At 42.8% G+C, this 143,042-nt stretch overlaps 4 protein-coding genes across 6 annotated transcripts in view; 3 read left to right on the forward strand and 1 right to left on the reverse strand.

Moving 5' to 3' along the window:
* Nucleotides 1-8,472: 8,472 nt before the first annotated feature.
* On the forward strand, nucleotides 8,473-59,114 carry RNF17 (ring finger protein 17). Its single transcript, XM_048494713.1, has 29 exons — nucleotides 8,473-8,481; nucleotides 9,918-10,114; nucleotides 12,004-12,072; nucleotides 17,613-17,768; nucleotides 18,143-18,341; nucleotides 20,865-21,030; nucleotides 23,055-23,245; nucleotides 25,021-25,170; nucleotides 25,960-26,105; nucleotides 27,927-28,042; nucleotides 29,312-29,432; nucleotides 32,472-32,592; nucleotides 34,790-35,014; nucleotides 38,401-38,554; nucleotides 38,672-38,790; nucleotides 39,251-39,341; nucleotides 40,269-40,378; nucleotides 42,987-43,279; nucleotides 44,653-44,816; nucleotides 46,597-46,716; nucleotides 47,300-47,380; nucleotides 48,493-48,621; nucleotides 50,222-50,278; nucleotides 51,213-51,329; nucleotides 54,035-54,194; nucleotides 54,843-54,978; nucleotides 56,375-56,564; nucleotides 57,454-57,554; nucleotides 58,932-59,114. Exons 2-28 carry the CDS (start codon nucleotides 10,039-10,041, stop codon nucleotides 57,547-57,549), a joined length of 3,753 nt encoding a protein of 1,250 aa, XP_048350670.1. The 5' UTR covers nucleotides 8,473-8,481; nucleotides 9,918-10,038; the 3' UTR covers nucleotides 57,550-57,554; nucleotides 58,932-59,114.
* Nucleotides 59,115-60,073: 959 nt separating this feature from the next.
* Nucleotides 60,074-84,580, reverse strand: CENPJ (centromere protein J). Its single transcript, XM_048495556.1, has 17 exons — nucleotides 84,496-84,580; nucleotides 83,838-84,333; nucleotides 81,436-81,559; nucleotides 80,095-80,352; nucleotides 78,337-78,460; nucleotides 78,012-78,117; nucleotides 75,933-77,523; nucleotides 74,061-74,190; nucleotides 72,627-72,792; nucleotides 71,508-71,753; nucleotides 69,690-69,789; nucleotides 67,932-68,041; nucleotides 63,201-63,305; nucleotides 61,741-61,881; nucleotides 61,572-61,656; nucleotides 61,104-61,224; nucleotides 60,074-60,391 (listed from the first exon to the last, which is right to left on the reverse strand). The coding sequence occupies exons 2-17, from the start codon at nucleotides 84,258-84,260 to the stop codon at nucleotides 60,181-60,183; spliced, it is 4,041 nt and encodes a 1,346-aa protein (XP_048351513.1). The 5' UTR covers nucleotides 84,261-84,333; nucleotides 84,496-84,580; the 3' UTR covers nucleotides 60,074-60,180.
* Nucleotides 84,581-87,170: 2,590 nt separating this feature from the next.
* On the forward strand, nucleotides 87,171-135,300 carry PARP4 (poly(ADP-ribose) polymerase family member 4). 2 transcript variants are annotated; one of them, XM_048494229.1, is made up of 36 exons: nucleotides 87,171-87,250; nucleotides 90,241-90,373; nucleotides 91,717-91,891; nucleotides 93,383-93,497; nucleotides 96,093-96,171; nucleotides 96,867-96,974; nucleotides 98,564-98,713; nucleotides 99,955-100,092; nucleotides 102,418-102,591; nucleotides 103,059-103,219; nucleotides 103,659-103,796; nucleotides 104,300-104,398; nucleotides 105,780-105,963; nucleotides 106,980-107,136; nucleotides 107,933-108,057; nucleotides 108,318-108,449; nucleotides 109,122-109,208; nucleotides 110,757-110,921; nucleotides 111,747-111,793; nucleotides 112,377-112,458; nucleotides 113,398-113,535; nucleotides 115,023-115,212; nucleotides 116,448-116,518; nucleotides 118,718-118,902; nucleotides 120,390-120,489; nucleotides 120,664-120,834; nucleotides 121,223-121,303; nucleotides 121,865-121,945; nucleotides 122,882-122,977; nucleotides 124,594-124,722; nucleotides 126,979-127,092; nucleotides 128,451-129,311; nucleotides 129,824-129,967; nucleotides 131,037-131,139; nucleotides 133,062-133,191; nucleotides 133,884-135,300. In XM_048494229.1, exons 2-36 carry the CDS (start codon nucleotides 90,242-90,244, stop codon nucleotides 134,074-134,076), a joined length of 5,235 nt encoding a protein of 1,744 aa, XP_048350186.1. In that variant the 5' UTR covers nucleotides 87,171-87,250; nucleotide 90,241; the 3' UTR covers nucleotides 134,077-135,300. The 2 variants fall into 2 exon arrangements, with proteins under 2 accessions (XP_048350186.1, XP_048350187.1); XM_048494230.1 differs by lacking the exons at nucleotides 131,037-131,139; nucleotides 133,062-133,191; nucleotides 133,884-135,300 and having other exon boundaries at nucleotides 128,451-129,345; nucleotides 129,824-129,947.
* Nucleotides 135,301-138,394: 3,094 nt separating this feature from the next.
* MPHOSPH8 (M-phase phosphoprotein 8) overlaps nucleotides 138,395-143,042 on the forward strand; it is a 19,666-nt gene continuing 15,018 nt past the window's right edge. For both annotated transcript variants that reach the window (XM_048493336.1, XM_048493337.1), the window contains exons 1-3: nucleotides 138,395-138,579; nucleotides 141,035-141,190; nucleotides 142,245-143,042. The exon at nucleotides 142,245-143,042 is cut by the window's right edge and continues 345 nt beyond it. In XM_048493336.1, coding sequence (XP_048349293.1) covers nucleotides 138,421-138,579; nucleotides 141,035-141,190; nucleotides 142,245-143,042 — 1,113 coding nt within the window. In that variant the 5' untranslated portion in view covers nucleotides 138,395-138,420. The remainder of the gene's footprint in view (nucleotides 138,580-141,034; nucleotides 141,191-142,244) is intronic.

A 143,042-nucleotide genomic window follows, 5' to 3' on the forward strand; every position in this document is an offset into this window, starting at 1 on the left:
ATAGAACACTCAGAAGAGCCGAAGAGGTCAGGAAACCTTAGGCTAAATGGAAGCAACTCTTGTGTTTTTGTATTGAGCATCAATTGACAACCATTTTGACACAAGATGTTTTATCTCATTTGAAATTCTGCATTATCCCTTTAACCATTGGTGGGATTCAAATTTAACAACTGGTTGTTGACAAGCACCATTTTAAAAACCGGTGGTACGAACCTGCTGAATCCCATTACTGCCTTTAACTCTTCATCTAAGGTTCTCAGATAGAAATAAACCTTAGTATGTCTTCCACTAAATATATTGGTCAAGTAAAGCTCATCTGAATATTATTGAGAAATAATCCTGATAAATAGGGCAGTAATTTTTGTAGTGAATGTTGAAATCCTTTACAAACTCCCTTTCTATGTCTTTAAAACAGTCAACTGTAGGTGCTAGACGAAAAGTTCATTCTGGGAGTTTACAAAAATCTAAAAGGTATGAAAACTTGCTTTGCTTATTAGAGGGATGAGAGTTGGCATGTGGTTGGAATTTACTGATCACTTACTACAGGTAGCTTTTTTATGTACAAGGTTCATTACAGTTCTAATTTCATTCACATTTTACAGTTCTTGTTCACATGAAAATCCCATAGAAATTTGTTAATGCTGCACAGATGTTGGAGGGTTAGCACTTTTGAGTGTTGTAGAAGCATCTTCAGGTACCTCAGGGTTGCTATCGAACAAGTCCTCCTTGTGTGCCAGAATTAGTCCATACTATTAACTTGCAGTATTAATTAAGAATAAATGGCAACATCACTAAAAACTGGAAAGAGGAAATGGTTTGGCTTAAAAGTGATTGTAACTTTTGTAGAGGGAATGCATTGTCGTGTGCCAGAATTACAGTCAACATGGTTAACTTGCAGTGAGAATCGAGCATAAAAAGGAAACATTGGTAAAAATTAGAAAGAGTGAATGGCTTGTCTTAAAATGGGTAGTAACTTTTGTAGAGTGTGTGTAATTCTTGAAATTGGTTTTTTATACTTAAAAAAAATTACAGGAGGATATATCAAAACGTGAACGAGAAGAGAAAGTACACTCATGACTGGGGGTTTGTTCGCAGGTTAATGATGGAAGTGTCTCTGATCACCATGGTATGTAAATCTTTGCCTTTGCCTCTGCTTGGAAACATATTTTACAAATGGTTTATCTAAAATCTTTTATTACCTGCTTTTACCTTACAGGAGCTCGAAACAGATTGCAACATAAATAATAAGAAAACATAATAAAATATGTTAAAGACCACTAGATTAAAACCAATCATTTAAACTATGGATAGGCAGAAGAACTAATGAAGTCAAATGAAGTAATCAACAAACTGAATACCATCATGAATTAAATGCCTTCAGCTGCCTCCTGAAGAGTAAAGGCCTAGTTAGAAAATACTGGGCTTGCTGTCTTTAGGATTTGGCATAAATGATTGCCAAGCATTTAAAAATGAATAGTAAACAAATGGTCTTTTGACAGATTCTGGCTTTGTTTTAGAACAGCAGTGAAGAGTGTGATTTGAGAAAGCCCTGGGACTGATCTTGCTTCCACCGTGAATTCTCAGGGTGGCCTTAGGTGAGGCAGTTGCTGAAGATGTGAAGGCCCCAAGAGGAGAGCATGGGAAATCTTTTGTGTGTGTGATTTCCCCCCCAGGAGTGTTTTCATTTTTCTGACAGATTTGGAGCTGTTGTGGAGCAATGAACACCCTCCTGCCCCACACCCCCAATTTGTAATGAGAAAATGAAACACAAAGTTTGTTGCAAGTGTGCAGTATGTCTAACACACATTCTTAATAAACACTATTAGGTAACAGTGATTTTATGTAAAGCATATGCAGAAATCTTGGTATGTTTCTTTGAATTCCATGATTAATAGGTGGTTGAGCATGGATATAATAGTGATAAACCAGTTGCTATTTGTTAAAAGAACTTCATACAGATGCGTAATTTAAGAAAACTCGATAGCTTTCCTGTTTTTGAAATACCGGTAGTACTCTGTTAACTTTGGTACCCTGCGATTTCATTTCCCAGGACCACAAAACTTCACAAGAACTAGACCGAGCTTTGGAAGTAGCCGTGAATAATCTCAAGAGTTTGAAGACTGCAGAAGAGGTAGGCCTGGAGATTTGTATCTTGAGTGAAATATTTTTTAGTATTTATTTTCCATGGAAGACATTTCACAGAAATCCTCCGTTTAGCAATAAGACTCGGTGACTGTAATGTGTTGGCGTGCTGGAGTTATAAACTAGATGTCAATTGTGCCAACTGCTATGCTGTCTGCTGCTAGTTCAGATGTGCTAGAAAGCACAGTGTGAAGGAAACAAAATATTGGCCTAATTAGCAAAAGTAACTCCACTATTAATAGCCAGCTTTTCTCTGAAGTATTTCACAGTGTTTCTGTGTTTGCAGCTACCATGGTTGGTGTAGCTGCTGCCTGTTAAGCACCTTAATTTTCTGTATATATTGTATTTCTAAGGCTGAACATTCTTCTAGTACAGGTTACCCCCCCAACATAGCACCTACAGATGCCTTGGCACTCACTGACACATTTTCTGGCACCAGCCAGGTGCTTTTAAAAAAGTGAATGGTTCCAGGTAGGACTTCTGTTTGACCATTGGAGGTTTGGTTGTGCAGATTTTTTAAACTATCACCTTGCTTTTGCAAGGATCTTCACTGTAACTGAAGTTAATGCTGTGACAGCCATTTTGTGGCAGCCATTTTGTTGCTGTGCCCGCCATGCCAGAATTCTGAATATACCTGCAGGCTCAAAAAGGTTGGGGATTCCTGTTTTAATAGCTAAAGGTTATGCCTGCAGTGTGTCGGCAGCCGTAAAGAAAAGCTGATAAGTAAAGCCTGTCTGGATCCATTGATAGCTTATGATATACCATGAAACTGCAGTCAGTATTGCATTTGCCAAACGTGTCTTATGGCAGATTGCCAACAGTGCCATCCTAAGCAGTTATACCTTTCTAAACCCTTTGACTTCAGTGGAGTTAAATAGGTGCATCTCACTTTAGGATGCCCCTCTGTAGCTGAAAAGCTGAGCTTAATTCGCTTGTGCAAATCTTTCACTTTATCAAACCAGTCTTGCAGAAGAACATTTGGTTTCCAGGCGTCTGCAAATATTTAATCTTGCTGCTTTCAGAATTCTTTAAGGTCATTTATCTGTTCATCCTTTGAAATCATAACAAAATGAATGGGCAGTAGGAAATTTGGAGTGTGAGAGATCTTTACCCCAAGTCCTAGACTCGCATGATACGTGAAACAATTCTTCAAAATGTTTGTGCCTGCATATGAGACCAGATAAAAGAAAAAATTGTACTGATGGAATTTTTGAAAATCACTTTGGATTGAGATTTTTATACATACAGGCCAGTCTTTGAGAGAGAACACTGATGTATTATCTTTTTAAGCAGAGAGGGTATCGAATATGCGGAATCGCTTGATAATCAGAAATCTAATTACTTATTTAATTTTATAACTTGCTCTCCCTGCCAAAGCAGAGTGACTTCCAGTATATCAATAAAAACATATTCAATGTAATGATGCCTTTAAAAGTCCAACCGAAGTGGGACAATTAAAATGAAATAAAAACATCCCTCCTAGTTCCCCTAGTCCACAGTACAAAATAGAGGGATGAAGAGGCCAGCCAAGATAGAACAGCCCCTGTTTCAGCCGTCAAGTATAAACTTGGCAGAACAGCTTCGTCTTACAGGTCCTACAGAATTGAGGTAGATCCTGTCAGGCACAGGATCTCATTAGGCACAGCATTCCATCCGGTTGGAACCAGAGCTGAGAACATTGCACCTGTCAATTTGCTTTGTAACCAGGATCTTTTTCCTACTTTTAAATGTTTTTAAATTATTTACACTTGTAACTTCAATATATACATAGCAAAAAAAATTTTTGTATCTGTGTACATTAAGAAGTCTCTTTGCATTTCCATTTTCCTGTAGTATTTCCATCTGAATATTCTCTATTTGTATACTGTGGCTACTGTAAGATGACACTAACGAATCTGAAATTACTTTTTTTACTATAACATCCAAGTTCACACTTTCCCTATTCGGGAAGCTAGCATAGTGAAATGGAATCCAGTTCTCTTACTGCTGAAGCTGCTGTGCAAATATAAAATCTGAGACATTTTAAGCAGTCATATTGTAATAATTCTGAGCACAGGACACTTCTTGGGGGGTTTCTTTATCATAACCATGTCCACAACTTCAGTTTAACAGAAGATTGTATAGTTGAGGTTCGTGACACCTCATACTGTCCTGTCTAACTGGAATTCCAAGATAGCGTTTCTTATACCTAGGCCACCACTGACGAGGACACAACTTGTATCTGTTTTGCTATTAATGTGTCTCATCAATATGAACAGAAAAATGCTTACTTTTCCAAGTTGTTGTTCAAATCTAGCATCAAAATATCAGATTAGGTTACCTTCTCTTTACCGGGTTATCACCAAGTAATAGAAAGGAGATACTAAAACTTCTGTTATGTCTTTTAATCATATTTTAATCATATTCATTCATATTTAATCATATTTATTTATTTTTTATTTATGTATTACATTTATATACCGCCCTCCCCGAAGGCTCAGGGCGGTTTCCAACAAGAATAAAAGTTTAAAACATCGTATATATAATTTAATTAAAATACATAAAATACTAAACTATAGATGGCTTCAGCTATACTATTCCCCCTTTTTTATGAACCCACGGGAGGCCAGATGTTTTCTTTTCTCAGTATTCAATTATTTCATTGTCCGGAAACAGTTCACATAATTATAGATCTAACTTACATCAATTGTTTCTCAAAAAACAAAAAGATGTCTGAACAATTGGTCATTGAAGTAAAGCAGGAAGAAGAGCAGACCACAAGCGTTATTGATACCACGTTTACAAACTTCATTGCTGCGTTAAATTCAAGGTAAAATGGTTTGGGGTGGGTTTGTTAAAATCTGGGTACTTTTTAAATCTGGGGTTATATATGCATGGCTTCACTTTTCTGTGCTGGAGCTACAAGTATTTGCAGGGATCCCCAGCATGATGTCTGTGAGCATCACTCCCATGAATGCAGTTAGATGTAGTAAGAGAAGTTGATTTTATAGGAGAGTCCTTTTAATATATAGTCCTGTAATTTATCTGAGCATTAAAAACGTTGCATATGCAGTAGTTTGTTTCAGGGTCAGTTGCTTGTTCTGAGAACTCTCCTTACTAAAAAGCACTTCCTGTTATCTGTAAAACATTAATGTAATAAGTTTGTGGCTTAGGAAAAAAATCAAAACTTTTTGTCTTTTTCAAATAACCTGTTTACATTAAACGGCTGAGTTTTTCTGAGAGCACATCTTTTCTTGCTTCCCTTTAGGAAAAGAAAATTACAGACAGAGTTAGGAATGAACGTCAGTAACTATATACGTGATGTTCATAAAGTTCAGTCGTCTATTGTAGAAAAGAAGAGCAGCTTGGATGAAGCCATAAAGATAGCAAGAGAGTGGAAAGCAAAGCCTACTTTTAAAAATTGCCATAGTTTAAGTCAAGTAAGCTGCTTTTTCAATTGGTCTGTTCCTTCTCCATCCTTTTGGATGCTTGCTCTATTCTCATTTTATAAAGCCTCCATCGGTGATATGCAGACCAACTCCTGCTGGGTTCCGAAAGGTTCTTGTCTTTAGCTCTTTTGTTGTACGAAACCACCTTTTTGCAGTATTTCTTTCCGGATGGTTGGGACGATAGTCAATTCCTTAGTATAAAGCAGTGGTTCTCAACCTGGGGGTTGCAACCAGAGGTGGGATCCAACCAGTTCTCACCACTTCTCTAGAAGTGGTTACTAATTTTTTCTGAGTGCCTTCTTTCACCAGAAAATGCTATTTGTTGTATAATTTAGGATTCTGTGATTCCAGGTTCTTCGCAATTTAAAATTGTCAGTGGAGGATGAAATTTCCAAGCTGGAAAATATGAAGACAGCTACAATTCCAAGGTAAAAACTGAAACGTCAGCTACTTTAAGGAAGCTAATATTTTTGTTTTTTTAAACTAGAGGTGCTATTACATCTGGTGGGGATTCTCCCCTCTAATGTCTGTGATTGGCTGAAGAACAGGATAATTTAGGCTGAGTCTGTTTTGTTTTTTTAAATTGCTCACAACAGGGAGGGAGAGATCTACATGCCACTCTGCTGGCTCCAAGCAGAAAGGGGGCAGCCCCATATTTCTCATGGTATGCAAATCCACCCTTGTTCAAGAGCCCAACATTATATTGTCTTTTGAAATTCTGAGTGTTACTGCATCACACTTCTGAAGTGTTACTGAGTGTTACTGCATCACAAATAATAATGACGTTCTTCCAGATAGAAGTAGAGATGACGCTGGGTGGAAGGGCTGCTTCTTTAGAGGGGATTGAGCTTCCTGCCATTCATGATGTTAACATTTGCTGACAGACTTTATTATGAGCTTGGGAGTCATGCTGGTCTCTGATCTCCTGTGGGAGAAGCAAGCTCCATGATGACCAAAAAATTCTTTTTTTCCCCCAGTTTCATCAAGTTAAGAAATTGGGTCTCTATTTGCAGATTCCTCAGCTAGATGGCACTAAGCCAGGGGTCTGCAACCTGCGGCTCTCCAGATGTTCATGAACTACAAATCCCATCAGCCCCTATCAGCATGGCCAATTGGCCATGCTGGCAGGGGCTGAGGGGAATTGTAGTCCATGAACATCTGGAGAGCCGCAGGTTGCAGACCCCTGCACTAAGCTATCCTTGAGGCTAGGTTACTATAATGAGACAACTGCTGACCTCCTTGTGGTCCCCTGTCTTGCTAGTATCAGATTGGCCTTGGCCAGGGCTTTTTCCGGCTCTGGCTCCTACCTGGTGGAACGCTCTGCCACCTAGCGGGATTTGATGCAATTCCACAGGGCCTGCAAGGCAGAATTGTTTTGCCAGGCTTTTGGCTGAGGCCCGAGGCCAAAATCTTTGTTCTTATTCTTAATTGTGTTGCTGCCAGGCCTAAACCCTTAATCCCTTAGTTGCTCTGTATGGCATCTGTTGTTGGTCTATTTTAACTCAGATTTGAAGTTTTAACTCCTGATTTCTATTTTCTGGTCTCTTTGCCGGTTGCTGAATCACTCCCAGGTCCAGTTTAAGGTGCTGGTTCTTACCTTTAAAACTCTTAATGAACTGGGGCTCATCTACCTGGAAGACCAGTTCTCTGTGCATATTCCTGGTGCAGCAGCTTCATTTCCCCCTAGTTTTACTACCCATCTTGCCCAAGGCCTGTTCAGCAATAGTTTGGTTAAGGCAGTGGTTCTCAACCTTCCTAATGCCGCCACCCTTTAATACAGTTCCTCACGTTGTGGTGACCCCCAACCATAAAATTGGTATATATAAACTATTAAAAGACCGTTTTCTGATGGTCTTAGGTGACCCCTGTGAAAGGGTTGTTCGACCCCCAAAGGGGTTGCGACCTCCAGGTTGAGAAACACTGGGTTTAGGGGCTGTGCCTTGTAGAAGAGGCTAGGGTTTTTGGTGAGGTTTTAAAACAACTGTTCTGGGCAGAGGGGGAAATACCTGCAGACATAAAATGATTTGAGCCTGGGTTTTATATCTGTTTTATTCTTTTTAAGTGTTCTTACATTGTCGCAATGTGTCTGATGCCTGAAATTCATGCTCAGGGGAAAGGCATCCGTATAAATATTTCAAACAAAATGTTTAAGAATAACTTACTGCACCACACATAAGTAGTAGGGTGTCAAGTTGCCATGTTTGGGAGGGGGGAATTCTCTGGGAGCGCTTTTGCTTATGCAGGTGCCTAATTATCTCCCAGTTCAGTCCTTGAGGTTTGCGGCTGGGAAGAGCCTCCATGGCGGACATTACTGACTCTGTTCCCATGTGGGGGTGGGGATCGTGCGATCTATATTATCAACTGCTCTGGCGCGCTTTTGCCAGAACTGTCTTTTCTACTGTTCCTGACTTGCCTTCAATAAAATCCTTTGAACCTCACAAGCATTTTATTGCCTGAGCAGGGGATCGATATAGGGTTATGGGTAAGTGGAGTACCTTTCAAATGCTGTGGGCCCAAGGCCTAAAATTCCATGTGAGTTTGGGAAAGCACAAACTAAAAGAAAACATCTATGCTAAATAATTATTGGAATAAATAACAGAACGTGCAAATACCACCAGGGATCCAAAGAACTCCCCTGTGAATGAGTGAAAAGCATTTCTTTGAGGCATGAGAGGGTTGCTGATTCCTTCAGCTGATTTTCTCTCCGTGGCATCATCTGTTGCTCTGAAGGGTCCCCAGTGCTTATGTATCGTCTGCAGTCAGTAAAAAGAATAAACGCAGATAATATTTCCAGCAGCTTATAAAACTTGTATGTGTTTGTTTTTCCCCACCACAGGTTTTACCTAGATGGTGAGAAGAGTACCTCTGTGTTTGAAAATATAGGGAAAATTCACCTGCATGAGGCTGATCTGTAAGTTGCTTGCCTTGGTGTATAACAGTGATGGCGAACCTTTTTGAGACCAAGTGCCCAAATTGCAACCCAAAACCCACTTATTTATTGCAAAGTGCCAACACGGCAATTTAACCTGAATACTGAAGTTTTAGTTTAGGAAAAAAGGTTGACTCCGAGGAGTGCGTTACTCGGGAGTAAGCTTGGTGGTAGTCGGTTTTGAAGCAACCATGCAACTCTTCCAATGGGTGAATCATGACCCTAGGAGGGTTCACTCGGAACAAGCCCCATTGCCAGCAACTGAGCTTACTCCCAGGTAAAGGAGCGTGCTTTAGTTCTTTGCATGAAAATCAGTGGGGTTTAACAGCGCTTAACAGGGTTACCTACACTGCTTCCCCAAAACTAGGTTTTAGGATTAATGCTAATAATTGAGCCCAGTGGCCCAGGCCAGCCTAGATGTTTGGGGGGGCGGGGGAGACTCTGTTTGCACGTGCCCACAGAGAGGGCTCTGAGTGCCACCTCTGGCACCCGTTCCATAGGTTCGCCACCACTGGTGTATAACCTTCCTGAGTAGGAGAACTGGTGTCCAGTATACTTCTGCAAGTAGCTTAAATAATGTTACACTTATTTAAGAGAGCCAGCATGGTGTAGTGGTCAACAGCAGGTGCCCTCTAATCTGAGGAACCGAGTTTGATTCTCCACTCTGCCACTTGAGCTGTGGACGCTTATCTGGGGAACTTATCTAGCTTGTGCACTCCAACACATGCCAGTTGGGTGACCCTGGACTAGTCACAGTTCTCCGGAGATCTCTCAGCCCCACCTACCTCACAGGGTGTTTGTTGTGGGGGCGAGGGGAAGGGAAAGGAGATTGTAAAGCCCTTTGAGTCTCCTTACAGGAGAGAAAGGGGGGATATAAATCCAAACTCCTCTTCTTCACTTCCTATTTAAGCATTTGGGAGAATTGGTAGAGATTTGGATTGAGGGTGTTTTGACAAGAGTGACCAGGATTCAGAGAGCTGTGCATGGTAGTCGGCATGGTCAATAGAAATGTAGCTGGAAGGGGCCCTCCAATGGGTTCTACAGGGAGCGATCCTCTCCCCCAATGTTATTTAACAGCTGTTTGCACCCTCTTTTGCCCCGTTGGTCCAGAGGTTTGGCTGGGTTGTCACCCAGTTGTCTGGGAGATATGATACAATGGCTGAAAGAGTTGGCTGAACTCAAATCCATGGAAGACAGATTCTGTGGCTGGGCCAGGGAGACTTCAGCATGGATTGCCCACTCCCAGTGCTCAACAGTGTGTAATTGACACCTACACCGAATGTGTTAACAGGACATTAAATGTAAATCAAGTGTGTATCTTAAAATGACCAAATGGCTTTACTGTGTCTGTAGAACACGTGACTGTATTAATTTTATTGGTCGCAATCAAGCCTTCTCGCTGTGACTTCTTCATCTAGGTACGACTGTTTATCTAGAAGAAAAACAAATCAGGACCCATTGCTTGAGGAAAACCATGTGAAGATATGTGTGGAAGAATGTGATGTCCAGCTTGGTGGCACTTCTGCCCCAATCCAGCAAATGGCTCAATTATCAACTGAGACAGCGTGTGCTCCAGATGTCATAATCGAAGAAATAATTGACGATGATCCAGAAAGTGAGTAGCATTCCTTGCCATTCAGCCTGTGATTTAAACGTGAGGCCAGTTTCTTTCATTTTTTGAAAGCCTGATATAGTGCCAGTTCCATTTCGTTAAGTAGCAGAATATATGTGAAGTTTTTAATTGAGCAGTATACATGTACAGCATGATGATGTAGCTAATTTGAATGCCTTTGTGCTTGCTTGGTCTCACTCTGTTTACGCTGCTCAGATTTCTTTCCAAACTGACATCTGCCCTTAAATTGACTTTATTGCACTTTTTAAAAAATCCTTATTTTGAAGGCCGTACTGAATAGGGCCCCCCTAAGTAACCAAAATGATTATGCTGTTAGGGGGCACGTCTCCAAAAGAGGCAGACCCTGCGTGCTTTTGCCATTTCTAAAATCTTATTCGACTTAGGGAGCAGTCTAGAAATGGTTGTATGGTGTGCCGACCACTGGCTAAATGACCTAAATTAAACTGGTCAGATAATAGGCCGACGTTAAGCTAAATGACTTAAATTAAACAGCTTGAAGAGCAAACAGTTGGTTGTAATCTTTCAAACCTTATTGATTACATCTTCAGGAAAAATGAATAGAAAAACCCTCTCCAGAATGCGTTTCAGCAGTGACTGAACTTTGGGACGGGTTTTGAATGTCAGGGTTTATCCTGGAAATAGAACTAGAGACATGTCCCCACAGTTACTCCTAGACTTTGGGAGACACGGTTTTGTTGTTGTTTTTAAAAAAACTAGAAGCTTCAGCTTGATCCAGACTGAGGTTGCTAACTGGTGTTCCCCAATTTCGGAGGACAAAAAAATTCCACGAGTTGCTAGAGGGCTTGCAGGCTCAATTTAACACGGCGGGCTGTTGGAGGGATGTTCTTTATGGCGGTATCCCGGTTGTGGAATTTGTCTCCATGAAATGCAGAAACAAAGGTACTCTGGCTTGGCTAACAAGTGGGTACCAAGTCTATTCTTACCTATGCCTATTGAAAATGGGACTTTTTCCGGTATCTGACGGTAATGTTTTCATGACCTAATAGCTTCTTGGATAGATGACTGGACTACGTGTGCCTCTATTAGAGCAGATCAGAGGTGGGATCCAACCAGTTCTCACCACTTCTCTAGAAGTGGTTACTAATTTTTTCTGAGTGCCGAGAAGGGGTTACTAAAGCAACCTCCCTGTCCAATAGGGACTGGAGGTGCGTGTGTTGTAGCGGCGCCACTGTTTGAATCCCACCACCATCGCAACCTGTTATTAAAATTTTTGGATCCCACCACTGGAGCAGATATCACCTGCTGTTTATCTGTGTGTGGGGTTGCTGCTGCCTCTTTTATTTGATGAACTGTATGCTCATGCTAGCTGCTGGTACCTCTTGTATGTTGGACGTAGTACCGTTCAGCTTATAGAAGTCACTTTGTGTGTTTTTAAGTTGAAAGCTATTACTTGATGTTGTCTTTATTCTAAAAAATGTTGTAAATACAACTGTTCAGGTGTCCCTGGATGACTGTGTTATCAGTTCAGAAGTCCTGATAGTCCTGACTCCTGGTATTTCTCAGGAATCCCAACTGGTGTGTTGCTCCGATGCTTTGTTGGTGGGTGGTACTTAAATCAGTTGATTTGATAGTGTGGGAATTATTCTATTTAACTGGCTGTTGTAGTTTTCTGGGTTGTGTGGCTGTGGTCTTGTCGTTTTTGCTCCTTAACATTTTGGTTGCATAGATACAAGTGAAACTTTTGGAGCAAAACCAACCAGACTACCACAACACAGCCAGGAAAAACCCAAAACAACCAGTCGATTCCGGCCGTGAAAGCCTTTGACACTACTTATTCTACTTGAATTTGATGAGACATGACCTTTAAGTCTGATTAAAGTCGATGTTTTTCAAAAAAATGTGTTCCATAGAATATCCTGAGGATACACGTCAGAGGAAACTTTTCCAAAAACGGGTAATGCCATTTGGAGTGAAAGCAGGTATGCAATTAACAACTGGTTTTGAAACTTTTTGGACATGGTTTATGGGTAAAAGGCAGAAATCAGAAAGACTGGTAAAATGGAAACACTTTATTTAGTTCATGGTCACCAGTTGGCTGCCTTTTCAAGTGTCAGTGCTGAAATATCTCTGGCTGAGATTTTAAACAATATTTGTATTTGTGCACAGAAGTAAGAAAGACGCTTGTGAATCACCACGAGGTGATTGCTGCGGGGGATGGGGAAGAGCGAGGCCAGTGACGCCCCCCCCCCCTAAAGGAGGGGCGGAAGGGAGAAGGAGCCATGCTAGAGAAGGGCTGGTGTCACCAGAGGAAAGGAGGGGCAAGCGAGACTTCAAAGCAGCTTCCCTCTATTACCTCCATTGCGTGCACTCCCGGGCGCAGCTGGCCGACTAGGGCGCGGGTTGTGTGATGGTGGTGGAGGGGAGTGGCCTTCCCCTGGCCGGCTGCCTGCTGGTGTGTCTCAAACCTTGCCTTTCGGCATGGCCTTGCCCTGACCTGGAGGGTTGGGGTGCTCACAGATGGGCGCACCCGCAATCCACTTCAGTGGGCTCTCCTTGTGGCAGGTGAGTGCGCAGGGCATGCTCAGATCGCTGCACTCTTGCTCCAGAGTGGTTTTTTGCTGTCTCCTGCAAATGAGCCTCCGTGGCTCGGGTGGAGGAGTGGGGAATCAGGCTTTTACCCACTCCGCCAGGTAGACTCTCCAGCTCCATGGTGCCATCAGGGAGCTCTTTACATCAGTGGTTCTCAACCTTCCTAATGCTGCGACCCTTTAATACAGTTCCTCAGGTTGTGGTGACCCCCAACCATAAAACTGGTAAATATAAAATATAAAAAGACTATTTTCCGATCGTCTTAGGCGACCTCCGTGAAAGGGTCGTTCGACCCCCAAAGGGGTCCCGACCCCCAGGTTGAGAACCACCGCTTTACATGAAAGGTTTGGATTTATACCTGCCTTTCTGTCCTATAGGGAGTCTCAAGGCCTTTCCAGACTATAAGGCACACAACGGAGGGTTCTGCGCTTGCTGGCCACGGGGGCTACGGAACACAGGTTTGGGTTTATGCGTGCCTTTCCCTCCTTTAGGGAGCCTCTAGGCCTTCCCGGCCTGCAGCGCACACATTGGAGAGGTCCACACCAGCTGGCCACAGGGGCAGTGGGGAAACAGCTGCCGCCCGGGGAACAAGATATTTCTCCTGGTCAGGGCTGGGTTGCTGGTGGTCAGCCAGGTCATCATCCTCATGGGGCAGGCACGCGTGACCGGGCAGGGTAGATGCACACGCTGCGGAACCCCTTGGGCAGCCAGCTTCCCGGCTGCCTAGCACCATGGGGCAGGTGGTCTCAGGCATTGATCGCGACCCTTGTGCCCCCCCAGGTGGCACCTGGGTAGTGGCTGAGGGCAGCAGGACGAGTTACTCCCGCCAGGCCATTCCCCCACAGGATGACAGGCGGTATTGCTCCCCCCCCCCACCCTCCAGGTTGGGGGAAGTGATGGCCATCGGGCCTGGGGCGGGATGATAGTGGACGGCACTGGGAGGGGTGCGGGGTGCCATGGCAGTGAGCCTGTCAAGAGGTTCCCTTGACTCGCACCCCTTCTTGACTCCCGGAGTTCACAGGGACAAGCCAGCAGAAAACTTCGCCACTGAGGGGGTGGGGGAGCACACCCCGGCCTTCTTGTGGGTATTGCTGGTGCTTGCAGTGAGACCCGGCGTGGTTGGTTGGGACACGATGTCATCCCCAACAGTCCTGTGCCCCCTGACCTAGTGACATATGAGGCATCAGAGTTCCAGGGCATGGCAGGCTGGCAACGCTGAATGCCATGCACCAGCTGGAAAGTGGGCTGCGCTCGGCATCTTATACTGGCCCATCTGTCCCGAGATTGGGAGGTTTGGCCATGGTCACCTTTGGGGCCAGCCATGGCTGGGCCTCTTGCTCTGAGCGGGTCATGCACCCTGTAGGGCGGTGTGTAACCTGTTTCAGGGTTGACTAACGTCTCTTGTGCAGTGAGGTATCTTCCAGGCGGAGGAATTGGCATGGCTGACACATTGGCTCACTGTTGGTTGTGGGGTGTGTGGGCTAGCACCCGGGGGCCAGATTTGGGTTTTATCCGTCCATGCAAGACCATTGGAACAGCGGCAGCAGCGGACAACTTGGAGGGTCGTGGCCTCTCTCGGCTTGGAATCACGTAATTAGCAATGGGGAACCCTAGGGACTGCCCGGACGCAGGCGTGGGCACGCGTCGGGACCAGAGTCAGTTCACGAGCAGCATTCTCACCCCGGTAGGGGGTCCCACCCTGTTAAGGCCATATTCACATCAATATTCTGCAGGTTCGCAGGGCAGTGAGCTAGTCATGGCCCCATGTGATGTCGCCAAGACCTGGACTCTGGTGGTGGACAAGGTTCCAGCCTGGGTCGGCCACAGGCGCTAGGCCTTGGCGGATAGCATCCGGCCCCGGCTCCCAAGGCACATTGCAATGACCGTCTTCCCCACTTGGGCGCTGCTCAACATTCTGTGCTTAACCTGGCGGACCCCCCTCCTTCCCATTCACAGCACGGTGGGCTCTTCGAGGGCAGGGTGGGGTGCCCACCCGCCCGGGCAACGGGCAGGCCCCCAACTTCCACATATCTCCTGGGCGACTTCTGGGAGCCCTCGGGGGCCATCTGCCCAAAGCAATATGAAGCCCTCTGGTTCCAGGTGGCCTTCTTGTTGGCCTTTTGGGGAGCCTTTTTTGCAGCAGTGACTTGGTGAAGGCCTCACACAGAGAGTGGACTGGGGAGGCCCTGAGAGTGTGGGAAATAGCTGTCCAGGGTGACTACCTGCTCACCTGGTTGCAACTGTCCAAGGCCAACCAAGGGTCGCCCCCCCCCCCCCCCAGTGACGCTGCAGGCAGCGACAGCTAGCAACTTGTACCCCGCGCCAGCCAGGGGAGCCCCCCCACCCTCCTGGTATATAGGGACTTGGCTTCCGGGACCAATAGTGACTGGCTTGCATTACCCGCCTGACTTTGGCAGGATGGTGGATTCCAGCCAGGCTGTGGGTCGAGCTCCTTTCGTGATCAGGGCCGCTGCTGTGGCTGCGGCCTTGGTTGCTCCCATAGCCAGGGTACAGGTGGCGGGCCGAAGGTGGTTCTCGGCCTGCAGGGGACTCTGGGCGCCCCTTCCCTGCACCAAATCCAAAACCTTTATTAGGCATAAAACTGGTGTGTGTCAAGAATTCCAAATACAATAAGAAGATCATTATTGCGCAACAGTACACAGAGTAAAAATATAGCAACAGCTTCAGAGATTTCAACATTAGAGTTATTTAGAAGCTTAGCCATTTTTATTTTATCAGAAAGGAGCATAAACCCTGTGGGTAATACAGTTCTCAAATCAGTTCTGATGTTGTTGTATTTTGAACAGTGAAGCAGAATATGAGAAAGTGTATCAGTTGTATCAGGACAAAATCGACAGCAACGCTCATTTTGTGGAATACTAGAGAAGCGACCTTGAAGATGTACTGATGGAAAAGAGTTACACCTTGCTCTAGTCATGACCCATCTGCAATTGTAATTAACAAGTTGTTCCAGGTATATAGCAGGGCTAGATTTCTGAGGGATAATCCCAAAGATAATCCAAATCCCTGCACATTAACTTGTCCTTTTCTTTTCTCAGTCCTACTAGGAGGCGCGAGGCAGCAGTTGTGGATTGTGGGCCACTGTGGGACATCTCACTGCGCAGCCACCTCCGCACAACAAGCTGCTCGGCTTGGGTGCGGTTTCCCTCCTCCTTCCCAGTGCTACCATCCTCCAATTGCAGTTTGCTGGAGAGACACGTCTGGCGCAGGGCCCGGGCCCCTGGTCGGGGTGGATGTGGCCAGGAGGAAGATCGACCGGGCTGCGTTTCGGTTTGTGCTGGCGGGTAACAGCAAGAGCATCGCCCACCCGGCCATATCCTTCCGTGATCCGGCCGGGACGACAGCGTCCACCTCACAGATATTGGCATGGGCCGGTGGCTACATTGCATCCAGGCGGCTTTGCGGGAGTGGCTGGGGTAGAGTGAAGCGTTTGGCGGGAAACGGGGGCAGGCCCCCGTGCTCTTGTGGCAGTTTGGTGCATGAGTATAGCTCTGGAAGGGAAGGGGAAGGGAGCTACGCCTTCCCCTTGGGAACGACAACAGCGGCAAGAGGCGACCGCCCCTGTCGAACCGGGCCGAAGGGGAACATTTCTGGCAGAGCCCAGCAATGGAACGAAGCTCGGGACGAGGCATCCGCCCTCGGACAGCAAAGACGCTTGGACACCCTCGGACAGCAAAGACGAGGCGTGATTGCTGCGGGGGATGGGGAAGAGGGTTCGGGTAGGGAGCTACGCCTTCCCCTTGGGAACAGCAACAGCAGCAAGAGGTGACCGCCCCTGTCGAACTGGGCCGAAGGGGAACATTTCTGGCCAGGAGCGTCCGCCCGGCAGAGCCCAGCAATGGAACGAAGCTCAGGACGAGGCATCCGCCCTCAGACAGCAAAGACTCTTGGACAGCAAAGACGAGGCGTGATTGCTGCGGGGGATGGGGAAGAGGGTTTGGGAAGGGAGCTACGCCTTCCCCTTGGGAACAGCAACAGCAGCAAGAGGTGACCGCCCCTGTCGAACCGGGCCGAAGGGGAACATTTCTGGCCAGGAGCGTCCGCCCGGCAGAGCCCAGCAATGGAACGAAGCTCGGGACGAGGCATCCGCCCTCAGACAGCAAAGACGCTTGGACACCCTCGGACAGCAAAGACGAGGCGTGATTGCTGCGGGGGATGGGGAAGAGGGTTCGGGTAGGGAGCTACGCCTTCCCCTTGGGAACAGCAACAGCAGCAAGAGGTGACCGCCCCTGTCGAACCGGGCCGAAGGGGAACATTTCTGGCCAGGAGCGTCCGCCCGGCAGAGCCCTGCAATGGAACGAAGCTCGGGACGAGGCATCCGCCCTGCTGAGCTGTCGCACGTCACCCGTATGACCAGATCCAGACCCATGCTTAGCCTCACGCTTCTTCTCAATAAAATGGCTATGGCCAATTTATTACCCCAGCAATTGAGTAGTGTGTATTATTGGTAAAGGGACTCACACAAAAAGAGATCCACCCTCGGATAGCAAATAATTGCTGTTGCAGTTATTTGCCTACTTAAATTGGATTTCTCTGTTATATTTCTGTTTGCTGGGAGCTGCATTAGCCACACATCTAAACCGTTGATCATGGATGATTGGAGCAGTTTCAGTAGGAAGCTGTCTCTTTAAAAGTTCCATTAACAGGTCCGTGAAACTGAAACTTGAGGATCTGCAAAAGTGATTTTTGATATACTATTTGATATACTATGCCACATGCCCAGTTTTTTGAAGCCATAGTAGAACAAACGTTTATTTGTTTCACGTGTTCCGATATTGCTGTGAAAGTCAAGAGTTTTACATGTATACTTGTCAGTAGTGTGTTAAAAAAAATCCTGATGCCTTAATTTCAAGATTGTTTGTAACTAATCCCCCCTCCCCCCCATCACATTTTGCTGTATCCTGTACAGGCTCTCCAGAATTAGTTCTTGTCAGTCATGTAATGAATCCTTGCCACTTCTACGTTCGGAGGCTTTCACAAAAGAGATTGATTGTTCATTTGGAAAAAATATTAAAGCAGTACTGCAATAGTAAGAATACATCCCCTACAGACATCTTGGCACTGGGTAACATCCTTTAAATATTTCTAAGCAGCTCTTCTAATAAAGCACTCGTGTCAGAATTACTGATGTTCACTTCTTTACTAGGAACTTTGCATTACAATTTAAAACCAAAGAGGAGGAGGAGTTAGTGAAATTTGTTCAGTACAACATGTCGGCATTCAGATGAACCTCGAGTACGTTTTGGGTCAGAACATCTCATTTTCTGTCCCCTAAATGTACCTTCTTGGAATTTCGCAATCCTAAACTTACCTCCTTAGGAATTGCACGACTAGCTCTAATTCGTTAATATTTAAAATGATAATGTGGCATCTTGTTCTAGCAAATCCATTCCTCGGGTGCTTTTAGTGATTTAACCCTTTTTTAAAAATTTGTTTCAGGTGCAGGAGTCTTTGTTAAAAGTAAAGTGTGTGGAACGTGGTGCCGTGCTACAATTGTTGAACTAATTCCAAAGCACGATAGAAACAAGGGGATGCCATGTGGTCCAACCAAATACAAAATTTATGATGTTGCAATGATGCAGCTATTCTTTATAGACTTTGGACATTCCGAAGCACTAGCTGTTTCAGGGTATGAATTGTTTTCGACTTTCTGGTGTGTCTTAAATTATTGCTCTGTATCTTCCACCATACCGTAGGCACGTAGGCCTTGGCTGTTGTGGGTTTTTCGGACTGTGTGGCCCAGGTTTGGTAGTTGCCAGACCATGGCCACATAGCCTGGAATACCCACAACAGCCAGTTAATTCCGTTATGAAAGCCTTTGACATGCAGGCCTTACTTGTGTGGACCAAGCCTGTACCACTTTTAAAGGTTACCTTTGCATTGAGATTAATGTACAAGTTATCTACAAGCCTTATGTGTGAATCATTCCTCTGTAAACGTTGCCACTGTATCAGCTTCTATGTTTATTTTCACCTGCAATGAGGTTGTAGTGCATTGTTTCTTTATCCATAGTTCACAGGTGTCAAACTGGCGGCCCTCCAGATGTTATGGACTACAGTTCCCATCATCCCCTGCCAGCATCATGCTGGCAGGGGATAATGGGAACTGTAGTCCATAACATCTGGAGGGCCGCCAGTTTGACACCTATGTCATAGTTTCTTTAACCACAGTTTCTTTATCTAAAAAGACTAGTAAACTTTGTATATCACTCTTTTGTCATAAGTTCCTAAAGCAGTGGTGGCGAACCTTTGGCACTCCAGATGTTATGGATTACAATTCCCATCAGCCCCTGCCAGCATGGCCAATTGGCAGGGGCTGATGGGAATTGTAGTCCATAACATCTGGAGTGCCAAAGGTTTGCCACCACGGTCCTAAAGGGAAAGTTGTTTTGATTACAGTAGGTATTGATTTATATCTGGGAAGAAACTTGGGGGTGGGTGGGAGTGGAATTAAAGTTTCTTGAAATACCAGGACACTGCTTGCAATGCAATTCTTTATGTGTCTCTAAATTGAGCAGTATTTAGGATTATGTGCAATTGATCCTGCTTTAAGCAGGCATTCAGACTGACTCTGAATGTCTCATGGTGATGTAACCTACTTATCCTTGGCCACATCAATCTCCATTGGAGACTTAGGAAATAATATATGACAGCACCCTGTGGCTTAACAAACAAATATGAAATTGCTCGAACAAATTAACAAACCTTTAATCTTAACACAACTTTCTATCATTTAAGGATAAATAACAGTGAAAATAAATAAATATATATATATATATATATATATATATATATATATATATATATATATATATATAGAGAGAGAGAGAGAGAGAGAGAGAGAGAGAGAGAGAGAGAGAGAGCGCTTAGGCAATATATATATGCAGCGCAATTCAATTGTACAAAATCTTCAGTGCATTTTTAAGAAAAAGCACTCAGAACAGTCACCACTACTAACAGTGTCCAATAATGAAAGAATAGCAAGAACGTCCAAACTATTAATCAAGCAGCGCTTCTTTCTCTCATCTGGCCTTCTGCATCTGATGTAGCTGCTTCAGGTCTTTCCTCAATTTGGGCCTGTAAAAATAAGTAATTATCTCAATTTGAGCTGTAGGCCTTCCTTCTACTGCAGGCCAGATCAACTCAGGAGGGTTACAGTGACATCCCAGCAATACCTGATTTATACAGGGTATCCCATTTGAACTCGGCCGTGTTAACTGGGAGCTGCTATAGTGCATGTGTAGAACATTCAATGTGGAGAGGAGATGGATCAAACCACATCAGTGCTTGCTTAAGCAAACGTCAGTTCATATTCAATGTGTTGGTGTACACTGTAGAATATCTGCTTCATTCTCTCTGTATATGTACCTAAGTGTCCTGACCTGGATTGCCTAAGCTAGCCCCATCCCACGAGGTCTTGGGAGCTAAGCAGGGTTGGTTATGGTTGGTATTTACATTGGAGACCATCAAGGAATGCTAGGGTTGTTATGCAGAGGAAGGCAATTGCAAACCACCTCTGCTAGTACCTTGTCTTGAAAACCCAGCTAGGTTGCCATATGTCAACCGCGATTCGATGGCACTTTCCACACACGCACTTAAGCCATATTAACTGCTCCACAGATTAATTAACAACCCATTCTTTGCCCGGTGTATGCTAATTTTTTGCTGGCTCAAGATGCCAGGTGTTAAGTACATGGTATAATTTTGTTTTCCAGATTCCTTTCCCAAGTTTAGAAAATAATACTTCAAGGAAACATTAAAATATAGTTATGGTGGGTTTTCCGGGCTGTGGTCTGGTGGATCTTGTTCCTAACATTTCGCCTGCATCTGTGGCTGGTATCCAGTGTGTAACAGACTTCCCTCTGTGATACACCTCTGAAGATGCCAGCCACAGATGCAGGCAAAACGTTAGGAACAAGATCCACCAGACCACGGCCACACAACCTGGAAAACCCACAACAACCAGTTGAATTCGGCCGTGAAAGCCTTCGACAATACATTAAAATATAGTTTTTATTGAGTATAAAGATTGGGTATATAATAATTTGTTCTCAAGAAAGGCTTCTTGGGAAGAACAGAATCTAGTTTATATTTAAGTATGCTCCTTGATAATAAAGTGAGAAATAACTTGCAGCATCTTTCTCTTTACCCCTCCCTCCCAGGATTGCTATTCCAATCATTCCAGAGCATGCCACTTTAGAATATGTATTCACGGAAGACTTGTGCTCATCTATAAGGTTGCCTGATTTTCTTATAGAGGCGCAACTTAGAGGTATAAATAAGTTATCCCTGAAGTGTTCCTTGAAGGACATTGTTCCCAAGTGTTCAGTAAGTAAGAAGTATAATCTGAAAACATACATGTGATAGTAATAAGTCTGTTCTGTGATTTACTTTGTGGAAGAAAAGAACGAACCGATTTATCAGATGGATGTTAAGAAGGTAAACTGATAGCAAAGTACATCATTACTTCCTTGTCAAAATGCTGACTGGTTGTAGTCCATTCCTCCTTATGGGTTTATGTAATTCAATAGTATCTTCACCTAATAATTTCCCCCTGCACTAGAAGACATCTTATGGATGATTCTCACCATCCAATCAGGGAGGCAGGAAATGAATCTTTTTTCTTCTTCCTGTTTTCCTTTCCCTGTTTTTTCTTCTTCCTGCCTCGGGGAGAAGCAGCTTGCTTGGTTACCTGAGCTACTCTGTGTCTGTCTGAAGAGCTGCAGCCAACACAGCTTTCTCCAAAAACTCCTCCATAGAGGTGTTCAAGGACAACCTTGCTGCATGGACAACAATTTCAACACTGTAAGATTAACATGTACAGCTCTGCTGACACAGCTTTTGGATGCAAAGTGCTCCAACACGTACTCTCTTTTCCAGACAATGACCCACCCTCTTAAGAGACACTGCTTTGGGAGGTCCCACAAGATGTCCTCCAGCTCAGGGGGAAATGACCTTTGGTGCTTACTACGAAGGGTCCTTTTCCTCTGAGTGATAGGATATCTTGCCCCTCCCTGGCAGCAATTGTCTCCCTAACAAAATATCATGTTCATCTTTACGTCTTTGTCTGTCAGGTAACGTGGATGCTTACTTTTTCACACTACCTTTTCCTGTTTCCTCCTATATTGTTCCCTGGAAGTTTTAGAGGTTATTGTTGAGTTATTAGATAATTTTCACTGCTGTTCAGAGTCATCCAAACTAAGGATCTTAGGGTGATCCTACTCCAAACAGGAAGAGGAAAAAAGATTCACTTCCTTTCTCCCCGATTGGTGGGAATCATTCACAAGATGTCCTTGTATCACTCAGAGGGAAAGGACCTTTCTCTGGTGAGTACCAATGGTGGTTTTATGATCATAAGAGAAGTAGCTGATTGCCCATGTTTGAGATTACTCAGAACATGCCAAGAATAAAACAAGAGTTGCTGACCAGTTCTCTGAGCTGCCTGTGCAGTTCACATATTTCTGTCCTAACTCAGAAGACTGGGACATTATCTCTGCTACTAGGAGTTCCTTTGGTCATGCTCTCCACAAGTCAACAGGTTGAACCGAGAGGCAGGTCATCATCTCAGTTTGTGCATGGAATGATTCTGCATAAGTGTGAAAATTCCGGAGCTCCTTAAGTTTTTAGAAATTTCTAGAGGGTCCCACCTTCTGGTCTGTGCAAGTTATTCTGTATGTGATAGCACTGAATTCACACTCAAGGGCTTTATTTTATTTCGGGTGTGGGGAGGAAATGTCTTAGATCCAACTGCATTTCCACCAGCAGAAGGATTTGTGCCCAAGGAGCCAGCTTTCTTGGCTACTTCTACTGACCCAATCGAAATGCCCCCTGAAATTGGGAACTCTACCCTCGGAGTACACTGTTTCACTTCCCTTGTTGCATTTTGGGGGATAGCACAGAGGCGTAGAAAGGGGAGAAAGCGCCTGGTGCACTGGTGTGTTCTTCTCCATGCCAACATCCGCCCCCAGAGCTGCCCCACCCCGGAACGCCCTCGCCATGCCCCCACAGGGGCACGCGCCCGGTGCATTGTGCACCCCCTTTCCCCTTGGAGCTATGCTTCTGGGATAACATGACCAAGACCATGTTGGTATTATAAATAAGCTGCTTCCTTTAGCATTCTGATGAACTTTTCCCCTTCTCAATTGCTAGTTTGCTAGTTTTTCATATGTATGAAATGGCTGTGGATTTGAAGAAAGTCAGGTTGCGTGCTTGTTAGCGCCCAGAGGTGTACGTCCCTCTTCTGTGTTGAGTATTAGTTGCTGTTTGGTTTTTCAAGGTACTGTTTCTGTGTTCTTGTAGCTGCTGGTAGTTTGGATACAAAAGACATGTGTGTTTTTTTCTGCCTGTAACAGAATGAAGGTTGGAGTAAAGTGGCAAGAACACAGTTTCTGAAAATGGTAAACAACAAAGCTGTTCAGATGAAAGTGTTCAGGGAAGAGAATGGTGTTCTTATTGTCGATCTGATGAAACCTCCAGCGAACAAAATTAGCAGCGACATGCCCATATCCCTCAGGGATGCATTAGTTTTTTTGGATTTAGCAAGGTATGTGCTATATAAAAATCATGTAATGTTTTTATAATCCACAAAAGCTGTTCTGAGTACTCCTGAAATTAAATGTTGTAGGGTTCGCTGGTGCATATATTTCCTCTAAGACTGTTGAATGTCTTATAAATCTTAATTATCGCAGTTAGTTGCATGACTAGTCATTAATGCAGGAAATTCTAAATTGTCTTGCCGTTCTTAGATTTCAAATTGCTTATTTTTCTATATTCGAATGGGTTGTCATTTGCTCTTGGGAATGTCTATGCAGTCTCAAAGTAGGTGGTTGATCTGTTAACTTGCTACAGATATCTGGATTGAATTGCCCGGTATCCCCCTCCCCCATACATTCCTGATCCTTCAGATTCAATGTTTCTTGAAAAGGAAACGAAGAGTGCATCCATAGGCCTTTTCACACGTGCAGAATAATGCACTTTCAGTCCACTTTCAATGCACTTTGCAGCTGGATTTTGATGGGTGGGATAGCAAAATCCACTTGCAAACAGTTGTGAAAGTGGATTGAAAGTGCATTATTCTGTATGTGTGGAAGGGGCCTTCATCTGACCCAAAAGCTGATGCCCTCATTGGGGAGGGAGAGAACTCTGTGCTGAATCTCCCGCTTTGACCCTTCCTGTCCTCTACAGAGCAGACATTTTTTTCAGGCACCTCCAGTTTTCAGCCTTGGTTTCAGGGAAGCGGGAAACATTTTGTTGTTGTGGGACGACAAAGATGTTTTGTCGCTTCCCTGCGGCCACCTTCATTCCCTTCTTTGTTAGTACCACATAGATGATGGACGGTTTTCAGAACTTTTTCCCCTTCCGCACGGGTCAATAAACCCAGGATAGGTATGGTAAAAAACCCGTTTCGTGGGGGGGAGGGATTTTGCACGGATCCGGCCCCTAAAGTGAGGCCATCCCATGTGCAGTCTCCTTACCCGGTTTTTTTAAAGAATCGCACTATTCGCAATTCTTTTGATTAAACCCAGGTTGCAGCTGCTCGCAAGCAAATGGCTGCACTTCCCTTTTTCTTAAAGCCCCCACCTCACAGCTGCATAGTCACGCAGGATCACAGGGACGTCTTGTGCCATGGTGAGCCATCAGCATGGCTGTGGGGGTCCGTGCCTGCCTATGTAGCTACACAGCAGAGGGAGGTACTTTTTTAAAAAAAAGACGACTCTGTGCGAAGTTGCATCAGCAACCCACATTGTTTCCACAAATCTCCAGTCGCTGCCTGCATGGAGGCATGCAAACACAAAAACAGGAGAGTGGGTTACTTCATCCCGACTGCAACCCGTTCTGCCTATGCTGGGTGGAAGGGGCCTTTGTCTTCATGCCATAAAAGAGAACGAAAGCCTTTTCTCCAGGACACTTTTGGATTGGGAAATTGCAGACTGGCGACTGAAGTCTGAGAAACAGCCCTCCCCGGGGTCTGTAGTCACATTGTGCCAGAGCATTTAGTAGTAGTCTCAGAAATTCATCGCAACCCTTACAGACTCTGTTCTGGTTTTTTGTTTCTTGGTTTTCCTGAAATTCCGTGGGAATGCTGGGAATTGCTTTTTAAATAGTTCAGTGCATTTCCACTAGAATTGGTTTAAGGCATAGGTGTCAAGCTGTCGGCCCTCCAGATGTTATGGACTACATGATGCTAGCAGGAGATGATGGGAACTGTAGTCCATAACATCTGGAGGGCCGACAGTTTGACACCTGTGGTTTAAGACACTGCAGTTGGTGGCTTTCTTCCACCACTTTATTCAGCGCTTTGTTCTGAACTCTTGCCAGCTTCCGTACGGAACACGCTGATCAGTCTGAACATTCCGTGCCGCTGCAGTACTGCCCGCCTGCGATGCCCCAAGAAAAGACAGAAGCGGCTGCTGTTGTTACTTACATCAACAATCCTGGCGACTTCTACATTCAGATAGTAAGTGTTCGGTCTGTAATTGCATTTTCTAATTCTCTTTTAAGCACATGTTTTAAAGTGTGGATGATTTCGAAGCCCAACTAGTTCAACTTCACAGTTGTACAAGGGGCCATCTTGTGGGATCGCATCCTGATTTCCAATTTGGTCATCTGCCCAGCTTCAGGTTGCATTTGCCGGGTTTTCTTTTTTCCTTAAATTCTTCTTGGCTACAGAGATTATGGACAGCTCTCTACTCCTATCATTCTGCTTCGTGAATGCTTAAACTTTGAAATGACTTTGCTTTGAATTCCCATAAGTGGAGAGTGATGGGCCTCCCAACACAGGAGAGCTGCAGAAATCCCCTTATTATCTTTGGTTTATAAAGTGTGTGGAGTTAGACCGATATAGGAAAGAGCCAAGTTTGCACAAGCTTCCCCAACCCAGTGGAGACCAAGAAAATTAATAGAAAGATTAATACCAGTTTTTACTAATTGAACCAGGACAGAAGGACCAAGTTATTTAAATAGAAGAGCAAGTAACGATGAAGATGTTTCCGCTTGCCCTCTGCAAAGAGAAGGCTGTGTCTTTATCACTTCTAAACATTCTTGAGCATCAGCAAGAATAAGGCAACAGGCATTCTGAACTCCTAAAAGCATTTGACAAAGCGCCATTGGGTAAAATAACGTGTCCTTTCACAAATTGATTTCCTTTGTCTTTCAAAGGCAACGGGCTGCTCAAGTGCGTTCCGTGCAGCAAATAGTATGCCAAATATATGCAGATTAATCATAAGAATTAATGTTTTCATTATAACAGCTAGACAGTCCAGAATGTGCATTTTTTCTGAAAAAGATTGATGAAGTTTATAAAACTGAAAGTGGAGACAACTTGGAAATTCTCTGTCCAATCAAAGGTCAATCCTGCATTGCCAAATTTGAAGATGGGATTTGGTACAGAGCGCAAGTAATAGGTAGGTGGCTGGAATAGTGTGTGTCGCTTGCCCCATGTCAAAGTTCTTTCCAGAAAAGGAAACTATAAAAACAGGGTTTGCCTTAGTATCTAGATGTATGCAGGTTAGTAGATGCTGCGTGCATGCACATATTTTGTGGATTTATTGCGGTTTGGCAGCTTTTGCTGTAGCATAAAATACTCAGCATGAGTGGTAGCTCAGGCTTTTGTTCCTTTCCCTGTTTTAGGCTGATGTCATGATCTTGGTTTCTCCTGACAGCCAGTCTTTTGGCTCTGAACGTGAGCTAAATTCACCTAGATTAGAAGCTGGGAGTTCTGGAAAAAAGTTTAATCAGTTTTGGCTCCCCTTGCCCAGTTAGATCGAAACCAGCGTCAGAGTCACCACTGTTCTTGGATCCTGTGCCACCATTTGGAGGAATGCATGACTGAGAGCACCTGATAAGAAAGGCTATTCAGATCAGAATTGAAACAAGTACGCACCCAAAATGTAAAAGTGACGCACCAGGCTCTCGTCACCAATCGAGGCTGGCCAGTTTCTAAGCAGAGAATGGCAGAGGGAGCCGAGTGGGGAAGGCCAAGGATTTTATAAAGGAACCGTGATTGCCCACGTTCCACTTCACCATTCCAAGCAACTGTTGTCCCGGTATAATACTGGGAAAGATGATCTCTAGTCCACTTCAGCTAGAGTGCATATAGAGAGAGGGTGGAGCTCTGCTTTCCTAGCTGTCTCTTCTCCCCTTTTCCTTCTTTCTGAATATTTCTCTCCTGTAGACATGCTGCTGTCTTTGTTTTCATAATGCAGTACCTCTTTGTCCAAGTATACTTAATACTGAAAATGAGTTTTCTTCCACTGAATGCCTAGGCAGGAAGTGCAGGTACTTAAAATTACAGCAAAGGGGAAATATAGCAAGCTTGGCTACAGAAATAAACAGAAAGCAGGCTAGCTATAGTTAATTTACAATTTGCAGAACATCGCCCATTTTCTGCGTATTAACAAATGAGTTAGACTCTGCCCCGCCTCTGAATGAGCTTGTTGGTTGATAGGACCATCAAGTCCATTGTTAATATTACCCACAAAACAGTCCGAGGCTTCTTCACAAAGGCCCCTTCCGCACACGCAAAATAATGCATTTTCAAACCACTTTCACAACTGTTTGCAAGTGGATTTTGCTATTCCGCACAGCTTCAAAGAGCACTGAAAGCAGTTTCAAAGTGCATTATTCTGCATGTGCGGAATGAGCCAAATTGAGTTTGCTGCTTGGTACCTCTGAGACTAAATTCCAGCATAGTTTAACAGAGACTCTTCTGCCTGCCTGGATTTTCCCATGTCTTGTGTCTCTAAAAAAACCTGCTGCTCTTCCCCTCCAATGCAGTTGAGAATCTGATTCCAGCAAATGCATACTCTAGTTCTCTTTTTAGTAAAATTAGCAGAACATATTCTTGATGGAAACTAGTGAAGAACTAACAAATCTGCGAATGAACTGGATCTCTGAGACGAATCTCTCAAATGCCCTAGTGGATCCTTTTTGGTTCTCATTTTAATATTCCATGCACAAAATTGTTGTCTTCTGTTAGGTGTGACTAGTGCTCATATCAGCATCTCGGGTAATGGTTACTGGAAAAAGATAAGAAATGCTGTTTTATATTCTGAGAGGAATAGTGAGACACTGAACACTTGATTTAAATGTTGTGTTTCTGGTAGCATTAAGTACTTCCTATGTTTGAAATAGCTTTTAGCTTAGAAGATATACAAACTTGATTCATAATTGCTCACCCTTTGCATTTCAACTTTTCTTTTTAAACCCCACACTGTTTTCTGAAGGACTTCCTGGCCATCAGCAGGCTGAGGTTAAATATGTAGATTATGGCAATACTGCTAAAATAAGCGTGCAAGACATGCGCAAGATAAAAGATGAATTCTTAGCTGCTCCAGCAAAGGTATGTTAGAGCTTCTGCTATCAATAGGGAAGTCTTTTTCTGAAAAGGAAATTCCAAGGATTTCTGAGTAATCTCCTCATGAATCTTGAGTTGGCTTATAATATGACTTGTTTTAGCCTTATAAAATCCATTCCAGTGTTTGATATTTTCTCAAAATATTGCAAATGTGCAATGCTTGTGACTGTCCTGAGAAACCTTTCCCAGGAACAGGACAGCAGTTTGCTTTGATGCCTCATGAAGGACTTGAAGAAAGTGTTGTTTATGGATGGGGGAGTGTTTTAGGGCCCGATGATGAAACAATTACATCTTTAGCAAGAATGAAAGTTTCGTGGCAGTGGAGTTGTTCATTGCTTAGATGGTAGACAGCTGGAAGTAACTTACCCAGTTTTTCCAAAAATAAGACCTACCCCGAAAATAAACCCTAGCATGATTTTTTGGGATTTCTTGAGGATGTTTGAAAACATAAGCTCACTGAAATACTCCAAAAATAAGCCCTACTTACAGATTCCCTGGCGCAGCTGATCTGGTCATGTGAGGGGCGCAAAATCATGGAAAAAAATAAGACATCCTCTGAAAATAAGCCCTAACACATTGTTTAGAGCAAAAATTAATGTAAGACCCTGTCTTATTTTTGGGAAAACACGAGGTAGACGGAGTTGTACTGGAATTGATCATTGCTTAGAGCAGTGGTGGCGAACCTATGTCACGGGTGCCAGAGGTGGCACTCAGAGCCCTCTCTGTGGGCACGCGTGCACAGAGTTTGTCGGGGGGGGGGGGTTGAAAATTCCCCCTCCACACACATCTAGGCTGGCTTGGGCCATTGGGCACGACATGTAGGTAACCCTGTTAAGTGCTGTTAAACCCCATTGATATTCATGGGAAGAACTAAAGCACTACTCCTTTACCTGGGAGTAAGCTCGGTTGCTGGCAATGGGGCTTACTTCTAAACCCTCCTAGGGTTGTGATTCACCCATTCGAAGCGTTGCACGATTGCTTCAAAGCAAAGCCACCGACTACCACCAAGCTTACTCCCAAGTAATGCACCTTGGAGCCAACAGTTTTTTCTAAACTAAAACCTCAGTATTCAGGTTAAATTGCCGGGTTGGCACTTTGCGATAAATAAGTGGGTTTTGGGTTGCAGTTTGGGCACTCGGTCTCGAAAAGGTTCGCCATCACTGGCTTAGAGGGTAGACAGCTGGATGTAAGCAACTCTAAAGGTTTCCTCAAGAGATGCAACATAAATGAGTCCACCTAACTTTAATCATTCAGGCTATCCGATGTAAGCTGGCCCATATAGAACCATGTAAAGGAACAAATGAGTGGAGCAGTGAGTCAAAGGACAGATTTGAAGAATTGGTACAGGAAAAAATTATGCTGTCCTTTTTTATTGGTAAGTGACATTTCTCTCTTCGTTCTTTCACTGGGATAATTAAGTGTGTGTGGGGGGGTCTCCTGTAAGCCAACTCTGCTAGCCCAAAATATTTCTCTTTACCCAGGCTTTTTGGTAGAGATAGTGAGGTGGAAAACTTTCAGTGGGAAATCTTCCATTTCTACAGTCTGCGTCATAAAATTAGGAATGATGCGTTTGCCACCCCTGATTTGTTCTTGTTTTATTCACAGGCGACTATAGCATTGAACTAAGTTTTTTTTTATAATGGGAATATAAAATTAGCGTGAGGTGCTTCAGCATTTTTAGCTAAATAAAAGTCAAAATAAGCACATGAAATCAGGTCAGTTTGGTTAGGGCAGAAGATAATTTTCCAGAGAAAAGCCATATTACTGCTTGTTGATTGTGGGATTGCAGAGTCCTCAAACTGTTCTTGTGCTTCGCTTCTAGGCTGTCTTGGGGGTTCAGTATTTTATGCAATTTTTACTGTGTTTTCCTGAAAATAAGCCCTATTATGATTTTTCAGGATTTTTGGAGGATGCTTAAAATATAAGCCCTCCTCCAAAAATAAGCCCTACCGGTAGTTACAGATCACGAATCGTGGGCATTGCCCTGTGCTCCCTGCCAATGAGGATGCAGCTTGTGTCACACATGACGGGGAAGCAACGGGTTGCCGAGAGCCCGCCTTAATGAATTGTGAAGGTGCTGTATTTCCCCTTAAAAAAGTCCTACCCCAAAAATAAGCCCTATGCATCTTTTGGTGCAAAAATTAATATAAGACCCTGTCTTATTTTCAGGGAAACGCAGTAGACAAATAGTCATGATTTACTGTATTTTTTAGTTGTGAACTGTCTTAAGGAAGCAGATCTCTGTAGAAGTGGCATATTTTTTTTTCTGAATGATTAAAATGTTCAGTCTTCATCAGGTTTATAATGTTCTTGGTACTAATTTTCCCATTTTAGATATAAGACTTCATGGCCATGCCACACTTCATAGCCATGCAACACTTTTTAAATAGTGCCTGTATGCCTATATAAAGTTGTTCTGATTTCCACCAGTAACCCACTCCGGTCTTGAGAGGGCCCCCTGAGAGGTGCCAGTATTCTGCACAACCACCCCCCTTGCAAATATATGTACAATATTTAAAACAATTACATAAAACACAAACAGGGAGGAGGCCAACAAGGCACCTGCATCCTGCAGAGCTGTTACAAAGACAGCTAGAGAAATTATTTGTATAAATTTTGAACCATCTAAATGTTAATTTTTCGTTAGAAGAAATTAAAAACCACCTGAATGTAAGAGGGGCTCCTTCTTAGTGAAAGGATCGATTAAATGCTCAAATTTTAAAGTTCATGTCAAAGTGTAAGGAAATCTTGAGTAGGCAAGTTTATGAGGAAATAAACATCAAAAACTTCAGTTAAAAAAAGCGAAGATCTTGAAATGGGTGTGGAGAGAAATGCTTACTAGTTGATAGGTACCCTCAGGTCATCTCCTTATAGAACCAGTGGAGTGGTGTCAGAACTGAAACTGAAACAAACTCATGTATAAGAACAGCAGTTTATTGAATATTGAGGATCTTCTCTGGTCATGCCAGAACTGAGGTTTGCCCGTTCAAAACCCAGTAGTTAAAGTAGCTTGCACCCCCCATCCTGGGAAAGCGCACCCAAAAGGAACTGTGAAAGAGATAACAGTAGAGATGGCCAGGCACTGACATTGAGCAGCACCTGGTACAGTATAACATCATACAAAAGACAGTTGAAAGTCAGTTAGAAATGCAGTTAACCTGTTCCACCACCACCCAGCCTACAGAAAGCAGCAACAGCAAAATCCCCATAATAACAGGCCTCCTGACATTTGGTTAAGAATGAAGAACCCCCACCTCCCATTGAGGAAGAAGGACATCTATGCAGCGGCGAAGCTCCCAGGGGGAGGAGGGGTGCACGATGCACCGGGTGCACGGATGTGGGTCACATGGGGGGGCCCTCCCCCACCCCGCCCCCCACAGCACCCCCCACACTTACTTTAGAAAACCAGCAGGCTGGAGAACAGGCTTTCCTGTTCTTGTGGGAACTACATTTCCCAGGGACTCCAGCCTGCTCGGTTTCCTAAAGTAAGTGACAGTGGAAGGGGGGGCGCTACCACAGGGGGCTGGCATGATTCCCATCCACAGCGGCCCCCTTCAGCGCCCCCCCACACTTACTTTAGGAAACCGAGCAGGCTGCAGAACAGGCCTTCCTGTTCTCCAGCCTGCTCGGTTTTCTAAAGGGAGTGGGAGTGGGGGGGGTGCTGCCATGGGGGGGGGAGAAGCCAGAGTGCGTACCGGGCGCACTCTGGCCCAGTTACGCCTCTGCATCTATGGGTGATTCCCACAAATTTTGGTCTTAACCTGTGAAAGGTCCTTCTCTGCTGAGCTTAAGGAGGACATCTCGCCCTCCCTGAGTCATTGTGATCCCAACATCAGTCAACAATATGCATCTTTCCTCAATTCTGTGATGCTACTGCTTATTTATGTTGCTGTATTGTGCTGGATGTACCTTTCTGCTTCTAAATCATAGCTCTGCACGAGTGTTTTTTTCTGTTCTGTTCTGTTTTTTCTCCAAGTTATTGTCCTAGAGCTGATTACTTCTGTTCCGAGTTACCAAAACTGAGCGAGCAAGTGGCGATTTCCACAGGGAACAGGAAGCTGAATTTCAGCTTCTTGCTTCCCTTGTGATTGGTGGAACTCACCCATAGATGTCCTCCTTAAGCTCAGCAGAGAAGGACCTTTCCCATATAAGGCCAACAGTTGTCTTCCATGTGAAGCCTTCTGGATGATCTTGTGCCAGTTATAGTTCTCTCAGAACCCCCTCAGCCCCGGCTACCTCACAAGGTATCTGTTGTGAGGAGGGAAAGGGATTGTGGTTGCAAGCTGCTTGAGGCTCCTTTAGGTAGAGGGCAACGGGGCATAAAAACCAACTCTTCTAGTTCTGGGTGTCAGGAAACGTTTGTGTGTCATTTTTCCTGTGTGTTTGAATTGAAACCTCTTTTATCTCTCTGTAGAAAATTCGCCAGACAACGTTGTAGCCGTTGAGCTCTATCAAAGTGTAACAGAATTACCAAGTTTATCTTGTAGCATTACTGCCATCCTGGTTAACGAAGGCTTAGCATCATATGTAACAAGGCAAGTATACCGTCCTGATAAACTATGGCCCCTTCCGCACATGCAGAATAATGCTCTTTGCAGCTGGATTACTTGCAAACAGTTGTGAAAGTGGATTGAAAGTTCATTATTCAGCATGCGTGGAAGGGACCTATCATTAACATAAGCACTGTAATGCAGTAGATATTTAATGAGCATAAGGTGGGGTGGAGCAGGAGAGCAAACAGTTTGGTCTTGTTGTTAAATTTTTTAAAAGTGGAATATCTGGCCTTGTGTGGGAAGATAACTTCTGTTCATAAGCATAAGCATAAGCATTTTATTGTCATTGTGCACGCACAACGAAATTTACAGCAGCATTCCTCGATGCACACAATTTCAGACTCATACAATTTCAGACTCATGCAATTTCAGACTCATACATCATCATCCTCCACCCATCCCTACATAGCCCCAAATACATCAATATGAAGCAGCGGAGTTTAGCATAGCCACAGCTCTAGAGTAGAAGCTGTCTCTAAGCCTCTTTGTCCTAGTTCTGAGGGCCCTGTATCGTCTGCCAGATGGTAGCAGTTTAAAAAGAGAGTGTGCTGGATGAGACGGGTCCCTTAGAATATTTTGGGCTTTATTTAGACTTCGGGCATTATAGATTTCTTCCAAGGTGAGGGCAGCCGATAATCCTTTGTGCAGTATTGATCACCCTTTGGAGCGCCTTCCTATTCATGCCACTGTGCAACTGGAGAACCATACACAGATGCAGTAAGGAGGTTAGGAATGCTCTCTATAGCACAGCGGTAAAAGGACACCAAGAAGTTTTCCATCTAGTTGTTGCTTCCTTAAAAGTCTTTCCAGAAGTACACAGTCTCTGCTGGGCCTTCTTAACCACCGCGGGAGCCTGTACTCCCCCGGGCAAATCCTCTTTAATCACAACGCCCAGGAATTTAAAACTAGCCACCCGCGCCACTTGATCTCCATTTATAGTCAAAGGGCTACGAATTTCCTGAGCTATTCCTTCTATAGATCCCACTGAGCTCGCTTTGTCTTGTTAGTGTTAAGAACCAGGTTATTTTCCCTGCACCATGAGAGCAGTCGGGTCCACTTCATTCCGATAGAGCAGACTCATCCCTCAGAGATGAGCCCCACCACCGTTATTGTCATCAGCCAAAATTTGATAATGGTGTTACTATGATAGACAGAAGTACAATCATATATGTATAAAGGGTGAACAGTAAAAGGGCTCAACACACACAGCCTCTTGTGGCGTTCCCATATTTAGAGTAAAACTGAGGAAACCGATTTCCCAGTCTAACCCTCTGGGAGCGTCCAGACAAGAGAAGTCCCTAATCCACAAACAGATTGAATGTGAGAGTCCAAGATCACAAGTTTTTGTCACCCAGTCTTTGTTAGGCCGGGAGATTGTATTAAATCTTGAACTAAAGTCCGCCAAAGAGCATTCGCTATAATTCCCCTGCTGTTCCAGATCGTCAAAGCTGTGTGGAGGCTAATGGCAATGGCGTCCTCCGTAGATCTATTAGTCCGATATCGCGAACTGATGTTTTATCAAATGTATCTGGAAGGCAAGAACTAATATGCCTATGGACCAGTTTTTCAAAACACTTCATGATGATGGGGGTGAGTGCCACTGGTCTATAATCCACTGAAAGATTGTCAGCAGGAAATCTCTTTTGGTAGTGGAACAATGGTGGGAAGCTTTCAAACAAAGATGGAATGGTGGACTACAGGATGAAGATCGATTAAAGATCGAAGTAAAAAACACCAGCCAGTTGGTTAGCGCATTCCTTTAACACCCGACCGGGAATACCATCCGGTCCAGCAGCCTTCCTTGGATTCACAGCCCTCAAAACTTGCCTCACCTCATGTTCCTCCACAGTGAGGTGTGAGCTGCAATCACCTGGTGGCTGTGTGTCATCTCCTTCTGATAGACCTGTTTCAAAGCGGGCAAAAAAGTGATTTAGCTCCTCCGCCAGAGAAGAATCCCCATCCACAGAAATGTCATTGTTTGGTTTATGGTTGGTAATTTGTTGAATTCCCTGCCACACCTGCCTCATGTTGTTATTATTAAAATAATCTTCAATTTTTCTCTTATAACTCATCTTGGCTTGTCGAATGCCTCTCTTGAGACTGGCTCTCGCCAGTCATATTTGACTACTACTTGAAATGGCTAGAGCAAATTTTCACGCGCTCCTTACGCTTTCTGTAGGAATACCCAAACTACTGCTGTTGCTTGCAGTGAAGTGTGGGATTCTCCTCCTGAAGAAACCTTTGCCACTGAGATGGATGTCTTAAATCCTGGAAGCGGAGATCTGTCACAAACTGAAGATTTTGAATTGGAGTGTAACAAAGAGCTGCAAGCGAGAATCAGTCACGTTGTGTCTCCAAACAAGATCTTTGTGCATTTTCAGTCAGCAGAAAAACGGCTGAACATGTAAGTGTGTTTTGTTGGGATTTTAATGCATTATTCTCATTACAGTGTACATGCATGGAACAATTCCGTTGAAAGAATACAATCTGGCTTCCTATATAAAATACTCGGATTACCGCACTCTGTACCATATGCTATACTATGCTTAGGAACTGGTCAGAACCTACTTGAAACAAGACTATGGCTGAATACATTCAAGTATTGGATTAAATTATGTTTTAACTCTGATGTGCGCAGTTTAACATATACTGCACGCCCAGACCTATTTGCCTCCGAATGGTATCAACTTCTCAAATAAAAAATGTACTCAGTAGGTTTATTACTTGAAGATCTCTGTATGCTGTCACCCAGAGAGATTTTCCAAACCATAAAAAGCCGACTTTTAGAACAGGAATACTATATCCTGTTGGGGCAAGCAAATAAATCATCCTCACCCCTCTCTGTCGGAATAATACCGGAACGGGCACATAGCCAAATATCAGAATTATTAACTGAACCCCAACAGAGATAGATTATCACAAGGGCCAGATCCAATACTTTCCCATTGGTCATTACAAAGGGTCGTTACTTATCCATCCCTCTCCAGGATCGGGTTTGTCCACACTGTAAAAACCAAGTGGAGACTCTTGCTCACATTATTCTTGACTGTCCGAGATATGTGGGCATTAGGAATTTCTCTCCCAGGCTGGCCCTAGACAAATCTGAAAGAGACTCTGACAGTTCTGTTGTGGAGCTTCTGTTAAACAATACAGATGTCATGCTCTTGGAAAAAGAGGCAAAATTTCTTTTGCAAGTGACAGAACTTTCTAAGTAATGTGTACTGCTATATACGGTCTTTCTGTCTGTGTTTTGAATGTACTCTTGATTTGTACTTCATAAATGTCTATTAATGCTCTAGAGCCTATTTTAAATGCCTAATAAAGGTTATTGTTGTTGTACATCATGTTATTATGTTGTGGTCTCTGAGCAGAGCTATGATTTAGAAACAGACCTATCCTCTGGGCATAAAAATCTCCCCCCAGAAACATGGGCCCTTTCCGCACGGGCCAAAAGCAGCGGCGGCGGGCCAGTAAAACAGCGTTTCGGCGGGGACTGCTTGCACAGGCGCGGCTGTCAAATCACTGCAGCGGCGTCCAGCTCCCGCCCAAACAGTGTTTTTTAATCTTGCTCAGGGAGCGAGGTATTTTGGAAACGGGTGGAAGCCAGTGTTTCTCTCCCAGCCCTCCCAAACGCTCCTTACCTCCGGTCGCCTTCTGTCGCATTGTGTAGGCCAAGAGACACGCCCCCTGGCCTCATTCTCCAGCATCGGCAAGGGGTGTCCCTGGCCTCCACAACACGACAGAAGGCGACCGGAGGTAAGGAGCATTCGGGAGCGGCACAGCCTGTGTGAAGGCTGCGCCGCCGCCGCCACTGCTTCCAGCAGGACCGTCCATGCGCCGGCATAAACTATGCCGACGCCCCCCCCCCCCCCCCAGTGCCCATGCAGAAAGGGCCATAGTCTGGGACTATGCAGGACCCAATACAGAAGTGTTGAACCCTGTTGCTGAGTTCTTTTATGGTCGCTTCAGAGGCCAATGCCTTTTGGGAACCTCTATGAGAGTTGTTTCTCTCAAGAGCTAGTTTATATAAGAGCTAGTTTATATAAGAAATTAGTTAGCAGGTCATTGTTAGCATCTGGTTTTGCTCCATTCTTCGTGGGCGTGTGCTTCTCTTGATATTGTTGACTGCATGCAGTGTCACGGCAATACTGAGAACGCCCCTCCATCAGTTGAATTCACCATTGCCTTGAAGGACATTCCTATCTGAGGGACATCTGGAAGACTCAGCCCTCAGTTCTGCCTGCAAGACCAGCTGCACCTATTCTTCTGTGTCTCTAGGTTCATCAAGCAGCTTCAACCTTTTCATCCTCTAAACACGGATCCTAATGTGGGTCCTCTTGCAGACCAGTCTTGGTCAAAAATGTCCTGCGATGATTCTTCTGAATCCTTTGTCACTACTTTTAGACGTTAGCCATGTGGATGCTCCTTTCAGCTCGGCACTCGATGTTTGGAGATGAACAGATCCAACATCTGATTCCAGTTCAGTTTTGCCCAATTCAAGACATCTGTTTCAACCCTCATGGGTGGATCTGACTTCCATGAGGCCTCAACAAGGTTTTTGATTAACTTCATGCACATCCTTCTCCGTCTGAATGGGATCCTGTGGCTGTATCACCTTGTTTACATCTCTGTACCAGTGGCCTTAGTGCCAGTTGTTTTGGTCATGAAATATTTTCATTCAGCTGCCATTTCTGCAACTTTAAGTGGACCCCACCGCTATGGAAGAGAAGATGCCTCAGTTATTTCCTCCAGTGATGAGTAGGCTATTGTGCCTCTCAGATGCCTTTACCTTGTGGCCCATCTCCCTCTTCTGCCATCTGTTTCCTTTGGATTTTCCCGAGTATCTTTAAAACAGACTTTCAAGAGTTTTCAGGGGTCATATTTGGAACTTACTTTAACCCCAAGAGTCGTTCTCTTTCTGAAGAATTTGTGCTTCTGTTCTGAGCAGATGATCCGTGCTGGGTCTGCCCTTGGCATTAATATGTCTGCCTCAGCAGCGGCTGAAACTGCTTTTTTGTGTCATTCACTTTGATGCTAATGCACTTGTCCCTGTCTGCTTGGTCAGTTCGATTTGATGTTGCCAAGGAATCAAGGTCTAAACCTATTCTGACATCAGGGAAGGTTGCGAACCTTTTCTAGAGTCCAGAAGGAAGTCTGTGATTTTCCATTCTGGCATTCAAAGTCAGATTTGATTGGCTTGAAATGTCACACAATGTTTGGAGAGCAGCTCAAGAGTCTTCTGCTACCACCATTGTCTTAGACATAAAGGACTTTGTGCTGGGGGAGGCGTTACTTAGGGGAGAAAAAGTCCCTAAGAGTACTCTAAAATATTCTGAAACATTCTCAATCATATCTCTATGCAGACTCAAAGGCCCCTTCCGCACACTGTTTGCAAGTGGATTTTGCTATTCCACACAGCTTCAAAGAGCATTGAAAGCAGTTTGAAAGTGCATTATTCTGCATGTGCGGAAGGAGCCAAAGCTTGTAAGCACAACTTGTTTAAAATTCTGTCTGTCACATTGCCTGCCCTTCTGAAAGTTTTACAGGAAAGAGGTCCATTAAAAAAACTGCATATTCTAGGAGTTTTCCCTATAATGTCAATGTTTAATTTCAAATGAGTTAAGGTAATCACTACACGGGTCCCACTTTTTCTAGAGTGGACTGTTCGTGTTTTTCAGGAGTTAAGCTGGTTTTTACCACATAAGCCTTACACTTCTGAAGAAAGAAGCTCTTTAAAGTATTGATGAAGATGTAGGTTTCACAGTCCTTATTGATTTTTCAAAACTTTAGGTTGCAGGAAAGGTTGTCTGCCGCTTACAGCATGTCTGAGAAGGAAGAAACAATTCAATGGGAAAAAGATGAAAATTGTGTTGCAGATATACATGGTTTAAATCAGTGGCAGAGGGGCCACATCTGCAAGATTGTTTCTCAAAAAGTTGTGGAGGTAACTTGCTTTGAGGCCATCGTTTTGTTTTTACAGTAGGTTTTGTTTCTCTTGGTATAAGTGGTGACATAATTAATAAAGGTTCCAAAAGAATGTTTTTCCCCCATACTATTTCAGGTCTTCTTCTTTGATTTTGGCGTAACCAAAACGGTGAATACCACCTGTCTAAGAAAATTAGATGAGAATCTGGTGTCATTTGGGCCTCTAGCAGTGATATGCTCCCTAGCAGATATAAGGTAACCTGGTCAGATTTAATAAAATTCAGAAATACGGCTAACTTTTATTCAGCATGGTTCTCAGTTGAGGGCTACGAACATGGGTTTCCCCGTCAAAGTCTAGGCCTGTGCGTATTACTCCCGGATTTCCTAACCATAATGACGTATTGGGTCAGCAAAGTAAGGAATAAAAGAAAACTAAAGCTCAGATTCGGAGAGATTTCATCATTGAAACCCATAACTTAAGTATAGTCTGTTAATGAAGAAGGAAGAGAAGTAAGTAAGCATTTGTATCGATATTAAATGCTAAGGTTTTAGAACAACCCAACTAAGTAACAGCTCTCTGTACAAGTGAAATATGTTTATACTAAACCAAAATAATTATATTATAGTTGAGCTGCCCTGTGGAGCTTTCTCTTTTAAAAAAAAAGTTTGGATTTTTGCAAGGTCTATATTTTTTGCAGTTTTTTCTCATTTTTAGACCAGCTGGTGGGAGTGACCATTGGACAGCGACTGCATGTGATACACTGACGCAATATTTAAGTGGAGCTACAGTAAAAATAATCATACAGGTTTGTAATAAATACCTGACGTATCTAACAGAAAAATGGTAGACTTTTCGCTGATACTTATCAAGCAAAAGCATTTTTTCCCCTCTTCCATGATAATAGAAGAGAGCTGTCATAGAAGGAACTATGTAGGTTGCCCTATTTATCTATCTATCTATTTATCTATCTATTTATTTATAAAACTTATACCTTTCTGTTCTTGTGAGGGCTGCCAAAGTGGCTGATTTAAAACATGCATCGTAAAGTATATTATGAAATCATTAAAATAACCCACCCTGCATGTTATGTGCACAGACCCATCTTTCATTTAATGTGTCATTCAGTTCTCTCTATCCGCAAATACTCCAGCTCTCTCTATCCGCAGACACACTCTCTACCCTTTGACACTCCAGCTGTGTCTAAGTATCTGCTATGTCTCTATTGAAATTGAATTGCTTCTCCCCAAATATGTCTTACTCTAATGGAATAGTTGTTTCTTTGCAGTGGGTATCACAGAAAGATGCCCTCCGTTATCCTCAATTATTGGTCTCAGATGTTGTGGACACTAACTTGGAAGTTCAAAATATTATTCATCATGCTTCATGAATTAATAGAGGTTTTTAATCCATTATTCCATAATAGGCTTGTGACAAACTTGGTCCAGATGGTGAACAGAAACCCGCTTTATTCTTAAATTATTATTTGTAGTGAACATAGACTTGACAATGAATTGCTATACAGCAAAATATCATAATAAAAAAATAAGAGAATGTTAATAGATCCCAAAATCAGTTCATGTATTAATGCTTAACAGTAGAAAAAGTTAATTGATCAGCTATATTATCAGTGAAGCGGAGACACGTTTTAAAATGGAAGTGTTTCTTATTTATATTTATTACTGGGCCATTTAAGCTTTGCGCTGTACCAGTAACTGTTTGCATTTTTGCTCAGGAGAAAGAAGTTTCACCATTTCCTGTGAAAATGTTTCTCAGAGATAATGGATTGTACACTGATGTTTCAGAATACATCATTAAAGAAGGGTTGGCATTTAGGAAAAGACGGTATGTATCTTTCAAATTGCTGTGATAGAGCATGTAATCCTATAGAACGCTGAAGGCATTTTTCTTTGGTATCTAAGAATAAATAAAAAAGAATAAATAAAGAATAAATAAAATATTTGTGATTCTGCACAGCGCAAATATGTCTTTATTGCAGTCTGAATGAGTTCATAATGGTAACTCATTAAGAATACTGAATCGGGATGATGAATTATGCTGATGTATTTCCTGCCTTAGGTATGTTTTATTTTGTATTTTAAGGATGGTAAAATGTACCTAGTTTAGTAGATAGAAAAGCAGGAGCAAAGAATGAACACTTGGCAATAAAGCTGATGTTTACCAGTTGTACCTAACAGAGAACAGGGTCTCTCTGTTGTTCCTGTTGTCTTACTTGGGAATGTTATCTGCTTTATTTGCAGTAACAATTTTTTCCAGTCTCCTCCCCTTATACCACTCCAAGTAAGGGAATATTAGGACATGCAGAAAAATGTCCACTAAAAGAATTAATAAGAATTAATAAAATAATTAATATGGCTACCAATCTTGATCCTCTTTGATCTGAGCTTGCAAATGCTTTAACAGACCAGGTGCTTGGGAGCAACAGCCGCAGAAGGCCATTGCTTTCACATCCTGCATGTGAGCTCCCAAAGGCACCTGGTGGGCCACTGCGAGAAGCAGAGTGTTGGACTAGATGGACTCTGATCTGATCCAGCTGGCTTGTTCTTATGTTCTTATGGCTTTGCCTGGAGCATCCTAGACTTCAGCTGTTTCTGTCCCCTCTTTCCTTCTCTCTGCACCGTGGCAGGAAAATCAAAATAGCAGCTACTTGTTTTTGAACCCAGGCTCCTTCAGTGGGGCTCTGTCATTCACTGATGGGTTAGGTCAGTGGTTCTCAACCTTCCTAATGCCGCAACCCTTTAATACAGTTCCTCATGTTGTGGTGACCCCAACCATAAAATTATTTGTGTCTCGGTTCCAAAGACCATCAGAAATATGTGTTTTCTGATGGTCTTAGGCGACCCCTGTGAAAGGGTAGTTCGACCCCCAAAGGGGTCACGACTCACAGGTCGAAAACCGCTGGGTTAGGTCACGGCTCTGCTGTCCAGGCAGGGCTTTGAAAGTCTCTGTTTTCCTATGGGAACGGCAGGGGGCCATCCTTCCTCTCTCTTCCAGTTTTCACAGCCCTGCGTCCAGACAGGTCACTGTGTGGAGTAGCTCCACAGAATGGCTGAGGACAAAGCAAAATTGTCCTCTGGGTGCAAGAGGCAAAGAAGAAAAACACAGCAAAGGACAAATCACCTCACCTGGAGAAATCAAAGGGCCCAGAGGCAGTTTGGTTGAGCTTGCCTGAGGTAACTGGGAATAGGTGTTCTGCTCTCTTCTCCCACTGACCTCCCAGACCCGCTGGTATTGAGGCCAACACTGCATCGAGGAGCAATCTACTCAGTGGTGAGCTGGCCCCTTCTGCTCCTGAGGCATTGTTTGCTGTAGCAGGCTGGGATGGGGGCCTTCAGAACCCAGGACCATTGTTTCAAGGGACCCCACCCTGACTGGGGAATGCTATCTCCCTAAGTAGACTTTTGGCGGGAAGCCTCAAAGTAACTTGGAGATATAACAGTCAGTGAATGACAGAGCCCCACTGAAGGAGAAAGACAGGTTGGAGCTTACCATGAAGATGTCTTCTCTTCAGTGGGGCAAAGTCGTTCACTTTTACCCACCCGAATGTGTTAGAAGTGAAAAGGATATACTTTCTGGTGGAGCAGAGCTTGTTGCTCCTGGAAGAGAGATGGGGGATGGGCCCCTGTTGTTCCTGGAGGATATAAGAAACTTCCATAGTTCAGCCTGGACACCAGGGGCATGACTTAACCCACCAGTGAATGCCCCACTGAAGAGAGGACATCTTCACAGAAAGTTCCAACCTCATCCCTATAAGAATGATATTACTGGCCTGGCCTTTGGAAATTTTTAGAATAGACAAATGAAGAGAATGCCCTTGTAGTTAATTGTGTTCAAAGATCAGTTACCTTGTCACAAAGATAGCAGAAATTTCCATACCAGAGGCCACACTCTTAATTTTCTCCTTCTGTATCATTAAAAGGTAAAGTTTCCCCTTCAGTCGTGTCCGACCCTGGGGTACCACTGCAAGCAGTGATTTCATAGGCAAGCCGTTTTTGTGGGGTAGTTTGCCATTGCTTTTCCCGGCTATTCTTTACCCCCTAGCTATGAGCTAGGTACTCATTTACCGACCAAGGAATGGATGGATGGCTGAGTTGACCATGAGCCAGCTGCCAGGATATCTGACCCACAGGGGGCTCGAACTCCTGACCGTGTGAGTGGCAGTGCAAGCACTTAACCACTACGCCACGCGACTCTTTCTGTATCATTATCTTTTGCTAATTTCTCCAGATGAAATCTGCTTAGAGAATGCTAATCAAGCGTGAGAAATTCTAAGTTTGACTAAAGCAATTCTGGAATAAAGGAGTTCAAAAATCAGTCAGAAGGCAGTCTGCTTGATGAGTAATGGAGAGAAGATTTTTTGGAATTAACAAAACCTAGATCTGAAACACTTAAATAAATTTGACATATTTTTGTTGAATCTTTATATGCACAGAACGGACTTGATTAAAACAATACCGCAGAAATCATGGGAAATTCATGTAAAGCGAGAGAGCACCAACATACGTGATCCTTCTCCAAAAGCAGAATACGCACCAAGCTGTTCCGCACCAGAAGCTAAACTTCCTGTTACAGATCATGAAGATAAAGAATCAGAAAGATCTGTGGCTCCTTGTAAAATCATTTCAACATATAAACCACCAGCTATTCCCAGCATGAAACAGTTCATTGCTGTAGTCAGCTCTGTGGCAGACAACGGAACTATTTATGTTGTACCAAAGTCACAAGGTAAATAGAAAATTTAATGATAGAATAACTGTGGAGTTCTTTCACTAGAACACGATCTGTCAATGGGAAATGGCAGAACTCTAATCTTGTGTTTCTTGGGAAGTTCAGTCAGCTGTATGCAGATTGTACAGCTGGGTGTTCTGTGCAGATTGTACAGCTGGGTGTTCTGTGCAGATTGTACAGCTGGGTGTTCTGTGCAGATTGTACAGCTAGGTGTTGGTTGCTTAAATATGCGTTGATGTTCAGCACTCTTTCGCTTCAAAACATGCACTGCACTGATTAAAACTCACTGCATTTGGTATGAATTTATTGTGCCGATATGTAGCAGTTCATTTTTTGAACTCAAATTTATTTAGGATATTACTACTGCGCCTCTGTTGTTAGGTTGTTAGGCCTGGCATTTCTGGGGAAACGGTCTTTTTTCCCATGTTCTTTTGAAACTTGATGGTTCGGGCAATAGAATTGAAATAAACCGGTTGTAAATCAAACTGCATGGAATTATTCTTGTTTGTTATATATTCTGTATCATCTTATCATATATGTTGATACAACAAACAAGAATAATTTCATGCAGTTTGATTTACAACCGGTTTATTTCAATTCTATTGCCCGGACCTTCTAATTGTGCGGTTGCATATCGATATGTTTATTCTTTTGAAACTTGACTCACAAGCCTTTAGCTAAGAACTTAATAACTCCTGAAAGAGAAGTATTGTCGTTATAGATTTCTCAGAATGTAATTGGCATGGGCTGCTCTTAAAAATGTGATAAAAGACAAGAGCCTGTCACCTTAAATGCATGCTGTATCAATGGTTACTTCTCATTTGCTTCAAAAAGAGTGGACTGATCTAATGAGGCTCTAAGGCACAGGTGTCATTCGTGGCCCTCCAGATGTTATGGACTACAGTTCCCATCAGCCCCTGCCAGCATGATGCTGGCAGGGGATGATGGGAATTGTAGTCCATAACATCTGGAGGACCACGAGTTTGACACCTATACTCTAAGGCAGGGGCGGGCAACTATGCCCCTCCAGATGTTCGTGGACTGCAATTCCCATCAGCCCCTGCCAGCATGGCCAATTGGCTATTCTGGCAGGGGCTGATGGGAATTGTAGTCCACGAACATCTGGAGGGCCATAGTTGCCCACCCCTGCTCTAAGGTATTACCCTTGGAAGGAAGATGCTATTTCCAATTTTCTGCCTACTTCTGTAAAGATGGTGATCTGAAGCTGGAGCTTGTAATAAACTTGCAATAAGATTTTACGTTCGGTAAAATACTCAGCTGTCGTACCAATGACTTGCATGTTGTGTTAAATGAGGACTTGGCTGTGTGAATAACTTTAGCATTCCGTCTTCTGTGACATTTCCCATTAGAACAACGGTTATCCAAGATGATGGGTGACATACAGAACCATGTCAAATCTCTGGGTCTTCTGGAGCCCTACAGTTGGAAACAGGGAGAAGCTTGTGTTGTAAGAGGTGCAGATACTCTGTGGTATCGAGGTAAAGTTACAGAAGTTGGAAGTGGCACCGTCATGGTAAGCTCTGTTGTCAGGGGCATGCTCTTGGTGTAACGCGTGCAGAGTCTGAGTGTGTGTTTGTGTCGGTGCACTAAATGAGAAAAATTATATTCCTTCTAGTAGCAGTGGCTGTACCTTAGGCGTCTTGGTTAGAGGTGTGGGGTATTTTTGTCCTTGTTCACTGTAAAATTCTGACTGAAATACAGGCTAAAGATGAACCAGGAATACAGCCTAGTGTTGGGTGGGACGGTTTATGAAGTACATTTCATGTTATACAATCTTGAGTGTCGTGGCACAATCCCATTTTTTTAAATTAAAAAGAAACATTAGGTACAGAGGATGCTGAAGGGCGGATAAAAGTAATTCATGAACATACCTAACTGGTTCATTTCATGACCTCAGATAATTCTCTTTTTATATGAACGAATTATTTATCACAGTCAAAGTAATAAATAGTTACCAAAGAAAATACATCTCCAGATATGTTGCATTTAAAAACCATTGTGTAAGTTGGGTTAAATGTGTCTGTTTTAATATATTAAATTAACACAGAACCATGATAGACTTTAGCAACTGCACAAGATCTGGATGCTTTTACCCGTGATCCAAGGCTCTTGGTCCAAGAGAAGAGAAGAAATATATAATTCCTCTGATCTGTTTGAAATTTTGGGGGGGAACATGAGTAATAAAATAACAATAAAATGAGCTGTGCATTAAAACATACCAATAGTTTCCACTTCCCCAGTTGCACAAGGGCATTCACATTTCTGGTATGGTAAACCATGGTATTTCACTTCCAAGAAGACTGAGAATAGGATGTTAGATCAGAAATTCTCTTTATAAAGGTCCTTCTCCTTTGAGCTTGTGGACATCTGGGTTTTCCCATCAGCCAATCACCAGGAGGCAGGAGTAAATTGTGTTGAGCCTCGTGGTCTGCTGGATCCCGCCCCTCTCCCCCCCTTCCAGTTCTCTCTTGCCTCCAGGGAATGCAGTTGGGTTTTCAGTCGTCTCTCCTTCACCTTGCTAACTTCTAAAAGGTTTATCCTTCTACCTCTCGATTTCTCTTGTCTGCTTTCGAGAGAGGAGCACAGTCCTCGTTTGGATGACTGAAGATGCCTTTGCAGTAGACTAGACTAGTCAGTCTACTTCAGGCGAGAGCAGAGAAAGTGCACCAAGGTGGGGAAAAAATGCCTCTAAGGCAGCAGCCCTTCCTCTCCTCCAATGAGGGAAAACTCTCCCGCCATGGCTGGAGCCCATCTAACAGCATGTCCCCAGAGAGGGCTGCCCAGTCCCTAACCCCTGCTGAAGAGAGCCGCCATTTGCCACTTCCTCAGGCGCTCTGAGAAAGACCCCCACAAAATGGCCGCCAACAACTCCAGAGCCTGCAGTATGCCGGAGGAGGGCCAGGTGCTCAGCGGAGGCTGATCTCAGAGGCCCATATTTTTCACCAATGAACTGGTTATTCATCCACTCCTATGTATGGAATTAAGGACCCTCTTCCAGGCAACTCCAGAACTGCTTACAAGAATTGTAGTGAGTCCAGGACACCGCCCATATTTTGCACACTGAAGTCCTGCCCTTTAAGTTCAGTGTTTCTTTTTTTACTCCACACTGGGGGTCCCCAACCTTTCTGAGCTTGCAGGCACGCTTGGAATTCTGACGTGGCGTGATGGGTGCTGCAGCATAATTAGGTCCTGCCTTCAACCATGGCTGATATACTTTTTTTAAAAAAAAACCCATGCATCCTGAAAAAAATAGATGTTGAATTAGCATTTACACTTTGTTGTCTCTCTTATAGGTACAGTACTTAGACTTCGGCTACATTGAGAAGATTCCTCAGTGTCATCTCTACCCAGCTGTCTTGTATCCTGACATGCCTGCTTTTTCTATACCCTGTCAGCTCTATAGAGCTAAACCAGTGAGTTGATGCTTCTCTTTGAAATATACTGTCAACTCAGGGTAGTGTACAGGAAGTAGAGGAACAGTCTTATACAACAATTGTCCTTTCCACTAGAAGCTGCAAGGTGGGATTCCTGCAGGTTGGAAACGGCCCGATCTGCTCAATGGCCCAAATCTCTACCCAGTAAAGATGCCAAAGCCACTCTGCCTTTTTGACAAGGCCAGTCCTAGCTGAGGTTTATTTTTATTTATTTATATATTAAATTTGTTAAACCGCCCACCCCTGAAGGGCTCTGGGCTGTGTACAGTAGGCCAAGGACCATATTGCATCCAACAGGCCAAGAACAACACGACAACAATAAATTAAGTTACATTAAAACAATGTACAGAATCCATAAAAACATAAACCATAGCAGCATTAAACAAAATGACAATAGTGCAAAAGCGAGAAGCATAAAGCCTAGCGCCCGATCCCAAAGCCGGGAGGGGACGTTATTTAATGTTATATGCTAATGATGGAATAGCCCGCCGTACAGGGAAATGGGTTGTATTCATTTGGGTTGTATTCATTCCCCCCCCCCCCCCCTTCTTTCATCTCACAGGTTGGGAATATTTGGCAGCCGGATGCAGTTGAGCTCCTCCAAGAACTACTCACAAAGAGATCTGTGGAAATATGTGTTGAGGTAGGCATAAAGACTACATTGTGTTGGTGCATGAGGAACTGTCTCCTCTTGCAAGTAGCTCCTGCTGACACATGTGTGGGACTGAACACTGGAGAGAGAAAGTTGTTTCCAAGCTCTCCTTTTTCTCTGGTCCGCCAACGTACTTTTTCACATACCCAAGGGTGAGCAGTGCAACCTGTACAGAGTAGAGCTGCAAATATTTTGGATAAGTTGCTTTCTTGGCCCAAAATTCAGATGGGGACAGCTGTAATATGCATCTACTCCACTCACATATATAGTGTTGAGCAGGAAAATCTTGCTTTTTGGTGAAAAGTGCTGTATTTGGATGATGAGAGCTGAATGCTCCACCAGCCTTTGCCTTCTCTCCTGATCTTCCCAGTTTGGTGTAGTGGTTAAGAGCAGGTGCACTCTAATCTGGAGAACTGGGTTTGATTCCCCGCTCTGCCACTTGATCTGTGGAGATTTTCTGGGGGACCAGGTTAGCTTGTGCACTCCAACACATGCCAGCTGGGTGGTCTTGGGCTAGTCACAGTTCTTTGGAGCTCTCTCAGCCCCACCCACCTAACAGGGTGTTTGTGGTGTGTGTGGGAGGGGGGAAGGGCAAGGAGACTGTAAGCCCCTTTGAGTCTCCTTGTAGGAGAGAAAGAGGGGATATAAATCCAAACTCTTCTTCTTCTTCTCTGTTTCCCCAGGCACTTGTCCTGTCCAGTCCTAGTATCTGTCCCAGGCTATGTCCATAAATGCCTGGCATAAAGACAGGGAAGTTGGCTCCTCCCATCCGTGTCTTCTTAAGATCCTCTCTCGTATTCTACATAAGAAGGGCATATGCATGGGTGTCGTGGGCCTCTCCTTGTATTCCAAGGTCTCACTTCTTGGTATCCAGATGTGATCATTTAGCCCCTGCCTTGTACCACATGACATGCTTTTTGGAGGCAGTTGCTCTGTGCTTCTGGCTGATTCCTAACTTGCAGAACCAGAAACTGTGTCTGTTCTTGGTGTATTGACTGCCTTAACTCTTCAGGTTTCTGCAGATGTTTGTGTTCTGTACGGCTATTCACATGCATGTACTGATTGAAAAAATGATGTAGTGTCGTTTCCGTGCCTTTTAACAGGAACAAGCAGATGAGCCGTGGGGAAATGTATCTGTTAAGCTGTTCTTTAGTGGGATGTCACTTTCTTCTTTTATGGCATACCACAAGCATTGCATCAATGAAGAGGAGGATGGGGATATACCCAAACTGGTAATTAAAATGTCATCTTCAGGAATTGTGTAGAATATAATACAGGAGTTGTTTTGTTTTTTTAAATTGTGCCCATTTCCCTTAGATTACAGTTGTCCCATCTCAAGTTTTTCAACCGTCATTTTATTTAGTCACTTCATTTATAACCCATCTTTAGCCCAGTGGCAACCTAGAGTGGCTTCCATCATTCTCCTGTACATTATTTTATCGTCACAACAACTCTTTGAGGTAGGTTACATTCAGGTTCCCAGGGAGCTCCCATGGCGGAGCAGGCATTCAAACTTGGGTCCCCTAGATACTAGTTCAGCATGTCAACCACTACACCATTCTGGATCTCATCCAACAATGGACCAATCAGAAAGATTACTGGAAGTCTGGTTACAGCCTCACACGGTTAGTGTTGCGCTAGGACTGCGGAGGCCCGGATTCAAATCCCCACTGAGCCATGATATTTGTTATTTCTTAAATTTACTAATCTAGTAGGGTGGTTGTAAGAGGTGAACTGTATGCATTGCCTTGGAGGCTGGTTGGGATCAAAATCAAGTAATGCCTTGCTAAATCTGGAGCACCTTTTAACCAAATTTTGCAAATAATTTGAAAAAGTAAGGAAGATCATAATTGCCTGTAGTGGACTGTGCAACTTTAAATTGGGGAAGTTTAAATTGGGGAAAGTTATCTAGGAAGACATTGCCAGTTGTTGCTGAGGTAAGTCAGCAAAGTGTCTCATTATTTTGATTTCGGACTCAAAAGGAGAAGAGAATCCTTAACTTTTGATTAGCAGGAGTTCTGGTTGAGGTGGTGGTAGTCAGTGTAAGTGAATCTATTTATCCTCTTGTGCTCGTTTGAAAGAGAACATTTCGACAGCTTAGTAATTGTATGCAAGGTCTCCATAAAACTACAGTTTTCCCTCTGAGCTTGGAGGACATCTTTATGGGTAATTCCCACCATTCATCTGGGAGGCAGGAACTAGATGCAAAAGACATTGGAGAGGAGATTAAGGCAATGAAGGAGTGGAAACAGAAACAACAACTATAGATTCCAAGAGAACAACCAAGAAAAGTAATAGAAACTAAGGATTTAAAGGTGACAGAATGCCGGGAATGCTTGACTTCTCTCTCATGAGTCATGAAAAGAACCAAGAATTGCTGGATAACTCCCACAGGATACAGGAATCAGAAAAGTCCTAGTTCCTGCCTCAGGTGGATGGTGGAAATTGCGCAGAAAAATGTCCCCCGTGGCTCAGAGGAGAAGACCTTTCACCATTAAGCACCAACGTTGGTTTGTGATTCTTAAGCCTTTCTTCCAGATTGGCTGAGCAACTCGGTCACCACCACTTTGGTGGAGACCTAGAATGAGAGAAATCTTCCTTTGGTTCAGTCGGTTCTGTATAGCAGACTAGTTCTTCTTCCTCTAGATTTTGCAAAATAGATTAATTTCAAAACATTCCTTTGAGCTCATTTTTCAGATCATTTGCAATGTGAAAAAGAGTGGAGAAAAGACATCCTAGAAGGAACTGATCTTTACGTTATGAATTAACTTTAAGTGTCCATGTCAAGTTTCAGCAATACTATACGCTTAACTTAAACTTTGCTTGTTTTAGAATGCAGCAGTATATACTGAGGAGCCTTTGGAAGAAAATTGTGAAATTAGTTATGAGGTAAATTTTAATACTCAGTGGACTTTTGTTTCTTAAGCTGTTTATTATGTTGGTAATTCAAATCCTGTTTGGGTTAGGTGCCCATTTGCTTTCCAAAGCTAGTTAACAGCATTATCCTCTTTAGCTTATTTCTTTGATAGATGCAGTGAATCTGGCTTTTCTGTTTGGGCAAGTATAAAATGGTGAAGAGCCTTTCCCTAGGAGTAGAATAAGTAATACGCAGCAGTGGCTAAGAGCAGGTGCACTCTGATCTGGAGGAACCAGGTTTGATTCTCAGCTGTGCCGCTTGAGTTGTGGAGGCTTATCTGGGGAATTCAGATTAGCCTGTACACTCCCATACATGCCAGCTGGGTGACCTTGGGCTAGACCAGGGGTAGGGAACCTGCGGCTCTCCAGATGTTCAGGAACTGCAATTCCCATCAGCCTCTGTCAGCATGGCCAATTGGCCATGCTGGTAGGGGCTGATGGGAATTGTAGTTCCTGAACACCTGGAGAGCCGCAGGTTCCCTACCCCTGGGCTAGACACAGCTCTACGGAGCTCTCTCAGCCCCACCCGCTTCACAGGGTGTTTGTTGTGAGGGGGGAAGGGCAAGGAGATTGTAAGCCCCTTTGAGTCTCCTGCAGGAGAGAAAGGGGAGAGAAATCCAAACTCTTCTTCTTCTAATAGTCATAAGGAATAATCCAGACATCAGTTCTTAAGGTAACATTTTTGTCTCAGTGGAATAATGTTTCATTTAAAACATTTTAAATGAGGGAAAGTAGCAGTCTGCCTAGATAACACACTGATTTCAGTGGTGACCGTTCCATGAAATAGTTCTGTGTTATGATTGGTAAGTTGTGGATTCGGGTGCATAGCTAAGAAGTTTGGGAATGTTTGTGTAGATTATTCTTCTCTGAAGTCCTAAAGGTTGCCTCGGTCTTCATTTGTTTCCAGGAATTGGCGTGGTCTGAAGTAAACACTCCTCTTCTTCCACCATATGCTTTGCCCTCTCTTCCTGTTTGTGGAGCACAGTTTCCAGTGAAAGTTACACACATTGTGTCACCGAATGAGGTACTTTTATTAAATGCAGTCAGTGAATATTTTCATCCAAGCCCAACATTTAATGGCTTATCTTACAGAAATACATTGCAATACGTGTAAATAGAACAAATGAGTCCTTTTTATGTTGTTCAAGGCAAGCGCTGTAAAACATTTCGGTCGTTTGTATTCATATTCTACGCATTTATGACTGAGCTTTTCAAAAGTCTGTCTCATGTAAAACATACACTGAAGCACCTGGAGTTTAAGATGGTTGAGTGGAAAGTGGTTAGAATGGCTACAGATCCTTCAGGATGCTATAGATCAGGGGTAGGGAACCTGCGGCTCTCCAGATGTTCAGGAACTACAATTCCCATCAGCCTCTGTCAGCATGGCCAATTGGCCATGCTGGTAGGGGCTGATGGGAATTGTAGTTCCTGAACATCTGGAGAGCCGCAGGTTCCCTACCCCTGCTATAGATTGTCAGCACCTCTTTAGGGTGTTTTGGGTTTTCCGGGTTATATGGCCGTGTTCCAGTAGCATTTTCTCCTGACGTTTCACCTGGCATCTTAGTTTACCATCTTCAGAGGATGGCATCTTCAGGGGATCAGATGGTAGTTTACCATCTTCAGAGGATGGCATCTTCAGGGGATCAGATGGTAGTTTACCATCTTCAGAGGATGGCATCAGCCACAGATGCAGGCGAAACGTCAGGAGAAAATGCTACAACCCGGAAAACCCACAACACTCTAGCGATTCCGGCCATGAAAGCCTTCGACAAGGCACCTGCTTCAAGACACCTGAGAGAATGAAACATACAGAATTGCGCTGCAATAAAAGCGAAGGCCTGAGAGGACAAATTCAACGATAACACGTGATACCTGAGGAAATATGCAGGGCGGAGGTGAATTGTGCTTGAAGAAAATGGCGTATTCTGTAGTGTGTTGTAATGTTAAAATGTGCCTCTCACAGGATTGTAAGATGTTCTGTGTAACCAGTGTGGGAGATAAGACCTCAGTGAAGGGTGTAGAACTGAGCAGAGTGGACATACCGTGTTTCCCCGAATATAAGACAGTGTCTTATATTAATTTTTGCTCCCAAAGATGCGCTATGTCTTATTTTCAGGGGATGTCTTATTTTTCTGTGTTCTGTTCGTCGGGCATGCTTCCAAACAAAAACTTTGCTATGTCTTACTTTCGGGGGATGCCTTATATTTCGCACTTCAACAAAACCTCTACTATGTCTTATTTTTAGGGGATGTCTTATATTCAAGGAAACAGGGTAGCATGCAAGAGAGTTGATGTAATTGGCTTCTGATCTCTGATGTTGCTCCAGCCTCAAGTGTGGTGGGAGGCAGCAGAAGCCCACTTTCAGTTTCTGAATTTCCCCACTTCCATTTTCCACATTTTAACAAGGGCAGGACACAGCTCTTTCCTGGGATCGGAGATCAGACCTCAACTTACATGTAGAAGAAGAAGAGTTGGATTTATATCCCCCCCTTTCTCTCCTTTAAGGAGACTCAAAGTGGCTTACAAACTCCTTTCCCTTCCCCCTCACAACAAACATCCTGTGAGGTAGGTGGGACTGAGAGAGCTCCGAAGAACTGTGACTAGCCCAAGGTCACCCAGCTGGCGTGTGTGGGAGTGCACAGGCTAATCTGAATTTCCCAGATAAGCCTCCACAGCTCAAGCGGCAGAGCGGGGAATCAAATCCAGTTCTCCAGATTAGAGTGTACCTGTTCTTAACCACTACACCATGCTGACTGTCAAGAACTACAGACTAAGAGACCCAGGTTTAAATTCCCATGCTGCCATGGAACCCAGCTTGGCATCTAATTTTCCCTCCTTCCACCTTGCGATGAGTTTTAGTGGGTTCCAGAAACACTGAAACCCAGAGAGGTTTTCCCTGGTTGATGATCAGAAGCAACTCCTGTTCTGGCATTTCCTGGAAGTCAGCTGCTGATCACCTGCTGCACACAATCTGTTTGTGTCAAACCAGTGGCAAGCCCATTGATTAATCAGCTGCCCAGTCACAAGTGGTGAATATCGCTATCTTCATGTTTTAACTGAAGCTAGATGGTGTAGAGCAGGGGTGGCCATGCCAGCAGGTGCTGTTGGGAATTGTAGTCCATGAACATCTGAAGCACCAGAGTTGGACACCTCTGGCGTAGAGCCTTGATCCTGGCCAGATGCAATGTGATACCCTCAGCTCTCAAGCAGGGGAGGAGCTTGGGCATTCCCCATCATGAAAAAATGTGTACCTGTGGAATTGGGTGTGAAGAGTTTGTTACTCATGTTCTGTTGTATTGCCCCCTTGATCACAGGTCTAGGAGTAAATATCTAGAGCTCTTATTGATGGGTCTTGAAGAGGTTGCTGACAATCTAATAATTACATTTCTCTTGAATGGCGATTGCAGTGAGATTTTGGAGCCGGTCGCAAAAATTGTATGTCTTGTTACTGACAAACGAGTATAAATGGGGTTTTATTGTATTTATTGTATTTAACTTGTGTTGTTATACCAGTAAAGGTGAATAAGAATAAGTGGTGAACATCATGTGGACCAAACTGGTGGATATATAAGTATCCCTAATCAGTTAGTCAAAAACCTTTGTGACCCATTCCATTTGTGGGAGAAGGCAAAGGGGGAATGCTGTATCAGCCTCAAGCTGCATGTTTCCTGTGAAATTACAGTTGCAAAAAAAAATGGCTTCAGTGGCAGTGGTTTGTTTTTCTTACAGGTATACATTTCTCTTCATCAACCAAAGAATTCCATCCAGCTTAGTGACACAGAAGAGAGTGGAATCAGCTTGGATTCAAACTGCAAAACTCTTACGGAAGCTTTGACTTGGTGCAATCAGAATATTGACTCCTGTCCCTGTCTGACTGACTTCCGAAATGGTATCTGGTTTCTTAGAAACTATTAAAACACTTGTGTCATCTGCGTTTATACCTTCTGAAACAGAAGGTGGAAGCTGTTAAATGGTTTTGGAGCAAAGTTATCAGTTCTGTCCCCCTGCTAGTATGCAGGTGCCCATATGAAAAACCAGTTTTCCAGTTAGAAATATTTTCAATTTTTATCCTGATCTGTGGTTTTATCCCCATTTTATGCTAAAAGCAGTTTTAAAAGAAATGATAATTAATATATTACATGTGCCAGAAGGAATGGACTACATTTTAAGCCTCTGTGTTTATACTGCCAAATCGTTCATGTTTCTGAGGGCAGGAAACATGTATCTGTATACATTCTCTGTTGCTTCTGTTCCTTTGTACTATACTCCAATCTGACACTCAGTCCCTGGTAAGTCACTAGAAAACAGAGAATGCTAGTTGTTGTGGTTTTGCAGCACTACATGAATATTCATACAAAATGACGTATGGAGAGAAAGTACCATTACTACTGACCAGTTTGGAGAATTCATGATGTCCTTTTCCCTCATCAGAAAGTTGTCCTTCAACTGAGTGTAAATTAGCTTTAGAATTTAAATGTCAAATTAAGGTAACCTGTAAAAAAAATGTTTAAGAAAATATATGTCACCTTCTTTGTAGAAATGCCTTGCCTTGCGCAGTATAATGATCAAAAGTGGTACAGAGCAAAACTCCTTTCTGTTATGGAATTAAATCCGCTCGGGATTTTGGTTCATTTCGTTGACTATGGAGCAACAGAAAAGCTGCCCACAAGCAGGTAAGGTTTTGCTTTGTTCATTGTTCAGCTCTTGCTTGCAGACTCGGTCTGCTTCCAGTGTGAAGCTTCCTTCAGTGAGCTTTTAGATGCAGCTTGTGAGTTAGGCCTGTTCTGCATGATGCCTGTTCCTGGTGGATGTCTGGCAAGAGCAGTGGTTCTCAACCTTCCTAATGCCGTGACCCTTTAATACAGTTCCTCATGTTGTGGTGACCCCCAACCCCAACATTTATCCATTTTACAGATGGAGAACACTGATGCAGAGAGTCTTAGGCGACCCCTGTGAAAGGGTCATTTGACCCCCAAAGGGGTCCCGACCCCCAGGCTGAGAACCACTGGGCAAAGAGTATGCCTCTGTATATCAGTTGTGTGAAAATGCTATTGCAGTCATTCTGTTTGTGGGCTTCCTAGAGGCAGCTGGTTGGCCACAATGTGATCAGAAGGCTGGACTTGATAGGTGATCGGTCTGATCCAGTATGGCACATTTTTGTGCTGAAAAAGCCCCCTTGACTTATGCACAAGTGAGGTGTATTTTAAAAAAATATTTTAGGGTTTTTATTTGTCAGCCACCAGGGGGCGCAGTTTTTAGACTAGCGGCACTAAAATTTCAAGGAATTTTCAAGAGACTCTCCTGATGATGCCACCCAAGTTTGGTAAAGTTTGGTTCAGGGGGTCCAAAGTTATGGACCCCCAAAGTGCGTGCTCCCATCCCCCATTGTTTCCAATGGAAGCTAATAGTAGATGGGGCTACCCTTTTGTGGGTCCATAACTTTGGACCCACTGAACCAAACTTCACCAAACCTGGCTGGTATCATCAGGAGGGTCTCGTAAAGATACTCTGAAATGTTGGTACTGCTAACATAAACATTCCTCCCCTGACCAAAAATCCAGTTTTGAAGGATTTTAACTCTTGCGTTTTAGCTTGGTTGCTGATTGAGCTAAGGTTTTTGTACTTTTAAAGTTACTGTTGAGACCATATTGGTTTTGTTGACCCTGTTTTCCACTTACAGAGCTGTTTTTCTTTGAAATAAATATTCAAAAACATTTAACCTACTGATGCCTCAATTAATGTAACTGTATTGGTATCTTTATTTTTGAAATTTACCAGTAGCTGCGGCATTTCCCACCCTCAACTTATACGCGAGTCAATAAGTTTTCCCCGTTTTTTGTGGTAAAATTAGGTGCCTCGACTTATATGCGGGTCGACTTATACACGAGTATATACGGTAATCAATAAAAAACCAGAACCATAAAATACAGATGTCGTATACCTTTCGCCTCCCCACCCTCGTGCCCACGGGAAGCCAGATGGAATGGTAGATGTCGTTAACCACGCTGGCCCTTCCTTGTAGGCAATCACTTGTGTGTTCTTATTTCCCCAACTTTAATTTTGTTCCAGGTTACGTCAGATTCCTCCTAGTCTTATGCTGTATCCTACTGAAGCATTCAGAGTTTTGCTGGCTGGATTTAAACCATCCATAAGTAATTCAGAAACTGAAAGAATTCCTTATAGGCCTGAATGGAGGTTAGACGCATTGTGGACCATGATAGATTGTGTTCAAGGGAAAAATCTCCAGGCTTGTTCATTGGTAAGCTTTCTTTATCCTTCTCGTTATGTCCTATCCTTGTATGAGGTTCTCCCCTTCACCCTGTCAATGGATGCCTCGGGGTGGTCTCCTAATCATTATACATGCCACTAACCAGCCTTACCTGCACAGCTCTCCCCATCTAGCAAGCTCCAGATGGATCCTACAGCCAGGTCGTACTTGGACTCATCCTCATTTTCTCTGTCTTTTTAGTAGGTGAACCGTCACTCCCAGTTTGCATCCTGTTGAGCCATGGGGGCAGAAAATGCCTGCTTGGCCCCGCACATGCTGCCAGCTGTGCCCGGTCTGAATTGTAGGAAACACTTGGCCAGTATGGCCAGAGGACAAAGAAGGTGAAGGCAGGTCTGCTGCCTGGCCTTCTAAGCCTCTGTTCCTACACTGAAGAAGAGGAGGAGGAGTTTGGATGTATACCCTCCCCCTTCTCTCCTGTAAGGAGACTCAAAGGGGCTTACAATCTCCTTTCCCCCTCACAACAAACACCCTGTGAGGTGGGTGGGGCTGAGAACTCAGAAGAACTGTGACTAGCCCAAGGTCACCCAGATGGCATGTGTTGGAGTGCACAAGCTAATCTGGTTCACCAGATAAACGTTCACAGCTCAAGTGGCAGAGCGGGGAATCAAACCCAGTTCCCCAGATTAGAGTGCACCTGCTCTTAACCACTACACCATGTTGGCTCTCACCACTGGTACAACCCACATACCAGTGTCAAGTCATACGCAGGCCTTCCCATCTGCACGGCTGCCTGCAAACCAGCTACTGTCTGCTCTCTTCATGACCCATCTTCCTGCAGTCAGTTTCAGAAACCCTAATGTTGCTTTCGAATCTGGTGGTCTGTTTTGCCTTTTAAAATAGCCCTACATATTGCTTGCAGATTCACTCACCAGATCATATTGTGTTTTTGTATGAAGATGGACACCTGGTCCACATGAAGCTGGTAGAAATGGGATTGGCTGTGATAAATCAGTGACACAAGTGAGTATGCTAAACTGAAAGTGTGAAGATATGTTGCTGAACTCAGAGACCTCATGTGTGTTTGCATTGGATAGGTTACTTTATCTTATTGTGACATTTACTACAGAAACTTAAATGAACCTTTCTCTGTGAACCTCTTCGCAGTTTTGTACGAGTTGTTCAGAATTGGTTGCAGAAAACTTCTACAGCAGTGACAAACCTAAGCCACTTTAACCAAAACTAGACTACTAATATGGCTGTGGTATCTTAAATTGAACCATGCTCACAGAAGGAGAGAATAATTGATAACGTTGTAATAGCATTGTAAGTCTCGTGGGCATAAATCTTTGTCACAGGTTAAGTAGTACATTCTTTGTCACAGGTACAAATCTTTGTCACGGGTTAAGTAGTACATGGGTATTGACCTTTAAGGCCTTACGCGGCCTGGGACCCTTGTACCTTCGGGACCGCATTACCCCATATGTCCCGGTTCGACCTCTGCGTTCAGCAGAGGCCAATTTACTGGAGATCCCTGGCCCCTCAATGACACGGCTGGCCTCCACTCGGGCCAGGGCCTTTACGGCTCTGGCGCCGGCCTGGTGGAACACTCTTCCGCCAGCTGTCCGGGCCCTGCGGGACCTGGGAGAGTTCTGCAGGGCCTGTAAGTCTGAGTTGTTCCACGGGGCCTTTGGAGAGACCAGCCGCTGAGGGTGCCCCACCCCCTCTGCTTTACAGGGGGGTCTCTAACATCATCGGGACCCATTATTCTTTTCTGGGAGGGTTGTATACGGATCTCGTGGGACATTGTTTTAGAACGTAACTGTTTTCAATTGAATGTATGTTTTAATATGTGATTTTTTATATTGTCCACCGCCCTGAGCCCTTTGGGGATAGGGCGGTATATTAAATCTAATAAATAAATAATAATAATAATAATAATTCACTAAAAGAGAGACAAGTGTGCATTACGCTGTTGGGAGGATGGTTCTGTTTTCACTGGAGCATCTTCCTTCCTGCACCTTCCACAAGGTGCTTTATTTGCCAGGATCAACCCAACCTACCAGGGAAATTTGTTCCAAGGAGTAACAGTTGAATTGTCATTTGGGGGCAGGGGGGGAGAGAGTTCATACAAATATCATTCACAAATGTCTTCAGAGTTCAGCCCCAATTCTGGAGGTGTTCCTTGAGAACCCCTGCCTCAAATTATGTTCTGTTTCCAGGGAAAGAGTATGTAAAAACAAGGGCGATCGAGAAGAACAGAGCACTTCATGAAAATTAGAGGAACTGGATGGGAAATAGGATTTTGTCAGGGAAGAGTTTTTTAATGCTTGCTTTCCTTTGGGGAAAACGTGTGTCATTTCTATGCATTGTAGAATCTAAACTTTAATTTTGTTTCAGGTTAACAATCCCTTTGACTAAACCAAGAATCTTGCGTCGAAAGACTGTTCTGTTGGTTTTCCCCACCCCTATTTCTGTAGCACGAGAGTGCTTGAATGTTCTTTTTTGTGTATAAACACTGAAGGAAGTTTAATAATTTAAAAAAATTGTTTTTGCATTGGAAGTTCAATAATAAAAAAGTTGTTGTTGCATTGAAAGTCTGTGTTGAAAATTAATGTTTCTTCACTGTCCCGCTGGGTCACATAGAAAATTAGGAAGACAGATTAAAGCACCCCCCCTTTGCTGATGGGGTGCAGAAATTGGTGCTTACAGCTCAATATTGTAAAATAAACAAAATGGGAACACTCGTCATAATAGTACTTCCACGCAACGCTTGATGAATTACACAGACTTGTACCCTACTTTAATGCAAGTGAAAATGCAACAAAAGGCTGCAGTCTGCGCCCAAGAATCCCAATGATACAACAGAAGGGAATATATCTCACTAGAAATTAATAAGCCTGTATAAGTTTTAAGTATTATTTGATAAGTGTTAAGTAAGATTGTAGATTTAGGAAGGTTACACCAGTGTTTATTAAAAACTAAATAGTGTGTGTCTGAAGTGTCTTTATTGTAAAAGCCAGGACTGTGATATTGTTATAGAGTGACCTTGAAAGGCATTTTTGAACTGACCTTGGGCTAGGCAGACAGGCTGATTTTACAGAATGACACCATTCAAAGCTTTTAGGCTTTAGCAAACTTACATGATTTTATGCTCACTCTTTCTAAAAAGGCTGTCAGCAGAAGCAGAGAAGTGACCCAGGGATACCTTTTCTGAGTGATGTGATGTAACTTCAAAGGGTTTCATAGGTGTAGATGTCAACTGCAGTTGATTATCTTTTTCTCTAGGGAAGAAGAGCTCGAAGGACAGAGAGCTTTGGCTGAGGGCAGTGCTGTTTTTGTTACTTTCAAACTTTTTATTTTTAAAACTCACACCTGGAGTCTGGATTTAGAATTATCAAGCTTCTGATCAGAACTGGAACTGAACCTTGCAGCTGCTTTGTTCTCATAATGGCTTTCTGGTACAATAGAGGAGGAGATGGTTGCAGAAGATCTATTTGTACATCATTGTGCGGGGGGCACTAGCCTAAGCCAAACATAGGTGCTGTTGCAGAACAATTTATTTTATAACTATATACAAGTACAGAATTGTTACATGTTTTCTCAGCAAACGGATTAGGGATTTACAGGAAGAAAACGTGGAATGTAATCAACATGTAGCTGCCATTTGTTGAACAGTGTCCATTATAACGTTGCCATCCTTATCTTTAACTCTTACTCGGCCAGAGGCGTACTTTGTTTCTTGGCATCCATTCACGTAGACAGTCTTGGTGGTGCCATCGGGATACCTGCGCCTCTTGAAGTGTGCTGTGTGCAGTTCTTCTTGACCGTTGTTGAACTCTATAGTCTTGCTTCCATCCCTTAATAAAAATACATGAAGACTCTTGAGTTTCAACCCATAATTTCTTGCTAAATTCTACTAAAAAGAAGAGTTGGATTTATATCCCCCCTTTCTCTCCTGTAAGGGGCTTACAAACTCCTTTCCCTTCCCCCCTCACAACAAACACCCTGTGAAGTAGGTGGGGCTAAGAGAGCTCCAAAAAACGGTGATTAGCCCAAGGTCACCAAGCTGGCATGCGTTGGAGTGCACAGACTAATCTGAATTCCCCAGATAAGCCTCCACAGTTCAGGGAGCAGAGCGGGGAATCAAACCCTGTTCTCCCAGATTAGAGTACACCTGCTCTTAACCACTACGAGACTAGGAGAGCAGAATGCAGATTCAGCAGGAGTTATTGACTACCATCTGAATACTAGAACCCTTTAAAAAACTGAATGAGTGCTGGCTGGTGCTTAATAGTTAAGGTTTTAGCTTGGAAGGGCAGTAATCCTAATCATCAGAAGCTGATTAATCAGTATAAAAGCCAGCCCTCGTGATTATGACCTGAATCCCCCCTATACATTTGAATCCTCCAGCTAGCTAAGGAACAGGTAGAAACAAGTGCCACCAAGGTCTACACACTGCCAGCACTGCAGTTTAATTTTCCTTAAGCATACTGTAAATTATTTGTCTTATTGTATTAGGATGCAACTAGATTCAGGCAAAATTTAAGCCAACAAAAAGTAAAACCTTACTGCTGAATGTGGATAATAGTGCCGTCAGGCAAAATGTTTTCTTCTTGCCCATCTGGGAATATGTTTTTGACAGTCTGGTCAGGGAACGCAATTTCTTTCCTTCCATCTGGATAGTACTTCTCTGCAATAATGATCACATGGAATGACAACATTCAGACGCTTAGGTATACGATGTTTTTTTAGTATGATACCTTAGTTATACACTATTAAAAGTAAACTCCACAGGTTAACTATAAGTAGAAGAGTATGATGGGGTAGAGCGTCAGACTAAGATCTGTTCAGAACTCGCTCTGCCATGGAAGCTTGCTGTGTGGCTCTCAACCAGTTGCACATACTCCTCCATTTTATCTTCACAACCACCCTATGAGGTAGGCTAGATTAACAACACAATAATAACAACAACAGCCACTTTCAGTCAGCATCAAGGGGGAAAATGAAGTGAATAAATGAGGAGAGGTCACATTTTACCTATTTGTCCATTAGAGAAGTGTACAACCTCTAAACCTGTGGGGTAGGTTGTGTGGGTAGTCTTCGCTTCTGCATAATAGTATATCTGAGGAAAGTTCAGAAGACTGCCGTTAACAGAAGCATCTTGCCATAGATAAAATCACAGCTGCAGCTTTTGCAAGATACCTACAACTCGTTGGTCTTCCAGAACTTGCTTGATATCCCCGTTGAAGAAGGTTACGGTGGTCGTCTTTCCATCACAGCTGACTTCTTTCCGTGTGCCGTTAGGGAAGATAATAAGGTGGCTGCCGTCCTTTAAAATCTTCTCAACCTATATATTTTTTTAAGTAAAGTGAAAGCACATGAACAAACCAGATGAAAATAGGCTATACGTCTCTCACAGTCAGGACCTGAAATAAAAATGGAGCCGTTTTCTTTAACACCATAGAATCGTTACTATTCAGTAGTTTTACAATACTCGCTTTAGGAGAGTAGTTACATGTAATCCTTTCTGTAGTCACTTTCACTTTCTTTGGGTGTACTTTATATTTAGGGGCTTTTTGTTTTTTCTCCTTTTTTAGGGGATTAGCAGTATGATTTTTTTTAATTAATTAATTAATTTATAATTATATTTATAAAACCGCCCCATCCCCTAAGGGCTCTGGGCGGTGAACAACAAGAATTATCGACAATATGGCAATAACAATATTTAAAATCAATAGCATTATTAAATATAGAGATTACATAAAATTACAGCGTTTCGTATAAACCATAAACCATATGGCGTCCAGTATGCTGAAGTATTTTAAAACCTCTTTTTAAAGTAAGGAAAGATAAGAATTTCTTTTTCTGTCTTCTACTGGACTGGATTCACATTACATGAAGTGTGAAGCACGTCTCCCAGTTCATTAAATGAATTACAAGACTGCTAAAAGGCTTTAAAACCGACAGGCAATAAATGGGCAATAACCATGTCAATTACATCTATTCTTCCAATAAGGTACATGTGAATTTCCTGCTATGTCCATGATAGATGTTTTCTGAACATTTACAAGTATTAAAGGATACTGTGGCAGAAGCTGGAATTGGCTGCATGTGAAGCTGAATTAAAACTTACTTATGACTATTCAGCCTCATACCATTTTAATACCATTTTAACAAGATTCTTTATGAGCCAGAGTCCTGTGGGAACCAGACTCAGCCTTTCACGTTGATGTTTATTTTCTAACCCAAACAACAACCTTCCTTGGAGACTGCCTTACTTGTTTCAGTAAGTTATTGTGATCTTGTGCCATCTTGTGGACTTGCTGGATTACAACTGGCAATTGAGATGTTTAAATTTCATAGAAAGATAAGTGATTTTGGGGGGGTACAGCTTAAGCACTGTGGAAAATCTATATTAAGATTTTAAAATATCTTGGCTCTTGACATTAGAAAGCCAGTATACTTTATAAAGGTATGCCAACCATATAAACATTTGGTTCAAAATCAGACACACACAGCCTTCCAGCACAAGTGCAATATCACAATTTTTAGAAGCGTGCATGGTCCATTCTTTGTGAAAACAGAAAGGCACACAATTGCATTGTACAATACTGTCACCTACTATGGTGTTCTGGAATCACTTTAATGGCAAGGACTATCTCTCACCTTTCCATCAGGGTGACTGGCTTCTCTTTCTATTTCTTCTTCCAAATCTCTGTGGATGGGAGTTGCTGTTGTCAAGGTTTCTACAGCTGCACTACCAGGGAAATTCTGAAGTGGAAAACAATTCCTATTGAATACCGTAAGAGGCAAAACCAACTTTCCTGTGGTTATCAGGGGACCGCTGTATACTTGGGAATGTCTCCTACAGAAACTCCATTCAACTAGATGGGGATGTTACCAGAATTTATTTATGTTATTCACACACTGCCTTTTTCACAGGGACTCAAGTTGTATTTCACATAGTGAGTCAGTACAATCAACAAAATGGGACATTCGGTAAGCAGTGCATTAGGATGTCAGAGGTCTGGAACCACCAGTGAGTGGGACAGTAAACAGTACAGAAATTCTATAATAGATCCTATTTAACAATAAGCTATACGCAGCAGCATAGCTCAATCCTTTCGCCAAGTAAGTCTGTAAACACTTTTACACAGCGCAGCCCTATTACCTGCATAGAAAAGCCCTCTCAAATAGTCCAGTTTTGAATAGTTTGTGGAAGACCAAGAAAGTGATCTCCTCAGACAAGCCATTCTACAAGGCAGGAGCTACAACAGAAAAAACACACACATGTACAGTTGTTGATTGTGCCCGTCTGTAGTTTAGCATCTGCAGAACCACTTGCGGATATGAGTAAAGTTGTTAATGGCAGAGCATAAGGAGAAAGGCAGTCCCACTAATCAAAGGGGCCAAGGCCGTGACGGTCTTTGTATGGGATAGCCAATACCGTAAACTGAACTCAGTAACAAATGGGCAGTCAACCAAGTGTCTGCTGAAATAGAGTAATATGGGCACTCAGTCAAGGTCCTGCCAATAGTCGAGCTGTGGTATTCTGTACCAGTTGAAATTTCCAAGTTGATTTTGAGGAGACAAATGTACAGCGCTTTACAGCTGAATTATAGAACATTTGGGCCCTTTCCCCACTTACTGTTTGCTGCGCGCTACTGTCCCCAAATAGCGCGTGGTCCAGCGGCGCTCCCCACAAGTCTGGGCGGCGACAACACAGCCGCCCTGACTCTGCGCTCTCACGTCCCCTCAGCGCGCGTCATTTCTGACGCTGAAGAAACAACACCTTCTGAGTGGGGAACACAACCCTACGGCGGAAATCGCTTGCGCTGAGAGTAGCGCGCAGCAAACCGTTAAGTGGGGAAAGGCCCATACTCTACTCTGGTGGTTGTCAAGCTTGCTCCCTTTCCATGTCAAATGGTCTACCACAGTGCCCCTGGGCTTTGCCGAAGTGTCTGAGACATACATTGGGCTCCTAGCCAGTTTACACACAGTTGTTGAACCAAGTGTGCATGCCAGAGTAGTCCCATGTATTTGTGCATTGCAGCAAATATTTGGTAGTGGTAAGAAAGACACCTGTCAAGGAAATCCATCTGTTATTGGTAATGTTTTTAGCAAGGAAGCTCCAGGGGTCCTCTCAGAACACTCTGAAAACTACAACTCTGCTATGTAAGAAGAAGAGGAGGAGGAGGAGTTTGGATTTATATCCCCCTTTCTCTCCTGTAGGAGACTCAAAGGGGCTTACAATCTCCTTGCCCTTCCCCCCTCACAACAAACACCCTGTGAGGTAGGTGAGCCTGAGAGAGCTCCGAAAAGCTGTGACTATGCCTGGGAATCGATACTCAGAATTGCGGCTCATGAGTTTTAGCCTAGGGACCATAATTCACACCAGTCTGTTTGGTCCGCATGGCCAATTGGCCATGCTGGTAGGGGCTGATGGGAATTGTAGTTCCTGAACATCTGGAGAGCCGCAGGTTCCCTACCCCTGGACTAGCCCAAGGTCACCCGGCTGGCATGTGTGGGAGTGCACAGGCTAGTCTGAATTCCCCAGATAAGCCTCCACAGCTCAAGCGGCAGAGCGGGGAATCAAACACGGTTTCTCCAGATTAGAGTGCACCTGCTCTTAACCACTACGCCACTGCTGATCCTGTAATAGATGGATTACAGATTTTCTTGCCATCCATTCAGTGCTTCCCACCTAACGAAAAGCAATGCAAAGTATTGTCTAGAAGAGAATAAAATCTCTCAAATCTTTTTATTCCAGAAGTTTAGCTCATCTGTTTGGAATGGACCTGCACAGTTGACAAGAAACTATTCACATTCTCCAGAGAAGTAAAATAAGCCAAAAGCACAACAGCGCTGAAGCATCGTACAATCCCGGCACCCTCCATTCTTTAAGAAATGGCAACCTAGAATCTTATTCAAAGGCAGTCACTATAACCTCATTTATCATTTGAAAATGACCACACTGCTATTGCTCCACAATTTTTCCGTACCTCAGCAAAAAGAAGGTCTATATAGAGATAAAGGTGAATCCTGCACCAATACAAAACACCAATACAAGACTCAAAGGGGCTTACAATCTCCTTGTACTTCCCCCCTCACAACAAACACCCTGTGAGGTAGGTGGGGCTGGAATCTCTAGAATAAACAGAGACTGTTGAGAAAACTCAGCAATGAAGGAATAAGAGGGGAAGTCCTCCTATGGATTAAAAACTGGTTGAGGAACAGGAAACAAAGAGTGGGTGTAAATGGGAAGTTCTCACAATGGAGAGATGTCGGGAGTGGTGTCCCCCAAGGATCCGTTTTGGGACCAGTGCTCTTTAACCTATTCATAAATGACCTGGAAGTAGGGGTGGGTAGCGTGGTGGCCAAGTTTGCAGATGATACCAAATTATGTAGGATGGTGAGAACCACAAAGGATTGCGAAGAGCTCCAAGCGGACCTTGATAAATTAGGGTGAGTGGGCTCAGAAATGGCAAATGCAGTTCAATGTAGCAAAATGTAAAGTGATGCACACATAGGGGCAAAAAAATTCCTAAACTTCACATTAACACACTACAGGGGTCAGTGCTATCAGTCACAGACCAGAAAGTGGGATTTGGGCGTCCTTTAGCTGATAGAATTCCATGGGAATGTCAACTCAATGCATGGCAGCTGTGAAAAGGGCAAACTCTATGCTGGGGATCATTAGAAAAGGAATTGATAATAAAACTGCAAAGATTGTCATGCCCTTATATAAAGCGGAGTAAAGGTGGTATGCGACCGCTATTCTTGGAGTACTGTGTCCAGTTCTGGTCGCCGCATCTCAAAAAGGATATTGAGGAGATGGAAAAAGTGCAGAGAAGGGCAACAAGGATGATTGAGGGACTGGAGCACCTTCCCTATGAGGAGAGGCTGCAACGTTTGGGACTCTTTAGTTTGGAGAGGAGGCAGCTGAGGGGGGATATGATTGAAGTCTACAAAATTATGCATGGGGTAGAACAGGGGTAGGGAACCTGCGGCTCGAGAGCCGCATGCGGCTCTTCTGCCCTTGCACTGCAGCTCCACAAGACGAGCCACTGGCTTTATCCTTGCCTGCCCTGCAGGCAGCAGGGCGATGCCAATTCAACTGCCCGCCAGTGGACAGCTGGGCAGTGCCGCTGGTTTGACCGCCTTCCCATTGGAGTGGGCGGGACGCTCCCCGTGGCTGGCAAGGCCAAGCCACCTGCCATTCTTGCCCGCTCTGCAGGCAGCAGGGCAGGGCGACCACCGCCGCGGGACAGCTGGGCAGTGCCGGTTGATCTCCGCCTCGCCCCATTGCTTTCCCGGTGGCTGGCAAGGCCAAGCCACCGGCTTCATCCTTGCCCGCCCTGCAGGCAGCAGGGCAGGCGCACCAATTGCCCGTGGACAGCTGGGCAGTGCCGCGGGCTTCCCCACTCGCCCGCCCCATTGGAGTGGGGCGGGCGCTTTCCCGGTGGCTGGCAAGGCCAAGCCACCGGCTTCATCCTTGCCCGCCCTGCAGGCAGCAGGGCAGGCGCACCAATTGCCCGTGGCCAGCTGGGCAGTGCCGCGGGTTTCCCCTCTCGCCCACCCCGTTCGAGCTGTGCGGGCGTTTTCCCAGCGGCCGGCAAGGCCAAGCCACTGGCCCTATCCTTGCCTGCCCTGCAGGCAGCAGGGAGGATGCGTCCATGCACTTCTCAGAATGAGTGGAGTAAAAGGTTAAAAAAACCCCAATATATACAGTGTTATCTTTATTTTAAATGTCAAAAATTATTTGCAGCTCCAAGTGTTTTCTTTTCCCGTGGAAAATGGGTCCAAATGGCTCTTTGAGTATTAAAGGTTCCCTACCCCTGGGGTAGAAAATGTTGACAGAGAGAAATTTTTCTCTCTTTCTCACAATACTAGAACCAGGGGGCATACATTGAAAATGCTGGGGGGAAGAATTAGTACTAATAAAAGGAAACACTTCTTCACGCAACGTGTGATTGGTGTTTGGAATATGCTGCCACAGGAGGTGGTGATGGCCACTAACCTGGATAGCTTTAAAAGGGGCTTGGACAGATTTATGGAGGAGAAGTCGATCTATGGCTACCAATCTTGATCCTCCTTGATCTGAGATTGCAAATGCCTTAACAGACCAGGTGATCGGGAGCAACAGCCGCAGAAGGCCATTGCGTTCACATCCTACATGTGAGCTCCCAAAGGCACCTGGTGGGCCACTGCGAGTAGCAGAGAGCTGGACTAGATGGACTTTGGTCTGATGCAGCTGGCTTGTTCTTGTGTTCTTGTATTAAGCTGCTCTTTCAGTGCTGCAGTAGTTAACACTTCTGGTTATTTAGTACAGTCAAACAACTGCCTTGAATTGGTCGCAGTGCTCTCTCAAATTGGGGGGAAAATAGAGAAACTTACCTTCCTCGTTACCATAAAAGTCTTGGAAGTATCGTCATGGGTTGTTGCTGGGTTATCTGAGTAACTCTCACTAGGCACAACTGCTAATCTGGATCTTGCAGAATGTCTTCCTATTTTGAAAAAGAAATTATAAGATCTTGGATTTCTCAGGCTATAGGCTCAAAACAGGGCTTTCCAGTAGAAAGGTTGTGCTTGAAAGTCCATGTGCAAATCAAGAGACTATGTGCAGGTCAAGAGACTAATAGAGATGGTTGCCATGGCTTTCCTCTGCATAAATGCACTGGTATTCCTTGAGGGTCTCCCAATTCAAGTACTAACCAGGGCTGACCCTACTTAGCTTATGAGATCAGGCTCGCCTGGACCATCCAGGTCAGGGCACTGGAGAGAATGTGTGTGCATGTTAAGTGTTGTCAAGTCACTTCTGACTCCAGGTTCTACCACGTAGCATTGAAAATTTGGGAGGGAACATGAATAGTTGGTTGACCATCAACTTCACACACAGAAGGTCCTAAGTTCAGTTCCCAGCTAGAAGGACAGTGTAGTAGGTTGTGTGAAATAACTCTACTGGAAAGCTCCCACCTGTCAGTAGACAATAACCACCTTGACTTAGCGATGGCTGTCTCAGTGCAAGGCAGATTCGTGTGTGTGTGTGTGTGTAAAAGATGCCAACAGAAGGGAAGACTTCGGCCTGAAACCCTGGAGAGCCACTGATGCAATAGCTGAAGCATTGATTTAAGTCACTAGAGGGGCAATTTATGTCCCATAATTGGGAAACCCAGTGAAAAGTTACTGGTTTTGCAGCTCTCACCATGCATATGAGCCCTCAACATTATCCTCAAAAGAAAATATGAATCAATCACTAATTAGCTGCCAGGACAACTCTATCTCTAAACCATTTTTGTGGCATCTTTCAGCTCTGAGTCAATTAGGAAGACCTAGCAGCCAAGTTGGAAAGATAAAAAAAAAATTTCCAGTATGCAAAGAAATTAACAAAAAAATAACAGAGAAAATGTTAATTAGAACCTCAAAAGATCGGTGTTGAACTCCTACCAGTAGCTCTTAGGAAGGCCTCATTATTAAAGAGAGTTTTGATAAACACCTTCACTCAGTGAAAGCTATAAATTAAACTAAGGCATAATATTCAGAACTCCTGACCAAAGATTTGCCAGATAATTGCTATTCACTCCCCACACAATAAATCAATCAATGATGCTCTCATGACCTGCTGTAGTTTTCCAAACTAGTGCTGAATTGGTCAAAGTGGTCATTTTAAAAAAAATGTAGAACTTCAGTATTTTACGACCACCTAGAATAAACCACCACGAGACCATCAAGAAACTAATCTGCGGGTGGGGGTGGGGGGATATATAAGCTCAAAGTAAGAAGTGCATGACAGTAACATTTCCACGACTTTTCACATAAACCTATCTGAGAATTAGGCTGATTTGTCATCTCGTCATGTTTAGATAGCTGTTTGCTTACAAAGACTCACTCTTAAAATTTAGGGAGAAGTAACTGCTTCCTTCTAAAATACTGTCTTGAAGACGGAGGGGTGAAGCATGTAAGAAAGACTCAGCCTGTCTGTCTGTGGCCCTGCCTTTGTAAGCTGAACAGTGAGGAACTCTCACATTAAGTCTCCATGAAGTGACTAGTACTAAAACCATGATTCTGAAGCAGCCTCTGTAGACGAAATACAAGACTTGTAACTGAAAGGCCATCTAAAAATAGTACCGCATCCCGTAAAATAAGCCTTTGTACCTTCCGGAGGCAAACTGCCTTTCCTGTTTGTTTTGCTGCTCTTCTCCGCTTGAGGTACTGAAGGCACAGTCTGACTTTTCGGCAACATAGCTGGTGCATGCTGAAAAAAGAAACATCCTTTTCAGACTGTCTTTAAAATATTCCATCTTCCTTTCTAAACAGCTCAATCCTGACCAGTTTCTTGGAAGCCAGGACAGCCCATATGAGTTTGCTTAGGCAGAGAGTTGTAGAAAAACAGTGCATGTGGTCACGTCCTGCTCTCTTTCTACAGCAGCCATATCTTCAAAGCAGAGTTCTCTGTTAATATTTTTAAAATATGCAGTGGACTGCCAAAGAGCTGTCAGTGAAGAAGGAGAAGGAGGAGAAGGAGGAGGAGGAGGAGGAGGAGGAGGAGTAGGAGTTTGGATTTATATCCCCTTTCTCTCCTGCAGGAGACTCAAAGGGGCTTACAATCTCCTTTCCCTTCCTCCCTCACAACAAACACACTGTGAGGTAGGTGGGGCTGAGAGAGCTCTGAGGAGCTGTGACTAGCCCAAGGTCACCCAGCTGGTGTGTGTGGGAGTGCACAGGCTAATCTGAATTCCCCAGATAAGCCTCCACAGCTCAGGCGGCAGAGCTGGGAATCAAACCCGGTTCCTCCAGATTAGATACACGAGCTCTTAACCTCCTATGCCACTGCTGCCCTTTCTTGTATTTCTTGTTGCTTTCATAACCTGCTGAAGCCTACTCTTCACAGGCAGGGCTTATGAAGATTGGGCCAGAACAAAAGAAACAAACAAAAACCCTCCGAAAAACAGAAACCACAAGCAGCACTGCTGAGGGGAAAAATATTTCAGAGAGTATAATCACATTAGAGGATGAGTTCATGAACTCTTAATTATCTCAAAGTAACCTATGATCCATTTTTCTTCGAAAGCCAGTCAAGTTTGAAGCACACTGTGACTCCTCCCTCCTGCCCAGGTCATGTATGAACAGATGGGCATGTAACTTTAGAGCATAATTGCACGTACGCCACCAAAACAATAATCACAGAGTATTATAAAAATCGCAGGAGATGTGAAAGCTGGTGAATCAAGACTTTGACATAGTAAAGCTCTGTTCTTTCAAATTCATAATCCTTGACACACCCACATCCATTTATTGGCTCACACAAACCTTTTAAAAAGCGCCAGACTGGTTCACTCTGGCAAAGGTATGGTGTTTGAAGAGTTGGGTGTATTTTATTTTAAATGTAAATGTAAACAAAGGCTGTTTCCGCATGGGCGGAATACAGCGTCCCAGGGATGCTAAAAACAGCATCCCCGGGGAGGGGTTCGCATGGCTGCCGCTGCTGCCTCGCAACCCCTGAGCAGCGCAAAGCAGCTGTTTCCAAACCTCGCTCCCTGAGTGAGGTTTTTCGGAAACAGCGGCTTCCAACCGCCTTTCCCGAATGCCTTACCATCTCTCCAACCTTGCAGCGCGTTGCCCAGGCCAGGGGGGCATGTCCCCTGGCCTGGGCGACGCACCAGAAGGTCAGAGGGACGGTAAGGCGTTCGGGAGACGGCGCAGCCTCTGCGCAGGCTGCGCCGTCTTCCCCGCCCCTACCGGGACCATTCGCACGAAAGGTCCTGTGGGGGTGCATCGGCGTCATATACGCTGATACACACCCCCAAGTGTGGCCGTGCAGAAACGGCCTAAGATGCGTGGTCGACTGGGCAATTCAGTTTTCATTAAATCCTCTCCCTGAGGCAAGTTTCAGGTTCCTGTTGAGTTTCAAAGAAGCGAAATGGAGCATATTTACTCCCCAGTCAGCTAGAAAGGACACGAAAGAGAACTTACTGCAGCCTCTGGGGCTCTGTTGGAATAGACTGCACAGCTGTCAGCTTTCCTAACATTTGCAGATTCTCTCTCTCTTTTCCAGGCTTCCAAACGACATCTTTCCATGATCCTGATCTCTTCCCGTAGTTCTGTATTCTCTCTGGTTAGGGCTTCTATCTGGTCTCTAAGACGCATGTGGGTGGCTGACCACTTCACCTCCCTCTGTTTCAAATCTTCTTGGAAGGCTGCCACCTGTTGCTTCAAAGCCTTCATAAAAATAACAGGATACCAGCTAATGATTCTTCTGTTACATGAAAATATACAAACTGAAGGAAATGAACTCTGCATGGCCACAGCAATATCCACAATGGTGTGGCCTCCACTTATTTGGAGATACTGGCATGCTTCTTCCCACAAAGGGTCCTCAACCCACTTCTCATTGCTTATAGTATTCAGTTTCAATAAAGCAATGGGAAATGTGGGCTGTGAGAAGAAGAGTAGGGCCCCTTCCGCACCTGCAGAATAATGCACTTTCAATCCACTTCCACAATCGTTTGCAAGTGGATTTTGCTATTCCGTACAGTAAAATTCAGCTGCAAAGTGCACTGAAAGTGGATTGAAAGTGCATTAGTCTGCATGTGCGGAAGGGACCAAACAAACAACAAAAAAGGGCAAACTCTATCCAAAGCAAGCATGATGGGAGCGCCCACTTGGCTTAGGAGGGGGATTCTCAGAAGCAAAGCTAGGCTGCACTGCAGCTGGAGAGCAAGTAGGAGGATTCCTGGCAGAACCATGCTGGTAAGGAAGTGGCTCACCACTGGCAAAGAGAGTAACTGCAGAGGGAGAACAGAAAAACAATGAAAGCAGACCTGACTTGTAGGGAAGGAGGAGAGGGTGATGTGATTTCCTATATGGCCTCCCAAGGTGGTATGACGCAGGTGGGACTGGGGAACTACAGGGCAGTAACACCACAAGCAGGAGGTTTCCAAGACACAAGCAGGAGGTTTCCAAGTACTGAAGGGCAAAGAAACATAGAAAAAACACCCCACTACTATCCCCCCAAGATTCCGAGACAACATTTAGTGACTGTATTCTTGTGGAGTTCTCCCAATCAGGTATAGGCTTTTCCCCTGTATTTACCTGAATTTCGTCACGCTCCTTTTTATCTGGAATGGCTCTGGCTGCCAGTGCATATTTCTCAAAAACTTTACGTTCTTTCTGCAATTTTCTTGCTTCCTCTTTTTTCATTTCTTCTATTTGAGCTAGTTCTTTTGCTTTCTGTTGTTCAAAGGTAGCAATTTCTTTCCTGAAATGTAATTGCATGTTAATCTCTTTCACAAATCTTCCAAGCATCCTCTTTCAAAACTTGTTAGGACTAACAAGTTATGTCTCATATTTTCAAAGAAAATGCCCTCCTAAGGCATAACCTACCAGGCACTGTTTCTGTGACTCCTGTTGGGATGCAGGAATATCCTTTTAATCTCCAGACATGAATTAGTTAAGCAAGAGTAGGCCAGAAATACCTTCATAAATTGTCCAGAGTATATTTTAGTTAGCAGAACGGGATAATTGCTGACAATTCATTATAAACTAGAATTTATAAATGAAATTTATAATTAAAATTATTTAAACTCCATTTTAATCTCCAAACACACCAACAGCATGACAGTCAAAATTAATAGTAAAACTGCTCAGTCTCTGTTTCCTGTCTGTGTCCTCAGTTTTCATATGGAAAAAATCAGCTGGGAAAAACAGTTCAAGCAATTAGAAATAAGGGAATTGACCGTATGGCGAGTAAAATTTAGACAGATATTTTGGCTAAGAGTGTCATCATTGTGGATAATCGTACCCAGCCATGGAAAAATTACAGACTCATTCCCTGGCAATTCACCTCAGGGCTGGAGAACATACACTCTCCGCGGCCCTTTCCCCACTCACCATTTGCTGCGCGTTACTCTCGCCGAGTAGCGTGGGATCCAGCTGCACTCCCCACTACAGGGGTGGCGACAACGCAGCCGCCCCGACTCTGCTGCTCTTGCGCCCCCTCAGCGCACGTCATTCTGACGCTGCTCAAAACGGCGCCTTTTGATGACCCTGCACAGAGTGCGGGGCAGTGGGAAAGCCCGGGGAACATGACCCTTGCGCTAAAAAGGTCTTGGACCAGACGAAACCAACATCATTTTAAAAGTGGGGAAACGGCCCAGGTCTGGATTTGAATAGGCCTGCCTACAGCCCCAGGATGGTTCTAATTCTGGCCTGTATCCTACCAATCCACTAAGCAAAGTCTGAAGTTGTCCTCCAACTTAAGTGGCTCTTCCATCAATAGAACTAATCTAGAAGAAGGAAATTTAGGCTGGAGGAAGATCCTGCAGCCTAAGGAAGGATACAGACCTTATGTACTTATGTACATATTTCTCCAGGAGTTATAGACCTACATTGGGAGCCATCCATTAAATCATATTAATTCTTTTGTGATGATGGCCGGCTGTGTTTTGCTCGGTGAGTTCTAAGTGGTGCAGGCCTACTGTAGGTTAACCAACTTCAGACCAAGAGCAGAGATTCTGAAGAAGTTACCTGAGATTTTCATTAGACCTCTCATGCTCTTCTCGAAGCTTTGTTAGAGATGCATTTTCCAACCTGAACCTTTCAATTTCTGTCTCCAATTCAACAAGTTTTTCTCGCAAGAGCTGGGATCGAGCAGTGTCTAACAAGGGACAGATTCACAGTATTAGAGATACATCATACAGAGAGAGATGCACCATATAGTCATGCTATGATATTTCAGCGACCTTCTGTAACCAGCCCTTAGATACGTTTTATAGCTGACTACACACATACACAACTTTATCCAAAAGACAAAAAGATATCAGTGAGTCATTGTAAAATCAGGAATAGATCAAATAAATGGGGTTCAACTCAATTCATGTGGAGCCCCCCAGCAGGGCAAATATGCCCCCCTGGGGCAATATGGGCTAAATAAAACTTGCAGCGCTTCTCAGCCAAATTGTGCCCCAGAGCGCTTGAGAATGTTAGTTCCTCAATGTCATGCCTATCTGTAAAAAGAACATGTGTCTGACACATGTCTTTTGCCAGAGTCAGTGTCTAGTGTGGCAGCTGGTGGAACAGTTATAGGATCCAACCCTAAAACTACATCACATAAGCTTGGTTTATAGTGCAGTAAAACCTCCTGTTCTGCAGATGGCATATGCCTATTGGGAGCAATATACACAGACCCCTTGCTTTCCAGCTATTGCTGAAGGGCAGCAATGACAAAAAAAAGGGGGGGGGAGACCAGTTTTCCTCGCCCAACAATGGCACCATCCTAGTTGACAAGAGCTCTATGCAAAATTCTCTGACCCATCCCAGAGCAGCATGCCATGGGAAGGAAAATAAATCCACCCCCAAGATTGGTTTGTTAAAGTGAGTCGTGTTTTGCTGGTCTTGATATTTGCTGGTCTTGAGTTCTGGTGACTGAGGGGGTGGGGTTGGGGCATAGTAAATAACAAAACATTCAGAAGACATTGTAGTACTAGGGGAAGCAGATAGTAATAGTCTACAACTCAAGTACCTACAGAGCAGAAGAGTAGCTACAAGAATCTTTAATGGATAAAGTAATTAGCAACATTATTTTCCATTAAAGAAGCCAGGCAGGATTCAGAATTTTCAGAGGGTATCCCCCCGCCCCCCATCCCCAGCACACTTAATCCTTCCCAAATCCACACATTAGTTTAACAAAGACCACTTCTAGTGAAACTAAGCAGAAAGTAAACACAGCTGCATATGTTGCTTCAATTAACCTCAACTGTTCCCACCAACCAATGAGGTTGTAATCTACTTGGAGCATGGATCACCTTGCAATGCTTTGCAAAAAAAAAAGGGCAAGTAAACTGATGGTGAAATGATAACGCTATTTGGTTTACTACTTTTCAACCCCCTCAACACACATCTCTCTTAATTTTAAACTATTACACCATTTTACATATTTAAGAGCATCAGCACAACTACTGAAAGGGCGTAAATTGTCAGTTTCAACACTACCTAAAATCCCTACCCAAATATAGGCTTCCATGGCTGGTCATTATCCTAAGAAACAGCAAACCAACAATGGAGATTCCACCTAAACGTTAGGAAGAACTTTCTGACTGTCAGGGCTGTCCGACAGTGGAATTCACTGCCTTGGAGAGTGGTGGAGTCTCCTTTTTTGGAGGTTTTTAAACGGAGGCTGGATGAACATATGCCAGGAGTGCTTTGATTGTGTGTTCCTGCATGGCAGGGGGTTGGACTTGATGGCTCTTGTGGTCTCTTCCAACTCTATGATTCTACGATCAACGATTCTACTTTCTTGAATTTTCAGAGAACACCTTTTGCAATACATAGTTACACAATCTGGAGGGGGGAACACACACACGCGCGCATGCACAATGCTCAGTTTCTTATCCTTCTTACCTGCCGGTTCTCCCTGACCCATGTTGGGTTTAGTTTCGGGCCTTTGAGGTGCATCTCCCTTCTGTTTGATCCTCAGAGAAGGAAAGAGCTTCAGCATCAGATCTGTGGTGGGAGGTGCAGTGGCTTCGCTATCTACCCCACTTTGCTTGGTGGGAGCATCCCCCTTCTTCATTGTGGCAACCTTCCTCTTTATCCCTTTGTCGGAGAAGAACGCTTCATTCCAAGCACAACAGTCAGTGGACAGGGGTGCTTTAACAGCCACATCACCGCTTGATGCTTGGGCACAGAGTCTCCCATGCTCCTCAAAGTCAGACCACGATCTTTCGTCATCAAACTCAATCTTGTTCCTATTTGCAGGGAATACGCTTTGAGATTCAGGAGCTCCGTCAACCATTATCTCCCTAGATGGGCTGCTAGTAAAATCTTCTAGCAAATCAGGATTGGCACCCCTGCTTGTGCCTTTATCTTGCCCTCTGCACTCAGATAATTCTGAACTATTGCCTCTGGTAGTCAAAGCAAGCCCTTTGGTTTCCTCTTTTGCAGGTTTGATGGTAGTTTCAAATTCTTCCTCTGAGGTAGAAGTCGTCTCGCTGCTTCCATCGGAGTCGCCTTCATCTTCCCACCCTGTATTTCTAAAGTCTTGAAACTGAGCGGCCGGGAAGGGCCAAAGTATTTCAGCATCAGTTTTGTTTAAATGATCCCTCAGTACGGCAGCGGCCTGCAATTCAGCAGCTGCTCCTCTATCTCTCTCCTTGCTAGCTTGTTGGAAAGGGAACTCTTCTCTCTCATTCAAATCTGTAACACCCAATGCCTCAACCCTCTGCTGCGCCTGCTCCAACTTGACGGGGGTAGATGACATTCTGTGTCCTGTAGAAATGTGCGGCCCTTGATCCAAGAAGTTTAGGATAAGGGAGGAATTGCTAGCGAAAGACATATCATCAGCAGCTTGTTCCAAAAATAAAAATTCATCCAGTTCAATTTTTTCTTTTTCCTTATCTGCATCCCAGTTGTCCAACTTCTTCCGGAAAGACAGTTCAAACGAGAGCTCCGAGACTTTCTCAGAGCAATCTGCAAGGCATTTGGGATTAGAGAGCGTTTGGGTCGGCTCTGTTGATGGCTGCGGAGCTTCCCCAGGTAACTTGCTGTTCGCTTTATTCAGCTCTGCAACTTCTACTGGGTTTTCTTTCTTTTTCTCTGGCCCATCAGGACCCCTTAGGGGTCCAACTTTTTTTTCACTGGGATTTTGTCTTGTAGAAAGCGGAATACCTTTCCCAATGCAATTCCTGTGCATTGCTGTTTTCTGAGCAGGAAAAACAGAACCCTTCTTTGGCTTAGCAACCTGATTCCCCTTTTTAGGCACGCAGGTATCAGACACATGCTCCTTATTTAAGGGAGCAACTTTCCTACGAAGCTGTGGCTTGTCCACTTTAGCTATGTTGTTGACTTCTGAAGCGTTTGGATGAAGAGTTATTTTGCTCTCTTTTCGCTTGACTACTTTAGATTTGGCATTCGTAAATCTAGCTAAGCCTTCACCTCGTTTTAGAAAGGGTCGCTTAGGAACCACTTGCTGAAAAGCTGATCTTCCAGCATCCTGAAATAAAGTACAAAAGACACTGCTTTCAGACTTTTCCAAAGAAAACATATTGGTCTGGATCCACTAGCTTGCAGGTGCTAGGACAGTGGATCTCTTTCATGAGCCCTACTCTCCAGCCATCCTTTACAGACTTAGGAAAACTTATTCCAGGTATTGTAGGATGCACATGGCCATGAAGGTTGGGAGGCTTCAGTGGGGAGAAGGGAATTAGCAGAAAGGATCCTTTCATCTTCCCACTGGTGCAAATGGACAGATGGAAAGACTGGAGCACAGAGCAACTCCAGAACTGCACCCACTGACAGATTGCTAGATTAATATGAAGAGAATGATGTACCAGCCAAATACTCTTAAGGAAAGCCAGCTTTGTGATATTTCATCTATTGCATCTACCGAAGTGAAAACGGCAAGATTGAGGCAAAGGCTCGAATTCGTGATTGTGAGACTCAAGAGAAAAAAAAATCAGTAGTAACTTTTAAAAGTTTAACCTTTCTATCCCCTTTTTGGATAAGCTGCTGCTCTTCTAATCGCATCTGTTCTTCTAGGATTTCTTCAAATGTCATTTTTCTCTCTTGAATAACAGTAGGAATGGGCCTGTTTCAAGAGATCAAATTTCGATTGTCAAATCTTGTCCTAAAATGCAGTAAAATAAACAATGGCTTTTCAATCCTTAGGATTTCCCTGTTTGTTTCATTTAGGCACAAACTCTACAGATTCCAGAAGCATGTATCATTTTGCATTAAGGATACACATTACTCAAGCCTGCTGCATACACACAATATAAAGACACCCTGCGTGTTAAACCTCACTCACCTTTCCTCTTCATTGAGAATTTCCAAGTGCTTCTGCCTGGTTTCTGTGTTTCCTGGGCTTCCACCATCATCAGTGCCATCTGGGCTTCCTCCCAGATTTGGTTCTGGAGACCTACTGCTGTCTCCTGTGAAACAAAGACAATTGACATTCTATAGACACCCAGAGAAGAAAAGATAAGTGAATGAAGAAGACACAGGAATTGTGTGTGGAGGGAGAAATGCATACAGATGTCCTGTCCCTGTTCAGCTACCCTCTGGACAGGTTCTAAAACATTTCTCTTCAATTAAACTGTGCAGATATATTATCACCATTTAAAAGTTCACAAATGCCCTCACCCACTTCCATATACTTGTGCATCTCAGTGCAGCTGGCATAGGAAACTGGGTTTCGCTTTTCTCTACTCCATTTACATAAGAACATAAGAACAAGCCAGCTGGATCAGACCAGAGTCCATCTAGTCCAGCTCTCTGCTACTCACAGTGGCCCACCAGGTGCCTTTGGGAGCTCACATGCAGGAGGTGAAAGCAATGGCCTTCTGCTGCTGCTGCTGCTCCCGAGCATCTGGTCTGCTAAGGCATTTGCAATCTCAGATCAAAGAGGATCAAGATTGGTAGCCATAGATCGACTTCTCCTCCATAAACCTGTCCAAGCCCCTTTTAAAGCTATCCAGGTTAGTGACCATCACCACCTCCTGTGGCAGCATATTCCAAACACCAATCACACGTTGCGTGAAGAAGTGTTTCCTTTTATTAGTCCTAATTCTTCCCCCCAGCATTTTCAATGTATGCCCCCTGGTTTAAGCTGTGCTGAAATTGTTTGTGCCCGTGCCCCCCCCCCCCCCATGTGCACAGAAACAGAATTCTGGCTTTTCTTTTGAATCCATAATTCTTTTACAGAAATCTTTGTTTGGGTGGAAACCAGAAATTCTCCACAATGGCTCCAAAGCTTCAGTTGCTCCCAGGCAACTGAAGAGAAAGGACAATACACTGATTTGGGGAAAACTAATCCAAGACAGCTTAGTACAATTTAATAGATACTAGTATAGCATAGTTTGAAATCCAAGGCAAAAAACCTCCTTTCTCTTGTCTCAAATACAATAAGTAGCCTTTGGCGAGTCATCATTCCATACACTTCACTGTGCTCTCCGTGGCACATGAAGTGCTTTGAACAGAGGAAAGGTGCTGCAGTTTTTGAAACAATGGGCACAATTCATTTGCATTGTGGGCACAATGGTTGCACGCTGAGGAGCTCCACAGGGCTTAATAGACCCTGGCATGCTTTCTCACTCTCTCTCCGTACAACGAAAATAGCCTGTGCAGAGCCAGAATAAGGGGAAAATAAGAGGTCTGTATGTACCTGCCACATCCCTGGGTCAGATGGCAGAATCTAAGAAACACGCACTCAACATTCCACTCATTCTCCTCAATATCCTGTTTGCTTTGTGCCCACGCAGCAGCTGCACAAGTGGATTGTGCTCAGTGTACTCCGAGATAATAATTTGAACCTTTTTTTCCAAGCGTACAAAGCACTTAGTGTATATTCTCAGTAATACCTGTAACCCTCCTGTAAAGGTCATTTAGTAACTGGGACAGTCGTCTCCATTTCTTGGGCGGGGGAGTACATTTGGAATTTTGATCTGCTGGTTTTAAACTGAAATGACTTAATCATGATTCGTAAGCTGCCTTGAACCATAAGGAAAGGCCACAGGGAAAGCCACAAATAAATTTTTAACCATCAAAGAGAACAAAGGTTGTATACCCCAAATTGAAGTTTGGTCTGCAGCCTCCAATTTGTTCTGCATTTCCAAAGACCAGTTTTCAAAGGAAGAATTTTCAGAAGAAATGCCTTTCGACGTTTGGACATTATTTAATCCTTGCAGAGAATCCTTTTGTCCAGCAGGAGTGCAAGACGCATTGTCCCGGGGAACAACGTTTCCTACACGACAGGGTAGGAAATAAGGTGCCGGGGACAAGTCACTGAATCCGCGACTCGTGTCATTTTCTGTTACCGCTGCACCTTAAATACAAGAAAATAATAAGATGTCTATTGTATCTGCATGAGCCACCTCTGTAGTTAGCCAACTACAGGAATTTCAAAACCATGATCAAGAAAAAGCTTAACTTCATAGCAGTGCATACTATTTTAATATTGCAAGACCCTTTCGGTGAATGGCAACTAAAAAACTCAAACAAGTTTTAAAAATAGACATATACAATGCCAGTGGGCTTCATGGCTCATTGTGAATTAACAGGGCAGACCTAAACAGAATTACATCTTCTCCTAAGCCCATTTATTTCAATTAGAAAGTAAATGGAGAAGGGTGTAACTCTGCTTTGACTTACACTGTAGATAGTGTTGCCAGCTGTCCCGGGAACTAAAATGCCCTGTCTCTTTATTAGAAGTTTAATGTTGAAAGTGGGTAGCTGAAAACTTCTCATAGCACAAAAATACATAACTTCGTCTGGAAAAGACCATCTTTCTAGGCCTCTGTTAAGCCCTGACCTGGATAGTCCAGACTAGACTGATGTAATCAGAAGCTAAGCCCTGGCTAGTGTTTGGATGGGAAACCTCCAAGGAATGCCAGGGTCGTGATGCAGAACCAAGCAATGGTCAACCCCTTCTGAACATCTCTCGCTTTGAAAAGTCAGTTGTGACTTGATAGCAAAAAAAAAGTGCCTCTGTTATGACAACACATAATTTTCCTTCAGATCTGTTGGCAATTTTAAGTACAAGAGACCGTAGCCCTGACACTCTCTCTCAGAATAATTTACCTTGCCCTTCTGCAGACAAAATGGACCACATATGCAGCCCTGAGTTCCTAGCTTAATGATAAAGTATCTAGAAGTTCTTAGGTATGTAGGTATGTACTCAGCATCCCAGAAAGTTCTAACTGAGAAATGTAAGAGCAGGTAGAAGCTGCAGAGTGGAAAGCAATCCTTGGCCATGAGTTCTGGCTTTGACAAGAGTATCCCTGACCAAAGACTAATCTTGCATGCTGAAAAGCAATGAACACCCAGTGAAGTACTTAATACAATAATTATCTGCCTACTAAAACTACAATGCTCTTATAAAGGCTTTTGGTCCGTCATTTCCACTCACCAGTGTGTGCTTGCTGCTCAGAAACCATGGAAAGTAGTTTCTGTTGTTCTTCCACTAGCCTTTGAATCTGCTCCATTTGTTGCTTTTTCAGTTCTTCTTGCTTGAGCTGCTGCAGTCCTTTCAGCTTTTCAAGCACAAGAAAGGGAGGCATAGTTTTGAAAACTAAATCAGCATAACCAACGCAGTGCAACCATTGTAAGACACAGTTTACAGAAACTATATAATAAGATTAGTTTGCAGTCAGAACTGAAGCAGGCAGGACATGGCCTGAGATCCTGATCCAGCTGTTTTATGTGTCTTTGTAAGATTTTGTAAGACTCTCATGACTGAAATCCAAGCCCAACTCTGGCATCAAAGCCCCCCCCCCCCTTGCCGCCAGCCTACAAGTAAGATTATGGTTGCAATCCTAAAGACACTTTCTTGACAGTAAGCCCCATTGAATAGCATGGGAGTTGCATTTGAGCAGACATGCTTAGAATTGCTCCCTAAGTTGTTTCATGAAGATTTACCTGATCAGGATCAACTACTTCTATTCACTGTATCGGGGACAGCATATTAACAGAGCACAGAATATCAGTATTATAGTTGCAGCTACCACGTGCGTTGGGTTGCTCTGTTAAGAAGTCTTTGGAGAAGGCAAAGTCAAAAAGACCACATTGTGCTTAGTACTCCTTTCATTTGGACATACTCTCAAAATATTATCCAAACCAAATGGCTGAAGACATGAAGCCACCACCCCTGGTGTCAAACCAGATGTAGCAATACAGCCTAAGGCACTGGTTAAGATGCATGTTCAAACTGCTTGGCAACAGGGATGGCAATAAACACTCACCAAGTGCCTCGCAATTCCCCTCCCCACCCCAAATAAACATTTCAACATAGACAGACATCCAACTGCAGTCTGAACATGCAATTCCCAGTTCCAGTGATATATATGGAAGCAGCTTCCTAGAATCTCTCCTCCAAGGGGTAATTTTATTTTAACAAATCTCATATTAGAACAGTAAATACGAGTTACAGGCAGTTCATAGTGTCAATACTTGCTTGCAACATTTTAAGTTCTTGGGTTAAGTCCCACAAAAGATGTCTGCATGAACAACAAGGGGAAGTACCAAAAAATCACTTCTCACTGTCAGTTTCCACTTTTTTGGGGCCATCAAGTCACATCTGATTCACGGCGAACTTTGGTAGGTTTTCAAATCAAGAGATGTCCAGAAGAGGTTTGCCATTGCCTGCCTCTGCAGCACAACCCAGGTATTCCTTGGAGGTCTCCCATCCAAATTCTTGCCAGGATTGACCCAGCTTAGCTTCTGAGATCTGACGACATCAGGCTAACCTGGGCTATCCAGGTCAAAGCTGCTTCCACTAAGTGAAGCTAATTGTATCCCCATTACATTTTCTGCATGTCCAAGATAATAACATAAAAGTATTTCTTCTGAAAGAATTTCAGAACAAAAATAACTGTGTAAGCCCCATGTTGTCCGTTGCATTGCTCCATATACCCACAATCAATTCATTAAAAATTGAAGTGAAGCACCAGGATGCTCCACGATAGCCTGAACTTGTCAAATCTCAGCAGCTGAGAAGGGTTGGCCCTGATGAGCCCTTGGATGGGAAACCACCAAGGAATACCAGGACTGTTATGCAGGGGAAGGCAACAGCAAACCACCTCTCTTACAGTGCAATCCTAAGGAGAGTTATGCCAGTCTAAGCTTAGACTGGAGCAAGTCTGCATAGATTGCTCTGTTAGTCTCTTGTCTTGAAAATCCTACTGGGTTGCCATAAGTCGACTGTGATTTGACAGTACTTTACACACACAACATATTGGCCCCTTCCGCACATGCAGAATAATGCACATTCAGTCCACTTTCACAATTGTTTGAAAGTGGATTTTGCTATTCCACGCAGCTTCAAAGTGCATTGAAAGTGAATTGAAAGTGCATTATTCTGCATGTGCAGAAGGGGCCATCGTTGCAGATGCTGCATAGAACGGTGCCAAGAACTTTCTCTTTTCTGCTCATACACTGTTGGTCTGAAATCCTTGAGATGACTTAGGCAACATTCCCTCTGATCACAGCAGAGCAATGTGTAATGATATATGATATTAAGCAACACGTTATCTTAATTTTAAAGAAGTCCGACAGTCCTTGGCAGAGCTACACAGGTTGCAATCCGCCAACTACATGCACGCCACCAGTCACATACTGGCTTCCTGACAGAAACTCAAAACACCCCAGTTTTTAGACAGACATAAAAGAAAAAAAGTGTTTATACTAAACCCCTTACGGGCTGCATTCAGCTTAGTGGGCTACAAGTTGCTTCAGACCATCCTATGAATCCCATCATGTTTTCTTCCTTGACAGACGCAACAATTACTCTGCCCAACACAGGCAAGTTTTTACCTGCTCAAGCTTCTGTGTTAGTGGCTCATTGCAACATCCTTCATAAATATCATCCCGTCGACTACATTCAAGATCATTTTGTTGGGCTTCGCACTGGGCTGGACCTTCTTTGACCATCAGCATCATCTGCTTCTTAGCCGGGATAACTGAGAAAGGTGGTTTACTCTCATCCAGGTTTTCTTCACAGGTACTGCACGACTCCAAGGCTTCCTCCCCGTGGAGAGAATCTTCGCTCAGAGAAGCACAACTTAAACTGCGTAGGGAGTTCACCGCAAAACTCAAGGAGGCATTTTCAATGTTAGCTGCTCGAGTGATTTGCAAACTGGGGAAAGATGGGTTTAATATGACTCCAGCCCGGGAAGTATTGGACATCCAATGAGCTGCTAAATTCTCTTCCCAATTGAGATCCATGGAGGTGGCCATCTGGAAGATGCAATCACAATTTAAACCGTAGCTGCTGGCGAACCCGAACGGTCTGGGATCTGGCTGTCAGTACCTGCACAGGAACAAAACCAAAAAACGCAAGTAACTTCAGAATCCACATTTTGTATTAATGCACAGTCGAGAAAAACTTCAGATTTGCTCGCAACTACATGAAAGGAAACATGCAGCATCATTTCTGCCGCCTCGGTGCCCACTCCTCAGCCCCCTCACTCACCCGCTTTACTGGCCACCTGTCTGCAGGGCGACACCCGCTAGAGACCCTTTACAAACCTACCGCCATCCTCCCAGCTCCCAGCGCCACAAGCAGAATACCGGCCGCGACGCATTCTGGGAGTTGTAGTTCACCGATGCCAAGCCCCTCCGTCTCCGAAGGGAAGCTGCTGCTAAAGTGAGAACTACAGTTCCCAGGTGCTGCAAGGAAGAGAAGGACGTTATATAGGTTTGCTTGGTCAATACCGCGCTGATCGCTCCAAAGCGGTGGCAGTTGAGGGGTGTGGCTAAACGCCTCACGTGGCTTCTGGGGGTGGTTTTGGAGGAGGGCGGGGTTCTCATTGGGGGGGTTTTATAATGGCAGAACACAAGTGTTTAATGTCAAATCGTATTAAAAATCTTTGCAAAGTTTTTTCCCCTTGTAATTCTTCACTTGGATGCTCAACCTCATCAGTGTTTGCGCCAATTAGCGGTTAAATTAGAAACACACAAACACCACTATACTGTTGTGTTTGTAAATAATAACGAGGGGCCTTGGGGTGTCATTTGTTGCACACCCTGTGTAACCTACTCATCCTTGGCTAGCCTACGTCGATCTCTATTGGAGACCTTGGAAAAATTAAAATTTAATATAATGACAGCACCCTGTGGCTTGTCAAACAAATACAAGATTGCTTCAACAAATTAACAAAGTTAATTCAGACACAGCCATTTTATATTATTAGTTAGAGATAAATAATAGTGGATGTATATGTTTATATGTATATATAGCACAACTCAATTATACAAAATCTTCAGTGCCTTTCAAGAAAAGCACTCAAAACAGTTACGATTACTAACAGTGCCCAGTAAATAAAGAAAAGTGAGAAAGTCCAAACAATTAATAATGCAGGGCTTCTCTATCTCATCTGTTCTTCTGCACAGCTGGCAGCTGCTGAAGGTCTTTCTTCAATTTGGGCCTGTAAAAAAATAAGCAATTTCCTCAAGTGAGCTGTGGGCCTTCCTTCTCCTGTTGTAGGCTGGATCAAGGGTGGGTGGGTGGGTGGGTGGGTGAGGGGGCTCTTGAAGCTGGTAAGATGTAAACAAGCTTACCAACTGCAAATGCTCATTGAGCTCTTGTTTCCTGGGCTCTCAGATCCAACCCAATGCAAATACTATAATGGCATGGGTTATACCTGCACAATTAAAAAGCCCTGTAATGGTTAAGTAAACTGGCAAAGATGCTGTTTATAGAGACAACAGCCTCATCGGAGATATCCATCACAACACGGAATGTGCTTTTTTAATGCTTTGGGGAGAATTATAGGAGAAGCCTTCCACTATTGCGCCAGTAATCATTTGCAGCCCAATCCAATTGCTTATGGATGAACACTCCTATTTCCAGTAAATGTGCAAGCAATGGCAGTATAAGATCAGGCAAGCAGGACTACGGCAGGGTGAATCATGGGGGACGCCCTCTGGGGTGAAAAAGCTCCCTGCACATGGAAAGCTAGTTCACCAAGCTTCTAACCTACCTTACAATGTTATTATGAGGATAAAATGGAGGAGAGGATAACAATATAAGCCACTTGGGGTCCCCAATGAGGAGAATAAGCAAAGAGATGGTGAAATTTTTCCTGCGGATCAGCTTGCTACTTGCATTTAGTTTTATTAGGAGTATACAAAACTGGAATCCACCCCCTGCAATCGGAAGTGGCCCAGTTTGTTCTACGTCCATTGTTTGTTATTTGTTTATTCACCAAGCTTGTATGTAGCCTTTCTGTCTTAACAAGGGCCACGAAGTCAACTCACAACTTAAAACATACAGGATAAAACAACATAATAAAAACCATTGCAATCTACACCCTCCAAAATACGTGTAATTAAAATATCACACAAAACATGAAATATATATGAAAGAGTTGGTTGGAAAGGTTCATGTGAACCAGACCTTAGACTGCCTCATAATGCAATGAGAGCACCAGGTTACTTTTTGCACAGAGAAATGCTAATTCTGCCAGGAAATCCGGTATCTTGCAATGGAAGCGTTACTATTCTCCTTTAAAGTCACAAAACTGTTTATTTAAAATCATTTGGACAAACAGTTTTCTTGACCATGTGCAGGGTACTTTTCTGCAAAGGGCACATGCTTTTCTATCCACTTTAAAGTCACAAGACTGTTTATTTCTAAGCATGTGCCCTCTGCAGAAAAATATCCGGCACACGGTCAAGAAGACTGTTGCCTCAATGATTAGAAATAAACCAATCTTGGGACATTTCCTGTGTAAAGATTTATAGCCTGGATGCTACTTCTCTTCTGGCGACCCAGTAGTGTTTGCAAGGCAAGAGACTAATAGAAGTGGTTTGTCATTGCCGGCCTCTGCGTAGCAACCCTGGCCTCCTTGGTGGCCTCCTATCCAAAGAGCAAGCAAGGCTGATTTGCTTGAGCTTCCCAGTTCTGACGCCTATCCAGGTCGAAAATGTGACAAAGAGAGCTTTAGTGCGCGAAAATTCACGCTAGAATAAAACAGCCAAGATTTCTACTGTCCCTGCCAAAGACTAACACAGAATTCTACATTGTTGTTTCCTACTGCAATCAAGAGACGCCCGCAGTCTTTTTCGCGGATCGATTGTGCGGTTCGCGTCTGCAATCGAGTGCTGATTCGTCTTCGGAAGGCTCTTTTTCCCCCTCGCTTTGCTGCGCAGTCGCTTTGGAGAATCACGCCTTGTCAAGAGAACCGGGAAGTGTTTGCAGGGCTGTGCTTTCTCCGCTGCCGCAGGTGAGTAATTCCTGGATTTCCCTTTGATTTTCCAAGAAATCGATTTTTTCATAAGGTCACCATGGGAAATCTCAAGCAGATTTCGGTTGCCAACCTCCCCCCATCCCGCCCTTGTAGCAGGGCTCCTCTTCTATAGCTTCCCTTCCAGAATTTCATCTTGTGCAAAGTCAGAGGCTCCGAATAATAGCATTGGGAAAGCGAAACACTGGAGATTTCCTCTGCCATTACCGACGTTAACTAATTTAGTAAAACTGCGAATGGTAGTTGCAATGTGCTGTTTAAAATGACATTGACTTGAGTTTTGCATAATGAAGCTTGCAGTTGCAAAGGCACTTTGCTGGGAGTGAGCCCCGTTGAATAACGGGATTTATTTGACGTTATTAAGATTGCCGTTGCAAAGAGTAAGCCCCTTTGAATAACATGGGAGTTGCTTCTGAGTGGGCCTGCTTAGGGCTGTTCCCTAAGGCCCCTTCCGCACATGCAGAATAATGTACCTTCAGTCCACTTTCACAATTGTTTGAAAGTGGATTTTGCTGTTCCGCACAGTAAAATCCAGCTTCAAAGTGCATTGAAAGTGAATTGAAAGTGCATTATTCTGCATGGGCAGAAGGGGCCTTAGTCTCTCGGTGGGTCACTTTCCCCATTTGTTTCCTGCATGTGATGGAGCCTCCCCAAAAGTGTTTACTGGTTTGAAAACTTCCTGTTGATATTAAAAGTGCCATGATACTACGTGGAGAGAAATTAAAGGGCCCTGGATGGCTCAGGGACCTCTGTGGATTTGAACTTCTCTCCCTTGTTTCCTTTGGTGGCTTCACTTTTTCTAGTTGAATAGGGTTTTTTTATTAGAACTTTGAAGTATTATTTATTTACAGTCGTAGCCCAGCAGTAAAAGGAATTTTTTACATTGCATCCTACTCTATAAAATAGGTATTAGTACTTAACTTGACAACACAGAAAAGAAAAAAAGATCACAAAAAGTACATTTACCATAAGGGCTCCCAATTTTGTCTGCACCATTAACACAAAAATACTTGCAACTTTAACGTGGGTGTAATTGAATCTTTACAGTTAACTATTGATAATTATCACATTTTTCTTTATTAGGTCTTATTTTGATAACCTACAATTATCCCTTTCACATCACTGGGGGTAGGGGCACACCCCCCCCCCCCCCCCCCCGTGATCTGGAAATCTGTGTAAAATATTTTGACCTTCCTTTTATACCAGAGATTAAGTCTGTTTTTTTCTTTTTCTTTTCTTTTAATTTAAAAAAGAAATTATGTATATTTGTGGCATTAAAAGATACAACAAGTTGATGTTATAGAATACTATACATATATTTTATGCATTTCTGAGTTTCTAAACTTTCGTTGTGTCATTGGCTGGCCTTCACATGTTGTCTGTGGCTTCCACACAACTCCTCCAACATTCCCATTAATTTCTTATGCTGACCCGCACTATATCAAAACCATGATGAGGGATGTGGAAGAGATAACTGTAATAACCTTCAAAACCAGTAGTCATAAAAAAAAATTGGTTTTACTCAAATAATCGATCAAGGGTTCCAGTTATCCAAAAACTTAGATAAATTCTTTTCATTAAGTAACAAAGTGAGTTGGGCCGTCTCCACCAACTCTAATAACTTTACGTTGCTTTGCTTTTTCTGTGGGTTCATAGCAGTTGAGCTTGTTCTTAAACCTTGCCTAGTCAAGTAGTTCAACAAAAGACTTGAGGGGTTTTTTAAAACAAAACTGAGATCTTGTTGCTTCACTGGTCTCTTTACATAGTCACTCCCTTAGTGCTGAAAAGAAAGGGTGTGTGATATTGTAGAAAAAAATTAACTCTAGCTGGTTTTTGTTTATTTTAGGATGAAGGGTGGTTGATATGTCACTGAAAAAAAAACTTGTTCAAGTTTTTTGTGAAATGATTCCACAATTAGGTTTGATCTTTATGCAGTGACTGTTAAAGACAAGGAACTGCAAAAAAAACCCCAAAAAATTTTCTGGGAACATTTGATGAGCAGAATTTCAGAAAGTCTGTTTCAAACTTTGCTTAAGTTGCAATCCTAAGAATGAATTCCTGAGAATAAACCCCATCAAATAAAATGGGTCCCGTTTAGGATTGCTTCTTCAATGTACCATCTTCCTTGCGGCCCTGTGTCAGGACAGGAGCTTCTGCTATCTTCAGAGCTGGAATTTACCACAAGTTGCTGAATAGGTTGGTGTGACTTTGATCCAGGAGCTTTGCTTTACAAATGAAAATACCAACACCAATCTGTGTCTCCTTCCTCCCTCCCCCCTCCCATGTAGATGGCCATATATAAACAAGACAACGCTCCTGAGCATTTAACTTCAATAGGTCTGGTGTGACAGTCCATACTTGCTAATCCCCTTTCTATACATACAGAATTCTACTTTCCTTTATATATGTGGTCACTAATCCATAGTGTTTCTTAGATGCCGGGCTATCTACTGAATGCAGTTTTCTTTGGATGAGGAAGTACTGAACATTTCTGATGTTTTCTGTAATATTTCTAGAGGTGCACTCTAGTCCATGAAGGTTTATGATACAGTAAAATCCTGTTAATCTTTAGGACCCCAAAACACTCCAGTATATTTGTAAAATTTGTTTTATTTACAAATGCACGGGCAGAGTGTAACTGGAGGTAAAGAGGTACCCCTGCAAGACAGCCGATGTGCCTTGTCCTTTCAGAGCTCTGGACAGAGACTGCACCTCAAAGCTGTTCAGTTTCAGCAAACTCACAGCTCTCTGTTTCTTCCCTTCTGTCATTTCTCCTGGACGGAGGTGAATTATTAATTTAGGATGCATACATAGCCATTCAAGGTATATTGACTTGATTTTGTCCCATCCTGGACTCTATTCCAGAACCACCACAATTAAGAGAAAACCACAGTGATAGATTAATTCATGGTGATTAGATGGCAGAGTCACACCATGCAACCTTTTGAATTTGAGGTTTGGTTTTGCAGGATGCCGGAGCCTATTTTCTCCAACTGTGGGTTCTTCCTGAAACTGAGAAAAATAACCGTTAAGGGGAAGAATAAGCTGAAGAACTGCATTAAAGAAAATGGCGGGCAGATAACATTTGCAATAAATGATAAGGTAACTCTTGTATTGATTTCTGGGCAGGTCAGTTGCATGTGAAGGGGAAGCTACGTGTCCCACAAAGACTTGAGGCGCAATATAGATAGATAGATAGATAGATAGATAGAGAGAGAGAGAGAGAGAGAGAGAGAGAGAGAGATTGATATATATATATATATAGATTGATTGATTGATTGATTGATTGATTGATTGATTGATTGATTGATTGATTGATTGATTGATTGATTGATTGCGTTTTTTATACCGCCCCACCTCTGAAGGGCTCTGGGCAGTGAACAACAGATTAAGCAACATACAATTAAAACCATTTAAAAGCACAACAGTCAGCATATAAAAACAACATCAGCAATGAAATCCTTATTAAAAAACCTTCCCAAAAAGGGGGAGAAGAGGGGTCCCATAGGAGATAAGGGACCTCAGCACAGGAAACTAGAGTAGAGGGGGGGGGGCACATCAGCGGCCGGACACTCTTAAACTCTGACCCCGTTTATTGTGGTGTAAGTTTTTATTAATCAAAGCCTATGAAGACTTTTGTCACAGTACAGTTAGTCTTTAAAGTGCTGCAGAATTGCTAAGAATTCGAAATTATCAGCGGCCCCAAAGATCGAAGGCTGGAGAATCAGGATGTACCAGATTATGGATGCAGATAAATTAACCTGTCAAATGAGAGACTCTCCAGACAAATTCAAGAAGACCTGGAGGAATTATATAGAATATCTGGATATTTCTTTATAGTAACCAATTTAAGAACACAAGTAATTTATATAAACAATTTTTAGCCTGAATAGATTTAAGTAATATAAGTTTTCAGTAAAAGATAATCTGTAAAGGTAGTAGTTAAGAGAAATGGATAAATTTTGAATAATGATAAATAAGAATATATATAGTTTAGGATAGATTGATGGAGGAAGAGAAGTGAAATTAACGATACCACAAGAACTAGATATATATCATTATGAAGACAGCTGTTGTGGTAGAAGAATTAAGCAGAACAAGTAAGTGGGAATAACAAAAGGTGGGAATACCTACCTTATATTAATAGAAACCTTGTTTAACTATGTTACTTTATATCTCTTCTTTTTTTCTCTTTTCTTTTTCTTGTTAAGTTGATTATCTTTTTATGTATTGATTTTATGTGCAATTTTAATAAACTTAAAAAGCACTGCAAGGCTGTTTAGGACATTTCACTAGCTGCAGTGGAAGGAGGGGTAATTTAAATAGGGGGAGTGGGATTGTGTCAGTTTGCTCCACCACTCTATGTGTTCCATATGCTTTGCAAACGAGTTCTGCAAAATTCTGCAATTCTGCATTTTCAACAGCTAACTCTCGTTTAATTTCAGTGCACTCATGTTGTCACCGATGATGCTGACGTGCTCAGTCCTGTCCACCTGAAAACCATCCAGAAGAAGCAGCTTCCCATTGTAGATGTTGATTTCATTTGGGATTCAGTTAAAGAAAACAGACTTTTACCGCTTTTTAGCTGCGAGACCACCAAGACATTGGAAAGTACACCTGGTAAGAGAAGCTCTTTGCGGACTAGTGTCCTTGATTCAAAAAGTCATTGCGCTTACAAATAAACTAAAAAAAATATTTCTGAACAAAATGACAGGAGCTACAAACTGGCTATCCTGCCCGCTTTAGAGGTGTGCGGGCAGCCCGGAGAGCTTTCTCTATAGTGGTGCTTACACTGTGGAATGCCTCCAGAGGTTTGCCAGTCACTGGCCCCTTCCGCACACGCAAAATAATGCGTTTTCAAACCACTTTCACAACTGTTTGCAAGTGGATTTTGCTATTCCGCACGTCTTTAAAGAGCACTGAAAGCAGTTTGAACGTGCATTATTCTGCATGTGCGGAATGAGCCACTGATTCTCTTGGAGTTTCGGCATCTGGCGAAAACTGTCCTCTTCACCTGGGCATTTGGCTGACTCCCTCCACTGGAAGGGGCCCCTGAGGTGTCCATACACCCCTCCCTTTTTGGTGGGTGGGATGAGTGCTTGAGATTTTAGATTGTTTTAAGGTTTTTAGGATGGAGTTTTATTATGATTTTACCTTTGTTGTGTGAGTTTTTATATTGTTTTTATTGTAACCCTCCCTGAAACCATGCTAAAGGGTGAGGAATAAATGTAAATAAATAATATGTCCTGTCATTTACTGTTTGGAACTATACTTGCTTAACTTCAATAATTCTTCAGCATCTGGAGTTCTCATGCTATTAACAGGGTCCCTTTTAGATGCTTTTGAAAGATGCAGCTGGAGCATTGGGGTTAATTTATTGATCATTTCATGCTTTTTCACACTGCGCTTCAAGCGGAATTAAAATGGATGCTCTGCACGGTACTTTCTGTAGATCTGTATTCCCCTTAAAATGTGACATTGCCCATCCCCAAGGGCAAGATTCTATACATTTACTTGAAAGTTCACCCTCTTTAGCAAATTGTAACTGCCCTTTTAAGTTAGCTGTTGTAGATTTTTTGGGTTTACGTGATTGTGGTTTGTTTTACGGAAACACAACATACTATGACATGCCTCTGAAGATGCCAGCCACAGATGCGGGCGAAATGTTAGAAGCTAAAACCACCAGACCACGGCTACACAGCCCAGAAACTCACTACAGCCAGTTGATTCCAGCTGTGAAAGCCTTCAACAATACATTGTCCCTTTAAGCTTATTTCCCAACCATTTCAGCTGCTCAAAGTTAGATTCCCTAGCATCCCTGAAATGGAGCCTGAAATCCCTGAAATGCCCAGTTCATAGAACCCTGGAGCTCATTATATGCTTAAGTGGTATCATTTCTAAGGCAGAAAAGGCCTTAGTACTTTTCACAATATAAAGCAGAGACCTGGAATACTCTCTTAGTGTAGTGACTGAACATCCCTGACGTATTTTTCACTTTTTATACTTTTTCACTTGCTGAATATTCTTCTTGATTTTGAGGGTTAAAATATACAAATATGAATGTAATGAGCCCTCTGGCAAACTGATGGGAAATTGTTGTTGTAATGATAGATGTGAAGATTGTCTCAGTTTGTGAGGATGACAGTCAGAAGACAAAGGACTGTGATAAAAATGGCCCATCCTACAAGAGCGATCCCATTGACAGCAGCAGCACAGATGAACTGAGGTAATTTGGCTGATCCTGTTATTTAGAGAACAAAGCAAAGCCCTGCACCAAGCGGGTTGGCTGAGATTTGAACTGGTATCTCATTCAGTTTCTTGATTGCTATGGCGTTTAATGTGGATTTAACGTTGTTTAAAGTAGATTTAAGTAATGTGCACTTTTCACATTATTTGTTTATTTTTTTACAGAAATAAATTCTGCCTTTCTGCTCTCAATAAGGGCCACCAAGGCAGCTAACAATTTGACATGTAGATGGTGAAATCATATTTTAAAACCATTAAAATCAGCCCCCTTCCCAAACACCCATCATTAAAACAACTAAAAATGGGCTTAAAATACAGGCAAAATGTAATAAAGTTGGTTAGGAAGGAGCACTTATTGAAGAAATAGTCTCTAGCCACTGGTGGAAGATGGCAACAGAAAGGGACAGACAAATCTCTCTGGGGAAAGAGTTCCAAAGGTTTGGTGCCATGACCAAGAATGCCCTCTACTGTGATGCCACCTGCCTGATTTTAGAAGGTGGGGACACCAGAAGTAGGGCCTACAAAGGTGACCATGATGTTCAGGTAGGTTCATAAGGCATCAGGTTAGGAGCAATCCACCTATGGGGACATGGGGTATCCATTTAGGCTTGATACAACACTGCATCAGGTGGTTCTTTAGGTATGCTGGTCCCACACCAACTAGGGCTTTGAACGTCAACACCAGCATTGAATTGTGCCTGACAACAAATTGGGAGCCAGTGTAAATGGGCCAAGACTGGAGTGATATGGTTCCTTTGACTTTAACATCCTGGCTGTAGCATTCTGTACCAATTGAAGTTTCCAAACACTTCTCAGTGGGAGCTCCATGTACAGCACATTGCAATAATCTAATCAGAAAGTAATCAGAGTATCCACCAGGAAGAGAAAAGGAAAAAAGGACTAAGGGAAGCAAGGACAGCGGGGGCCAGGTTGATGGAAATTTATCGTACCTGTCTTCAACCATAGTCTTTGAAGAATTGTTCTGTCTTACAAGCCCTGTGGAACTGAGATGTCCCACAAAGCCCACGTCTCATTTGAAAGAGCATTCCACTAGGCCAGGGGTCTGCAACCTGCGGCTCTCCAGATGTTCATGGACTACAATTCCCATCAGCCCCTGCCAGCATGGCCAATTGGCCACGCTGGCAGGGGATGATGGGATTTGTAGTCCATGAACATCTGGAGAGCCGCAGGTTGCAGACCTCTGCACTAGGCCAGAGCCGAGAACACTCTAGCCCTCATCGAGGTCGGCCAGATAGCTTTAGGGCCAGGGATCACTAACAAGTTGTTATCCATCGAACAAAGTGATCTCCTGGGGGTGTATTTGGAGAAGCTGTTTTTTGTGGTCCACGTCTAACCATAGGGCAAAATGATATATTTAAATGTTGGCTTGTTTAAGATTGACAACTAAATGATTGTTTTTATGATTTTACTGTGTTTGCTTTTTTCTTTGTGAACCACCTTGAGCCAGTTTCTGGAGAGACACGTGTATTTTCCTTAAAAGTGGGCATTCAGAAGAATGCATAGGAGAAAAATTGTTCTCCCTCTTTTACAGAGACTTAATAGGGGAAATGGGCAACTGAAGTTTTCACGTTATGGAGGTAAATAACATTGCCTGGTAAATGAAGTCCCATTAAGACTGTTACAGGGCAGGATATTTTTTTTCTTCAGGCTACTGGCAACCCTGGCAGATAATTAAAACTGAAACTTTATTGTAGCAGTTGGACCACCAATTTTCATGCTGTAGGTTTAATTGCATTCCTTAACTATGCAGAACAAGAGCCAGTGTGGGGTAGTAGTTACGAAGTCAGGCTCAGACCTGGGAAACCCAGGTTTAAATCCCCACTTATGCCTCGGAAGCTTGCTGGGTGACAGTGGACAAATCACTTGCTCTCAGTGTTGCGGCCACTTTTGGGTCACAACTTGAACCCCAAAGTCAAAAGGTGCCAATAAGACTCCAGAGGCAAGATAATAGATAATAAATAAGGGGGAAAGGTTTTATTTCATTGCAGAAAGGAATACAAAGAACCCCAAAGCAGTTACAACATCAGCGCTGACCGGTATTTGGATGGGAGACCTCCAAGGAATAGCAGCATTGTGACGCAGAGATGGGCAACCTCTGAACATCTCTTGCCTTGTAAACCCTGCGGGGTCTCCATAAGTCAGCCGTGACTTGATGGCACTCCTAACAATGAAGAGTGATTCCTTGTATTTGGGTGCTGTGTGGTTTCCAGGCTGTATGGCCGTGTTCTAGCAGCATTCTCTCCTGACGTTTCGCCTGCATCTGTGGCTGGCATCTTCAGAGGATCTGATGTTGGGAAAGCAAGTGGAGTATATATATCTGTTGGAGTGTCCAGGGTGGGTGGAGAAACATTGTCTGTGACACTCCAACAGATATATATACTCCACTTGCTTTCCCAACATCAGATCCTCTGAAGATGCCAGCCACAGATGCAGGCGAAACGTCAGGAGAGAATGCTGCTAGAACATGGCCATACAGCCCGGAAACCACACAGCACCCAAGTGATTCTGGCCGTGAAAGCCTTCGACAATACATTGATTCCTTGTATTGTTTCAGATCGCGGTCAAATAATGATGAAAATATTCTTTATTTTCCTGAAGACTTTGAGGTTGCTAAGTATGACATCCTTGAAAAGGTAAGAACTTTTTTGCTATTTTAATGTAAAGTGTCTGATTTCAGCCTTGGCAGGGGTTCCACTAAACCCGTGTTGGCGAACCTATGGCACTCCAGAACCTATGGCACTCTATGGCGAACCTATGGCATTCCAATAGGCCATGCTGGCAGGGGCTGATGGGAGTTGTAGTCCATGAACATCTGGAGTGCCATAGGTTCGCCAACACTGCACTAAGCTGACCCTAAATAACATCACAGTCTTAATGTGCCATGAAGGCTTAATTTATTTGCAAATTCATTGTGGCATTAGCTTATGTGAGACAGACAGTGCAGTCATAAAGACACACTTTCCTGGGAGTAAGCCCCATTGAATAGACTTGAGTAGGATTCTAAGTAGACTTACTTAGGATGGCTTAGGATGCAAAATACTCTCAACAAATCATAATTGTCTCTGATTTTATCAGTAAAGGAATCTATTGATGACCAGCTGCCCTCTCCCCAGTGTTATGTTTTGATGACGATGCTACTACTGTGTGGGATGTAGCTGACTTAATTACTTTATCTGAAAGGGATTTTTGATTCAGTGAAATTATAATTGCGTAACAGGCCAGTATTTTAAAATGAATGTTTCACTATATGATAGGCAGCTCAACAGAGTGAGTTACATGTGATTGGCAGATACAAGTTGGAAACTAATGAAAGCACAATTTCTCCCAGATTTCAGCACGTGGTGAATACGCTGTTATTGAACTTCAGTGTGCTTTACAGCATTGTGATTATCCTTTCAGCATATGCACACATTATAGCGTGTTGGGTGGAGTCAAGGTAGGTTGAGATTTCTGTCATGGTCACATGTTAGTTTCTTCCTTCAGTGGTTTCAGTGCAACATTCAACACACTGTGGTAATCGCTGTCTCCTATCTGCATCCCTAGCAGTAATGATTAGGAAGGAAACATAGTACTGTGTTAGGACAACTGCCGTTCACCATAAGGATGTGAACTGTAAACCAGAGCCTGTATATTGTTGGAAGTGGCAATGTTTGGAGTACAAACTGGAAGAAGACCCAGCAAGGGGGAGGCAGGTGGTCAGCTAGGTAGGGCTTGAGGTTAGTGACCTTTCCATCTTTTTGTGTTACCTCTTGTCTATCCTTAGACGGATACTCTCAGGTCAAATTTCCTCCTTTTCAGAAGTTAAGTATTCCTCTCTTTCCTAGCTAGTAAGGTGACAGCAGGCTAACTTTATCCTCTCTCCTATCCGAAATGTAGTTCCCTAATAAACATTTACCTTTTAATTCCTTTTAATCTGTGTGTTGACACCTCTCTGTGGAGTAATCTGCCATCATATATTAGTTATTAGCACTGTTCAGACATTCTAACTAGTTAGAACAGACATATGTTGGGGGAGGGAGCAGGATTGAAGGTGCAAATTCCACCTCTGTTGTATGTATTTATTGGAACATATTTCTGTAGCCTGTATGTGTACATATATATACTCACTGGCTCAGTATATACATTCCAGTAAAGTAAATACATTCCAGCATGTATTTTGGATGGGCAGAATTTAGCACCACAATCCTGCTTCTCCACTCCATCCCAGTAGAGTACTGAATTAGAGTATATGACAAAAGCCATTGCATTCATTTTTATTCCATTCACATTCCATTCCTCTGCTTATGCCACTATCACATCACAACCCATGAACTGCACCCCTGGTACTAAAACCACCTATTATTATACCTGGTACACAAGATAAAACCGGCGCTCTCTGACCCTGTCACCTCAACCCGCCCCACCTCCATTTCTGAACTGGGGGCAGGCTTTCACAAGGCTTTTGTAGTATTGAAACACTGTTAGGATGCTGTGCTTATATAATGCCTGACTCATAAGACCATAGAGGGGTTCTGTTTGGATTAGGCCAGCTGGTCCATCAACTCCAGCATCCTGTTTCACACTAAGCCAAATTGGTAATTCAGGAGGGGCTGTAGCAGGTTGGGGCTCTTATCATGCCTATCTTCCTGCCTACCTCCATTGCAGTAGTACTCTATTGACATAGTTAAGTTAGATCCTAGACATTCAAGCTTCAAAGCACCATTGTAGATTGAAGTCACAAGTTGTTCACATTCAGTGTGTCAAAAGCTCAGCTGTTCAGAATCAAGTCCACATAATTTTAAACTGGCTTGAATGCCACTGACATGACTTTGGTCAAAGAAATAAGGAAATGATACTTCAGTGAATATGCTCAATTTTATTGTTGCAGGACCCTGGCTCCTTAATAGAGCTACCATTCAGAGTGTTTCCTGCTTGGAACAGGCTTATGTGCCTTTCAAACCACAGCTAGTTATATCATAGCTCAAGATAAACAAGAATTTATGTGACAGAATGATTTCTGTGAAATGTTTGTGCCTTGTTACACAGGATCAAAAACGATTCACACCAACGAAGACTTCTGAGGAGGCCCGAAAAGCCTACGAGCTTTGGACTAAAGAACTGAAGAAAGCAGATTTTGAATTAAGACATGATTTTCCACGTGAAGCAGAACATTTAGCTTCAACAAAATTACAAGAGGTTAGTGTAGTTTTTAATTCTTGTCCAATTTACATTAGTCTTTAGATCCAGAAGTATGAGGCTTCTCTTCAGCTGGAACATCATTGGTACAGGCCTGTTATGCACAACGATGACTAAGAAGATGACTGTTTTTTTCTTTTGGGGTACCAGAGTCTGTAATCCAGGGGTCCCCAAACATGGAGGCCACTAACACCTTTCCTGTTGCCCAACAAATGCTTTTAGAAAGTGGGTTGGGCTAGGTAGAGCTTTTATCCAACAGGGTTTCTGCTTGGTTGTGCAGATTAAAATACATCCTGTTAAACAGAGCGGCTGCCTGAAATGTTGAAGAAGTACTGTTAGAGATATAAATAATCTCACTGCCTGACAGTTGTGGTTGCCTCTGTCGCCGGTGATAGCCACTTTGTGACTGTGCCCACCACACTGTGTCAGAATTCCATAAGTGCCTGCAAGGTGAAAAAGATTGGGAATCCCTGCTCTAATCAGTCACATTCTACTTCCTTGACGTTGGAATTGGATAAATTTGGAAGAACTGCATGCAGAATGAGCTAGGTATGTTTGTGAGATGGGACATATACTTTTTATTTCCAACGTTATTTTTTACAAATGTTTTATGAGAAAAGGGTGAGACAAACAAAAAGGAGGCTTTTTTTGTAGGAGAAAAATATCCTTTTAAGAGAGGCTTAATGTATGGAAATGAGCAGTTGAAGTTTGTCATGGCAAAGTGGTAAATAACAGCACCTAGTCAATAATCAATTAAGCCTCTGTTAAAGGAGGAGGAGGAGAAGTTGTGGTTGTTTGGATTTTATCCCCCCTTTCTCTCCTGTAAGGAGACTCAAAGGGGCTTACAATTCCCTTCCCCCTCCACAACAAACAGCCTGTGAGGTGCATGGGGCTGAAAGAGCTCCAAAGAACTGTGACTAGCCCAAGGTCACCCAACTGGCATGTGTTGGAGTGCACAAGCTAATCTGGTCTCCCAGATGAGCCTCCACAGCTCAAGAGGCAGGGCGGGGAATCAAACCTGGCTCTCCAGATTAGAGCGCACCTGCTCTTAACCACTACACCACACTGGCAGGACAGGACATTTTTCTCCAGGCTTATTAGCAAACCTTAGATGGCTCCAAAAATGTGTTTTAACCACTGAAACTGACTGTTGCGTCTTTATATAAAATTGTTTATTTAATACAAATTTCCATTTAACAATGATTGCTTTGTAGTGTCTTGATCACTGTGGTATGTTGCAGATGCTTGTAGTAGAAGCCATCAGTTGCAGCACCTTGTCTGAAGAAGTTGGTGTATTTGTGGAACTGATCTGGGCAGAAGCACTTGGGCTGTTGAACCACCTGTTACTTAAACCAGTAACCACCATCAGCCTGAATGATGTAAGGCATCTCCTTAAAATATTTGCTCCTTGGGAACTATGCACTCTACTGAATGTTAACAGTCGTGCTATGCCAAGTGAACGTATTTTCCCTTTCTAGATGACAGTATCCCGTTGGGTTGGGATGAAACCTGGAAATGGGTTAACTCAGAGGTGGGATCCAGCAGGTTCTCACAGGTTCCCGAGAGTAGGTTACTAATTATTTGTGTGTGCCAAGAGGGGGTTGCTAATTGGTGATTTTGCCACCTGATTTTTGCCTTAGTTATGCCTCTCCTCTCAGCAGTAGTGCGCAGAACTTGAAGCAGTCTAGCAGGAGGTGCACTGGTGTGCGTGGCAGTCTGCGCCTGCGTGCATTCGTTTCCTGCCCAAGGACCGGCGCAGCGGCTGCGTCCTTGCCACAGCCCCAGCCAGGAATGCCCTACCCAGGAATGCCTGGTCATGCTCCCATCGTGCCCCGCCTAGCCCCATTGGCGTTACGCCACAGTTTGAATCCCACCACCATGGGAACCTGTTACTAAAATGTTTGGATCCCACCGCTGGGTTAACTGCATAAAGAGCAAACGGTTATGCTCTCTTTATACTCTTCTGTTCTGGCTACAGCCTTCTACAAGCGCATTCAGTTCCATGTAGGAATACGTTCTTGTGCTATGATCCAATGAGGCTGTGGGATATGTGAGATCACTACAGCCAAATGGTCAGGACTGGTTATGTTGGTTTTTCCAACACAATTGTTGCATTTCCAGCAAGCATACTGCTGATTGGGCGAGAGAAGACCACCGGATCATTCTTTCCTGGGGGATGCCACATTCCTGCATATACTGAAGACACATGGAATTGGGCCATGGAGAAATGAGCTGAGGAGGCTCTTCCATGCCTTCTCTCGTTACAAGGCCCGGATATAACCTGGACGCACATGCACTCAGTGTGCTTATTACGCACTTCTATTCATTTAATTTTTATTTTATGGGGAACATTTCTATGCTGTCTTTCCACCCAGTTTGGGGGCCCCAAAGGCTGCAAACATTAAACACACTGAAACTTTTTAAACATTTCAGACATTAAGAAGCATTTAAAGTACTTAAAACAAATGAAACATATAAACATATTAAACACACACAAACAGGGAGGAGGGCTAATAAGGGTTTGTGAAGAAACACCAAGCCAGTGTCTTCACTCCCTGGCAGAAGACAACAAACAAGACACTTCAGATAGGGAGGCCAGCTGAAGCTGGGACTCTGAAGACGATGATGGTGGTTGGGTACGTTCATATTCAAGTAGGCCATCCTTCTGCACCATGTGGTGCATGGTCATTGCTCCTGTGCTTCATGGGCTCCATTTATCTTTCATCACAATAATATTGTCATGCAGCGATCACCTACACTAGTGCTTCAGTGCACAGCAGTCACTGTCGTGATTGTCAAACCGAACACAGCTGCACCCACCAACAGGCAACTGCTGGATACTGTTTATAATGTCATGGGGATAAGTGACACACACACACACACCGTTCTCCCCATCCTGGTGCTACTTTGTGAATTGTTCATATTTCTGAACATGCTTTAGTGGCTGCATACTCCCTTGCTGTATCAATCCTGCATACTCTGTTTCTCCGAAAATAAGACATCCCCTGAGAATAAGACGTAGTAGAGGTTTTGCTGAAGTGCTAAATATAAAGCATCCCCCGAAAGTAAGACGTAGCAAAGTTTTTGTTTGGAAGCATGCCCGTGGAACAGAACACCAAAGCATGCAGCTGTGGAGCGGAAAAATAAGACATCCCCTGAAAATAAGACATAGCGCATCTTTGGGAGCAAAAATTAATATAAGACACTGTCTTATTTTCGGAGAAACACGGTAGTTTCATTTTTAAAGACAAGTATCAGAAGCAACATTTCTCTCCCCGAAGCAACTCTTTGCTATTTTGTGAACCTTTCCATTTTCTGGGTACTTGAAGGATGTCTTCAGAGTACGTGCACATACCTACCTTGATCTTTTTTAAAGGAGTAAGCTGCAGCATTACTGTTCTTCTTCCATGCATCCATTCAGGCTTGCTTTGTGCAGTAATATCTTTGAATTACTGATTTGGGGACAGCAGCAAAAAAGCCAAACTGTGGCTGTGATGTACTTTTGATTAGCTGAAAGGATGCGGCCTTCCTTTTTTGAGGGAGCAGTAAACTTATTGGCTAATAAAACTCTGGAAAATCCTGTGGTTTACTAAGGTAACGTTAATGTCACCAAAAGGGTATATTTTGATAGACGAATGTGTGCCGCTCTTGTTTAAAAAATGTAAACCAAGCACCATAAACAAAATATCTTATTTTCTCAACAGGTGAGCAAAGCAGAAGGCATCCTGCTTCAGGCCAGGAAGGCACTGGATGAAGGGAAATCTCGAGGAGAGCTGACCAAAGTGATAGCGGAGTTTTACAAAATAATACCTCATAAAAGTGGGTTAGACTATAATGTTTGCAAAAAGCTGTTGTCCAACAAGCAGGATCTCTGCCAGGTAACTTTTAGATAGGTAACCAGCATTTGATGGCTGTTTTCAGTTTCAAAATACTTGTAATCAGAACCACAAGTGGAATGGGTTTCATAGTGGTGAAGTATTCTTTCACTTTGAAGCATTATAAATTTCTAATGTTCAAAAATGTTCATGAACTTTGGCCAAGATAACCAGTGTGAAAATATTGACCAATCAAAACACTTATTTCCTAATAGTGGATGCATCGAGTCCTTGGTTTGGGAAATCTTGTTTGTCAGAGAAAAACCATAATCAGCCACTATTTTTATATGCTTTCTAAACTGTTCTCTTTCTTTTTCTGATTTTGTTAAAACAAACTTATCAGACCTACTTTAGATACCTTTTTAAATATCATTGTGTGGCATCTTGTATATTTATGACACTAGTACATTTTAGCCTAATTGTAACTGTACCTAGAAACTGAAAGCCTCTGTTGTCCATTATTTTTATAGCTAATCAGAGACATGCTGAATGTACATGAAATAAATATGTCAAGTCCTAACCTGCCATCCCTTTCCAAGTACCGGGCTTTGGGGTGCAAGGTAGATCCTCTGGATGGAAATAGCGATGAGTTTAATAAAGTTAAACAGCAAGTTATCCAAAATAACTTCAGGTAAGTTTTAATGCCAAGACCTTGTTTCTAGTGTCATCGTCCACAGGTTCTAACAGTACAATTCTGTGCAATTAGTACAGTCCAGGCCCATTGCAATGAATTGGCTTAAACAGATGTAACCCTCCTTAGGATTTCACTGTTAGTTCTTGTTTTTTAAAAGCTATTGTTTGTAACATAAGTTCTGAAAGACTTGTCAGAACCATTTTTTTGAAATGCACAGAGCAGGAAAATTCAAATGAGCATTAATTTGCTTCATTCCCAGGTGTTCCTGGTATACTCCTTCTGTAAACATCTCTGCCCTAACCTCTGCTCCATTAGGATGTTAAATCACATTTGTGTTTTTGTAGTAGATGGCATTGAAATTAATTGGTAGTAGGTGGCATTGAAATTAAAATGTGCCTCCTGGGAAAATTCATATTCCTTTTAAATGTCTTTTCAGTGAAAGTCCCATAGAAGTTTTGCAGATATATAACGTCAGCAGAAGAACGGAAACAGCTGCCTTTGAGAGTGCTCTTGGCAACGTTCAGCCCCTGCTCCATGCTTCGTCTCCATGCAATTTTGTTGGCATTCTGTCTCGGTAGTGGCTTGAATTACATTCTTCCCAAAGTTTTGTGCCTGCTTCTGTCCTCTGTATATTTTTGATGATGAATGGGAGAATGCAGTGGCAACTATCTGCTCCCTTCATGGTTTTCTGGAGAGAGATAAAAGGTTTTCCTAATTAATAGCCAAAGCAATGTCAAGGTGACTTGGAAAGCGGGACTTGCCCCTCTTTCTCACAGCAGCAGTAGCAAGCAGCTGGAGTGAAGAATTGTGGCCCTTTCTCCCCATGGCCTTCCAACCAGTTCAACTAGTATATGAGCATGAAAGCAGTGAGCTCCAGGTGGGATGAGGTCTTTCATCATGCTCTGTAGTTCTTATTCATTGATGGTGGTGATGGGGGAGAGTGAGAGCAAGTTTAGATTCTGGGGGGCCTTGCCTGCTTTCCCCCCTCCCCCCATTTATCACTGTTGTGGTACTAGTATCTAGAAATTACTTGCCTGTGCGCCGGAATGCTTTACAGCGTCAATCTTTACTTTCCAGGGGCCTCCTCTTGCCAAAGATGGTCGTTGAAGAACATGGCATCCAAAGAACGGATTCTGGGAACCTGGGTTGTGGCATTTATTTCAGTAATTCCATAAGGTGTGGAATATTTAATGACAGTGACCGTTATTTTTATGGTGTAAGGGTAGTGATGTATTTAATTTGGGGCAATTTCACACTGCTCCGTGCATGTTCGAAAGAGAGCATGGTAAAATGCACAGAGCAGGGAGATCCAGGTTTGAATCTCTGCTTGGCCATAAAGCTCATTACGTGGCCTTGAGCTAAACACTCACTCTCAGTTCAACCTTCCTCATGTAGTAACTGTGTAAATAAAATGGGTGGGAAGAATGGGATAAAAATGTAATTAAATATGTATGGGAAGGCCACATGTATCTGTTTCACAGAAAGAAATGTGTATGTAAGAGCAAGTGCAGTATAGTATTTAGAGTTTTGGATTACAATATGGAAGACACAGGTTCAAATCCCCACGTTTCCGAGGAAGCTTTCCAAGTGACCTCAGGCTACTCACATACTGTCAGCCTAACTCACTGGTTTGTTGTGAAGTTAAGATTGAGGAGAGGAGAACACAGTAAGCTGCTTCGAGCTCCCACTGAGGAGAAAGTTGGGATATAAATGAAGTACGGAAATAAATATGCGTATTTGTCACATTATACAGACCAAAAAGGATGGAAATGGTCTTGCATGAAGCAATCTTCCCAAAGCTGGTGGTCCCGAAGCTAGAGAGATCTGGGACAGAGTGGTTCAGAATCGTGTATTATGTTGGAATAACAATGTTGATGTAGCCACCTGAGAAGCAGTACAGTTACAATGCAGTCCTAAGGCAGCATGGTGTAATGGTTAGAGTGGTAGACTCTAATCTAGAGCACCGGTTTGATTCCCCACTCCTCCACATGAGCAACCGACTCGAGTGAACTGGGTTTTTTCTCCCCACTCCTACACATGAAGCCTGTTGGGTGGGCCAATCACAGTTCCCTCCAAATTCTCTCAGCCTCACCTACCTCACTTGTGTCTGCTGTGGGGAAAGGAAGGGAAGGCGATTGTAAGCCACTGAGTGTCTTTAAAGGTAGAGAAAACGGGATATAAACTTCTTAATCAACTCTTCTTAAACCTTCTAAGGTCATTGATTTCAGTGGACTTAGAACACTGTAACTCTGTTCAGAACTATTAAAATATGTTATATTTTAAAATTTTAAAAATATTAAAAATCCACTGAGTACCTTCTGTATCATCTTGAGCAAAAAGTTAGATCACCTTTCGCTATCTGTTTATGCATTAATGGGGCAGGCACATGGACGACAGCCATGGCTACCCTGTCACATTCAGCTTAGTACAGAAGACCAGTATGTTAGAAATCAGACCCCACACTCCCTTGGGGCTTACATGCAGACCAAACTGTTTAAACCAAGGGTGGAATGCAATTAATTTTTTTAAAAAAATATTTGTACATCTGTTTTAACAGTACAAGCATCAAGTACTCTCAGCCTAATAAAACAGATGGAACTCGGTTGCTAGTGATTTGTGATGTAGCACTTGGAGCTTGTTTGGATACTTATCAGAAGGATATTTCATTAACTGCTGCCCCACCAGGCTATGACAGCGTGCACGGAATCCGCAAGGCAAAAGACAACAATTCAGCTTTCCAGGTACCAGATCCAGACAATCAAACTGTTTTGCTAGTGTGAAAAAATAGTATCCCCCTTCTCCGCCACCCAAAAGAAGAAAGCAGTATGAGGTTTATTATCACAATGCCACATCTAACAGTGTATTGCAAGGACTGCTGAAATCACGTGAATAGAAATCAGTAAGTATTCTGGGAGAACGTATACTAATGTATGTAGGAAGTTCATTGAATATCGTAAAGCACTGTGCATATGCTTATCTTGAAGATGAGAGAGATGTTCACAGTTCACTTTGTCAACATTTACATTCAGTTAAGACTTAACATTTGTATCCAAGATCTAGGAAGTTCAGACAACACAGCATTGCACAATACCTCATGTGTGTTGGTACTGTAATTAAGTGCTTGTTTCATTCTGTGAGCCTGTATATGTTAATCTGTGCCCTTTGGCTGGTTTTCACCTGAAGAAATAATTGCACAGTTAAGGCATTTAGACTGTGTGAGATCCCACAGGAGTTAACACTGGAGGTTATTACTGCCGAACAGCAGTCATTAACACAACTACTTGTTGAATGGTTTGATTTTAAAAAGAAAACACGTGACTCGAGAGGGAACCATACGACCCCAATATCAGAGTAGTAAAATGCTCAATTGAAAATTGATTAGGTTTGTAGACCTCAGGATTCCCCATCCCTTTTACAGAGCTTCCGGCTAAGGCATGGACCCAACTTGCGCTCCCTCTTGGTTCACCATGGCCCCTTCCGCACACACAAAATAATCACAACTGTTTGCAAGTGGATTTTGCTATTTCGCACAGCTTCAAAGAGCACTGAAAGCAGTTTGAAAGTGCATTATTCTGCATGTGCGGAATGAGCCTATGACACTTCAGCCCATTCTAGATCTTCCTTTAGCTGGCAACGCTTTTGCCCTAACCAGCTCTTAGCAGCTGCCCAAGTAAGACATTAATACAAAATTGGCTCATAAATCGGTTTGTTGCTCTGGCAAAGATCATTAAGATAACTTTCTGTTTTTTTCCTTAAGGATGATGAGTTTGTGGTATACAGACCAAGTCAGATCAAAATTAAATATGTGGTTAAGTTTTGCCTCGCTGATGATGAAGTGAAGGAATTCCATCCCACAATTCAGGCTGAGTTGGAAGATCAGGCTGCTGTCCCAGAGCTTCAATCACATCCTGAGGGTAAGAAATGTTTTCTGTATAAAATTGCAAAGCTGGTTTATTTCTATGGTGAATTCCACCAACTGGGATTTAGAATACAGTAACTACTTCAGCAAAAACATGGATGGGGAAACCAGAATTGGCAAGTGGGATCAGTGGCTGTATTCCTGATTTTATAGTGCAAAGAGACCACCGTTTTGTAAAGTGAGTGAGTTAGAAAATTACCAAGCATTAGGGTTATTGTTATATACTGATGTATATTTTCCCCCAATATTGGAATGTAACTGGTTGCAACAAAAAGCAAATGAAATGCCAAACTCCATATGTTACATAAAACAAAGTTGGTTTTTATTCATTTTTTATTCATTTTTATTGTATACACAATGCATCCTCAGCAGTTCTTCTGAAATCTAACTTTAATGGTGTCAGAAGTCATATTTGGCCTTTGTTACAAAGAGGAGTTTTTCATTGGGTGTGAATTAAGTGTGGCCCTGGAGGCAATGAAAGTTGTAGTGAGAGATAAAAAAATAAAAATCAGTTAGTAATGGAAATGCTGCATCTGTACCTACTTGCACATGGACATTCTCCCTCTTCTGTTTCTATTTTATTGTTTTCCTCCCTCTTATTCACACAGACCTAATTTCCTCAGCTGTAACTACTTTGTTCTTCATCTCTTGCTACGTTCCACTATTGTTTTCTTACCTTACATAGCACCAAAAAAAACCTTTATGATTTATTTATTTAAATAGTGGAAAACTATCCTGAACCTGCTTAATTAAGCTTAGCCTAATCCTTTTCCTGAAATGTTCATATTTAGATTATGAGCTACCACACAAAAATATGCTGGATGAAATGGCTGCCGGTCTTTTGGACCAATCTGGAAATCCGATTCCTCTAAAAGATATTCATATCAAGGGGAAAATAATAGACTTTGTAGCACAGGTAACACCTTATATTATTGAATATTTTGTTCAGCTAAAAAAGGACAATGCTCATTGTTTGCAGAGGATGAAGTCTGACAGTTTTTAAGATGTTAATATTAGGAGGAAAAGTTGTTGCTTTTTTCAAACCAAGTTCCTGAGTGGAAGTGTTTCCATTATAAATCTTTTATTGGAAACCATGGTTTGGTTTTGCTTTGAGACTGATAGATAAATATGTATCTATGCACAAACCCCAACAAGTAATATTTATATACATTTCAGGTTGTAGTATTTCAAACATATGAAAATACATCTGACAAACCCATTGAAGCCAAATATGTCTTTCCATTGGATGACACAGCTGCTGTGTGTGGATTTGAGGCTTTCATCAAAGGGAAACATATAATAGGCGAGGTAAGATGATGCGGAGTTGGGAAGTCTGGGGCAGCTTGGAAGCAAAGACCTTTCAGCAACTAAATAACTTGATCTGCCCTTGGCTCTGTGCTTCTTGCCTGAGAGACCTACTGGCCCTTTAATGTCAAAAGTATATAAGTATACAAGTTTAATTAATTAATTAAGTCAAAAGATAATAATTTACCAAGAAGAAGAAGAGGAAGAGTTTGGATTTATATCCCCCCTTTCTCTTCTGCAGGAGACTTAAAGGGGCTTACAATCTCCTTGCCCTTCCCCCCTCACAACAAACACCCTGTGAGGTAGGTGGGGCTGAGAGAGCTCCGAAAAGCTGTGACTAGCCCAAGGTCACCCAGCTGGCGTGTGTGGGAGTGTACAGGCTAATCTGAATTCCCCAGATAAGCCTCCACAGCTCAGGCGGCAGAGTGGGGAATCAAACCCGGTTCCTCCAGATTAGATACATGAGCTCTTAACCTCCTACGCCACTGCTGCTCCAAGTAGTATCCTATAACAAAACACACACACACCTACTTGGTAAGCTAGTTGTTTATGTTACCTTGGCAAGAGGTGAAGACAACTTTACCATACCCATTTCTCCAGATTTTCTTCCTAATGCAGATATATAGTACAATTGACTTTTCTTATTAGTTACTGATTTTGAAATTATTTCTGTAGGTGAAAGAAAAAGAAAAAGCTCACTTGGAATACAGAGAAGCTGTCATTCGAGGCGATGGAGCTTATTTAATGGATCAGGATGCACCTGTAAGCAGAACCAGATAGTTTATCACAGTCTTTTATTAAATCAGCACGCACAGAACTCCATTTATTTTCTGAAACAGTACAAGTGTCTGATTTGGAAGTTGTAACCTGCAAAAGCTCCTGCTCTAGGGGTGTCTTATTGTCAACTCCTAACTGCTCCTGGGCATTGGCAATTGGACCCCCGCCCCCAACCCAGATCTGATCCACTGTGAACTAGCAACAGGCCATCTTCCAATTGCCAAACCAGAGACAGCAGATACATGGGGCAAGTGGCATCTGTAGCAGAGGTACACAGAGATTAGCCTGCTCTCAGTTACCTCCCATTATTTGTGGGTTACTATTCCCTGTGGTTCTTCTATTGCTACCTAGGTATGTGTGATATGAGACTTCCACTGCCATGCACTCCATCCCTCCCCTGGCTCTTCTGGAGAACTTGGAAGAAAAAAGAGAAGGTCACATGTCTCATTGAGATACCTTGTCCAAGCTCTTTGAAATTCATGCAGTTGTTGGGGGCATGTGGAAACAGAACACCTTCACAAGGGAAAAAATAGGCATATAAAATAAACTGAGTCTATGGCCCTTTTCATACAAGTCCCCGAAAACTTTTGCAAAAGGTTTTCAATCCTCCCCTCATTTGTCTGCACTCATCCCCCCTTGAAATGATTCTTGGCCGCCATTTTGCACAGGTTCCATTTTTAAAAAATTATCTGGATTCAATACTATGTTTCTTCAAAGCTTCATGAGGCGATTCTCCTAGGTTGTGTACATGAGGCTTCAAAGATTTGACCCTTTAAAATAATTTTTTTTAATGACAGAAGTAAATAGGCAAACCAATAGAGCAAACTCAGAAAATGGCACCAAGGAGGAAATCCAGGAACTGCAGAGAGGCATGAGAAACATTTTAGAGAGATACACACACCAAGTCAAAATGTTTTGAAAACATTTCAACACAAGAATCATTAAAACAGAGGATTCATTTAAAACATTTTGAGGCTGGAAGTAAAACTTCTTGGGGAAAAAAACTATGTGAAACTCCTCAGAGGAAATGTTTTATTTCCTGCCTCAAAATGTTTTGTTTTGGTTATGCAGAAAGGGCCTTTATGTGCTATGATCTAGGAATGCTGATCCCAATGGGAAAATGGAAAGCAGTGCTCAAAGAGGACAGACGCAACAGGTGGGGGCAAGGTGATGTGATTTTGTATGGTGAATTTGAGCATCTGCAATGCTCATAGGATTTCTCAGTTAGCTGTTTCTAGTTTTTTCTGTGATTCTAAAGCTGTGGTGGCGAACCTATGGCACTCCAGATGTTCATGGACTACAATTCCCATCAGTCCCTGCCAGCATGGCTAATTGGCCATGCTGGCAGGGGCTGATGGGAATTGTAGTCCATGAACATCTGGAGTGCCATAGGTTCGCCACCACTGCTCTAAAGAATTCTATAATCCTGTCTTGAATTAATAGCATACATAGAATTCTCTACATGGCGGCATTCTGTAAAATGGTTGACCAGATTGTAAAAATTGGTTTTTAATCAATACATTTTTCCCATAGGACATTTTTACTGTTTCTGTTGGAAACCTGCCACCTTCAACCAAGGTCCTTATCAAAATCACCTACATTACGGAGCTGAATTATGGGAATCGCAGTCTTTTATTTCACCTGCCAGCAGCTGTAGCTCCTTGGCAACAAGACAAAGCATTAAATGAAAATACACAGGTTGGTGCTTTTAAATTGGAAACTCAAAACTCCTGAAATATTTATTATCGAAAGGTTTCCAAGTGGATGGCTACGGGGGGCAGAGACTCAGACCCCTCGCAACACAACAAGTTATTATGAAACTAATGTGCATTTGCCTAATATTTTATGCAGGTAGCACATAGTGAAGTAAAACATAGGTCTTGTTGTGACCCATTAATTGATACAAAAATGATATACCTGCAGTAGGATCCTAGTTTGAGGGCTCCACAGGGGGCCTCCTGTAAGTGGTAGAACTGCAGCTGGATTTAGGATTTAAAGGAGATAGGTGTGGAAGCTATAACTTCTTGAGTTATTCAAGAAGACCTGGAGTTGGAAAGAGACTGCGTAAATAATTTGATAATGAGACCAGAGAAGAATTTCTTCCCTCAAGGCTTTTCTTTCTTTTAGGACATTCCAATGACATTAAAACAATTTGGTGGTGCTAATTACAGAAATAGTCCTTCCTGCCGAATTAAAACATCACACAGTCTTAGATAACAAGCTTTTCTCCAATGTGAATACAACTGGAAGTATAAGAGCTGCATAAACAGAGATTTAAAAGCCTTTGCAGTACTTTACAGGGCTGACCCACAGAATTTGCTAAATGGATTAAATGTAGGAGGAAAACCTGTTAGCTTCCCCCGGTATTTTGCTATGAAATGTAAACAACACCAATTATTTCTGTCTTTTGGAGATGCACGTTCATAAGATTTCTTCCCATGTTTTGTTAACACATGCAAGAAATTATTTCATACTTCTCTATTAAATTGTAACCATTGCTATTATCTATTGCTCCCTTAAAAGGACACAATAAAGAAAGTCGCTGTTAAGCAAATTGGAACAAAAACGGGGTAAGTAGTTTCAATTAGAATATGTTTTTAATCACAATTTAAGCATAACAGGTTAGATAGATTTTTACTGTGTTGACAAAAGAATGCAAAGAGCTTTCGGAAGTGCACGATCTAAGGCAGGTTTCATACTAACCAATTGCCACAGTTCATTCGCTTGTTCTTTGTGGATGATTCAGGTGTGGTCATCATGTTACATTCCAGCATTTTCTGAATTGTTTTTCCTTTTCCCCCCAAACTCAATCTTTGGGATTTTTTTAAAAAAAACTTCAGACATATTAATAGTGCCAGTCTGTTCTGTGGGGATTGTCTAAGTATTGTACTCCTATCAGTCTCTTTATGTTTTACATTAAAATGTGACATATGTCATGTTAATTCAACCTGTGTAATGAAAAATCAAAATCGCTGTCATTTCAAGATGCACTTTTGTGCTGGATTTTGGGAACAATATTTTCTAGTTTCTAGTTAGTTCCAGAGTCACTTTACATGGGATTAGTAATACTTGAGAAAATACACCCAAGAATTTTTTTGTGGTATAATAATTGCATCTTTGAAGTACATATGGTTTCTCTGTATCCAATGACAGTGGTTTCTCTTTGGAGATGTCTGTTGAAATGCCCTTTAAGATCAATGGCATTAGCAGCTGGACACATAAGCTTGAAATAAAGGTATGTATATCCTCCTGGGGTCTGTTTTTTTGGGATGTGTGGGGGGGAGGCAGTGGTAATTAAATAATTTTAAAAGGAAATTTTCACAGAGGTGACAAAGGAGTTGTCAGATAAAGGGTTCGGATTTGAGTTTGTAATCAAATTTGTTTACATTAATTTGTATCTCGCCCCTTAAAATTTTCAGAATGGCCTGAAGTCCTGTTAAAAATATTTTAAATAGAAAAGCATTGTATGGTGCTGTGTGGTGATAATCAAGACTTTGGTTTAGATCCTATGATTCTCCTGCGGTAAGCTTGATCATATGACGCCCTTTCAGCACAAATTCCTTCAACAAACTTTTCTTCTTTTAAGGAAGCCTTTCTCCATCGCAGTAAATCATTCTGCATTTTCTTTTGCCGAAGACTTAGTGGATGAGAGTTATAGATTGCAGTTTAACTGAAGGGTCCAAGGCTTCGATAGCCAGCATAGTATAGTGGTTAAGAGCAGGTGGACTCTAATATGGAAAACCTGATTTGATCCCGCACTCCTACACATGAAGCCTGCTGAGTGACCTTGGGCTAGTCCCCGTTGTCTCAGAACTCTCTCAACCCCACTTACCGCACAAGATGTCTGTTGTGGGGAGAGGAAGGGGAAGGAGTTTGTAAGATGGCTTGAGTCTCTTTACGTAAGAGAAAGGGGGGGGGGTAATAAATCCAAACTTTTCTTCTTGCCCAATGTCATCACCAAAAAACCTCTTCTGTGATATACCTACACACTCATCAGGTTCTGGCCATTCTTGCCTGACAAAAAGAATTGGCTTCAGCAGCTCGATTAACGTCAGGAGCTCTTGTTGCTGATTCTGTACGTTAGCTCAGCAGCTCGTTTCAAACTTAGGGTGAAATTAAGTGGGATTTTTCCACTGCCACTAATAAACCCCTCCTGTCCCACACGCCAATACAGAAAACAGACTGTAAAGCTGTTATCCGTACTGTGGAAGACAGTTCCTTGGATGTCAGTGGGTTTGCGATGGAAGTCACAATTGGCGATGTCTATTTGCCCAGAATGTGGGTAGAGAAGCATCCAGACAAAGAGACTGAGGTAAGTCTGCCGTTGATAAACTAACTGGAGTCTTGTCAGATCAGCTCTTTAGTCAGTTTTATTTGATAAATAATGTCTTCAGTTCCAAAGAATAAGGGGAATATTCGAACTCTATCTGAATTTTGATTATGCGACTGGCCTCCACTCGGGCCAGGGCCTTTACAGCGGTGGCCCCAGCCTGGTGGAACACTCTCCCTCCAGCTGTCCGGGCCCTGCGGGATTTCGGCGTTGTTCCACCGGGCCTTTGGAGAGACCAGTTGCTGAATTGTGCCCCCCCTCTGTTCCCCTGTGAGGGCCCTTTACATGTTTGGGACCCACTGTTCCCCCCTCTTCCCTCGTTAGGAGGATTTTTTAAAGTAAGGGTTTTTGCAGGACGCCAATTTAATGTAGCAATCGCTAAAATTAATATTTTAGAGTTTATGGGGCTGAGTTTTACATGTTAGGTATTATTTATTGGTTGTTATTTACTCACCCCTCTTGTTATTGTATTTTATGTTGATGTTGTACACCGCCCAGAGCCCTCTGGGGATGGGGCGGTATACCAAATTGCATGATGATGATGATGATGATGATGATGATGATGATGATGATGATGATGATGATGATGATGATGATGATGATGATGATGATGATGATGATGATGATGATGATGATGATGATAAATGTGTAGTGGGAACATATCAGATCACGCTTGTATTTGTGTAGTACATTTCTAATTGTGCGATCAGAATTTCAATGTTTGCTTTGGCTGGTGCGTAGGTTTTCAGCTGTTCTGCCCCTCCCCCCCAGCGCCACCTCAGTTTCTTCACAATTTTCCTTATGGGGCTAATGACTCATATCCCGATGTCTAAAAATCATCCAGTTCAGTTCTTTGTACTGTACAACAGAGATTTAAAAAAACCCTCAAGGATGCATTCCAACCCAACTAAACCAGTTTAGATTGCATTTTTCTGAGCAGATGCTCAAGTCTCATTTCTTGAAATATTAACATCTGAACTTTGTCTTGATTGCACTTTGATTTAGTTTTTTTTTAAATCCCAAAGTCTTAATTCTGTAGACGCTGTAGGATGTTACAAGAGAATATGAGGCCAGAGAGGGAAAGAAATGACAGAGTTATAGGAAGCCAATTGGCCATGTTGGAAGGGGCTGATGGGAATTGTAGTCCATAACATCTGGAGTGCCAAAGGTTCGTCACCACGGTTATAGGTGCTGGCAAAGATGCAGGTGAAACATCGGAAGAAAATATTATTGGAGCACAGCCATACAACCCGGAAAACCCGCAACACCCTAATTTTATATGTGTTTAAAATGTTGGCAATGTGGAGTGGGTAATCCCTGAACTTTGACAAGTGTCTGATATCATTCCTCTCTGCTGCTGACCGCCTCTCCCGCTCCCTTATTGCTGCACTCGACCCAGTTTCTCTGATGACTTCTCCATAACCTCGGAATGTGTCCTTCATTGACATTTCTCCATCTCCTTCCTTCAGGCCTGCATGCTGGTATTTCAGCCAGAGTTTACTGCACCGTACGACCCTTCAAGCCCCTGTGGAGAAACGGTCATCTGCCTGGACTGCTCCAATTCCATGGCAGGCTCTGAAATCCAGCAAGCCAAGCAGATTGCATTACGTGCTCTGCAATCATGCTGTTCGCCATTGAGTGTTATAAAATTTGGTACAAGTAAGAAGCTCTTTGTTCTTCGTGGTGCCACCCATTTTTTCCCCGTATTACATTTGTTTTTAGCATATTTCCATGGAGTCTGTTCATTAGACCAGTCCAAAGAGGAGGCACTGGCTCATCCTTAAAGTGTTAATTTAAGCAACAGTGGCGTAGGAGGTTAAGAGCTTGTGTATCTAATCTGGAGGAACCGGGTTTGATTCCCCGCTCTGCCACCTGAGCTGCGGAGGCTTATCTGGGGAATTCAGATTATCCTGTACACTCTCACACATGCCAGCTGGGTGACCTTGAGCTAGTCACAGCTTCTCGGAGCTCTCTCAGCCCCACCTACCTCACAGGGTGTTTGTTGTGAGGGGGGAAGGGCAAGGAGATTGTAAGCCCCTTTGAGTCTCCTACAGGAGAGAAAGGGGGGCTATAAATCCAAACTCGTCGTCTTCTTAATTTGGTGAATAAGCAGGACAACTTAATAGATTTTTTGTTTCCTTGATAGACTTTCTCAGAGTGTGCTGTAAAAGTTTTAGGGGCTCCAACCTCAGCCAAGCATGGGGTCAAGATGGGCAGTGTCATGCCCAGATTAGGTTTGGAGATAGTCTGTCTCTGTTAAACAGCCACACTGTAAGCATTCTTCCTGCATTTAATCTTAATGTTAATGAGTACATTACTGATCATGATAATTCCACCATTAACGTATATGGTGCCTTGCAGCTTCTTTCCCCTCCTCCCCCATAACAGACCCTTACGCTACAGAACTGCTAAGGGCAACTGTGTGTCCCTGGAACCACCCCAATCCAACACAAATGCTCCATAAGTCCATGGGTGGCCAGGCATTTCCTACAGCCTTCTCTCAGCAACATTGGTCTAGGAAAGCTGTAGCATGAACAAGGAGGAAAGAGCATAGATATTAAATGGTAGCTGTTCTGATAGTTCAAAAAAAACCCAGCTGTTCCATGGTAGAGCTTTCCAATTTTTATGGGCTTCAGCATTTAAATTAAATAAACTCCATACCAAAACCCCACTGGAAAGACATTTTAAAAGATATGGGGCAGGAGAGCACAGGATAAGTTACAATTTAACAACCAACAAAATCTACTTATTAGAAGAAAAAAATATTTTAAGCATATTTTAGTGGAAAGGAGTAATAGGGTTTAACCTTAGTTCATCCAGTGATTCAACTGTAATATGGCCATTCTTTGTATATGCAGAAAGTGTTTTTAAAAGTACTGTTTTTCATTATACAGATTTTGAACAATTTCCTTTCAATCCTGGACACGGCATGATGGATTTCACTTCCATCAAGGAGTTTATTTTAGTAAGTAAATTTAACTCTATTCTGTTTGTAGCACAGCCCACACCATAAAGTTTTACCCATCACATAACAAGATTTCCTGCTCATACTTGGTTGCCTAGCCCTTTCTCAGGTCAAATCATCATGCAAAAGGAAATGGGAATAGCAAGGAAAGAAGAAATAAGCCAAAACTTGCTGGTAAATACTGCTAATTTAGGGAACAATCCTAATAAGGTCTACTATGAAATGGGGCTTACTCCTAGGAGATTGTTGTTAATTTCCTTCTGAAGGTAATGCTGTATTTAGATCAGTGCCTCATGATAGACAAGATTATTTATGTATTTATTGTCTACAAAACCAAATCTAAAATATGCTTACAGAAATGTAAGAGCAATTAAAACAAGGCTGGAAGGAGGGGGGGGGGGTCTTGCCCCATATGTTCCATTTGTCCCGAATTTGCTGGTGATCCCTGGCCCCTCAATGATGCAACTAGCCTCCACCCGGGCCAGAGCCTTTACAGCTCTGGCCCCTGCCTGGTGGAACGCTCTCCCTCCAGCTGTGCGGGCCCTGCGGGATCTCAATGAGTTCCGCAAGGCCTGCAAGACCGAGCTGTTCCACCGGGCCTTTGGGGAGGCCGGCCGCTGATGGGTTTCTTCCCCCCTCCCTTTTAAAATCTGTGGAGCCTGCCGTCCCTCCTCCTTTTTAGGGGATTAGTTAGTAGGTCGCCATCTGTTGTACTTCGGTATTACCACGCTGCTTTTAATGGGGTTGATTTTAATGTGTATAGAGCCATTTCTTTAATGATTTATTTAATTAATTTGAGATTTGCTGATTTTATTGTGCTCTATGTATTTCGTTGTTCACCGCCCTGAGCCCTCCGGGGGAGGGCGGTATATAAATATAATTGATAGATAGATAGATTGATAGATTGATAGATTGATTGATAGATTGATAAATTGATAAATTGATAAATTGATAAATTAATAAATTAAAATATGCCGGAGTGGGAGGAAAAGCGTGATGGCTGGACAGATTCACATAGTTGGAATTTTATGTACTCTGCTCCCAAACTATACAAGGCTTTCAAAGCAAGAACTAGTACTTTGAATTGGTTCTAGAAACAGACAGCCAATGAAGCTGTTTAAGCATGGGTAAGATACATTCCTTGTCGCCCAGCTGTGCTGCTTTACTGTGCTAAATGATGTTTCCAAATCAGCTTCTAAGACACTGGAGTCCTGAGCAGAGGAGGTTGACCATCAGGTGGATAGCTGATATTGATGATCTGTAGGGTATGATGTCGTGTGGCTAAGTTCAATTATTTTTTTTATAGGTTTTGTTCGTTTCATCAGCCATACATTAAAACAATAATGCAGTAATAAACAACAACATAAAATCACATTCAATATCACATTTTGCAATGCAGTTCTTCTTTAACAGATATTTAAAAACTTCCCTGTAGGAAATTCTGATTCCATATCACTATTATAATTAATGCTTATCAAAATACTAGCTTTTATAAATCTCTTCACATCATTACAACTAACCTTAAATATCACAAGATCAAAATTGTAAAAAAGCCGCAAAGAAGAGAATCTTATTACCCTTCGCTACTTCTTTCTACTCTCACTTTTTCACTAATACTGTAATACCTAAATTAGGTATTTTTGTAATCCTCTTTTTCTTTAATATATTCCACTAATAAATCCCAGTTCTCTCTTGATTTCTCTAAATTTTGATTTTTAATAGATATAGTTTATCTATTGAGATAAACTCAGTCATTTTCTTTATCCATTCCTTTATTCTTGGGCTTTGCATGGACTTTCACTTTGTGGCTAACAAAATTGTATGTTTTGTATGTTGTATGTAAGTTGTATGTTGTATGTAAGTATACAACAGTGTTGTATGTTGTATGTTGTATACAACAGTGGTTGTATGTAAGACAAGTTTCTCACTTTTCTTATTCAGTGCTGGATCTAGTATATACAGCAAAAACATATCCACTCTAAACTTAAAATTTTGACCCAAAATCCATCTCATCATATATCATTATCTATCTCCAACCAGATCAAGTGCCTGTGATTGAGTGCAATTAGATGAACTAGGTCTCACTGGAGCTGCATTCAGGATTCATACGAGCTGGACAAAAGCCTGACTATCAGGTTGATAATTGCAACCATGTAAATTTACTGCTTTATTATTAGCTTTGTTTCCTTTGTTTCTTAGTCTGCTACCCCTTCAATGGGAAATTCTGACTTTTGGAAGGCTTTGCATTACCTGAGTTTGCTGTATCCCAAAGGCAAACGCAACATTCTTCTGATATCTGATGGACACCTTCAGAACGAAGGCATGACCTTGCAGATAGTAAAGCAAAATGCTCATCACACCAGAATATTCACATGTGGAGTTGGGTAAGTGCTTATCGGATTATCGTTTGTACTGTATTCATAAGAAATTTCACAGTGCAGTGCATAATGTAGATAAAATTTATTAGAATGGCATGGAATTTTAGATTACAAGGGGGGGAATGGTGCCCAGAGACAACTCCTTCTCCGGGCGCCCCCCTAAGCCCCTCTCCATGGCCTCCAGGCAGGCCGGCTTTTGAAAGCATGAAGGCTGGGGGTGGGGCTGGGGGGCGAGGCACCCGCCCAGCCTCTGTGCTTTCAAAAGCCAGCCTGCAAGGAGGCAGGGGACGGGGCTTGTTGGCGTGCAGCTGGGGTGCACACCGATTGGTCATGTCGGGGGGCAGCCGGGGCCAAAAGGCATACACCCAGGGACATGGGTGTCCCCATGTCCCTAGGGTGGTACGCCCCTGGGGAGGGACCATGATGGTGAGGTATCACTGATCACGCGAAACTGCTGCATGCTGAATCAACCCTTTGGCCCATTAAAATCAACTATCTACTCTAACTGGAAATGGTTTTTCGTGGTCTTGGGCAGTGGTCCTTCATATCACCTACTGAGAGAGGTTTTGTGCTGCCTGCTTAGCTAAGTAGGAGGCTGGTTGGAAACTGTCAGTTTTAACTATGTTTTTAACAGTGTTGTGCTATTATTGGTATTTAAATGTACTGCAATTTAGGCATTTTTGTAAACTGCCTCATCTCCCTTCAGGGAGAATGGCAGGTTTGAAATGTGTAAAAATAAATAATCATATCAATTCATGTTACTTGCTTGGGCTCAAATTTGATAAGAGACAGAGACTGAGGAGTTGTGCCAAATGTTTGAAGAGATATTTGGAGAAAGTAAGTAAAATTACATCATGCAGGGGCACTGGGGGTAGATGCACGCATAAGGACAGTGAGGAGGAATGGGTAGAGTCAGTTGCAGGCACAGGAGATTTCTCAGACAGTGAAGGTGGCAGAGCTGGAAGATCAAGGATCAACTCGCCAAGCTTTTGAAGCTGAATGGGGCGTTTAGCTTGGGCAGAATATTTTGGACATAGTTAAATGATGCAGATTGTTAGTTAACTGCATTTTATGTAATATAGCTTTTTTCTACAGCTGAATTCGAAAAGCTGATTCTGTGTATGGGTCATTACGCTTGGTTCCACAAAACACAACCATATGGGGTTATGGCTCTGTGGGATTTCACCCACATGAGAGAGGGTCTGATTGAATATGACTGTGAAGGAGCATCTGTGTACCCCATTTGGATTGCTCCTGCAGAGGCTGCAAAGTCTCAGGCAGCCTTGCCCCGTTTTCACTGAATATCATGAGAACAGCCAGGCTATTTAGGTTCCATGCTCCAGCTGTCCAGGGCACACTAAATAAAATGCAAAGTTCGATTTGCTTGGGTTGTTTCTCTGTGGTAGTTTTTTTTGTTCTTCTTACAGCTGTAACTCTTTTATTTAAAGCTTTTATGTTTCCAGATATTTAAAGCTTTTATAAGTTTCTATTAGCTCCGCAGCAAACCGCCACATGCTGAGATCTTTGTCCCAGTATGGAGCTGGAGCCTTTGAATATTTTGATGTGAAATCAAAGTATAACTGGGAGAGAAAGGCAAGTATAATTTGGAATTATTTCCCTTGAATTAATTGGAATTAAACTTCTCACATTCAAGTAAACTAAGAAAATGCGCAATAGTAAAGACTACCCAATGAAAAGCTGTGCAGAGAATATATATATAAGTGCAAATTGGAACAAACGTTATCTTTTTTCCATCTCTACACCCAGATACAATGTCAGGCCACTCGAATGGCTTCCCCAGCATGCAGTGCTGTTTCCATTAAATGGCAGCAATTTGACACAAATGCACCTGAGCTAACATATGCTCCTACTCAGATACAGTCTCTGTTTGATAATGAGCGACTACTGGTCTATGGGTTTATCTCTCATTGCACTCAGGTAAGAAGCGATGCAAAGAAGTCTGTTCAGAGCCCGTGAGAAAAAAGTGTTGTGATTGATATCGAGGCCTCATTTGTGGACAGAAATGACATAATTTTTTTCCCATAACAAACATTTTGTAGCTTATGCACAACATGTACTTATACACATAGAATCATAGAGTTTGAAGAGACCACAAGGGCCATGGAGTCCAGGTCCCTGCCGTTCAGGAATACACAATCAAAGACTCCCGACAGATGTCCATCCAGCCTCCATCCTTAGGATGCTATAAAAAATTTTGTGTGTGTAGATATTTAAACATCTGCCAGTCAAAGTCCCCATCATAGCACAGAAGAAGGTGAGGAGAGGTAAAAAATAAGGGCAACATTTTCTTCATTCTTTCTTTCAGGCCACCTTAAATGCACTAATAGATAACCAAGAATTTCAGACAATGGTATCTACAACAGAACTTCAGAAGACAACAGGAACTGTGAGTAGGCCAGGGCTGTAGAATTTCCCGCTGTTTTACTGCAGGGCTGTGAGGCACTAGCTGTGCTCATGGGATGTGGAAAGGCAGTGCGTGCATGCAAGCAGAGACTCGTGGCTCCCTTTGTTGGTCCAGGAGTGGAAACATTTCCAAGCTCACTGGGATCCTGCAAAAAAAAAAAAGACGCATGGCAGCACTGTTGCCAAGGGGTTAGTCCGTTGTAACAAGTTGTAACTAGAGATAGCTTCAAACACTAACAACATGTATTTCAGTGTGGTCTTTTACGGGTCAGGATTGACTTAGGCAGACAAGTATGTGATGGAAAATTGTTTTAGGGGACAAGGTTTTAGGGGACAAGTCGGGGGAATGCTGGCCAGGCACAACATGGACCCCTTTCCCCAGCTCACACCACTGTAAATGATACCCAGTTTGTTAGACCATAACAGGAACCACCTTCTTGAAAACAGAATTCTTATTATCTGGCTTACACTGTCATAAGATATAGTTAAAATCTTAGATACGTGTCATTATGTTGACTTTCTCCCTTCTCTTCTGTTTACATAGATGCTCCACAAACTTGCAGCAAGAGCCTTCATTAGGGATTATGAACAAGGGATTCTTCATGAGAACGAAGCAGAACATGAAGTATGTTACCAAGAAAAATGGAAAATGTGATGCATAAAGTTTGACAGCAGTCCTAATTGGGTCATTACCCTTGTCACAATTCAGTTGTGTCAGGAGGAGTGAATTAATCTGCTTAAACTTCCATGTGACTTTTAGAATCATAGAGTTGGAAAAGACCAAGCTTGCCTCCCAACTCAATTGCCTCCTAACTCAATTGCCTTGTTATGTCACTCCTGTCGTAGTCAGCCAAAGATTCATTTACAATCTAGTGGCAGATAACTACTGTTCTGGAATGCAATCTTTCTGGCCAAGTAAAAGATAGCAGGTCGCTAATTTCTAGTTAGAGTGTACATTATTAGGTGAAGTTATCACATACCAACTGTGCTTATAAATAATATTTTGATTACATAGATAATCGAATCTGTGTGTATATATAAAATAAAATATGTTTGCGATAATCCTTTTGCCTCAGGGATTGGAATGTTGCTATGTTGACCATCCTTGGAAGTAGTTTTTTACTGGGCCCAGTGAATGGGAAACCAGATGCTTGGCTTTTGTTTAAAGCAAGGCTGGCCTGGACATGATCTGGTTAGGAAGTAGCTTTTTATACCCTGCTGCTCTGCCTTAAGGTGTCTCAAAGCGGCTTACACTTCCCTTCCCTTCTACTGAGACTCACCCAAGGTCACGCAGCAGGCATCATGTGGAGGAGTGAAGAATCAAACCCAGTTCTCCAAATAAGAGTTTGCCATGCCTAACCATTACACCATTTGGAGAGCATGACAGGCCCATGTAAGAGGAGGATGTATACATGTAGTAAATCAACATTTATGACAGAAGAGATCATATGCAAAGTACAGGATAGTTTCTTCATATTTTCAGAAATATATTTCTGTTTTAATTATCATTTGCTCATTATATAATGTTTTGAAATGCTTCTCTTTTTCTTTCTCTACTTAGATGAAGAAACAACACTTGAAATCTCTGATCATTAAACTCAGTCTGGAGAATTCCATGGTGACTCAATTTACAAGTTTTGTGGCAATTGAGAAGAGGGTAGGTGTGTTTGATTAAACCATTTTATGCATGCTGGCTGTCACTTAAAAGCCTTCTGCAAGATGAACTGCGCTGGTAATAATTCTCATTGCTTTTATTGATTTAATATGAATGGGTGCCTTTCTTGAAATTTATGCCATCAATATACAAAGTGCTACATAAAACAGATAACCTAATACATGGTGGACCTACAAACCAAAAACCTGTTCCAGTGAATCAGTAATACTCTCTGTTCTTTGTGGCAATTCATTTTTTCCTCCTTTTCTAGTTTTCCTAAGTATTCTGGCTGCGTTTGTAACAATTTTTCGCACCCTCTTCCTCTGTGCTTTGCAGATTATTCATTGCATGCCATACTGTTATGTGGAAAATGGGTTACAGAAAATGCATTAAATGCCAGCTGGTACATATAAAAAGGAAACACTTCTTCACACAACGTGTGATTGGTGTTTGGAATATGCTGCCACAAGAGGTGGTTATGGCCACTAACCTGGATAGCTTTAAAAAGGGCTTGGACAGATTTATGGAGGAGAAGTCGATCTATGGCTACCAATCTTGATCCTCCTTGATCTCAGATTGCAAATGCCTTAGCAGACCAGGTGCTCAGGAGCAGCAGCAGCAGCAGAAGGCCACTGCTTTCACATCCTGCATGTGAGCTCCAAAGGCACCTGGTGGGCCACTGCGAGTAGCAGAATGCTGGACTAGATGGACTCTGGTTTGATCCAGCAGGCTAGTTCTTATGTTCTTATAATCAGGCCACTTTGGCTGGTCTGCCTGTCAGCTGGAAATTAAACAGTCAGCTGCTTTGGTCAGCCATATAAGTTTGTGTAAATGACACAGGTCAATGAGTATATCAGATTCGCTGAGTGTGATTAAGTTTGAATCAAGCTAAGCAGTATGATTTGCAGTGTCCATGTATTTTGTTTCCAAAATAAAACTGTCCATTTAATTAGTTTATCTGTCCCACTGAGATGGATTGATTAATCTATGATAGCCATGGCCATCCGTTTGCAAGACCTGGAGACTGTCCACAATTGAACAGGTTTGAGGGTCATGAATTCATAGGGTGAACATAAGTTCGAAGGAACTTAACACGTGCACACCTATTACCTAAGACAGCAGTCCTGTTGTGTGGTAGAAGAGCCAGCGCTCCCTCTTCCTCTGTGCCATTCAGATGATGAAGCAAATTAGCTGACTGTTCTATTCTGTTGCATAAAAGCACTGTTTGTATGATTGCTCCTTTCCCTGGGCACTCCATAAAGACATTGGCGAGGAATTCCTAGCTTCTACATGCTTTCATCTGCATGGTAAGGGAACATGCCCTCTTCTTTGCACAAAGAGAACCATGAACATAGGTCAATCAAGGCTAACAGGAAATAGAGAGTAGGCAAACAGGGTTGCACATTCGTTTTCTACAACCAAGAATATGCTGAATCTTCATTTTTTTTCTCTGTTGAGAGGACAGAGGTGTTTCTCAGGTGTGTGTGTTCTACCAAACCAAAAGAATTCCAGTCTTTATTTGCATATTTCAGTGCATACACTTGCAGAATTTATCTGATATTTGCAGGTTAAACTGGCATATTTCCATTACAGTAATTCTGTGGTATTTTTTTATTCAGGATGTGAATGAAGACCAAGGTGCTGATACTCTGAATGTTTCTGAAATTGTAGCCAAGGAGGATGTAGATATCTTGCCCTACGTACAGTATCAACCAGCAGATGAAGATATCAATGTTGAAAATATTATGGTCAGTGTGCACTGATAATTTTTTTGTTTTGCGAAGTTAAAGCATGCAATCTGTGATCATATCTCCTAATGTTGTTGTTTTAGCAATTGAATGCAACTGTGATTGTGGAGGGGGAGGCTTGGAATTGGGGGCCACGACACTCAGGAACGAAGGACTCACCAGGTGTGAGATGTAGGGGGACGATAAGTCCAGGCAGAAGTGCTGAATAGAACTAGTCTTGCCTTTATGTAAAAGACTTACTAAATGTAGAATTCAGTAAAGTAAGCATCTAATGTCCCTGTAGTGGACATCCACACTATCTAATGTAGTGCATATCCCCAACTTTAGTGACGTACAGAATGGATTACTGTAATGTTATCTGTGTGGGGAAAGTCCTTATCCAGGATGCAATCACCAAGTCGTTGATAGGCATTGGACACTGAAAGAATTTCACCTCATTACTGACAATTGTCTTCCTGACCCAAAGTGCTGGTTTTGATCTTTAAAGCCTCCAACAGTCTGGTAGCAGGATATCTTCATTTATTTCACTTATTTATAGCCCACCTTTCCCCCCGAGGTTCAAGGTGGATAACAGAATACAAAACAATACAATCAGACACTATTAAGACACTAAATGTCCAATTCAATAGGACTAAAATTGCATTTGACTCTGAGATAATCTTTATCGTGCACCCCTGCCATTTGAAGCAGAGATGCAACAAACGCAAAACATAACAGCATTTGAATTTAAATTGTTTTTAATAAAGAAACCAGCAAGTTGTACCCATGTACTTTCACCTCAAAACAGCATTTTTGACACCATCCCAAATGCAGCAGCAGTGGAATTACAAGCAACTGAACAATTTAGAGTGAGCTTTCATTAGGTCTCCTGAATCTACAAGCTCTGAGCTGGAAGGCCTCAGCTGCCAGATCTTGTCAATTTTCAGAAGCCAAAGAGGATTTCCCTGAGAAGTATTTGGATGGGAAACCACCAAGGAAGTCTAGGGTTGCTATACAGAGGCAGGCAGGCAATGGCAGACCACATCTGTTCTCTTGCCTTGAAAACCTTTTGCAGTCCACCATAATTCAGCTGCAGTTTGATAGCACTTTTTACCACACAAATGTATGATGATTCAATAAAAGCCTGCAATTCATCAGCTTTAGTTCCTCATAGAATAGCAGGAAGTATTTAATGGAAGTCATCGGCTAATACAACAGTGACTCTGTTCATATTTTCGTTATTTCTTCACAATTTCTGCAATGTGCAGACTAAAGCTTCTAATGCAGCCTTGTGAGGCCTAATGCACTCCTCTCGTGCTATGAGTGACTACTTTTGTCAGAAATTTACTATTTGCACTTCGTGTACCATATTACAAGTGGGTTGGTCCGCAATTGACATTTTGCACTTCGTTTACCAATATTACAAGCGGGTTGGTCCGCAGTTGACATTTTGCACTTCCTGTACCAATATTACAAGTGGGTTGATCAGCAGTTGACATATTTAACGACAGTTGCAGCTGTAAAAAAATGTGTATGCCATAGGCATTTCATTTTTGTTTCCTTTACAAAGCATTCAAATGGGCCACTTTCTCCACCTGTGTATCTGTGGCTGAAGCTTTGCTTCAGCTTACAGGAAGACATCAATCTCTGCAGAACTCTAAAAACAGATGCCTCAAAGACTTCTGAAGTTTACCAGAACAGCAGTTGATTGAGAAAATGGAGTAATAGAGAAAGGAGTGGGTTTTGAAGCATTTCTCAGCAAGATTGTTCAATAAACCACCTCTGTTTTGAAAAGGATGAGACATTCGCGACTCTTCCTGTCTATGCTGCCTTCACTTATCTGGCTTCCAGCAAGTAAACTGTCACTTCCATGCCAAAAAACAGCTGGAAGTTCTGGAGCTAGTCTGTTCCATTCCCCTTAATTTTTGGTATCTTAACTCCCACAATCAACTGGAAGCTGTTGGCCCATTTTGAGACTCCTAGCTTCACTTTCTGATAAGTAACGCCTGTCAGAAGGAGGCCAGACATACCTGTCCTTTTATTATGATAGCTGTTCTGACTGGGTTTTTAATGCTGATGTTTTATGTTTTTTATAGTGTTTTGTTTTGTCAGCTGACTCAGGCTGGTGCCCTAGAGAGGTGGTATAGACATTTTAAAAAGAAATAAATCTATAAGTAATAAACCCTTCTGTGTTCCTTCTCACACAGCGTAGAGTGGGTTCTGCTTAATCTTTTCATTCAGCCATGATAATCATAGCTGCCGGGCTTCTTTCTCCAGGCATTTAGTTGTCAAGCTCTATGTATGGATGAAGATGAAGATGAAGATGAAGATGAAGATGAAGATGAAGAAACTACACGTTCGCCATCTAGACTTCTCAGTTTTGATGAACAGGTATGGAGACATTTCACTTTACATAAACAATGTCTGTTAGTGCTTTCAAATACAGCCCTGTTGTTTTTTTGTGAGACTAGAGCAATGGTTCTCAACCTTCCTAATTCCGCAACCCTTTAATACAGTTCCTCATGTTGTGGTGACCCCAAACATAAAATTATTTGTGTCTCGGTTCCTAAGACCACTGGAAATATGTGTTTTCCAATGGTTTTAGGCGACCCCTGTGAAAGGGTCGTTCGACCCCCAAAAGGGTCGCGACCCACAGGTTGAGAACCGCTGGACTAGAGCAAGAATTCTGCTTTAATAGGGATTAACTGCTCTTGTTAGCAGAACACATGGGTTAATTTGCCTACTAGGGATCGCTAAGGTGAGACAAGCAGGGAAGCACTTGGTTGAAGCCTCTAAAGGCAGCAGAAGACTCCTGAGGTGGGAATTATAAAAGGCTGCCATCTGTGGATTTGGAAATTCCTGGAGGTTAGATGGTTTAGTTTTGACCACTGAGGAGCCATTTGTCCGAAACACACCTGGTTGGTCATGGTCAAACATGGTCTCGCTCTACCTATTTCTGTTGTGTATGTGTAAGCAAATATTTGTAATATTGGCTATAAAGGGCCCTTAAAATGTACTGATAGTTTTAATTTGTTACATACATACATATATAACAAATTTATATATATATAACGTTAACTATCGAAGAGCCTACAGCCTACTCCATTACAACGCCCTTTCGTCCAACTATACCAACGGGATTTATAACAAAGTACCAACTGAGGGTAGAATTTGCAGTTGCCAAATAGGAGGTGTTGAAAACTCGGAACATATATTATTTGAATTCTCATACTATGATGAGATACGTTGGATGCTTCTGTCCTTTGACCAGACAAACTCTCCTTTGGCTAAGAAAGAAAAGGTTAAAATACTGTTATCAGATACCAATAAAAATCTAACGTATTCTGTTGCCAAGTTTGCCTGGATATCAAGTAAAATCAGGAAGGCCCGACAGAGCACTACTGGCTCTCCCAGCTAATCCTTATTATTAATTATTATTAGACTGATCTTCCACTCATTATCTTGAGCTGATGTTCTGAGTTCCTGAGGCCTATTATCTGCATTTTGTTAACTGTTTTAATCTGTATATTTGTAATATCTGTAAATTTTATGATTTTAATTCCTTTGGATCCTGCTGGTCAATGACCATAAATAAACTATGATGATGATGATGATGATGATATATATATATATATATTCGTAAGTCTTAGAAGGGGTGTTTCCAGCTAACCATTCCACTTTCATGATTGGGATAATAAGCAAACTGTGAATCCCAGATTGAGTCTCAATGATCAATTTTTGCTCCACAGGAATATGAGTCTCTTGGTGACCTTAAGTGCCAGTCTGCTGCCAGGAAGGTTGAATCTGATGGATGGATGGGGTCAGAAACTAGAGGGCTGTCTTTGGACCTCCTCCAGCAATCTCGGTCATTTCATTCTCCTGCTGCTGCTCCTACATCCTGGGAAATTATTGGACCATCCTTATTTTTATCTGATGAGCCATTGTTATCACAGTCAGCCATCTCAAGCGATTCTGGTTTTACTTTTGGTTCTCAAGGTGCTAGATCAACAGTCCCCAAATTCTCTGGGCAGGGGATAAATTTGGAAGGTGGACATCCTGCACCTTTGGGGGGCCACAGCCTATTTTCGTCTAGTCAGCCGTTTTCATTGCCACCGACAGGCACAGGCTTATTTGGTTCTGCTTCGGGAGGCCACCCTAACATCTGTCAACCACGGTTTGGTTTGCAAATGGGTCCTCCTGTTCCTTTGCTAAGAAATGAGGGCCCATTACCTTCTGAACGCCCGTTTTTATTGGCACAAGATTCCACTAGCTCTCCTGCTCCTCTTTTACCAAGTTTGGTTCCCTGCTTTGGGGCAGCGATGAAAAAGAAAGGTATACCTCCTGCTCCTGTGCACTCATCACTACCTGGCCTGCAACTGCAATCATTGTCGCTTGCCATTCCTTCTGCACCTGCAGCTTCTCAACCAGTTGCCCGATTTGCACCTCAGTCAGAGATATTCACGTCAGCTGACTATTGCCTGGGTTTGCCACTTGTACCTCCAGCCAATTCATCTGCAAAGAAACATCCTGTTTTTTCCCTAATGAGTCCTTTATCAGCAAGGACATGTGAAAAATCGCTGCTTGAAAAAAAATCAGAAGAGACTCCACAGGTTTGTCATGACATGACGTGACGTGACTCCACAGGTTTGTCATGACATGACGTGCTTTGCATGTTATTTTATAGCTAGAGTTCTTCTTTGTTGATGACAAATTTTAGCTCCCGTGTTAAATTTTATCAATATCGTAAACCTGCTGTCCTTGTGACCTGTTACCCTATTCTTTGTAAAAAAACAAAACAACAAACCAGGGCAGGGTCATGATTCTTGCAAGGATCATGACTAAGGATGACAGGAACCATCTTATGAACTCTGAGCACTAGAATAGTTCCTGGTGGCGGGACTCCTCTTCTTCCTTCCATCGGCCAAGAAGAGCCATTTTCTCTTTAAGCAGGCCGCTTCTCTGGCCTCAGTACTGCCCAGCAATTTAGCAAATTGCTGTCGCCCATTCAAAGCACTAGAGATATGAGGATAATTTTCTCTCTCTGCTCTATTCTACCTTTGTCCACTGAAGGGAATTTTGACTCTCAAAAGCTTATATCCAAAAACTCTTGTTGGTTTCTAAGGTGTTGGGCTGGAGTCGACCAGTTCGCAGTCAATTTATGCGTTCAAGGAAGAAGAAGTCTGCAAAAGAAGTCTGCCCGATGCCTCCTGTGCAAAAACCATTGAGCGCTGTGTCCTGGCCTCAGCTCTTCAAGCTGCAGAATCAGGTATAGTATCCTGTTTCTAGAGTTGGTGCACGAAAAAGCCAACAAGGCTTCATTTCCCAACTGTGTGAACCAAAAAGGGATTGACCCAGTCACTCTGGCGCTGGAGGGGGGGAAAGGGCTTGCCAAATAAGGAGCCTTTTTGTTTTGGGTAGAAAAACTTGTTGAAGCAGCGGATTTACTCGGAGTAGACCACCTTGCAGGACGCAATGTAGACAAGAACTGACAAGACACACAGTCACCAGTGCAGTTCTATTTATTGCTATCTGCTGACAAAGTGCTTCGCCAGACCACAGGTGTTTACAGGCACACATCACTCTGCTGTCTGTGATATCTATATACAAAAGTGGTACCAATCAGGTGCCCTTACCTTATCAGGTTTTGCACACAGTACAAGCTGTGCACTCAGTCCTAATCTGCACACGGCACCTGCTAGGAGGAAGGTCCAGCTGTCATTTAGATTTTGCTCATCTAAACACATGTTCTGACAAAACTTGTAATAAAAAGCCAGGTGGCAAGGTATGGAGATTAGAGCGTAGGCTTAGCAGCTGAGAGAGCTTCGATTTGCCATTGGCACTCACTGGCTGCCCTTGAGCCAGCCACGGGTCTTTCTGGGCAACCTGCCCGTTGAGCACTTAGAAACAACCCCCCCTTTTTTGTTTTTCTTCTTATTAGTCTTTCTTTATCTTCTTTATTTCCCCCCTTTATATATTTTTTTCTTTTTTAAAAACAAGAAAACGCTGTTATGAAAACCTTCCTTTCAAAACATGCCACGTTCCCTTGCCACTTTTGTTGTTCCATTTAAAAAGAATTTCTGGAAATGATTTGAAGAGAAACTAAAATGGAACTCGCTCGGGCCCTTTTTCCAGGCTACACGTCAGCCGGAGAACTGCAGACTGCCCACTACTATATTTTTCTTTCAGTATCGAAATATATTTTAAAATATTGAAATTCCATCAAAAAAATTTTTTTAAATGATTTAACCATGTCATTTCCAATTTATGTGTTTGCATGAAGTGATTTGTTCCCTCTACTTTCGTTTTGGAATGCTCTTACTTTGCTTCTCCCACAGGAGGGTTACTGGCAGCTCACTCCTGAACTTGGGACGCTTTTAGATCTTGATGTGGATCATTTAGTCAACGTCTCGCTAACGAAAAAGGGCATTCAGTCTCTTGGTAAACCTCTCCATTTTCATCTATACATCAACTCCGAATATCTAGTATTTAAAAACAAACTGATCACACACGTTTCTGTTAAAGTGAGGATCCAAGTTACAAATCAGCTGTTTCCTTGCTATCCAATCAGTCTGGAATGGACCTCATTTACTCTTTTAGTTTCTGCAAAGAATCCGGACAACTTTGTTACATTTTGGTACTTTCTAAGTTGTTTTCTCATCCTTTTTCCAACCTGATTTGTGTCTTTCTGTGTGTGCTTGAAACAGAATTTGCAGAACCAGCCTGTCTTTTGTGGACTAGAAAAGTACCAGGCCCTTTGATTTACCTCCTTAACGAGATCTTCTTGTTAAAAGTATTTCTGATCTCCTTGTTAAAAGTATTTCTTAATTTGTTCCTATTAATTTTTATTTACTTATAGTCTGACTTTCTCATTGAGACTTAAGGCACATTACACACATGGGCGCAATGCTGTTTGCTCAACTTGTGGTCGGAGACAGCATTCTCAGGTTCCGTATATGAGCCTGAGTAACCCATGAAAATAATGTAGTTATAGAAACTTTATGTAGTTATAGGAATTGCTTGCAAAAAAAAGACCCTTTAAATTTCTGCAGTTGAGAGGATAAAAAAGGGGGGGAAAGGCTTCTTCCAGAACCTGTTGATTTCTTGGATACATTAACAAGTGATGGCATCTTTTTTATTACATATATCCAAGACTCCCTTCGAATGTCATTTCTATCACACCCACTCTTATGTTAGATGCTCACTTCCAGAATTGTTAAGGACCACAGTGTTCCATAAGAAAGATGCACGAGTATAATATTCTGTCTAAACCTGAGAACACTTTGAAAATTTGCAGCAGCAGCAGCCTCAAGCCTCAGCAGCTTTGGTTCCCTGATACTGGTTTCACATGCTTAGTAAGAGTCAAATATTGACTTCCATCAACAGTACTTGTATAACCCTAATTCCAGTTGCAGTTTGTTTTGCTCTGTAGCATTGGTAGTAAATACTTTGCATGATCAAAGATCCTTGCATGCAAGACAGGATGCTGCTGGTGCTAAACAGGACAATGCAATGCTGATGATCTTCCACAGTTTCTCTTGACAATTCCAGAGTAGATATTACTGCATGGCAACACAAGACAAATTGCACTGGGGAAGCCGCATGTAGGAAAAGCAGTCAATGACCGATTATGGGCAGGGAGCTTAATTTCCTCTCTGCCCGGCTGTGGCATCAGGCATGCGCCTGGTGTGCTTCCTTTCTGTGGGGACAGCCGAGAGCAAGAGCAGTAGGTGCACAGCGACTTCCTTGTACATCAGTTCAAGGACATTTGCTGCATGCCACTTCTGTTCCCTGTACACGGCAACTTCCTTGTACATCAGGAAATTTTCTGCGCTGGGGTTCAGTTGCCAGTGTATCATGACGGCCTCCTGCTTAATTGGCCGATGCTATTTCTTGCGGTCGAAGACAGCACTGTCAGGTTCTGAGCCTGAGTAACCCATGAAACTAATTTTGGACAGATATTCTGGTTTACAAAAGAGCTGTTTGCCTGGTTTACACCTGCCAGAAAGCTAAGCCATGGATGGCCCCATCCAAGAGAAAGCAGACAGCAGACGGGTATCCTTCTGTTATGCCTTGATCCCGCTCAGCTGAATCCCTCTCTGGGGATCACTTGCATTAAATGTTTGTTATCATTTGTATGAGTTCTTCTGGGCTGTTTTGGAAGCCAACTGCAGCTGGAAAAGGGGGTAAAAAGTCAGCAGATAAATGCATGCTGAATGACATGTGCACTCAGGTCACAAAACTTTGGATATCCAAAAGAAAAGTTTCTTCTATGGACCCTCTCAGCCTGCTTGGTGTGATAACAATAAATACTCCCTGTACCGTTAGGAATCAGCTTTTGAATGTCTGTTTCTGCTACTCAGGTCCCAAGGGGAAAGAGAAGCTGTTGCAGTTGATTGCTACACTTCTGGTACTGCAGGTTATACGATTCAAGCAGCTGGAAGGCATCACTTTCAAATCTCTGATGAAATTGAATGACTGTCCCCCATCACGGTATGTTTGGCAAACAGACTTAATGTTTGTGACCATTTATCTTAACTGGTTCTGGTGGGTTTTCCGGGCTGTGTGGCCGTGGTCTGGTAGATCTTGTTCCTAACGTTTTGCCTGCATCTGTGGCTGGCATCTTCAGAGGTGTATCCCAGAGAAAAGTCTTCCCGAGAGGCTTCCCTCACACTGTGTCTAGCGAGAAGGGAAAGTTTAGTGGGGTACATGTTGTCCATGTTCCAGGGTGGGGAACCAATCAGTCAGTGTTTGGGTAGAACTTGCTATGTAAAGGTGTGGTTGAGTGCATTGTATTGCGGGTGGGGTTATCAGTCCATTTTTTAAGTACTGGGAGCCAAGCTTTGTTAATTCACTCATCTATCGCCTGTTACAGGCAAGAGTACACAAAGCATTCCGTAGACTGACTTAAGCCTTCATAATTGGGAGTAAACATTTTTTTCAGGTTTATTTTTTATAATCCTCCTTTTTCCCTTTAAAAGATTTAAAGCAGCCTGCAAACTAATTAAAACAATTATTCAGGTTTAAGCACATAAAAACTATAAAAATCTGTAATGACAACTTGCTGTTAAGTCTACTGGGACAAAGATATAGCAACCATCCTCCGTTTTACGGGTTTCAAAGCTAGTGTCTCTTTGGTTCAGATACTGTTTTCTGACCTCCCCTCCTGCCACTCCTGTTCACAGGGCATTTGAAGCAGTGAAGAAGGCTGTTGACTGGGCGAAAATAACTCATCGACAATTCCCTGCTATCTGCCAGCGTCTCGAACTTGGAAAAGACTGGGACTCTGCCACTAAGCAGCTGTTGCACATTAAAATAATGGGAACCTCTTCCTCCTTGTCACCAGTAAATAAAACAAGGGCTTTCCTCAACACATGATCCAGCCCTGCATCCATGGGATTTGCCTGTGAAGGAAAGATCTAATAGTATGTTTCTTTGACTGCAATCATTAAACAATCTTAACTGATTATGCTTTTCCTATCAGCTTTGACTTCTTGGAGTGTAACCACGAATATAGAAATACATTATTGCTGCTGATTCCTACTGTGTAACACACTTCTGGTATTTAGATTGATCTTTGGTCTTTCGGGAAACTGAACTGTGTGTTCTCCTTTACCAGGAGAATATACCATTACCACACATTCAGTTGGTATTGTAATGACATTTAATTACTGTAGGCCAGGAGTCAAGATTCAAGATTCTTGAATATTTTTTTCTTTTTAAAATCATGACAGACAATCATTGCATTACATAAAAGACATAACACAGCATTCAAAGTTTTAGGAACTTAAGAATTCTGGGTATTGCTTCTATTAGGAACATGTCTTATTCCAGAATCTTAAAACACACCAGTGGGTCCCCAGAAGTTAGCAGTACAACACCAAGCATGATATTCCTGGCTTTGGTTGGGCTCACCTGTTTTCTTCTAATGCATTATTTGCCCTTTGGTTCCAGCAAAAAAAAAATCATTGTTAAAACCTAGACAAAGACGATTGATCTTTTTAGTCATCAAACTTGGTTCTTGGTCTCAATCAAGACCAAGAACATTCTAATTTTACTACTTCACTAATTTCCCTAATCCCTTATTATTGCTTTATCTAAATTGTTCTTTCTAATAAATTGTGTTTAAGAGTGTTTAACCAGTAGCAGCTGTTCTTGCTTTATCACACAGAATTCATAAAAATTAATGCTATCTTAACTGCTTTTGTTCCAGTTCATTATGAACATTATCCTTTTCTCAATACTAGAGTGGTTTCTCAAAAAAAAAGTCAATTTTGATTTAAGGGTCATAAATGGCTATTAACCTTGGTGACTGAAGGGAACTTCCATATTGAGACAATAAACCTCTGAATACCAAATGCTAGAAGATAATATTGGAGGAAGGCCTCAGCCTCTATGGCCTGTTGTTGACTTTAATAAATGGTTGGCCACTTGCGTGTGGCAGGATGCTGGACTAGATGGATTGCTGGTTTGATCCAACGGGACTCTTTGTATGTTCTTAAAACTTGTGAAAGACATTCTTAGGCTTGTAACTGAAATTAATTGTATTGAATTATTTTCTGCCATGAGCTTAAAGGTTTAAAATAAAATAGGAAAAGTATCCAATAGAAGTGCTGTCGTTCTTATCTGGCATTATTTATTATCTTTCTTACTTCTTTATAACCCACCTTTCTCTTCAGTGGGAACAGAAGATTAAAATTCCCTATGCAGTTAAAATTCCCTATGCATTTAACTTGAGGTTTCTTTCAGGAAATCTGTTAGTCTTGCAGCGGTGAATCGAAGATTAAAAGATGAATCTATTGATCTAATCTTCTTTGATTCATCACTGGAAGACCAACAGATTTCCCATAAGGAGCCTCTTGGATGAAATGCATGCAGAATTTTAATAATAAAATTCGTATTTTGCACCGTAGCCTTTGTCGTTAGTTTTCTTATCTCCTGTGATTGGTCCACCTCCTTTATTTCTCCTTATCAATGCAGGACAGCTTCTGTTGCCTTTCTATGTGCTTAACTTTCAGAAAGGAAGTGGGTGGCCAAGAGATTATGTTTCCTTGCTGTGGAAGGCCCTTTCTCTCAGACTGCTTGTCTGTGGCTTGTTGTGATGGGGAGCTCACCATGACCAGGGAGCATTCACTGCGCAGTCTTTGCTCCGGGGCACGTTTGCTGTTACTATCCATTGCCCTGTTTCCCTATGCTTCTCACCCTGTCTGCAGCAGGGCAGGCGTTGTACTTTACCCTGGAGCCGGTGCGTTTCTTGTTACAGAGCACATGTGTACACCCATTGGATGTAATTGGATATCCCCTCCCTCCTGGAAAAAAATATCACCTCACCTTAGTAATTCAACAGCTATAATAATTCAAATATGTTAAGCAGCTGGGTGTATCCCAATTTATATTGCAATTTTGCTGCTGAGATTTCAGAGGGGAGTGCACTTTTCACCAATTGGGGGTGGTGGACTCCAATGCAAGTTTTTATCCAACCACAGCAGGAGAAATTCCCCTGCGATAATTTTGCTGCTTTTTGGAGGGAAGGTGAAGCCTCCATCACGACACTGGGGGAGCACTGCCACAATCTGATGTTCCCACTGTTGCCCACCATTCGTAATTCATCCTACAGGCATCCTCCCCCATCCCCAGTCTCTTGATAACTGCAACACCTGATGGAAGTGAGAGGGCAAAGGAAAATGACAGATCCACCATTTGGAGCCAAACATGTTTTCAAATGCAATAAAAGCAATTTTGCAGTACCGTATATACTCGCGTATAAGTCGAGTTTTTCAGCCCTGTTTAAAGGCTGAGAAAATCCACCTCGGCTTATAATCACCCCATTTCTAGGAATCACAAGGAGGCTGGGGGCGGGGCTGGGACAACCTCCCTGCTGCCGGGAAGCCGCTTGTTGCTGCCCTCCTTGGAGGGTGAAGGGGGAACCCCGAGGCACCCTGGCTGGCTGGGCTTCCTCAAATCCCGGGAGCCCAAGCACTAGCAGGAAAATGAAGGTACCACCTCTCTGTGCCAAATACTGCAATGAAGCCAGGCCAGCAAGTCAAGGCCCCTCATCTATTAAATATGCCACAGGAGTTAATTGATAAATACTTTGACAAAATATGAAACAATATGGACAGAATGACATTCAAACAATGCAGATCACTCTGTCTTTGTACAGTTTTGGGTGGCAGAAGTATTGGGTCCAAATTTCCGCATCGTGAAACATATCCCTGCTTCTCTGGGCATATTCAACTGTAAGAAATTTTGTCCAAAGGAGGTCAATGATAAGGATAAATTCTGGGCAAAGACTCCAAGAAATTAATACAAGCCACTACTTGAGTGATTGATGAAGGGAGCATTGCCCCGCAGAAAAGGTCTCAGGGTTGTCTTGGTCCCTCAAGAACCATGCAGCATACTTTTTGGTATTAAATTAACATTCAAGGGTATGTGGTGCGATTTTGCTGGCTTTTCAGACAAATATATTTTGTATTCCTGTGTCTTTAACTTGATTGTGGTTAATATCTTAGAGTTACTGGGAATGTGTGTTTTCAAATATTAACAGTTCATTTCATATTGATTTACTTCAAATATAGCCTACATATAGAGAATATATAGAGAAAGATTACAAAATATACAAACACTGCAATCAAACAGCATAAACCAATTAAAAATATAACAGGACAATAACAGGACAGGACAATTAAAAAAGGCAATGCAACTAAAATAGTCTGAGGTATGAAATACCAGGAGAAAAGCAGTACAGACAAAATAGAAAATCAATTGCAACATAGAAGACAAGATGGTAAATCCCACCTCCCATGCAGCCACCAGTGTAGGAGTTTTTTTTTTCCAACAGGAGATGCTGAGGAAGAGCGTCCTGTTTTCCCATGCTGGTGGAGGGACATCTCCCAAACTATTTTACTTCTAATAAGAAAAAAATGGAAATAATACAACATAAACCACAAACACTTGTAAAATCTTCTTCATCGTGCACTTATGCATCATCAGCCCCACTACTGCTTACAAACCTGTTTGGGACTGAGCTACATTCTATATCTATAGAGTTGCCTGCTCTAGATTGAGAGATTCCTGGAGATCTGGGGGTAGAGTCTGTGGGCGACAGTGGAGTGTAACGCCATGGAATCTACTGTCCAAGGGAACCATGTTCTTCGGGAGAACTTGTCTCTGTAGTCTGGAGATAAACCGTAATCCAGGAGATTTCCCAGGCTGACATCCGTTAGCTACAAAGCAACAGGAATACTTCTACGACACCTCACTGCAAACTCGAGTTTTTGCAGTCAGCAGCATTGAGCCTGGGGATTTCCACACACCCCTTTTCTCAGGAAGAGTTTTCACAAAACTTTCTCCTTCCTCGGTCACTTCTGAGCGGATTCCAACAGAGCGGACCCCATCGCAGCCTCGCTACCCCGCCCAGATGCCACAGGACCCCCGCGCCCCGCACGCGCGCGCTCCTTTCGGCGGTTGCTCTCTGATTGGTTCCTCCTGCTCTATTGGCCGCTTCCTCCAGGCCTGCCTTGATTGGCGGTTGTTGCTGTCGACGCGACAATCCCGTTGGGGGCGCTGATTGGCTCCCGCGAGTTTGCGCCGCCAACCAAGCTACCCGCTTGAGACAGCCGCGTTTCTGTGACTCGGGTTTGTGTGTGGGGGGCGGGGCGCGAATGTCGCAGCGGCTGTAGGCTTCCGACGTTGCGGGGAGGGGGGTGAGTTGACCCCAACATGGCGGCGGCCGTGAGTGAGGCTGCGGAGGCGAAGGAGAAGGTGGAGGCCGCCGGCGAGAAAGGCGGCGGGGGACGAGGCGGCGGCGGGGACGACAGCGAGGAGGACGAGGAAGATGTCTTCGAGGTGGAGAAGATCCTGGACGTGAAGGCTGAAGGGGTGAGTCTGGAGGGGGGAGGGAAAGAGCGGACCGCGCAGGATCCTTTCCATTGAGGAGGAGGAGGGTAGCGTCTCTCTCCTGTTAGTCTATTCTTGGGGGGGTGGGGGGGGGTGGCATGTGACTGTGAGCATTGGGAGAGCTCAGTGACCTTTTCCTACTGCATAAGGGAAAGCGAGGGGGTTTGCCTCTTAAAGGAACTCTTTATCTCTCCAAGGTGCCTGACCACTTGTGAGACAAATCAGAAGATGAAAGAGACGATCAAAGTTACCTGCATGATCACAAAGCACTAATAAGCTGTTAAAAAGTGTATCCAAAATGTGGATACATGGGAGGGAATTCTTCAGTGCCCCGTTTTAAAAAATTCCAGACGTGCAGCCATGCTTGTCTGCACCAGTAAAATGAAACAGGAATCTGATGGCCCTTTCAAAACTGACTGAATTGTACCATTGTTAAGTTTTGGTGAGTTGTACTGCACTGTCAGATGCCTGAAGTGTTTATGGGTTTCACGCATCTGATAAAGCAAGCTCTGACTTGCAAAAGCTTGTGCAGAAGTGATATTAAAGTGCCACTGGACTGCTGTTTAATTTTAGCTGCGACAGACCAGTATTACAGCTCTAGAAGAGCTTCAGTTAGTCCTCTTGTGAAAAATAGTCGTTTCTGTTTTGAAGAAAGTTTTGGGATCCATAGGAGTGCTTTTAAAAATGCTTAATTGTCCATAGTATGAAACTCTTCAGGATTATACACAGTCCTTCCATTTGAAAAATACCGCGTACATATAGCTGTACGTATATGTACATTTATGTAATACATGCATATAACTACCCCAAAAAAGGTTGTTATATATCTGTTTATAAATATTTATATCCCACCTCATACTTGCATCTCTAGGTGACTTTCACAGGTTAAAATTAAAAAACCTCAACAAAAACAGTATAAATAAAATAACACATTTAAAAATTTTAAACCAGATAGGAAAAAATCTTGCTGCTCAAATCATTTTCTATTGCAAGTGCAAAGTTATTTCTGTCCAACCATATAGTGCACTCTTCCCCCCAATAAAAGAGTTAGTTAAACACTTCAGTAATTTCATTGTTACTTCTTGAAAGAAGTACATTGTTACTTGAAATAACGGATCAACCAGTTCTTCATTTCTCAGTGTTTCATTGTTGTTTTTCTCTCTTTACTGGACATGTATATACTGGGGTATACTGAGAGCCAGCATAGTATAGTGGTTAAGAACAGATGCACTCTAATCTGGAGAACTGGGTTTGAGTCCCTGCTCTGCCACTTGAGCTGTGGAGGCTTATCTGGTGAACTAGATTAGCTTGTGCACTCCAACACATGCCAGCTGGGTGACCTTCGGCTAGTCACAGTTCTTTGGAGCATTCTCAGCCCCACCTACCTCACAGGGTGTTTGTTGCAAAGGGGGAAGGGAAAGGCGTTTGTAAGCCCCTTTGAGCCCCTACGTCCAACTCTTCTTCTAATGTGATAGGGATCTCTAACAAAATTTAGCAGAAATCAAGTGGCACTTTTAAAACTAACCAAGTTTATTCCAGCATAAACTTTGGGGACTCTAAAAGCAGCTATTTGATTTCTGCTTCACTTCAACAGACAGAAAAATTTTCAGCACCTTTACTAAATGACAACTCACTAGATTCTTTGGCAGAAACCCAAAAATGTAGAACTGTTTATAGTACGGATATGTACTTGGTCAGAGTACGACATTTCCCTGTCCCTCTCTCACTTTTAAGCAAAGATGGTCAAGACTTATAATTGAGATATAAAAGTCACTAGTTGAATTATAGGAGCCAAATATTGTTGAACTATTTTAGTCTTCACTATCCACGCCAGAGTTGCATACTACTGTTTTGTGGCTGCACAAACTAGATAACATAAATGCCTTTCACTTCTGTTTTGAACTTGCCTATTCCACTTACTAAAAGCTTGTCACTGGCCGGTGCCAACATTGCCCACAGCTGTCATCTGTGCACAAAAATCTTCATTCATCCTTGCTTTCCTGCTACTTTATTATAAGGTGGAGCCCCATGAGAAACTGTGTAGGGGCGTGGTTAAAATGGTTCTGGAATTTTTCATCTTTCTCCCTCCAGGATTCTATTCGTCTCAGGGCAGCAATTTCTGCTTCCCATTGTATTTTTGTTTTATCTTTTTACTGAATCTCGTCAGCTTTCTACAATCCAGATCCTCTGGAGCATAATTGCTCCTTGTTGGGCTTCTGGGTGTTCTTCTTTTGATTAATATACTCCTCTACATAACTAGGGAATCTTCCAAGTATATAGAATATTGTTTGTGGGTAGTCTGGGTTTTTTTTGCTTCTGTGATTGGTATGAGCCACTGAGTTTTACTTCTAGACATTTCACAATCGTTATAAAGACCTGTTTTGTTAGCGAAAATTTACCTTTATTGTGCATTTATATAATTGTCTGTGCTCAACAGGGCAAAATACTGTACAAAGTGCGGTGGAAAGGATATTCGTCGGATGATGATACATGGGAACCTGAGGCTCATTTAGAAGACTGTAAGGAAGTACTTCTTGAATTTCAAAAGAAAATAGTGGATGCTAAACCAAAACCTGTTAAAAAAGAGGTACAGGTATGTTTGGTTTCATCTCTCATCATCCATTGATTTTTGGGATGGATCTATGGCTCTGGTAGAGCACATGCTTTTCATGGGGAAGGATTAGAATTCAGTCCCTCACCTGGCATCTTCAGTTAAAAGGACTGGGAAGTAGAGGATGTGAAAGGCCGATCCCACAGAGCAACCTTTCTTTAACTCGCATATCTCTTGACAACCCGTTTCCCTGTGCCCTCATATTAGCAAACCGATTGTGTCATTTTTTCACATACCCCCAACCGCTATGGCAAGTACGCAGGTTGGAAACCACTGCTATAGAGTGCTGCTGCCTATCAGAATAGACCGTACCAACCTTGGTAGATCTCAGGCCTGCCTCAGGATGTGGTAGGTTTGTGCTCATTAGTCAATAACTAATTTTAGGTCTTTTTTGTGGTCACAGCTGGTAGCGCTTTAATTTCTTTCTGATTGTATTATGTTTGTTAACTTCTGAGTTAAGTTTAATGATCTGGGAGATCATTTATTGTACTGAAAGATGGTATTTGTGCCTCTGCATTGAATCCACTTCCCATTTCTTTTCTGGCACAGTTGTTGGATAAACTCCATTTTTCAGTGTATCTTGTGTTTTCTACATACAGTGGAACCTTGGTTTTAGTTGGTAATCCGTTCGGCAGGAGCCGGCGAAAACTGAAACCGACGAAAACCGAGGCACCATAGGGCCACCTACCTTGCATTCCTGGGTCGCCCTCTATTGCCACGGTTTTGAATGACAGCAGGCGACGGAAATTGATGAAAACCGAGTCGACTTTTTCGCCCAGGCGATCAACGAAACCCGAAACAAACAAAAAAGCGAGGGTGACGAAAACCGAGGTTCCACTTGTAGCTTGATATTGTCAGTCCCTTTGGAGAAACACAGAATCATAGAGCTCTTTCAGAGGTGCAACCTGATAATATTTTCACTAGATAGAAAATTTCTGTAGGTTTCTACTATACTAAAGGTGTGTTAAAATTCTAGATGATTAAAATAAACCTCTTCTTCTATCTCTATTCCCCCCCCCCCCCCCCCCCCCCCCAGAAACTGCCTTTAAACGATGATTTATTTGAAGCAGATTCTGAAGCAGATAGTGACTGGCAAAGTGATACAAAAGATGACCTGTCTCCAAACAAGAAAAAGAAAAAATCTAAAGAGAGGGAGGACAAATACCAAGATGAAATGAGAAAGAAAAAATCTAAATTAGCAAAAGGCAAAGAGAGACCTGTGCTAGAACGTGAAAATTCCTCTGAAAGTTTGACTTCAGATTCAAAACCAAAGAAAAGGACTTCGGAGGTGAAAGAGGACACAAAAGATTCCAAAAAACAGAGGAGAGAAGATTCAAAAGACAGCAGTAAAAAGAAAGGAGAGTTTAAAGATATAAAGAAAAAAATAAAAGAGGAATTTAAGGAAAATAAACACTTTCAAAAGGATAGATCCAGTGCTCTGCAGTTAGATTTTGAACCCGGCATGCTGGATAGTTCATTTTCTCCAGGTATTGATGATGAATCTGTGGATTTGGACTCAGACAGCAGTGAGGAAAAACATAAAATATTTTCTGGGAAAGATCAGGCAGAAGAGGAAAGTCTGCCTCGGGTTCTAGTGGTGGAAAAGCATCCAGACAGCTCAACAAGCACAGACAATAGTTGTGAAGTGAAAGTGAAGAAAAAGAAGAAGAAACACAAAAGGCCCGAAGAACCCGAGGACAGCAGGAAAGTGGACTCCAGAGACAGGCACCTGGAGAAGAAAAGCTCGCACAAAAAGCAGAAACTACCAGAGAAAGCAAGATTGGCTGTTGAGCTGGAGCACAAGAGGTCTGCTGTGCCTGCCCCAGTGCAGAAA

The sequence above is a fragment of the Sphaerodactylus townsendi genome, linkage group LG04, assembly GCF_021028975.2.
Source record: "Sphaerodactylus townsendi isolate TG3544 linkage group LG04, MPM_Stown_v2.3, whole genome shotgun sequence".
In the NCBI taxonomy this organism is placed as follows: Eukaryota; Metazoa; Chordata; class Lepidosauria; order Squamata; family Sphaerodactylidae; genus Sphaerodactylus; species Sphaerodactylus townsendi.

Excerpts from the sequence above, each read along its gene's own strand:
- RNF17 (XM_048494713.1), top strand. The coding sequence starts at position 10,039 with ATGGCTCAATTATCAACTGAGACAGCGTGTGCTCCAGATGTCATAATC. Across the intron at positions 10,115-12,003 it reads AATTGACGATGATCCAGAAA|AATATCCTGAGGATACACGT; the intron begins GTGAGTAGCATT and ends TGTGTTCCATAG. Across the intron at positions 44,817-46,596 it reads TTGGAAGTGGCACCGTCATG|GTACAGTACTTAGACTTCGG; the intron begins GTAAGCTCTGTT and ends TCTCTCTTATAG.
- CENPJ (XM_048495556.1), bottom strand. The coding sequence starts at position 84,260 with ATGGCCACCTCCATGGATCTCAATTGGGAAGAGAATTTAGCAGCTCAT. Across the intron at positions 80,353-81,435 it reads TGAGCAGCAAGCACACACTG|GTGCAGCGGTAACAGAAAAT; the intron begins GTGAGTGGAAAT and ends CTTGTATTTAAG. Across the intron at positions 60,392-61,103 it reads ACTATTATCCACATTCAGCA|GGATGGAAGCAAGACTATAG; the intron begins GTAAGGTTTTAC and ends ATTTTTATTAAG.
- PARP4 (XM_048494229.1), top strand. The coding sequence starts at position 90,242 with ATGCCGGAGCCTATTTTCTCCAACTGTGGGTTCTTCCTGAAACTGAGA. Across the intron at positions 107,137-107,932 it reads GCTTCAATCACATCCTGAGG|ATTATGAGCTACCACACAAA; the intron begins GTAAGAAATGTT and ends GTTCATATTTAG. Across the intron at positions 121,946-122,881 it reads AGAACGAAGCAGAACATGAA|ATGAAGAAACAACACTTGAA; the intron begins GTATGTTACCAA and ends TTCTCTACTTAG.